Genomic DNA, 144,179 nt, shown 5'->3' with positions numbered 1-144,179 from the left:
ACTATCCGACGGACTATTACATGATCTAACTCATCCAATCTCTCCAATCCCCATCACCTACAGCAGGGAATTACTCACACATGATGGGGGAAGCCATGGGAGGATGATGGAGTGGTGATGGTGATGACGATGGCAACGATTTCCCCTCTCCGGAGGCCAAAACAGCCTCCAGATTAGCTTTCCCGAGGAAGAACTGAGGGTGGCGGCGGCTCCGCGTCGAGAACTTCCAAAATGACTTTTGTTCTGGGATTTCTCCATCCCGGGTAAAAATAGGAACCAAAGTGTGACGCCCTCGATTTAATCGTACGGTAATCATACACGCAAATGCGTATGATCAAACTCAAGGACTCACGGGAAGATATCACAATACAACTCTAGACACAAATAAAACATACAAGCTTCATATTACAAGCCAGGGACCTCGAGGGCTAGCATACAGAAGCTCGATAAACACACGAGTGAGCGGAAGCAACAATATCTGAGTACATACAATAAACATGGGGTCCCTTAGAGAAGGCTAGCACAAAAGATACAACGATCGAATGAGGCGAGGCCTCTTGCCTAGGGCCTCCTAACTACTCCTGGTCTTAGCGGCCTCCTCGTAGTAGTAGGCTCCATTGGGGTATCAATCATCATCGGCGGGATACTCCATCTCCTGGGCTCCATCATCTGGTCGCAACAATGGATCAAGGGGACAAAAGGGGGTGCAAAGCAAGAGTGAGTACTCATCAAAAGTACTCACAAGACTGACATCAGAAATATGCTAAGTATGCAACAGTATCAAAGGAAGGGGGGTTTATATGTGGACTAACTGCAGCAATGCAGAATAGAGAGAGAATGTCCTAGTCCAATCGAAGACTAGCATCTTCAGGGGTCTTGCAGCAATAGACGAGAGTAGAGCAGGGAACACAAATAATAGTCATATTTTTGTAGCAATATTAATATGAGGTCACGCCCAGAGATCCTTCCTCGACTCCCTGCGAGGAAGCAATCCCGGAGCAACTATTCGAGTTAAGTAACAGTTATAGTTGTATAAGATCAGGGCACAACTCCAAGTCGTCATGTAACCGTGGACACGACTATCCGAATAGTTCATTTCTTCCCTACAGGGGTGCACAAAATATTCCCCGTCACGCTCGATAACACTCTGGCCGGACACACTTTTCTGGGTCATGCCCGACCTCGACACAGCCCCACCTAAGCTCAACAGAGTGGTCAGCCCGCCGGTCTAACTCCTAATCACAAAGGGTTTGTGGGCCCACTTGACCTCTACGCTCCTGCATGATGCATGGGTGGCCGATGTCGGTCCTAGCACCCCTTAATACAACCACGATGCATCTCGGGACCACTCGGGCGCGTGCTGCTCCATTGATGACGTGTGAAAAGCTTTGGCTGATACCACGACATTGAGTACCCATAATTCGTCCCACACAGACGGTTAGTGGGTAATAAGGTCTTCCGACCAACCCAGATCAAATACTCAAATCCATTATCATTTTAATTAAGTCATCGACACATCCACGCGGGAATCCACCCGCCTAACATATATTCATCAAAGATCCCAGTAACATGGTGGAGTAACTGTGTGGTTGTAACATCTGGGGGAATCCGAGGTATCACCCTCGTTGGATCCCGAACGATGTAACCGTAAGGGTGGACCTAGAGGAATACCCTCGAGGGTCCCACACTTGAGGGGTTGCACGACAGAGACATCGTCGAGAGTGGTGAAGTTGGAATCACCCTCGATAAGCATGAGGGAGAAAGAATAAGCGATATAGGAATGATCCAGGGGGGTTTGCTTGCTTTGTTGCTCTGCGGCAAAGGGCTGGTCGTCGGGAGGGTAGATGTACCCGACAGCAGCGTCAGTCTCGGGGTCTACCGGTAAGAAGAGGGGGAAGAAACAATAAATAACAGCAACGGTGCAACACTAAGCATGACATGACAATATGCAGGTCTAGGCATGAGCTAACGCAGTAACATCTGTCATAGACGGGTCGGGAAAATATCACATGATATTTCCCGGGTGTGTGGCTACTATCGGTGAGATGGAAAATGATGGAAAAGTTACATGTTTGCTATGCTATGGACGCGCGACAAACGAACGGATAGTGTATCCGGGTTCGTCTCGCTCTACTGATCAACTTTCATGTTGAAAATGTTTTCATCTGAGTTACGGATTATTTTATATTAATTTTCAAAGTTTTATTAATATTAGATGCAATTATGACATCAGCATGATGTCATGCTGACATCAGTAGTTGAATGGTCAAACTGAATAGTGGGTCCCATGTGTCATAGACTCAATTTTTTATTAGGTTAATTATTAATTAATCAGAATAATTCAATGGGGGACCCACGTGTCGTACCCTAATAGGATAATGCGATTATCTAATTAACAGATAATTTAACTAGTCTAATTAATCCTAATTTATCTATTTAAGTAATTGAATAATTAATTAATTTAATTAACTTAACTAATGATTTATTTTTTTATTAATATTTTCTTTTAGACATATATATATATATTTCTAACATTTATTTTCTTTTTTTTAAACACGTTTTAGGGGGGAGGCCCCACGTGTCATCCACACAATGGGGGGTGTGTTACCCCAACACACCAAACACAGGGGGGGTTAATCCCCTCTGGTTAAAGGAGAGGCTCGAGTGGGGCACGGGGCCGAAGCCAACCAGGGATGGCGCGGAGACCGGAGGGGCGAACCGGCAGTGCTGGGTGGCGCGTGAGGGAGGAAAACCAGCTGCAGTGGCGATCGCTCATACGGAAGGGGTGGGAAGGAAGGAAAGGGGGGCCTCACATCGGCATGTAGAGGAGGGGCAGTGGGCGCGGGGAGGCGCGGCGGCCGGGGACATGGGGGCGACGGGGTGGATCGTTGTCTAGGCGACACGGTGACCGACGAAGGGCCTGTGCAGTAGCCGACGCGGGCCGCCGCTGGGTCAGGGTGGCTGGAATCGGGCAGGGCGCGGGCGGGGGTTGAGGAGGGCGATGGCGGTGCGGTGATGGTGACCGGCGGCGCAGCACCGGAGGGGCGGCGACCGGCAATGCGAGGGATGGGGAGGGCCATCGCGGGCCGGCGCATGGCACGGTGGGTGAGGGGGCGATGGGGGGAGGAGGCGCTAGTGGGTGGTGGCCCGAGGAGGAGGCAGGGAGGGGCCGTGGCGACGGTGGCCTACACCGGCCGGTGGTGCAGGAGGCCGAGGCCACGGCGGCGGCTGGTGCAACGTGGGGGCGACAGGGAGCCTGGCTCGGCGATGGGAGGTCGAGGGAGAGGATCGTGCGAGGGTAGCACGGGCTCGCGGTGGTGTTTCGCTCAGGAAGAGGCTGACGAGGGGAGAGGCTAGGTGAGGGGCGGGGGTTGGGATCGAGCGGGATGCATGGGGAGGTGGGAACAAGAGCGAGGGGAGGTGGGGTTCTCGTGAGCGCACCAGGGGAGGAAGTGGCGGCGTGGGTGGGAGTGAATGGGGAGTGGGTGAGTGCTTAGGGTTTCCTAGGGAGGTCTTATACCCCCTCGTGAGGTTGGTGGGCTGTTGGGTAGATTAGGTGGGCCGGTTGACCCATTTGGGGTGGGGGTTTTGTTCTTGTTTCTTTTTTTTCTTTTTTTTCTTTTTTTTTTTTCTTCTTTACAGTTTAGATATATTTTATTTCAGTGAAATTAAATCCCCTCAAAATTAATAATTCCTAAGGAACAGTTTTCCTAGGTAATATCCGACAAACCTGAACATTTTTATCACCTGACTTTATTTTAAATTTAAATTCACCCTGTTTGAACTAACGCGAGATCAACAACAGCACTCACGGTGACGTGGCATCCTTTGCATAGGTTTACGGTAGCAACAATTGAGGATGTCACACAAAGTAGGACACGAGAGGGGGTGGACCCCACCCAGGCGGCCTCCCGACGCAGCCAGGGGGCACGTCGCGCCCACAGGTCGCCTAGAGCCCTGGTGGCCCCCCTCTGGCCCATCTTCTGGCCCAAGGTCCCTCCCGGTGCATGGATTTTCTCTATTTTTATGGGAATTTTTTGGGACGTCTAAATATCCATTTTCCTGCACACAAGAAAACCATACACGTAGCTCTGCTGAAAAAAGCATCAGTCCGGGTTAGTTTCATTCAAATCATGCAAGAATGAAGTCAAAACAATAGCAAAAGTGTTTGGAAAAGTCCATACTTTTGAGACGTTATCAACTCCCCCAAGCTTAGCATATTGCTTGTCCTCAAGCAATTTAGCTCAACGAACTGGATGCGACAAAGAAAACTTGACAAACTCTTTTGCTTCATCAGATGTATAGAAGCATGCACTACGAACAAGTTCAACGAGTATTGAAGCAATGCTACAAAGACAATGCACGAAGGAGTCCTTCGATCATGTGAAGAATTTCAAACAACTAAGAATGAATAATATGCAACTGAAAATCATGACGAGATCACAATGTACATGACTCGAACATACTAGAGTGGTATCTCGCTAGCCCCCATGAGTGAAGCAAATCATAAATGCAGATGCTCCTTCAGAGTTTTTAAAGGAGACTAGAAATAAATACTTCAGAATAAGTGATATCACAATCATACAAAAGACAATGTGGTACTTTGGGACAATGCACATTACACTCAAAATGACAATTATGCTCTCTATAGTTGGTGATTTTTATAAGAAGATGATGACTCAACAGTAAAGTAAAATAGATAGGCCCTTCACAGAGCGAATCATTGATTTGCAAAGGTGCCAGAACTCGGGCTTTTAAAAAAGAAATGAATCAAAATTTTGGGTGGTATTCTTTCATTGTCAACGTAACAACTAAGAGATCTCAATATCTTCCATGCTAAATACATTAGAGGTGGTTCCCAAACAGAAAAGTAAAGTTTTCACTCCCCCTCCACCAATCGATCACACTCCACGGTGGGCTGAATCCATGGGTACCGTCCATACAAACAACAATCCTAGGGGAGCTTTGTTTCATTAAATTTGATTTGACTTTGAGCATGGAACTGTGCATCCCCTTTACCAGCCACTTTCTCGTGAATGATAATCAACACATATCTTGAGAATAACCCACTTAGCATGGAAGATACTGATAGCCCCTAGTCACTACATGAGCGATTCGGGCATACAAAACAAAATATTTCTTTGAAGATTTAGAATACGACACATGCAAATTTACTTAGGACGGCACATAAATACCGCATATAGGTAGGTATGGTGGACTCATATGGCGCAGCTGGTTTCAAGGATTTTGGATGCACAAGCAGTCAGTACGCTTAGTACACGCGAAGGCTAGCAAAAGATGGGGAAGCGACCAACTAGAGAGCGCTAATGGTCATAATCATGCAGAGTGACAAAGCAGCATTGAATCGGGCATGAAAGTGATATAAATATTATGAAATAAAAAGATCATCAAGGCTTAACAGACTTCTAGTCATAAACATGTGTAAGCATGTGCGAAGTCAATCCAAAAACTCTACGAAGGGAAATACCACTCCACTATGCCAAACCATGAACAATGCAATGCATGCACATCATTTGGTAACAAATTATGCACTCCAGCTATTTGAGACTAGTCACAAAGAACGCATGAACTACTAGGAAGGCATCGTAAACATAGCACTATGTCGCTACAAGCTAGTCTCTAGATCATAAGTACAGGCATATGTACAAAAGTAGAAACAAATAGAGTTCATACCGGCTTTCCTTGTTGCATCCCTTCCGTCGATCTTCATCATTATTGCATCATCACTTGCACGACCGAACGTAGAAAGATGTAATCAAGTGCGATTGCAACCATGGACGTGAGCTGAACTCTGCAAACAAAGTAAACTAAAGAGAGAAAAGAAGTATTTTGGAGTTTTACAAAGGTTAAACGAAAGCAAAAGAAATGATAAATCTTTTTGTTGTTTTTGCAAAGAAAGAACACAGAAGAACGGGCAAAAACTTCGAAAAGATTTAAAATAGAAACCACAGATGATACAATGAAAGGGGAGAAGGGTACGTACTCCCCCAAGCTTCGGCTTTTGGCCTAAGTTGAGCTTGGCTACTGCGGGCTCCAGGAGCTCTTCCGGCTCTGGAGTGGTACGGTGGCTCCAAGAATCATACGAGGCTTCGGGCGCGTACACTAATGCAATGCTGGTCTCCCAAGAAGAAGGCTCTTCTTCCTCGGGAACAACCCCCTCCATGGGGTTGTGGAACTGTTGCTAGGTCACGAACTCGTCCAGCTCAATCGACGTACAGGACCATCCTTTCCTGCTAGTTTAATAAAAAAAAAGTAGTGCAGGTAGACGGATCTCGCGGGTAGTAAGCTCGCCAAAACTCATAATACAAACAAGGTTACCAAACTCAGAAGGCCTAGTAACAAACTCATTCCTCTTCATAACGGTAAGATCAAAGCCTATGAATGAAAAAGGCATATCATCCATGCATACTATGGGACCGAGGTGCTCGAGGATAAGAGTGGCATAAATGCCACAAAAGTGAGGCCCTTTGCCGCTGTTAACGATGAGGCAACGAGCAATCAAAGCACCAATATTAGACGTGTTATCTCCTAAGAGGGAAGCTACCAATATAGCGAGATCTAGAGCCGAAATGTTGCTCATGTTGTCACGAGCTGACACCCCTCGAGCAATATAGTATGCGAAATACCTGATGTGGGGAAACAAGATGCTGGAGATTTTCCCCCGGAGAATGTCTCGCGGATCTTTGCTGCAAAGGGAAGCGAAAAGGGATTTCAGCTCGTAGGGCTGAATTTTCATTTTGGTCGTGTTACCGACATTCCGCACACCTATAACGTCACAAAATTCTGCCGAAGACATGGTAAAGACATCCTCATATAATCTGAACTCAATCATCAAAGTTTTCTCGTTATATCTAAACCAGTTGACAAAATAATAGGTAAGTTTTGGATATTGTTGCACATGTCGTGTTACGAGACGTGTCAAACCTGCAACTGCATAGAGGTTATCAAACTTATCCTTAATACCTACCACCATAAGGAAATTTTAACATAGGTATGCCATGGCACGTGCCGTGTCCGTCTCATGGAGCAACTCCGGTGGCACGATATCATCACTGTAACTTGTCCTCACAGTGGAAGATGAAGCTGCAACTTTAGTTAGTCTGTCGGTAGGCTCGGGTCTCTTCTTCCCAATCCATCCTTTAGCTTTTCCAAACAAACTCATTTATGAAAATTTTGATGCATAACAAAAACGAAAGTTTAAGCAAAAATGAGTTCGAGCAAACTATTCTACTCACTTCCCTGATGCATAAGATTGCGTCAAAACTTCATAAATAAATTCCTGAACATGCATATAGCTCATATGAACAGCACCAAGAACTCTAAAATACTCACAAATAAGACTACCAATCAAAATTCTAATTGGAGGAGTGGAGGAGTCACATACCAAGCAGCAAATTCTCAAATTCTCAATCCAAATGATGGGTTGTAGAGAGAGATCGAAATTTGCTACCAAGAACAACAAGAACTTAAGCTCCAGGAGAAAAATAAGGATTTTTGGAGTGAGAGAGAGAGAAGGGAGGAAGAAGTACCTGGAAAGGAGACGAGGTGGGCCCAGGCGACCTGTGGGCACGGTCAGGGGCCAGGCCGCGCCAGCTGGCCGCCTCGACCTAGGGTGCCCCCCTGGCTGGCTCCAGGTGCCCCTGCATCTCTTTTTTATGGACATTTTTATTTTAATTATTTTGGAATTTTTCTGCCAACTTCACTTTTGAAAAAAAATCGAAGTATCGAAAGATGCAAAACTTCCGGAAAGCTCGAAACAATGGTTAAACATATGAAGCTTCAAAAACATAAAACTTTGGTACAACAAGGAGGATGAAAGATAAAACAAATTAAAACATAAAAAGCTTCTCTTTTTACTCATATAAAACATATTTGTTAGCAAGTTTGATCAAGTCTTACTACCAAACAGGTGTTTATATCGAGCAAAAAGTTTCACTTCTTATAAAGCAATCATGTTACCTTTATTTTAATGGATATAGTCCCCACCATAATGGTTTTTTATTTGTGGTGCACATGTAGAGGACAATCCCACTCTCCAACCTTCACGGTCCCAATATTCTCAATAGAATTAAGGCCATGCCTTATATCAATCTTCTTCGGAAAATATACCGTGTGCTCCTTCTCATTAACATTGAAAGTCATCTTTCTTTTATTGCAATCGATAATAGCACCTGCGGTGTTAAGAAAAGGTCTACCAAGAATAATAGACATCCTCCCATCCTCGGGCATGTCAAGCACAACAAAGTCAGTAAGAATCAAGCAATTAGCAACTTCAACAGGAACATCCTCACAAATACCAAGTGGAACGGCCTTTGACTTATCAACCATTTGAAGAGAGATATTTGTAGGGATTAGTTTATCTAAACAAAGAATTTTGTAAAGAGAGAAAGGCATAACACTCACTCCTGCACCAATATCACATAAAGTAGTTCTGACATAATTATTTTTTATGGAGCAAGGAATGGTGGTATACCTGGATCACCAAGCTTATCAGGAATCTTGCCACTAAAAGAGTAATTAGAAAGCATAGTAGATACTGCCTCATTAGGAACTTTTATTTTATTAGTAACTATATCTTTCATATACCTTGAGTGCGGAGGCAACTTAATATCATCGGTCAAAGGAATTGGAAGAAAAAGAGGTTTCATCCCTTCACAAAATTTATTGTAATGCTCTTCTTCTTTGGTTTTGAAAGACTTACCTGGGAAGGGCATTGATTTATGTATCCATGGTTCTCTTTCCTTCCCATGATTTCCCTGGTATACCTCTTCCGCTTGTCGAGTGCTTCTTCTTCTTGTACCTCAGGAGGATCATTCTTCCCATTATCTTTATCAGGTTCAGCACCATCTTCAATTTCAACATTGTAAATAGATATGCTATTAGGATCAACAATAGGTTCTTCATCAATTAAGGGATCATTGGAGTTGTCAGCTCCCTTGTGTTTCTTCTTTTTCTTCGGGGAGCTGACAACATCTTCATCCTGCAATTGAGAATCTTGCTCGATCCTCTTACGATGCCCCTCCGGATAGAGAGGGTCCTGGGTGTGTGTACCACCTCGGGTCTTTATACCATATGCTTGCGTATCAACTTGTTTGGCATTGTTAGCAAGGAAATCTTTTTGCACATTAAAAATTTGTTCAAGTTGAGTTTGAACCATATGAAAATGCTTAACAAGACCTTTAACATCATTAACGGTTCTACTTAAAACATCAAGGAAACTTTTGATAACAACGGAATTATCATGCAATTGGCTTTGAATCCTCTCATTAAAATGATTTCGCTTGACAATGAAATTATTAATCTCATCTAAACATTGATCAGGAGGCTTACCATGAGGGACGCCACTTGTATTGAATTCTAAAAGAGAGTCTACCTCTACCATAAGTGGGTGAGTGGTAGGCTCACATAATTTCTCAATAGGCTTTAATAGACTTCTTTGCTTCTTGCATAGCTTCGGGGCTTAGGAAAAGAAAACCCCTGTTCTTTGGTGGTGGAGGTGGTTCAGGCATGGACCAATCATCATGATTCTTTGCTATCTTACCCATTAGTTCCTCAGCATCGCCCGGTGTTCTTTCCCTGAAAACACAACCATCACAACTATCCAGATAGGTTCTAGATTCATCGGTTAGACCAGCATAAAATATATCAAGCAATTCATTCTTACGGACTCCATGTCCCGGTCTATCTTTGAGTAAAGTGCAATACCTCCCCCAAGCTTTAGGGAGGTGCTCATCCTGCAACTGTTTAAAGTTATATATTCTTTGTAAACCAGCATGTTGCTTATGAGCCGGAAAATATTTAGCAACAAAAGATTGAGCTACATCTTGAAGAATCTTAATGGAACCAAATGCTAGTGCATCATACCATGCTTTAGCATCTTCCTTCAAAGAGAAAGGAACTAGCTTAGTAACATAATAATATCTCTTCTTGTCCTCTATAGTGAATAAAGCACCCAACTCAGTGAGTTTGGTAAGGTGTTCAATAGCGTCGTCATTTGCTCTCCCATAAAAGGGGTCAGCTTCAACTGTGGATATAAGTGAAAGATCAACAAAGAAATCAAAATTATCATCCTCAATGCAAATAGGAGGTGAAGAAAATTTAGGATCAGGAGTAAATTTGTTCTTCATAGAATGTTTTTCAAGAAGCTTCCTAATAGAAGCAGGATCAGAGTCAGCACACTCAGTAAGTTCCCTGCATAAATCATCATCAAGTTCAATATAATCATCATCAAGAATTATTTCCTTGAGACCACTCAAGTCTGGGTAACTAAACGATCTACGAATGGGGTAGCGTGTAACAGGAAGTTCAATTCCAGACTGCTTAGCAACCTTAGCAATCTGAGATTCAATAAAATAACCAAGCAAACCAGTCTCATCAATAGTAGTAGAAGCATCATCAATAGTATTAGACATAGCGACGGACTCGGTAGAAGCAGCATGTGGTGGTGGTGAAGCAAACTTACTCATAACGGAAGGTGAATCAAGCGTAGCACTAGTTCTAAGAACAATACCTTTTCTCGTAGTGGATTGTAAAATTGGAACCTTGGGGTCTCCTTTCTTACCCATAGTGAATAAATCGCAGCAAGCAAAATAACTCCAAGTAGACCTGTAAATAAAGCTACGCTCCCCGGCAATGGCACCAGAAAATAGTCTTGATGACCTACAAGTGTAGGGGATCGCAACAGTCTTCGCGGGTAAGTTAACCCAATTTATTGATTCGACAAAAGGGGAGCCAAAGAATATTTATAAGCTTTAACAGTTGAGTTGTCAATTCAACCGCACCTAAAAGATACTTGCTTGGCAATGAAATAGTTGTAGCAACGGTGATGTGGGAGTGATAGTGGCAACAGAAATAATGGTGACAAAGCAACGAAAGTAAAACATCTAAATTGGAGCAACTGGTCACTAGCAGGGTTAAAACAATGTAGCCTAGGGAGATGGATGGTTGGACATGGATGAGAGATATCATGTATTTCACTAGGCATGATCATTTAGGCAAATATCAAACATTAGGCATGTATCCCAAGGTAGTTGTGCGTGTTTGCAATAAGAACTTAAACAACATATTTTGTCCTACCATCCCGCTATCAACGGGGACAAAAGGAACTTATGGAGATTAAGGTGCTCCTATCAAAGAGCACCGGAACAAAGCATTAACGATCAATGGATACATGGAATCCTCAAACTATAGTCTATCCCCTTTGGTGTTCCAAGCTGTCCCCATTGGGATCGCCGGTTCCGGACTATAATAGGTTCATACTACTCATAGATAGGATCGAGAACACAAATATATTTATGCAAACATAAGGTATTCAGATCTGAAATCATGGCACTCGGTCCCTAAGTGACATGCATTAAGAGTAACAAGTAGTAGCAAAGATGATAAACACCATAGTAGATGATAGGCAACATGCCCCCAACTATCCGACGAACTATTACATGATCTAACTCATCCAATCTCTCCCATCGCCTTCACCTATAGCAGGGAATTACTCACACATGATGGGGGAAGCCATGGGAGGATGATGGAGTGGTGATGGTCATGACGATGGCGACGATTTCCCCTCTTCGGAGGCCAAAACAGCCTCCAAATTAGCTCTCCCGAGGAAGAACCGAGGGTGGCGGCGGCTCCGCATCGAGAACTTGCAAAACGACTTCTGTTTTGGGATTTCTCCGCCCCGGGTAAAAATAGGAGCCAAAGTAGGGCACCAGAGGGGGTGGACCCCACCCAAGCAGCCTCCTGGCGCGACCAGGGGGCAGGCCGCGCCCACAGGTCGCCTGGAGCCCTCGTGGCCCCCCTCTGACCCATCTTCTGGCCCAAGGTCCCTCCCGGTGCGTGGATTTTCTCTATTTGTTATGGGAATTTTCCAGGACGTCTAAATATCCATTTTCCTGCGCACAAGAAAACCATACAGGAAAATCTGCTGAAAACAGCGTGAGTCTGGGTTAGTTTCATTCAAATCATGCAAGAATGAAGCCAAAAAATAGCAAAAGTGTTTGGAAAAGTCGATACGTTTGAGACGTATCAAATGTGTAGTAAGGAAACACGATTGCAGTGTGTTATGTGCTCCTGATTTGAGCCTTATTCGCACTGTGGTGACTGGTGAATAACTCTTTAACCTTAGTGCATTTTTTGCCCGAAGGTTGCATTCCAACTGTAGCAACAGAGAATTGTATGGAGGAATTTATGCCTCCCATATAGCCGTACAACTGGGAGTGTCACCTCAACCTAATGACCCTATTTTGCTCGATAAATATTTAGATTATGAAGCTATGCGTTCCATGAGTTTATTGTAAATTGGGCTAGAGGATATGAGTATAACTTATTTTTTGAGAAAAGCACATCTATGCCTATTATTTTGCCTACGCATGCCGTGTTTAATTTTCAGGCTCACCAGAGATACTACGTTCTTGAGAACGAAGTTCGGGAGTACAATATTGCAGTAGAGGCTGCTCGCTTGGCAGAAGAGGCAGCCATGAATGCCCCCAACAAGCTACCATCTCAACCACTTCCGAGACTATCGGTGGTGATTACCAAGCTTTGCAAAAGCCCAAGCTTGGGGGACTACATATTTCTTACCGACATTACATTCATGTTCACACACTTCAAATAAATTGTCAGTGTTCATCCTCTTTCATTTTATATCCATTTTAGCTTTATTTTCCGTTTCCTTATTGTGTGTTTGAAAAACTTTAGAATATCCATAAACATTTCTCGCTTCTTGTCGGTTTTTCTTTCTCGTTCAATTAGTTGTAGCATTAAAAGAAAACCCCAAAAAAATTCCTTTTTGCTTGTCGGGAGCTTTCCCGTGTAAATACTTTTTCTCATTCTTGTTTTCCCATAGTTTATTTTGATTGCTTAAGAAAAACAAAAACTCCAAAAATATTTTAGTGTGTTTCTTTGAATTTATTTTCCTTTTTGTTGAGTCGTGAAAAGTTAAGACAACGATGGAAATGATGAGTGGCTCTCATGTGCTTTGTTGTTGATCTAACGAAGTGCCAATATTACCATGTCTTCCCCTTTGTTTAAAATTGCCCTTGCAAATTCTATTTTAGTCCACAAAACCACCGCACATTTATTGTTATCACATTCGGTCGTGCAAGTGAAAGGCAATAATGACGATATTTGACGAAGTGATCGTGGCAAAGGAAACGGGTATGAAGTCTTCTTGTTTTCATTTTTGTAAATATGTTGGTTCGTGTGATCTTCATTTAGTATATCAGGAGTGAACATGTTTTTGATAACAATTAGAGATCATAGCTTTTCATGCCATGCTTAAATAGCTAGGAGTTGATAATGATTTACCCCTCGTGTCAACAGGCATTAAAATAGTTATGATGTGATATGGTAGTATCCTATTTTCCTTTGAGTAATTCGAGTGGTTTGACTTGGCCCATGTGCAAACATGAAATTCATTCAAAACCAATGCCGCCTTCATCATATTTAAATTCAGAGTGTTTATATCCTACTCATGCTTTTTCCAAAATTGATTGTTTTGAATGCATCTTCGTGACCGTTGTTGCTCTCTAGCTGGTCGCTTCCCAATCTTTGGCTAGCCTCCAACTGTACTAAGCGGGAATTCTCCTTGTGCATCCAATATCCTTAAAACCAAGTTATTGCACATGAGTCTGGCATACCTACCTATATGCGGTATTTCCCTGCCATTCCAAGTAAATTTGCATGTGCCACCTCTAAATATTCAAACAAACATATGTTTTGTGTGCTCGTACCGCTCATGGAGCGACGGGGCAATCAGTATCTTACCTTCTAAGTAAGTTACTCTCACGATGGGCATTTATTCACTGTCATTGCATGAGAGAGGTTGGTAACAAAGATGCCCAGTCCTGCTTAATGAAAATTAAATTAAAACAAAACTCCTTGGGGAAGTTGATATGTTGGAGGGAACCCTTGAATTAAGTTAGCCATGGTTGTGTATGGATTGTGTATGGGAGTAAAAACTTTACAATTCTGTTTAGGAACCGCCAACGATGAGTTTAGCATGGAAGATACTGAAAACCTTTGTCGTAATGTTGACAGTAAAGAACACCACTCAAAACCATATTTTCAATCGTGCTTTAAAAACTTGAGCTCTGCTACCTCTGCAAATCAATGCTTCCCTCTGTGAAGGGCCGTTCTATTTACTTTTCTGTTGAGTCATCATCCTCTTACTTATAGCACCGAACTGGAGAGCACTATTGTCATTTTTATGCGTTGAATCTAGGCAATGTTGGATATGAGTACGACTAGGATATTTTCTGTTCTAAATTATAATATTCAGTCACTCCTTGAATCTCTAAGGTTCTCTGCATTTATGTTTTGCGGTCTCGGAAAGGGCTAGCAAGATTGATAAGCACATTTAGTTCACATAATTTTGGCTTACAAATATACCATCTATTGTGATCTGACCACCAATTCTTGCTATGAACTATTGCATATTTGAATAAAAATCATCTAAAGGGATCATTTACTTGTGACTTTTTGCCTTTGCAGAAAAGGGCAAAAAGGCCTAACACAAAGTGAAGCAGATGTCACTACAATTCAAGATGAGGACCTATGCGAGAAGAAATGAAGTAAACCAAGGGTCAAACTATAGAAGATAGGGGATGTATTTGGGAAGAAAGAACAAAGGAGGAGGGCCAAACTGCAATACGGGAGATCAATCGTGAGAGCATCTCCAACAGCCGCACAAAACAATCGCACCCTATTAAAGTTCTAGCGCGCCACTGTAGCATTTCTAATGCATCGGGATTGCAACATCTCCAACAGACGCGCGCTGGCACTGCGTCCAATCCAGCGGCCCCACCTATAACCTTTGGGAATCAAGCGTCACCCAACCATCCATCCACTCCATCTCCACCATGTACCACTAGCACCACAACATCCATCACCCATCACCACCACTTCCTCCACCACATCGAGCGCCCCCGTCTAGCCGGCGCACCCGACGAGATGCATAGCCGCATGTGTCTCAACAACCTCACGAAAGCACTCCCTGATCCCCATCCCCTGCTGTTTCTCCTCTCTCCAGCGCCCCCTTGCCGCTCCTTCTACCTTGACCTGATGCTGCTTTCTTCTGCCCAAAGCTGCTGCTTCTCCCTCTCCCATCGTCCCTGTTGCTGCCCCTTTTCCCACGATATGTTGCTGCCCCTTCTACCTCGACCTGCTGCTGCTCCTGACCTGAAGCTCTTCTCTCCTTCAACTAGTTGCTATTGTTATCTCTCTTTACCTCTCTGAAATTTGTGTAAAATTTAGACGTGTATGACATTTAATATTCAGATTTTATAAGTGCTTCAAATATGTGCTTGCTTTAGTTTCGTACTTGTAATACAATGCCACATATTGTGTGTTCTGATCATTTAATGCCTAGTTGCTCTGTATAATATTTGTTCATGTGATTTTAATTTTTGGGTTAGTCATCTGCTGGCATGTGTTTGTGCTCAACCTTGTGAACTTGTGCCACTTTATTGTCTACATGTTAGCTCAAGTGATTGTGATATATATAAATGTATGTGTGTGTTTGTGATGTGAAACATCTATCTCCTGTCATATAATTCAGTTTCTTTCCTCTGTTGTATGTTGGCAAGTTATATACATATGTCCATGTTTTTGACTCATCTTGTGTGATGTTAGCATTTTATTTCTCTATTGTAATGAAAATACCAAAAATAAAGCGAGTAAATTATGAACCTCCCTATTTCTCTAGTCTGATGTTAGCGTTTTATTTCTCCAGTTTGCATTGTTCTTTGTCATTGATTTTACGGAACAATCTTGGTTAGTCTACATTTTATTTTCTGCTTTCATCACCCAAAAATTATGTTACCTAGATTTAGCCGAGCATAGCCTCTGATTTTCCTAGTCCCCGAGGAGAACTTCAACAACCCGTAGTTTGTGTGTAAAAACCCACTGTACTTACACTCGATCATAGATATCATGCCACCATATTATATCATGATTGTTTTGACAAATTGTTGCTATGCAATATGTCTTATTATTGCTTGCTAGTTGGTTTTGTATTACCATGATTTGATATGATGTTTAAATTCTTATCATGGATGTATTTATTTATGATTTATGTTGAAAACATGAACACTACCTAAGCATATGTATAATGACGAGACCAAAAGAGTTTGTGAAAAGTTTTCTTTATCACTTTCAGTTTATCAACTAAATTGCATGAGGACAAGAAATGAGTTAAGCTTGGGGAGTTGATACGTATCCAACGTATCTACTTTTCCACACACTTTTGCTGTGGTTTTGACCTTGAATTTGCATGATTTGAATGAAACTAACCGAGACTAACGTTGTTTTCTACACAACTGCCTTGGTGTTATTTTTGTGCAGAAATAAAAGTTCCCGGAATTGGAAAAAACATTTTGTGAATTATTTTTGGCATTTAGAAAGATTAATGGAGTGAATACCTTTCGGAGAAACTCTGCCAGGGAGCCACAAGCTAACAGGGTGCCCCTGGTCACGCCCTGATGGCTTGTGGAGCCCACATGGCTCCTCCGACCCTAATTGTAGTCCTATAAAATCACATCCTTGGAAAAACAATCAAAAAGAAGTTTTCATCGTGTTTCACGAGATGGAGCCGCCGCCACCTCCTATTCTTCCTCCGAAGGGATGATCTGGAGTCCGTTTGGGGCTCCGGAGAGGGGTATTCGTCATCGTCGTCATCAACAACCCTTCTTCATCAACACCGCCATGATGCTCAGCACTGGGAGTGAGTAATTCCTTTGTAGGATTGCTGGATGGTGGTGGGATTAGATGAGATTGATCATGTAATGGAGTTAAGTTTGATAGGGCTTGATCCCTAGTATGCACTATGTTCTGAGATTCATGTTACCATGAATTTGCTATGCTTAATGCTTGTTACCAGGGCCGGAGTGCCATGATTTGAGATCTGAACCCATTATGTTTCCATGAATATGAGAGTGATTTGGATCCTATCTTACAAGTTGTAGTTACCTATTATGTATCTTGATCCGCATACCCCAAGGTGGCAATAATTGTGACTCTTTCCGATGATTGCCTTAGTTTGAGGAGATCATGTATTCACCATGTGTTTTATCTTTGTTCTGGTTCTCTATTAAAAGGAGGTCTTAATATCCTTTAGTTTACAATAGTACCCCACTTCCACAAGAGGGTAGGACAAAATATGTCATGCAAGTTCTTATTGCAAACACGTATGACTATATACGGAATACATGCCTACATTATGTTGATCAATTGGAGCTAGTTCTATGTTGCCCTGTAACTTTTATATGATCAATGTCATCTAAATCATTATCCATCAACAATCCACGTGTCTACGCTTTACATAGACTGAATCTTCGTAACTTACTGATGTTGCTGCTACTGTCACACCTGCTACTCGATTGCTACTGTTAATACCATTACTATTGTTACCAAAATTACTGCTATCACTCTTAATGTTACTACTACCATTTGCTGTGCTACTAAATCTTTGGTGCATAAAGATACCCTAGATGCGGTTGAACTGACAAGTCAACTATTATGGCCGATGAATATTCTTTGGCTCCCCTTGTGTCGAATCAATAAATTAGGGTGAAATACTACCCATGAAGACTATCGCGATCCCCTATACTTGTGGGTTATCAGACATAAGCAGCGATGGTGACATGTGCTACCTCTTGAGTTTGTGTTGATTTTCCCTTGAAGAGGAAAGGGTGATGCAGCAAAGTAGATAAGTATTTACCTTAGTTTGTTGAGAACCAACGTATCAATCCAGTACGAGGAACAAGCAAGGTCCCAATCGTAGTACCTACACAAATAATCAAACTCTTGCACCCAGCGCTAAAAAAGGGTTGTCAATCCCTTCAGAGTTATTTGCAGGAATGATATCTGATAGAGATAGATATAAAAGATTGCGGAAACAAAAGTAAATAAATTGCAGAAAGACATTTTTGGTATTTTTAGTTTATAGATCTGAAAGTATAATATGGAAAATAGACCCCGGGGCCATAGGTTTCACTAGAGGTTTCTCGCATAAAGGAAAATAATACGATGGTTGAACAAATTACTGTTGAGCAATTGATAGAAAAGCGAATAATTATGAAGATATCCAAGGCAATGATTATGCATATAGGCATCACATTCATGTCAAGCACACCGAAACGATTCTGCATCTACTACTATTACTGCACACATCAATCGACTCCTCCTAGTATCTAGAGTATTTAGTTCATGAAGAACAGGGTAACACATTAAGTAAGATGACATGATGTAGAGGGATAAACTCAAGCAATATGATGAAACCCCCATCTTTTTATCCTCGATGACAACAATACAATACGTGCCTCGCTACCCCTACTATGTCACTGGGTGAGGACACCGCAAGATTGAACCCAAAACTAAGCACTTCTCCCATTGCAGGAATTACCAATTTAGTTGGTTAAACCACACCAATAACTCGAAGAGACTTGCTAAGATATGAAATCATGCATATAAGAATTCAGAAGAGACTCAAATATTATTCATAGATAATCTAAACATAAACTCACAATTCATCGGATCTCGACAAACGGACCGCAAAAGATTATTACATCGAATATATTTCCATGCACATCATGCAGAACATGGTATTGAAGGTGAAAGAGAGAGAGAGAAGAAGCCATCTAGCTACTAGCTATGGACCTGTAGGTCTATGGTGGACTACTCACGCATCATCGGAGGGGCAATGGTGTTGATGTAGATGCCCTCCGTGATCAATTCCCTCTCCGGAAGATTACCGGAAAAGGCTCCCAGATTGGATCTCACGGGAACAGAGGCTCCCGGTAGCAGAACAATATTTTCGTGGATCTTTTTAGTGATGGGGGAATATTTGGGAATTTATAGTCCAAATAATAGGGCTAGGAGACCTGCAGGGGAACGACAAACCAGGGGGCGCGACCACCCCCTAGGGCGCACCCTGCAGGCTTGTGGCCTCCCGGCAGGTGTCCTGCACCCTACTACAAGTCTTCTAGGTTTCTTCTAGTCCAAGAAAAATCATTCCGGATATTTTGTTACGTTTGGACTCCGTGTAATATTCCTTATCTGCAATACTCAAAAACATGAAAATCAGAAACTGGCACTAGGCTCTAGATTAATAGATTAGTTCCAAAAACAATATAAAACAACATATTAATGCATACAAAACATCCAAAACAGATAATATAATAGCATGGACCAATAAAAAATTATATAGATGTTGGAGACGTATCAAGCATCCCCAAGCTTAATTCCTGCTCATCCTTGAGTGGATAAATGATAAAAACAGAAATTTTGATGTGGAATGCTACCTAACATATTTATCCATGTAATATTCTCTATTGTCGCATGAATATTCAGATCCATAAGATTCAAAAAAAGTCTAATATTCACATAAAAACAATAATACTTCAAACATACAAATAAGGCAATTGCTTCCTTTCAAAATAACATGGTCTTAGAAAGTTATCCCTGCAAAATCATATGGTCTGGCTATGCTCCATCTTCACCACACAAAGTATCTAAATCATGCACAACCCCGATGAAAATCAAGAAATTGTTTCACACTTTTTATGTTCTCAAACCTTTTCAACTCCCATGCAATACATGATCGTGAGCCATGGATATAGCATTATAGGTGGAATAGAGTAAGGTGGTGGTTGCAAAAAAAGATAAGATAGTCTCACATCAACTAGGAATACTAACGGGCTATGGAGATGCCCATCAATAGATATCAATGTGAGTGAGTAGGGATTGCCATGCAACAAATGCACTAGAGCTATAAGTGTATGAAAGCTCAAAAGGGAAACTATGTGGTTGTGTAAAAGATGTAATTCCACTAGTTATATGAAAGTGACAAAATAGGAGACTCTCTATGAAGAACATGGTGCTACTTTGGAATGCAGGTGTGGAAAAATATAGTAGCATTGTCCCTTCTCTCTTTCTCTCTTTTTTTCTTTTTCTTTTTTTTCGTTTTTCGAATGGGCTTCTTTGGCCTCTTTTATTTGTTATGGGCATCGTTGGCCTCTTTTATTTTTTGTAAAGCACGGAGACTCATCCCAACTTGTGAGGGAATCATAGCTTCCATCATCCTTTTCTCACACGGGATAATGCTCTAATAATGCAAATCATCACACTTTTATTTACTTACAACTCAAAATATGACTCTATAAGCAATATGGAAGTGATTGTGCGTGTCATAAAAATGGGACGGTGGTGTTTCATGGCAATATATCTTGGAATGGCTATGGAAATGCCATAATAGGTAGATATGGTGGCTGTTTTGAGGAAAATATATGATGGCTGTTTTGAGGAAGGTGGGTTTAATGTACCGGCGAGAGTTGCTCGGTACTATAGAGGCTAGCGAAGGTGGAAGGGTGAGAGTGCGTATAATCCATGAACTCCACATTAGTCATATAGAACTCAGGTACTTATTGCAAAAGCCTATTAGTTATCGAAGCAAAGTATTAGACACATGCTCCCACGGGAAGGGTTGGTAGGAGTTAATCATCGCGCGATACCGACCTCCACACAAAGGTTGACACTCATTAAACAAATCATGCTCCGACTTCATCACATAATGGTTCACTATACATCCATGCTAGGGAATCACAAGCTTTAACACAAGTGTTTTTTCTAATTCACAATTACTTACTAGAATGACTCTCATATTACCATCTTCATATCTAAAAACTATATGCAAGGAATCAAACTTCTCATCATATTCAATGCACTTAAAATGAAAGTTTTTATTATATCCCTCTTGGATGTCCATTATACTAGGACTAAATGCATAACCTAAATCAATTACCATGCTGTTTAAAGAACTCCCAAAATAATATAAGTGAGGTATGAGAGTTTAATAATTTCCATAAAACACCACACCGCCGTGCTCTAAAAGATATAAGTGAAGCACTAGAGCAACATTGCCTAGCTCAAAAGATATAAGTGAAGCACAAAGAGTATTCTAATATTTCACGATTCCGCGTGTCTCTCTCAAAATATGTGTGCAGCAAGGATGATTATGGAAAACTAAAAATTAAAGACTCATATCATACAAGACACTCCAAGCAAAACACATATCATGTGGTGAATAAAAATATAGCCTCAAGTAAATTTACCGGTGGATTGAAGACGGAAGAGGGGATGCCTTCCGGGGCATCCCCAAGCTTAGGCTCTTTGCTATCCTTGAATATAGCTTGGGGTGCCTTGGGAATCCCCAAGCTTAGGATCTTACCACTCCTTATTCTGTAGTCCATCAAATCTTGACCCAAAACTTGAAAACTTCACAACACAAAACTCATGAGATCCGTTAGTATAAGAAAAATAAATCACCACTTTAAGTACTGTTGTGAACTCATTCTTTATTTATCTTGATGTAATATTTACTGTATTCCAACTTCTCCATGGTTCATACCCCCCGATACAACCCATAGACTCATCAAAATAAGCAAACAACACAGAGAAAACAGAATCTGTCAAAAACAGAAGAGTCTATAGCAATCTGTTTACTTAGAATACTTATGTAACTCCAGAAATTCAGAAAAAATAGGAAAATCTTGGAAATTAGTAAATAAAGGTTTTGTAGAAAATTCAGATAAAAAGCACGTTCCAGTGAATTTACAACATTCCTGGACTGAGAGCGAAAGTTTCTGTTTTTTAGCAAAATCAACTTGCAAACACCGTAGACCATCCCAAAGGTCTTACTTGGCTCAAACACTAATTAAGACAAGAAAACACAATTATTACAGAGGTAATAATGTGTGCGGAACTCAAAAACAGAAGAAAAACAAAAGTGTAAAAATTAAATTGGGTTGCCTCCCAACAAGCGCTAACGTTTAACGCCCATAGCTAGGCATAATGCAATAGATCTACCTATTGTCATCTTTGGTATGCAATACATAAGTAGATCTCTTAATAGATTCATACGGTAATCTTATTTTCTTTCTAGTAAAGTGATCCATGCCTTTCCTTAATGGAAACTGGAATCTAATATTTCCTTCGTTCATATCAATAATTACACCAATCGTTCTAAGGAAAGGTCTACCAAGAATAATAGGACATGTAGGATTGCAAACTATATCAAGAATAATGAAATCTACGGGCACATAATTTTAATCTTAATAGTAGGTTCCCACTCATCATAAAGCTTTCTAGGTATAGAAACTTCCAACTCAAGTTTTTCTTCAAAAGATTTCGTCATAGCATCCACAATATGTTTAGTATAAGCTTTATTTTAATTATAAGCATGCGGAGAACTCAACATGGATTGCAACAAGGAAACACAATGAATCAAAGAAAAAATATCATAATTAAAGTCCTTGAAATCCAAAAGAGTGGGCTCATTGCTATTTATAGTTTTCACATCTTCCATCCCAGTTTTATCAATCTTATCATTAAGATCTATAAACTCTGAATCATTGGGATGCATTTTAACTAAAGTTTAATCATCTCCAGTCCCGTCCTTTTCAATATTTATACTACGAAACAAAGATTCAATATGTGTCACATCAATCACTTTAAGATCTTCATCAATGCTTAAAGATTCTGGCTTTGCGACCATTTTATTAACTAAGGTGGCTTGTTTATCAGAAATTTGTCCTACTAAATTTTTGAGGTGAAGAAACTGAGATTTCAAACCACAAAATTCCTTGGCCATATCATCAAGTTCTTTGTTCATGTATTCAGGAATAAACCTTTGTTCTTGAAGCTCGTTCCTAAAGAAACTATTATGGTCAAATTGGAGCGACATGAACCCCTTAGCATTATTCTCTATATCTTCCAACTTTTGAAGATACGTATCAAAAATTTTGGGTTGAGCCATGGAAACGAACAAATGAAAAAGACAAGCGGAACAAGGGCGAATAAAAGGAAAATATTTTTGGTATTTTCTGAAAATCGTTTTAGAAATGAGGGAGAGGAAAACGAGAGGCAAATGGCAAATAAAGTAAATGCAAGAGATGAGTTCGTGATGGGTACTTGGTAGGCTTGATCTTGCTATGTATCCTCCCCGGCAACGGCGCCAGAAATCCTACTTGCTATCTCTTGAGCTTGCATTGGTTTTCCCTTGAAGAGGAAAGGGTGATGCAGCGAAGTAGATAAGTATTTCCCTCGGTTTGTTGAGAACCAAGGTATCAATCCAGTAGGAGGAACAAGCAAGGCCCAGATCGTAGTACCTATACAAATAATCAAACTCTTGCACCCAACGCTAAAAAGGGGTTTTAAATTCCTTCAGAGTTATTTGCAAGGATGAGATTTGATAGAGATAGATATAAAGATTGCGGAAACAAAAGTAAATAAAGTGCAGCAAGATATTTTTGGTATTTTTGGTTTATAGATCTGAAAGTATAATGTGGAAAATAGACCCGGGGGCATAGGTTTCACAAGAGGCTTCTTTCATAAAGGAAAATAATACGGTGGGTGTACAAATTACTGTCGAGCAATTGATAGAAAAGAAAATAATTATAAAGATACCCAAGGCAATGATTATGCATATAGACATCACGTCTATGTGAAGTAGACTGAAACGATTTTGCATCTACTAGTAGTACTCCACATATCGACCGACTCCGCCCTACATCTAGAGTATTAAGTTCATGACGAACAAAGTAACGCATTAAGTAAGATGACATGATGTAGAGGGATAAACTCAAATAATATGATGAAAACCCCATCTTTTTATCCTCGGTGGCGACAATACAATACGTGCCTCGCTACCCCTACTATGTCACCGGGTGACGACACCGCAAGATTGAACCCAAAACTAAGCACTTCTCCCATTGCAAGATATGAAATCATGCATATAAGAATTGAGAAGAGAGTCAAACAATATTCATAGATAATCTGAACATAAACTCACAATTCATTGGATCTCGACAAACACAATGCAAAAGAGTATTAAATCGAATAGATCTCCATGAAGATCATGAAGAACATGGTATTGAAGATCAAAGAGAGAGAACAAGCCATCAAGCTACTAGTTATGGACCCGTAGGTCTATGGTGAACTACTCACGCATCATGAAGGGGCTATTGAGTTGATGTAGATGCCCTCCGTGACCAATTCCCTCTCCGGGAAATTACCAGAAAAGACTCCCAGATTGGATCTCACGGGAACAGAGGCTCCCGGCGGTGGAAAAGTGTTTGCGTGGCTATTTTTAGCGATGGTGGAATATTTGGGAATTTATAGGCGAAGGAATAGGGTTAGGAGACCTGCAGGGGACCCACAAGCCAGGGGTGCGTCCACCCCCTAGGGCGCGCCCTGCAGGTTTGTGGCCTCCCGGCAGGTGCCCTGCCCCTACTCCAATTCTTTTGGGTTTCTTCTGGTCCAAGGAAAATCATTCTAGAGATTTTGTTCCGTTTGGACTCCATTTAATATTCCTTATCTGCAATACTCAAAAACATGGAAAAAACAGAAACTGGCACTAGGCTCTAGATTAATATGTTAGTCCCAAAAATAATATAAAACAACATATTAATGCATACTCCCTCCGTCCCAAAATTCTTGTCTTATATTTGTCTAGATATGAATGTATCTAGTCATGTTTTCGTATTTTGGTACATCCATTTCTATACAAACCTAAAACAATAATTTTTTGACGGAGCCACGGAGGGAGTATAAAACATCCAAAACTGATAATATAATAGCATGGAACAATCAAAAATTATAGATACGTTGGAGATGTCTCAACATGCACACATAAGTACACTCGTCTAAGGTGAGTGCATCATCTTCCGATGACAAAGATCTAATGTCCAACTGCTATTGTTGCACACCTGACTTCCTGTGCTCTTGTGGTGGCCATGTACGTGGTAGCACAAACTTCCCAAGGAGTGTCCGATGGGGCCACTTGCTCACGCACAAGAGCATGCACACACCAGTGCGCGACGCCAACACACATGGCGCTGCAAAGATAGTGCAAGGATATGGCAATAACCAGGTGCTCGCTCGTGGATGTGTTTATTTATGATTTATGCTAAAAACTTTGAACACTAGCTAAGTGTATGTATAACAACGAGAACAAAAGAGTTTGTAGAAGTTTTCTTTATCACTTTCAGTTTATAAAATGAATTGCTTGAGGACAAGCAATGAGTAAAGCTTGGGGGAGTTTATACATCTCCAACGTATCTACTTTTCCAAACACTATTGCTCTAGTTTTGACCTCTAACTTGCATTATTTGAATGAAACTAACCCGGACTGACGCTATTTTAAGTAGAACTACCTAGGTGTTATTTTTGTGCATAATTAGAAGTTCTCGAAATTGGAAAAAACTTTTTGTGAATTGTTTCTCGCATTTATAAGGATTTATGGAGCGAAGACCTGCCGGAGAAACGCTTCCAGGGGCTACAAGACAATAGGGTACCCCTTGGTCGCGTCTTGAAGGCTTGTGGGGCCCACGTGGCTCCTCCGACTCTAAATTCAGTCCTATAAAATCACATCTTTGGAAAAATCATAGAGAAGTTTTCATTGCGTTTCACGAGAGGAAGCCGCCGCGACCTCATGTTCTTCCTCTAGAGGGCTGATTTGAAGTCTGTTTGGGGCTCCGAAGAGGGGGATTCATCACCATCGTAATCACCAACCCTTGTTCATCCACACCGCCATGATGCTCACCATCGGGAGTGGGTAGTTCCTTTGTAGGATTGCTGGATGGTGGTGCGATTAGATTAGATTGATCATGTAAACGAGTTAAGTTTGATAGGGCTTGATCCCTAGTGTCCACTATGTTCTGAGATTGATGTTATTACGACTTTCCTATGCTTAATGCTTTTCACTAGGGCCCGAGTGCCATGATTTGAGATCTAAACCTATTATGTTCTCATGAATATGAGAGTGTTTTGGGTCCTATCTTGCAAGTTGTAGTTACATATTATGTGTCTTGATCCGCATACCCTAAGGTGACAATAATTGGGATTCTTTTCGGTGATTGTCGTTGTTTGAGGATTTCATGTATTCACCATGTGTTAATGCTTTGTTCTAGTTCTCTATTAAAAGGAGGCCTTAGTATGCCTTAGTTTCTGATAGGACCTCGCTGCCATGGGAGGGTAGGACAAAAGATGGCATGCAACTTCTTGTCGCAAGCATGTATGACTATAAACGGAATACATACCTACATTATATTGATGAATTGGAGCTAGTTCTATGTCACCCTAGTATGTAACTGTTATATGACCAATGTCATCTAAATCATTATCCATCAACGAACCATGTGCCTATGCTTTACATATACTAAATCTTGCTAAGTTACTACTATTGCTTCTACGCTTACACCTTCTACTCAATTGCCAATGTTACTATCATTACTACAATTACCAAAATTGCTACTATCACTATTACTATTACGACTATGATTTGTTGTGCTACAAAAACTTTGTTGCAGAGAGATATACCAGGTGCGGCTGAATAAACAACTCAACTCTTACAACCAATAAATATTATTTGGCTCCCCTTGGGTCGAATCAATAAATTAGGGTGAAATAGTACCCGTAAAGACTATCGCGATCCCATATACTTGTGGGTTATAAAACTCCGTCGAGACACGGTCACCTCCCACTCAAAATCGAAGCGATCGTCGAGGTGGTGAAGGTTGCTTAGGAGTCTTGTTATTGCCTGGGTCAATAAGTAACGATATGCCTCCTTGGCGTTGTCTTGCAGCTGCTTCTTGAGGTTGTCGACCTCGGCCTGCAGCTTGTCCCGCTGGGCCATGAGGCCCTTCTGATCATCGAGAGTGGACTAGGTGTCCACTAACTCACGCTCCTTCAACCATAGGCGCGCCCATCTGGCTCCTGCGTGGATGTGGAAGACGCAAACTCGCGCTTCCAGGTCTTGGTGTTCTCCTCGCGGGAGGCGACTGCCCTCGGGCGCCTAAGGACCTCCTCCTCATGTTTCAGGAGCTCAGCTTCGCGGGGTGTGAGTTGTCTCTCGCGGGTCTCCGAGCCTCCTCGTGTTTTTGAGCGGGCGCTCGTCTAAAGGAGTGTGATCATGGAGCATCTTCTCAATGGAATAAGAGCCCCTCCCGCTGCCGCTTGGCCTCTTGGGCATCATTGATGGCCTTCGTGAGGGATGCATGGGCATCTTCGGCGAGCTACCCTCGCTGCGCTCAAGCCTCCTCACCCTGCTGGCGGTCGAGCTTTGTCGCCTTACGAAGCTGGCTCCAACCCTTTGCCACATGTCGCCGCTCCTCCATGTAGATCTTAGCCTTCGCGTGTCCCTCGGGGAGTGCCTCCCGACCCTCGGCGGCCACACCCTCTCCATCAAGCCAAAGCTCGCCCTCCTCGCTGCCTCCCGTCAGTTTCCTTGCCAGGTATGTCGGCGTGGCGAGCGAGATAACCTTTAGAGGAGTGGAAGGTCCTTCATTATTGGTCTTTTTGATCTTATCCTTCTCCTCGGTGGCTAGCTCGGGATTCGTGCATGGTCAGACACTCACCAGAGACACGCATCACCTCTGGTTCTTGCAACTCAATGGACCCAGCATCATTTCGTCCCTAATGGGCAGAACATGCACGTTGCAGGCCCGGGGGCTACTGTTGGCCCAGTGGGAACCAAGGTACCATGACCCGTCTGCCTCGAGCCCAGGAGGCAACATTTGGGCCGGCCCGTGAAACACGGTCTTGCCTCGGCTGCTCCGAAGGAAGCCGCCTCGTGAGGCCCCTCACGGCAAGACCAAGCCATGCCGAAGCCATCATGCAACAGATCACCTCACCAGGCTCCCCTTGTGAGGTTGTCTCATGAACCAGGTCGCGGTGCCACCCGTGGGGCTCTACGCCCATCACGTAGGTGACGTGCCGCTGTCAGGAGAAGGATGACGGGGCGTGACCAAGCCCAATTTCCATTCTAGTGATAAGGGAGCAGTGTTGTGTGCCTCCCCCAAAACAAGTCCCAAATAATTTCCTCTTTGGTGCAACGTGATCAAGATGGATCGGCGCACCAGGATAGAGGTTATCTTCGATCCCACAAGCGCATCACGAAGACCACTTTGTAAGGCAAAGACCATCTATTGTTAGGATAAGCCTGGGCTCATGCCCCCCTTCGAATTGTCGTCGTGTGGCCACCTTTGCCCACTTATATTTTGGGGAAGAGCACTGAGGCACGACAAAGGGGGCATGACCAGTTCCATGTAGGGGCATGGAGCCATTGTCTCCCCTGACAACCCGTGTATGTCGAGCACATCTCTTCATTACAAAGCAATCCAACACAGACAAGAGTAGGTTTTACACTGCAAAGTGGGCCGAACCTGGGTATCTCGCGCGTCCCTGTAGTTCCTGGTGAGAAGGAGTGAGCTCGCCACCAGTCTCGTCGTGTTTACCATCGTGTTGCAGTTTGCCAAGCTAAGTCCCCTATTATTTGAACCCTAGTTCTTGTGAGAGTCCCTTGGATGCGAATCATGAACTCCAACATCAGCGTTTTGTATTTCCTATTCATCGCCCCCCCCCCATGACGTCCTTGGGGCATCTAGCATGTAGAATCGTAGGTGGAGGTAGTTGTCCACTTACCGATGTGATTAATGGTATGTGGCGAAGTATTATCTAACGACTCGTCGATATGTTCATCTACATGGGTTGCTTTCTTGGAGGCCCTGGCTAGGACAACGGGTAAATCGTTGATGGTAGTGACTCGGTGGGTGGTGGTGGGCTGAAAATTACAGCGCCTCCTTACTTTTCCCAGATCTTATAATACACCAAGCTCGGATCATTTAAGATTGCAAGGCTCTAGATCCGATCTAATATTTCCTTGAGAAGTCACTTATCGGCTTCGGCCATAATATGGTTGAAGGTTGCACTAGTGCAGAAAAGCCTAGCTATGGCATGGCAAAAACTGCCTTGCGGGCATAGGAACCCAACACCACCAATATCGCACCACTCTTAAAAAATAGTGTTGGTGTTGGCCACGACGCTAGTAGTATTTGGCATGTTTATGGCGTGCCGAGTAGCCAACACTAGCAATAGCATTGCATGTTAGTGCGATGCCAACAATTTCATTTTCAAATTTAAACCAAATTTGTACAACTGCGTGATCAAACTAAAATGACAGCATAATCAAAGTGTAGAATAGTAATTAAACAGTACAACTCAAATACCAGAATCTAAGTTTAGCAGTACCCATTTATTTGACATTATTCAGAAAAGTACAAAAAGTAGGGAAATAAAACAAGTACACAAGTTCAACGCAATAGGAGGTGGCAAATAAAAGCCTACTAGCTAGCTAACTTGACATTACGGCTCGCGGAGTTAGGATCATAGTCTGGAATAAGTTGACCATCATCATCGCTACGAGCAGGCCTGTAGTAGACCATGATCTCGTCACGATCGTAGTCAAGGTAGAACGCGGCTCTCTCCCCAACTTCCATCTCGTAAGCAGTTGCAAGAGCTGTCCAACGAGGGAACCAAAATAGGTGTGAGTTGGCTCATTGGTGACAAGACAATTGAATTGTTGGCCCGTCAACATCTTCATGAGGGTGCATTGGAATGTGATAGTTGCATCAAGCGAAACTCAAAACTTCTCTAATAAGTCACCCCTTGCCCCGCAAGGGATGACCAGAGTAAAATTCAAAAAATAACTAGTTAGACAGTTTCGGCCACAACCGTACCATATGAAACTCAAACAAAACATGTTGAACTAAATCATATATATACCGTCTTAGTGATGAAGTCTTTAGGAAGATAGATGAAGAACTTTCTATCCTACTGGGATCTCAAAGCACCACAATTCTTACACAGCGCATCCATTAACTAATGTCAATATCGTTGATCAAACTAAGCATAGATCATTAAACTAAATAACTAACACATCAAAATAGAACATATACTAGTAATTAAGCAATTCTATAAAACGGTGCACGGTTCAAACATATAATAACATGCATAAAGTTAAACATTTAATTCATATACGAAATAGCTTGCTATATGGTGCTACGTCCATTATCTAGCAAGCTACTCGCTAGTGGGGCAGCCTCGTGGTCATCCCTAAGATGATGTTGTAGCGGTTGTACCCCCTCCTCCTGCTATGCCCATAGGTTATACCGACCTACGGGATTCTCATGTGCGCTCTTCCCCACGGCATACTGAAGGAGCATCATCTTGTTGGTCTCTAAGAATTTCTCATCTCTCACAAGCTCCATCACTAATGGGTCGAACAACTATTTCTCGGCCTAAAAGTTCTCCTTCTCGTGAGCTCTCCTGCATATCCTTATGTTCTCCGACGCAAGGAACTGCCTGTACTCACGTCAATCAGTGAAGTTGAGAATCGCTTTTTTACTTATGATACTCAACCGCCTTTGCATTGTAGGCGCATGCCGCTAACTCTGGGGTATCCCAGTGCCCAAGCTGGTGGACGACATTGTCCTTCAAGATGGTTGATGTCGGTGTTCTGGGAATGGGGGTACCCAGACCTGCCTGCCTGCGGCCCAGGGCTAGCCCACTTCATCGACCTAAAACCAACGGGCCCGACATCACTCAGGACAAGGCCCTCGCGGAAAGGAGCACCATCAAGATCCGCAGGGGGCCTCCTCAGGACCACTCCAGAGCGGCGGATATTCCAAGGCGAGGTCCGGCCTCAGGAGTCAAGGGTGACGTGAGGGAAGGACAGGCGAGCAACAGACAGCAGAGCGGAGCAGTTTCCCCTTTGGTACAAACGGGGCAAGGACGAACGCGGGCACCCAAGGCATCTTCTAAGGGTTTCCATTCTAGTGCAACAAGACCATGGCCGCCCACCGGCGGGATGGACGTCATCCCTGAGCCATCCCCTGCAGCGCTGGCAGCTACTTTGCCGGCGAAGACCACTTTTGGATAGGGGAAGCATGTTCCCCTGTCCCCCTTCGAAATTGGCCGTTGTGGGATCCCTTCCCGCTGAAACTATGAGGGAAGAGGACCTGGGCCGCCGCTATAAACAGAGGTTAGGTTGCTTCGTAGAAGGGACCCCCCGGGGGATCGACTATCATCCACGAACTCACACATCACTAAGGCCATCCAGCCTTTGGAGGCGGAAGAACACTATAATAGTTCATCCACCAACCTCCACGAGAGGCAATCGAACAAAGCAGGAGTAGGGTTTTACGCTTCGTAGCGGCCCGAAACTGGGTAAACTGTTGTGTTCTGTGTTCCCTCACCATCGAGTGAGCCCTTTGCCGTTCCCATCGAGTAGCGTGCTAGGTGAGGTTAGGTCGTGAGATATCTTCATGCATGCCCCTGGGTTCGAATCTTTAGGGTTTTGTGGAGCCCGAAATTCGACATTAGGCGCGCCAGGTAGGGGCGTGTTAGGGTATTCTCTAAGCATCAACTTCCCTAGGCCCGCTGCTCCGATGGCCGGCGCCCAACCAGGTTCTTCGAGCCTCATCGAGCTGGCCTCCAACCACTACGTTACGGCGGCCAGAAACGTGCACGGCGGTGTTGTGGCACCGGGTGGCTCGTACTAGATCGTCAACGACGCCTCCACGGTCGCAACCACCCGCGCCACCCAGGCGCATGGCGGCTGGGTGGTGCCCCCGGCACCCACGACGTGCCGCATCAACTTGGGGGACCTCGGCGCACATGATGCGTTGCAGGTGGCGAGTGAGATGCTCCTTCAATGACCGACACAAGGGGGCTTCGACGCCTGGGCAGACCACATCATGGAGCTAATAGCCATCACCCAGAAGGCCATCCAACCCCGCTCTTCTTCAAGGCCGCAAGCGTCGCGCGCTGGGGGCTTGCACCCCATGCCGGCCCCCAGGGCTGTGAGCAGCGGGGCCTCTCATATGCAGGGCGGAGCCGAGAGAGACGCGCCTCGTGCAGCCCTTTTCCTCCTCCAGGTTCAGGCAGCCGGCCCCGAGGCGCATCTGTAAGTGCATCTAGTGCCCCTTAGTGATTTTGGTTGTTTGAAGACTTATAGGTTAAGTATCTAATGTGTTCTTGAGTGTACACAGGATCTATAAGTCGCTGAGGAGTTTGAAATATTCGATGAATATCGACCCCTAAAAATGTATATCTTCGGTTGAAGAAATTGGTCTGAAGCTGAAGATTTGAATCGCGAAGAATTTGTGATGAAATTGATATTCCTCATGAAGATATTGAAATTGAGGAATTCGGTGTGTCCTGAAGAAAATCATTCTAAAGACTTTGAAGCATGAAGATTTACTCTTTCTGTTTTGTTTTCTTCACACTTGAGTAATAGGAACACCGTACTGTTAAAGGGGGTCGAGGTAACACATTGGAATTAATTTCCTCATGATGCTCAACCCAAGTCTAATCCTACCAAAAGCCTCAAGTGAGGGATATGAGTGACATGAGCACTCTCACAGTTGAGGGTCCCGACCGTTTCGATAGCCACGCCACATCATTGGTCTTATCCAAACCAACGGTCATATTATTTAAGGGCATTAATGTCAAATCATGTCGGGATTCTCCCAGGCTATAAATAGCCGCCCACCACAACCATTAGCTGGTTGGCTGCTCCGTTAGAAACTGGCACTTGTCATAAGAGCAACCCAAATTCCTCAGAGTCTTCGAGAGAAATTCATAAGTGAGGAAATACCCCAAACACCAAACCACAAACCGAGAACCAAGTGATTGAGCATCACTGAAGAAGTTGTTCCTGTGTGGGACTGAAGCCTTTTACCGTTGAGGACTGTGCATCCTCCAGACGGTTAGGCGTCATGGTCTAGAGAAATCCAGCAGTCAATTGTGGATCGCCGGGTGATCAAGTTTGTGAGGGTTTGGAAGTTTACCCTGAAGACTTAGCACGAGTGATGGGCGAGGACTGTGTGTTCTTAGCCCAAGGATAATACGGTAGGGACTGTGTGTCCCGGGACTGTGTGTCTTTTGGTTTCAATACCAAGCCGCTCCAAACCAGATGTACAACTCTCACAGCAGTTGGAACTGGGTCATCAACTACTATCTTCGCTGTGAAATGGGTTCTAATTCCTCAACTCTTTATATTCCTCAGACTATGTGTTGATGATTTTCACTGTCACTGTTTGAAGAATTTTCTGAAGACTTTCTCTGAAACTCTACAACCCCAAATTCTTCACGCAAGTTAATCCTCATCTGTTTTCTGCGTGCCTGCTTAGTGTGCAATCTGTTTTCACATTCTTCATCCTGAAAAACTATTGTAGTGAAACTTTGCACTCCTGATCCTTTACTGTTTCCACTGTAAGTTAGTCATTAGTGAGGAATTTCCTCAAAAGGAATTCCCTCAGTGATGAAATTCTAAAAATATCCTATTCACCCCCTCTAGTCGATATAACGCACTTTCAATTGGTATCAAAGCAAGGTACTCCCTTGTTCTGTGTAATTTTGGTTTAACCACCTGCAGTTTTAGTTATGTCGACTGCATGCATGATTAAGGTTACTGCAGCATGTCCTACGTTCGAAGGAAAGCACTTTCCCTTCTGGAAGACCAAGATGGAGATGCATCTACAAGCTATTGACAATGATCTCTGGTATATTGTGGAACATGGCGTCCCCATCATCTCCGCTAGTATCGCTGCTGCTGATGTGAAGAAATTCAAGCAACTTGATTCTCAAGCGAATAATATCATCTTTGGCCATCTAAGCAAAGGCCAGTATGGCAGAGTGAGTGCTTTGGGCTCAGCGTAACTTATGTGGCAAAGACTGTCCAAAGTTAATGAAGGAGTATCAACCTAGCGTGATTCTCGTGTTGTTGTTCTTCGCAATCTCTTCAATCGCTTCAAGAGGTTTGAGAATGAAAGCTTCCAAGATACCTTTGATCGCCTCACTGACATATCAAATTAACTGCAAGCACTGGGAGCTCGAGACATTACTGATCATGAAGTTGTGAAGAAACTGCTAAGATCTTTGGATTCTTCATTTGAAACTTTAGTTCTGATGATTCAAGAAAGACGAGACTACAAGATCCTTGATAGAGCTGATATATTCGAAAGACTCAATACTCATGAATTCCAGCAAGAAGAAAAGAGAGATCTATATGGACCAAGCTATTCTAGACCACGTGCACTGAAGGCAAGAGCAATTTCCTCATCTCAAGAAGAAGACTCAGATGATAGCATTGGTGATCCTGAAGAATTTGGACATGAGCTTGCAATGCTCGTGAGGAAATTCCATAGGTTTACACGCCGTGGCCAGTTCGGTAAATCTTCAAGAAGAGACATGAGGAAATTAGAATCTCCATCTGAGGACTACAAGAAAAGAACGTACCATAAATGCAAGAAATCAGGTCACTACATTGCTGATTCTCCTCGTTGGGGAAAGGAATCAAAGAAGAAGAAATACAAGGATGACAGTTCTGATGACTCGAAGAAAAAGAAGAAATCTTCAAAATCCTCATCTTCAAAGTCCTCATCGCACAAGAAGACTAGTTTCAGAAAAGCTCGGGCACTTATTGGCAAGGAAATGGATTCCAAGGCAGAATCCGAGGAATGTGATGAAGAAGAGGGTTCTGATGAAGAATCAGAATCCCGACAGGCTAGTCGTGCACTTGCAACCACATTCGTCAGCAAGTCAATCTTCAACCTTGAAGAAAATGATAACACCATCCATACTGATGACTATGCTGATGACTTCGCTCCAACCTATTGCTTCATGGCAAAAGCTTCAAAGGTACCGAATGATGCTTCCTCCTCTCATTCAAGTGACTGTGAACCTGATGATTATAAAAAACCAGTTACAGTAAACTTGCTATCATTGCCACTAAACAACAAACTTCCCTGGAAAAGCTTCAGAAACTGCTAGATAGACGCGATGATCTGTTGAATGATGAAATGAATCTTACCCAAATCCTCACTGAACATGTGAAAAGTCTTCTAGATTTGATAATCTTCAAGATCGTCATGATACACTCCTCGCTGATCATGAGAAACTTTCTTATGAATTTCTTCAAAGGAAGCTTGATCTAGAGAAGTTGAGGATTTCTCATGACGATCTTCGTATGGAAAATGATTCATTACTAGCTCAACAGATCAGCGCTGCTCAAGCTGAATTCATTCCTCCATGTCTTAAATGCATTGAATGTGAAACTGCTAATTCTTCACCATAATCATCAAATGCTTCAATTGCTACAAATTCTTCAACTGCTCCTGTCGTGTCAAATTCCTCACTTGAGGAAAACACAAATGTCACTGATGAAAATGCAGGACTGAAGGAATTGTATGTGACAGGCATATACAAAAGTCTCAAAGGACATCAAACCCTTCGTGATGTGCTCACAAATCAGATCTTGAATAGGAACCCGAGGAAAGAAGGAATTGCCTTTGAGAGGAAATTCAATGATGATGGATCTTCTTGGAAACCTGAGCAGTATCCCAAAACCTCATGGGTTGCCGCTACTGGGCCTCCTTAGATGAGTCATTTGACTCCAACTATAAACTGTTCAAAAATCAATCTGGTGAAGTATTTGCTCGATATGTTGGAACTAACTGCAGGAATGGCCCTCCCTTGAGGAAAATCTGGGTTCCCAAAAGTTGCCTTGAAAATCTTCAAGTGAATGTCTTCATGACACCACCGATGAAGAATTTGAACCCCAGATCAAATTCCTCAGGAGGACCAAAGTCTTCAAGAGGATCAAAATTCTCATATGGTCAAAACTATGCTCGTACCCGTGCTAATGCTTCTAACATGCATGGAAACTACAAGGAATATGAATATGAGCGTTACTCTTCAAATCATTATGTTCATAAATCCTCAAACCAGTTCTCTGCATATTCATATGAGTACTTTAACCCCCCTACTGTTAAGAGAAGTGCATTAGCTTCAATGCCCCCTTTCTCATATGGTGCCCGCAGGATGATGAATGCTTTACCACCCCTTCAGATGTGGGTGGTGAAGAAATTGAACTAATCACTTCTGCAGGTCAGGTCTCCAGATGAAAATCATCATCTGAAGAATTTGCTGGAGACCCAAGGAAATGCTTGATAGGACGCAAGCTAATATTGATGAAGTAGAAATATTTCACACGTCCTTTTTAATTCTGTTATGATGAAATTCCTATCTAATGAAATTGATATCATATTCTTCAAGTCTGAAGCATATGAGATGGTAAGTTGTACTAATTCATCTGCGGGATGACAAACCCAAGAGTACTAAGTGGGTTCTTGATAGTGGCTGCACATTTCACATGACTGGTGATAAAAGTTTGCTGATGAATATGCCACTAACTCCATCACCTCTGAAGCAAATCACATATGCTGACAAAGGTAAAAGCAAGGTATTGGGACTTGGCAAAGTGGCAATTTCCAAGGATAGGCACATGGACAAAGTGATGCTTGTTGAATCCCTTGGATTTAACCTCATGTCAGTCTCGATGCTTTGTGATCTTGATATGATTGTTATCTTTGGTAGATATAGATGTGTTGTCATCATGGAATCTGACAGATCCAAAGTCTTCGAAGGGGTCATAAGAGGGGATTTGTACATTGTTGATTTCTCTACACGTCCTCAACCAGCCACTTGCTTACTAGCAAAAGCCTCAGAAGGGTGGCTGTGGCATCGAAGACTCGGTCATGCAGGCATGAGGAATTTGCACACGCTCGCGAAGAATAAGCATGGCATCGGCATCGAATCAGTCAAATTTCTCAAGGATCATCTCTGTGGTGCATGTGAATCTGGGAAAATGACCAGATCCAAGCATCCCTCGAAGAATATCATGACCACTACTCGTCCATTTGAATTGCTTCACATGGATCTATTTGGACCTACTCATTATGCCACACTAACAAATGCAGCATCTTTATATGGTTTCGTCATAGTTGATGATTATTCTAGATATACATGGGTGCATATCATCTTATATAAAACTGAAGTGCAGGAAATATTCAAACGATTTTCTTCAAGGGCCTCGACGAACTTTGGCATCATGATCAAACATATCAGGAGTGGTAATGGAACAGAGTGTAAAAACACTGGTCTTGATAATTATCTTGATGAACTTGGTATTAGTCACGAATTATCTGCTCCTTATACTCCTCAACAGAATGGTGTCGTTGAAAGGAAGAACAGGACTCTGATAGAGATGGCAAGAACCATGCTTGAAGAATATCAGACTCCTCGTCGCTTTTGGCCTGAAGCAATCAACACTGGATGCCATATCATCAACAGGGTATATCTTCACAAATTCCTCAAGAAAACCTCATATGAACTCCTCACTGACAAGAAAGCCAATGTAAGTTATTTCAAAGTCTTCAATGAAAAATGTTGGATTAGAGATCCTCACCATAGCTCAAAGTTTGCACCTAAGGCACATGAGGGTTTTAAGCTCGGCTATGGAAAGGACTCGCACACCTACAAAGTCTTCAAAAATTATCACAACAAATTTGTTGAGACTGTGGATGTGCGGTTCGATGAAACTAATGGCTCGCAAAGAGAGCAATTGCCTTCTGGTCCAGATAAGCTGTCTCCTGAGGAAGCAATAAAGCTCAAACCTACTGAAGACATTGTTCCTACTGAGGAAATTGATGAAGAAATCATCCCCATCACTGATGAAAATCAAGAAGGTGCTCCTGAGGAAATTGCTCCAGAACCAATTCCTCAGCCCAGGCGAAATCGTCAACCAGCTCATCCGAGGATTGCAAATGAAGTGGAACTTGACAAAATCCTCAACGACATCAACGCGCCAGGTCCTCTCACTGGCTCAAAAGCTTCACACTTAGTTAACTTCTGCGGGCATTTCTCCTTTGTATCTATCACAGAACCCTCAAAACTTGCTGAGGCTTTCCTGGAACCGGAGTGGTTCCAAGCTATGCAAGATGAACTTCTTCAATTCAAGCTGAATGACGTAAGGGAGCTCGTCAAACGACCAGATCCCCGCAAGCACAATATCATCGGAACCAAGTGGATTTTCCGAAACAAGCAAGATGAGGATGGTCAAGTGGTGAGGAATAAGGCACGACTTGTAGCCCAAGGCTACACCCAGGTTGAAGGAATAGATTTCGATGAAACTTTTGCACCTGTTGCTAGACTTGAAGCTATTCAAATACTACTTACTTATGCTAACCATCATAACATCATCTTATATCAAATGGATGTGAAAAGTGCATTCCTCAATGGTAAGCTTGAGGAAGAAGTATATGTTGCTCAGCCCCCAGGTTTTGAGGATCCAAAGAATCCAGACAAAGTCTTCAGACTCAAAAAGGCGCTCTATGGTCTCAAGCAAGCCCCTCGGGCACGGTTTGATACATTGAAGGAATTCCTCATGAAGAAAGGCTTCAAACTTGGTTCACTCGATCCAACTCTTTTCACTAAATCCTATGATAATGAGCTATTTGTGTGCCAGATATATGTCGATGATATTATATTTGGCTGTACTGACAAACGATACAGTGATGAATTTGCTTACATGATGAGTGAAGAATATCAGATGTCTATGATGGGGGAGCTGAAATATTTCTTAGGTCTTCAAATTCGTCAACAACACAATGGAATCTTCATATCACAGGAGAAATACCTCAAGGATGTTCTGAGGAAATTCGACATGCATGAATGCAAAGGTGCCAAGACTCCAATGCCTATTAACGGCCACCTCTGCACTGACGAAGATGGTAAAGAATTCGATCAGGAGGTATATTGCTCTATGATTGGCTCTTTATTGTATTTATGTGCATCTAGGCCAGATATAATGCTTAGTGTTTGCATGTGTGTACGTTTTCAAGCAAAACCGAAGGAATCACACCATAAGGCTGTGAAGCATACTCTTCGATACTTAGCTCACACACCAACACTAGGATTATGGTACCCCAAGGGCTCAAATCTTCATCTGGTAGGTTATTCTGATTCTGACTATGCTCGTGACCGTGTGGATCGCAAGTCAACCTCTGGCATATGCCATTTCCTTAGAAGATCACTAGTCTGCTAGTCCTCAAAGAAGCAGAACTGCGTATCACTCTCCACTACCGAAGCTGAGTACATTGCTGCTGGTTCATGCTGTGCTCAATTGCTATGGATGAAGCAAACCCTCAAGGACTACGGCATCAACATGAGGAATGTGCCTCTCTACTGCGACAATGAGAGTGCAATCAAGATTGCATACAACCTAGTACAGCACTCGAAGACCAAGCACATCCCGATTCGTCATCGTTTTCTTCGGGACCATGTCCTCAAGGGCAATATCCTCATCAACCATGTGAAGACTGAAGATCAACTAGCAGATATCTTCACTAAGCCCTTGGATGATAAAAGGTTTTGCAAATTGCGGTGTGAGCTAAATATCTTAGAGTCTTCAAATGTTTTGTAAAAACATGCACACATCCTAACACTTATGCAAAATTGATGATTTAGATGTGCAACACACGATGAATCGATTTTCTTCAACCAATGAAGAATATCACTCTTAGTGTGAAGAAATCAACGAAGAAATTGATTCTCAGGGCCCTATGACAATTGTGCGTGGCTTCTGTAATCAACATTCTTATATGGTGGGTCAGGCCACCGCCCAACGTGAAATTCCTTAAGTTGAATTTCTTCAAAGCTTCATTTCTTCAAAATTTGATTTTCTTCAAAACAGTTGTTCTTCAAAATCGTTTTTCTTCAAAATTGAAATTCATCATAGTGACGATTTGTCATAAGATCTTCAAGTCATTCAAATCTTCAAAAACACTTGATGATTTTCATTTATCTAGATAGAATGTGATTTCAAGTCCTCAACAGCATTCACTTATAGCTATTTCTTCAATTTGATATTTCATCTAAGTGAATGTGATCGGACCCAACTTTTCCTCTATGCTATTCTCACCCAGTCTATTCAATTCGTCATATGCGTTCTACTTGAAACTTTGTTCGAAATCCTCACTTCGTCCTTGTCAGCTGATGATTTTGTAAGAAAATCCTCAAATCTTCAAAAAAAATTATGCACAGTAACGGAACCCCACTTTCCTCGTTCGGATAACCACGACCTCCACCGCTTCTCTCGTGAGCTACACGTGTCCTGCGGAGACATAGAGATAGGGGCTATTTGGTCTGATTTCCTCGCGCCAACAGTTACCGCGTGGCTATAAATATGTCCCCATCTCCCACGGTAAAATCTTTTTCGCTCCATCATCCTCCTGCTACAGCAGAGCTCCAAACCCTAGCGCCACCGCTAAAAGTCTCGACGCCTGCGAAGAAGAGCTTCACTGCCTCGACTTTTCCATCGCCGAAACCACGCCGGAGTCGGACCATCTTCGTCCGCCGCCGCCGTAGACGTACTCTACTGCCGAGTTAGGGCGCATTGGACACGCACCGAAAGAGCGTCTACTGCTACTCTTCTCTGTTCTTCGTGCGCGCCATCTAGGGTAAATAAAAACCCTATTTTTACAGCAAGTTTGATCTACTATTTTACCTGTGAGATGTGAAATCTGTTTTTCCTCAAGAATCCATCCGTTTCTTATTCCTCAAACACTTCCTATCACCAAACTATTGATGAACTTCACTAAGCATCTATGTTTTTCACGAGATTCCTCAGTTGTGTGAATTTTCGGATCTGTACAACTCTGGAACCCAAGAACAGTATGCTTAGGCAAATTCCTCAACCACTGGTCAAATTCCTCAACTGTCAAAATTTTTCATTTTCTTCAAATCTGAGAACGCATATGACCTCTCCAAATTCCTCGCAACTATACTCTGTTCACAGGTACACACATGTCAGCTGATGAGTCTCTCGATTCTCATCAAATTAACTCATTTGCAGCGTTTCCTGAAGAAAATCTGCAAGTCTAATCAGAATCCTCAAGAGTTCAATCTCATCAGCAAAATCCTCAGCTGAAAAAAATGGAGGATGAAAGGAAGCAAAAGGGAGGCAAGAAACTTGAGCAGAACACTGCTGCAGATATCCCTGAGGATATATACCTGGATTACTGCACTCCTGATGAAAATGAAACTATGCCCAAGAGAAAGATTCGGCTTCAGAAGATAGAACGCCGATGGGTTAAGGAGTGGAAGGAGTACATATTTGTCACTCCCAAATACACGAAGAAATTCGCTCTGAAGCCTCCTGGCAAACGGGCTCCACTTGAGGATTATCAAGCAGCAGACCCCTCAAGCCTCAAAACAATTGATGACTATCCTGATGAGAAGGCAAAACACTTGTCAAAGCTCAAGAAGCAGGCAGAGGTTGCTGTGAGGAAGTTCAATGAAGAATCTGCTGCTGCTTCAACTGCCGCTACTTCCTCTGCTGCTGAGACTTCTGGTACGGCAATTCCTCAACAAAAGTCTGTGCCACCAAAACCCTCAGCACCAAAACCCTCAGCACCAAAATCCTCAGCACCACCACAGGCTTCAAAGCCTGTACAGAAGCCGGTAGTGAAGCCACTGCCCGCTGTCTCCAGCTCCTCACTCCCATCTGCAACAAGCTCAAAGACAAAGTCTTCACCAACTCCTCTAAGGACTAAGGTGACTGCTGGGAGAGGAACAAGACCCATCCCAAGCAAAATCATCAAAGTCCCTTCTGCATCAGAAGATAGTGATGAATTTGATGATGACACTCTGCAAGCAATGATCAGAAACAAGCAAGAGAGGGTAGCTCAAGCTTCTGGCGGCTCCATTCCTCTCGCCCTGGACCCAAAAGTCCTCCTCGACTACATCTACATCTGGTATGAGGACCCCAGCACTCCACTTGATGATTTGAAACTTTCCCTAGGCATCAGCCACATGGTGGCCACATTCATCAACGAGGCCAAGTGGAAGGAGGAGCAAGCCAAACAGGCCAAGGTTGCCATGCTCAAAATGGAGAAATTCCTCAGGCAGAATCTCCTCAACCTGACGCCTGATGCCCTTGTGTCAACACAGGCTGAGTTGAAGACTTTGACAGATAAGTACTCCAAGCTTTCTGACCATGAAAGTCTCAAAAGCAGTTTCATCAAACTTGCCACTGAAGTTGTTGACAACTACAACAAGAAGGCTGCCCCTCCAGTACCATCTCCTCAGCCTTTGATTGAAGAACCAGCTGATGAAACTGCTCATCTGAGGAAATCCCTCTAGGAAGCCCTGTGGATGAACCGGCAATTGAGGAAATCACCACGGAAAATCTACCTGATGAATTTGCTACAGCTGGTGAGACTGACTCTGCTCCAGCTGCTGCTTCAAAGCGAGCTGATGACTCTGCTCCAGCTGGTTCCTCAAAGCCAGCTGATGAAAATGTCTCTGCTGAGAATACACCTTCACCAAAAGCTTCAAAGGTGAAGAAAATGACTCCGTCTGCATCAGACGTGAAGAAGACAAGGGCTGTTGAAAAGGAAGTCAAGAAGAGAAAAGCTTCATCAGCAGAAGAACACACTAAGGCCAAGCGTATCAAAACAGTTGAAGAAAATTCTCCTCTGGATCATGTTCCCCTTAACAGCGCTCCATCTTATCAGATGATTCCCTTCGCAAGCGAAGACCAGGAGCAAGGTAAGATGAGGAAATGAAGAATGCCGAAACTGAGGAGCACACTGATGACGAAATACGCATTGACGACAGTCCTCAGCCTTCCATTCCTCATGAAGAAACTGCACAAGGATTAGCTGCACCATCTCATGAATCTGGTTCCGTCACCAAGCAAGCTGAGGAAGAGCAAAGTGAAAATCCTCAAGCTGGTGAAAGTCATAGTCCTGAGCAAAATCCTCAACCTGAGGATCAGGCTGACCCAACTCCTCCTCCAAAGCAAAACCTTCAACTGGATGTTCCAGTTGACGACATTCCTCAGCCTGAAGCTCAACCAGACCCCGTTCCTCAGCCTAAAGCGCAACCAGACCATATACCTCACCCTGAAGCGCAATAAGAGCATGCTCCTCAGCCTGAAGCTCAAGCTGATGAAATTCCTCACCCTGAGGACCATGCTGAGGAAAATGCACCAGACCCAGACAATGCCTTCGTCGTTGTCAACCCAGTGTCTGTAATAGTTGTCTCCCCTCAAGTCCAACAACAAAACCTTCAGCCCATGCAGCGTCAGCCGTTCTCTAAGCGGCCAAAGTTTCAAAAGGAGTCCTTCTTTGAAGAACGCATGTTCTTCATCGGAGAAGATCCCTATGAAAAGCCTCGCATCAGGCATCTGAAGTTTTGGACGAGGACACAACTCAATTACTATGCCTCTGTGTTGTGTGGAAGAAACAAGATTTACCAGCACAGGCATATTCCTCATGTTGAGCTTGAAGAAATACCATGCCTTGCTCCAGTCCTCAACGTCCTTCATGAAGTTGGACTCCTCCCAATGTGCTCAGATATCTGTGAGTGGAACAGTGAACTCATTCTTCAATTTTATGCAACTCTTCACATATCAGGAGATCCCACAGACATCAACACATGGGTGTTGACTGGATGACGCAAACAACACACTACAAGGCTCCTGCCATTGAGCTCCTGCGTGAACTTCGAGTGTCAATTCCCTCATAGCAGGCCGTGAAGCTTTATGATGAACGTGAGCTGCCCAACAAGATGATGGAAGTCCTCGTGAAGCCTTTGTCTAAGGGGTAACCACCAAGAACAACCTTCCTGATCCATGAGCTCAAATATGAACCCAGGACGGTTTACAGAGTCCTCTACAGCGTTCTTGCACCAATCAAGGGCCATGATGGCGAAGAAGATGTCGTAGGCATCATGAAGAATATCCTCTTCAACATGATACACGGTATTCCAATAAACATCCATGATTTCTTCTTGAGGACTTTGGCCGACAATGCAATGTGTCCTTTTGACCACAAGATATATGCTCCATGGATCATGAGATTCATCAGAACAAGGTCACGCATCAGTTATCACGCTGATTTCAACAACCATGTTGGTTATATGCCTCCTATAAGGGTCAACAAGAAGACTTTCGAGCCTGTTGAAGGAAAAGGCAAGTCTGTCATTGATGAAGGCCGTAGGCCCCTTCATGGCCAGTTCAGAGAGCACGAAGCTTATTCTTCATGGGATGACACTGAGACTCATACTCCAAGTCATGTTGCTCCTCGGGTGCTGAATACCAGAGAGCTTCTTCTCAGTCTTCACCAGAAGGTGGATCGAAATCACAAGTGGGTCAAACACCAGTTTGGCGCCATTGTGAAAACCCTCAATGAAACGCAGAATGCTGTGAAGCTTAACCATCATTATCTTCATGAGGTTTTTGATCGCACCTGGGCCACACTTGCTCATCTGAAGACTCCGGCAGAACTTGAAGAATTGGAGTTTGTGCGAGACTTTGACTGGTCGTGGCCACCAAAGAATAAATTCAGGCCAATTCCAGTTCCATACCTTGAGGACAGTTCTTTTTCTTCATTCCGCACTGCTGAATCTGATGAAGAACAACAAGACACTGCCACCGGTCCAAGGAAGAAGACTGCTCCCAAGAATCCACATGCGTCTTCATCAACTCCCAAGGAGTGAAAGTCTTCACGGGCGTTAGTCCTCAGTTTGTCCCTTTTTGTCACTTGATGACAAAGGGGGGTAAACTTGAGAGTTAGTCTTCACGCTGGATACTTTGGGGCTTATGAACTATATTTAAGTTACAAACTCTTGGCTCTTCTGAAATGTTTATGTAATGAGTTGTAACTTAAGCCCGATGGTACTCTGACATTTTTGAACGTTTTTCTTCGCATGCTTATTCCTCAAAATTTTAATGCACGCATGCTGGAATTCATCAAATACCATTTGTCATCATGCATCCTCAATTTCTTCATACTATATGTCATATGTATGCATGATTTACAAGACTCAGGGGGAGATCTCCATGATATAAATCATCAATGTGCATTTGCTATGAAAAGCAAAATCCTCAAGATATGCACATCTTTAGGGGAGTCTCTCTAAATCTTGATTTCAAATTCCTCAAATGAGTATTTACACTTCATATTTTTTATCCTTGTTGAAGACTTAACCTAATTGTCATCAACCACCAAAAAGGGGGAGATTGTAAGTGCATCTAGTGCCCCTTAGTGATTTTGGTGGTTTGAAGACTTATAGGTTAAGTATCCAATGTGTTCTTGAGTGTACACATGATCTATAAGTCGCTGAGGAGTTTGAAATATTCGATGAATATCGACCCCTAAAAATGTAAATCTTCGGTTGAAGAAATTGGTCTAAAGGTGAAGATTGGAATCGTGAAGAATTTGCGACGAAATTGATATTCCTCATGAAGATATTGAAATTGAGGAATTCGGTGTGTCCTGAAGAAAATCATTCTAAAGACTTTGAAGCCTGAAGATTTACTCTTTCTGTTTTGTTTTCTTCACACTTGAGTAATAGGAACACCGTACTGTTAAAGGGGGTCGAGGTAACACATTGGAATTAATTTCCTCATGATGCTCAACCCAAGCCTAATCCTACCAAAAGCCTCAAGTGAGGAATAAGAGTAACATGAGGACTCTCATAGTTGAGGGTCCCGACCGTTTCGATAGCCATGCCACATCATTGGTCTTATCCAAGCCAACGGTCATATTATTTAAGGGCATTAATGTCAAATCATGTCGGGATGCTCCCAGGCTATAAATAGCCACCCCCCACAACCATTAGCTGGTTGACTGCTCTGTTAGAAACTGACACTTGTCATAAGAGCAACCCAAATTCCTCAGAGTCTTCGAGAGAAATTCATCAGTGAGGAAATACCCCCAACACCAAATCACAAACCGAGAACCAAGTGATTGAGCATCACTGAAGAAGTTGTTCCTGTGTGGGACTGAAGCCTTTTACCTTTGAGGAATGTGCATCCTCCAAACGGTTAGGCGTCATGGTCTAGAGCAATCCAGCAGTCAATTGTGGATCGCGGGGTGACCAAGTTTGTGAGGGTTTGGAAGTCTGCCCTGAAGACTTAGCACGAGTGTTGGGCGAGGACTGTGTGTTCTTAGCCCAAGGAGAATACGGTAGGGACTGTGTGTCCCGGGACTGTGTGTCTTTTGGTTTCAATACCAAGCCGCTCCAAACCAGATGTACAACTGTAACAACAGTTGGAACTGGGTCATCAACTACTGTCTTCGCTGTGAAACGGGTTCTAATTCCTCAACTCTTTATATTCCTCAGATTATGTGTTGATGATTTTCACTGTCACTGTTTGAAGAATTTGCTGAAGACTTTCTCTCAAATTCCTCAACCCCAAATTCTTCACGCAAGTTAATCCTCATCTGTTTTCTGCGTGCCTACTTACTATGCAATCTGTTTTCACATTCTTCATCCTGAAAAACTGCTGTAGTGAAACTTTGCACTCCTGATCCTTTACTGTTTTCGCTGTAAGTTAGTCATTAGTGAGGAATTTCCTCAAATGGAATTTCCTGAGTGATGAAATTCTAAAAATCTCCTATTCACCCCCCCCCCCCTCAAGTCGATATAACGCACTTTCACCATCACGCTGACAACCATGAGGGGCGCGAAGAGAACGGCGGAATGATCGACGCACATGTCGGCGAGCACCACCAAGAATAGGTCGGCCCCCCACAGCCCGGGGCGGCCAGACTGGAGCGCTCCCTCCAGTGCAGCTAGTAGAGGGCGGAGGCGTCGGCGTGGGCGAACTACGACAATAGATACAAGCCGGGGCACCAAGGAGGGAATAAGCAGCGAGCGGCGCCGGGACCAACCAATAGCAGCAGCTCACATGGAGGCTTATCGCAGGAAGATATGCAGTACAGCCGGGGGGATCCCCCTGCATTACCGAGAGGGACCGCCACCGTCGCACTACTGAGCGGCCACGGAGGACGATCGAACGCCTACATGGAGCCGTACGTACCGAAGTATGCGGCATCACCTGAACCTCCCGATGAGGAAGAGCTTCAGGCGTCCCCCCGGGCACCTATCATCCTCAGGAGTGAGGAACGCTTCGGGGCACCTCCTTGAGCCGGGCCCAAGGGGCGCGGGCAGGGAGGCGCCCTCGAGCCACGGGACACGGTGCTAGTCACCTTCCTCGCGGAAGAACTACATAGGGCCGACCCCAGGCCTCAGGAGGACGAGTCAAATGCGGCGACGAGACACAAGTGGCACGGGTCACCCGCGGTAACCACGATGCAGGCGTAGGCGCCAAGGGTCGGGCCTCGCGATGCACTCCTCAGGCACAAGGAAGCTATTCGAGGTAATTTTTTGGATTTACTACCTTAGGAAGTGTCTGCGGACCGCAGGGACTTCAAATATTCACGGCATGCTTCTGCCCGTCGTATTGTTTGCTCAATCTTCTAGAATTTCTGCTGCATCCACTTGGCGACCTGACACGTTGCCTTGCTTGCATCTTTGGGCAATCTACCCCCTCGCTCGGGGGCTCTGGCCAGTGCACGCCGCCCCGACGCGGGGCTGGGGAAGCCCCGCGGCTCCCGAGGGCCACAATCGATAAGATAAAATCAGAGTCACTTGAGCGTCAAAAGGGAGCTCCTGAGCACCATGCATCAGGAGCCTTACCGGTCACAAGGCCACCTGCCGCCCATGAAATCATCCTCGGATATCCGGTCATTATCAGGGGTGGCAGGGCTTGACCTCGTAGCGGAGATCATTCATTCAGTCGCAAGCAGCGGCGGCCAGGAAATGTGTGGGACCAGGTCTTGGCGATGAAGAGTCGCTTGAACGTCAAAAGGGGGCTCCTGAACATCGCACCTCAGGGGCCTTACCGGTCACAAGGCCACCTTCCGCCCTTGATATCGTCCTCGGATATCCGGTCCTTATCAGGGGTGGTAGGGCTTGACCCCATAGCTACATCCGTTCACTCGGTCACACGTAATGGCGGTAGGGAAATGTGCAGGACTGGATCCTAGGAACATAGATTCGCTCGAACGTTAGCGGCGGCTCATGAGCATCGCGCCTCAGGAGCCTTACCGGTCACAAAGCCACTTGACCACCTTGGTGCCGTCTAGGCTTGGTCGGTATCAGGGGATGTCGGGGAGTTGCCTCGTGAGGCGCCTCACGACAGCAGGGAAATGTGCGGGACTGGGACCCGTCGACGTAGAGCCATTGAAAAGCCCTTAACTGGCCTACAGAGAGGGAGCGCACAGGACCTGCATCGACCCGTCGCACCTCTGCATCATCCTTCCATCCTTCCGAAACCTACTTCATCTTGTGACACTCTCACGTGATAAAGAGCCGAGGTTGTATATGCCTAGGGCCCCCTAAGGACGCGGAAGGGGTCCACCCCACGCCTAGTGGAAGACATAAGCTCCGCGCTGGGTATAGATGGAGGAAATCAACACGGTCCACTAGTGACTTCCTGAATCACGCGCCTATGCCTCGGGGGTAGAGACTCTCGCAAGGCCAAAGCGTCCTCGCGACCTCCCATATACACCCCCACCGTGACACTCTCACACAATAACGAGTCGAGACTGTATACGCCTAGGCCCCCAAGGACGCGGATGGGGTCCACCCCACGACTAGTGGAAGGCCTATGCTCTATGCTGGGTGCAGACAAAGGCAATCAAATTAGTCCACCAATGACTATGCGTGCAGCTGGAAAGGAAATCCATATAGTCAACCAATGACTATGCCAGCCTGAGTACCGGATGCGGCATTTGCTTTCTTTTCTTGGATTTCTAACTATCTTCCGCTGAACTTAAACTTGACGATTTCAAAAGTTGGTCTTGAATTCTCAGTTCTCGACGTTTGAAAAATAAGAAGGGGAACTTTCTGTTGGGGAACGTTGCATGGGAAACAAAAAATTTCCTACGCACACGAAGACCTATCATGGTGATGTCCATCTATGAGAAGAGATTTGGATCTACGTACCCTTGTAGATCGCACAGTAGGAAGCGTTAACAAACGCGGTTGATGTAGTGGAACCACCCCATGAACCGTCCCATGAACCGTCCCGCGATCCGTCCCATGAGTACGTCCCTCGAACCACCCCATGAACCGTCCCATGAACCGTCCCGCGATCCGTCCCACGATCCGTCCCGTGATCCGTCCCACGACCCCTCTCGCGATCCGTTCCGATCTAGTGCTGAACGGACGACACCTCCGTGTTCAACACACGTATAGCTCGATGACGATATCCACCTTCTTGATCCAGCAAGAGTGGCGGAGAGGTAGAAGAGTTCTCTGGCAGCATGACGGAGCTCCGGTGATGGTGACGACCTAATCCTAGAGGGCTTCGCCCGAGCTCCGTAGAAATACGATCTAGAGGAACAACTATGGTGTCTAGATCTGAGTTGCATGTGGCAAAAAGTTGTCTCAAATCAGCCCTAAATCACCACTATATATAGGAGGGAGGGAGGGGAGGAGGCAGCCTCGAAACCTCAAGGTTTGGTCGAAATTGGAGGTGGAGGAGTCCTACTCCAATCCTACTTGGAGTAGGATTCCACGTTCCCACTTGGAAACTCTTTCCACCTTGTGTTTTTTCCTTGTCAAACCTTATGGGCCTTAGTGGCAACTTATTCCAGCCCACCAGGGGCTGGTTTATCTCTTTCCATAGCCCATGGGACCCCTTGGGGCGTGACACCCCTCCCGACACTCCCGGTACACTACGGATGAGCCCGAAACTTTTCCAGTGACCAAAATAGGACTTCCTATATCTGGACCATTCTGGAGCTCCTCGTGACATCCTGGATCTCATCCGGGACTCCGAACAACTTTAGGTTACCAACACCTATAACTCATCTATACCGAAACATCATCGAACCTTAAGTGTGCAGACACTGTGGCTTCGAGAACTATGTAGACATCCCCGAGGTACTCCTTCGTCAATATCCAATAGCGGGACCTAGATGCCCATATTGGATCCTACATATTCTCCGAAGATCTTATCGGTTGAACCTCAGTGTCAAGGATTCATATAATCCCGTATGTCATTCCCTTTGTCCTTCGGTATGTTACTTGCCCGAGATTTGATCGTCGGTATACGCATACCTATTTCAATCTCGTTACCGGCAAGACTCTTTACTCGTTCCGTAATACAAGATCTCGTGACTTACACTTAGTCACATTGCTTGCAAGGCTTGTGTGTGATATTGTATTACCGAGTGGGCCCCAAGGTACCTCTCCGTCACACGGAGTGACAAATCCCAGTCTTGATTCATGCTAACTCAACGGATACCTTCGGAGATACCTGTAGAACACCTTTATAGTCACCCCGTTACGTTGTGATGTTTGATGCACACAAGGTATTCCTCCGGTGCCAGTGAGTTATATGATCTCATGGTCATAGGAACAAATACTTGTCACGCAGAAAACAATAGCAATAAAATGACACAATCAATATGCTACGTATATAATTTGGGTCTTGTCCATCACATGATTCTTCTAATGATGTGATCCCGTTATCAAGTAACAACAGTTGCCTATGGCCAGGAAACCTTGACCATCTTTGATCAACGAACTAGTCAACTAGAGCCTCACTAGGGACAATGTGTTGTCTATGTATCCACACATGTATTTGAGTTTCCAATCAATACAATTCTAGCATGGATAATAAGCGATTATTATGAACAAGGAAATATAATAATAACTAATTTATTATTTCCTCTAGGGCATATTTCCAACACTTTCTCTGGTGCTTTCTCGTTTATTGGCTTTAAAGCCTCCCATCCGGCCGACATTTTTGGAGATCAACGCTCTGCACCGCCCCTAGGAGTCAAAGAGCATGAAAGCAAGGACTTGCCGCCCCAGGGTAAACATTTTTCAGTAGTCAACACCTGCTCGGGGATCCAGACCGAAACTTGATACCACCACAAAGAGCCTCGGGAGGCCTCAGGGCCCCCTGGGGCGATGACCAAAGGAACAGAGTGCGGAATCGCTCGAGCGCCAGAAAGGGGGCCCCTGGGCACCACCTCAGGTGCCTTACCAGTCATAATGCCACTCTCCACTGTTGGCACTGTCCGAGAGCTCCGGTCGGCGTCAGGAATAGTGGGGAAATGCCTAACGGTGGTAGGGAAAAGTGCGGGACTGGGGCCTGACGACGTACACTACAAGAAATAAGGTCAATTATGACTCCCTATATTGGTCATTGATTCGTCATTGTTGTCGTTTATTGACCTTTTTTGACCAAATTTACAACGTTAACAGTTGGCCGTCAAGAATGAACAAACATGACCTTTCTAAAATTTTGGTCGTAGGTCTCTATCAACCAAAATTTTGGTTTGGTCATTAGCCATTTGTGTGAGCCACGTAGGATCAGACGTGGCAAGCTGACGTGGCATTGCTAGTGACCAAATGGAATCATCATAAATTTCAGATCCATGTCCACCAATCTATCCTACATGGGCCTGGCCCAATACCTATTTTACTATTGAAAATGTCTGATTTGTTTGGCTTGAAGCATTTTTTTGCTAGAAGCACGCATATCTCAAGATATGCCCATTAAAAATAAGTACAACAGGATAAAAGATTGCAAATAAAATGTATATTTCATTTCAATAGCATATCAAATCAACTACAATACATCATCCAACGACTCCACGCATTAAGGTTCAACGCCTAACAATAGCACAAGAGAATACTTCTGCAAGTGCAAGTACATAGAAAAAGAACCCAACAAGTGCACAATCGCACATAAAGAGAGTTCCACAAAGATTGGATGAGAACCACAAGTTTCTTCTCATCCTCTTCATGTGCACAATATTCTCTTGCCATTGCCGCCTGCAAGAAGAAAATGATGCCGACTCCACGTTAAACCTAGAAAGTAAAAAAATTCCAACCGTAAAACTAATATGTAATTGTTTTGTAGCCATAGGATAAATTAGGAGATGTCTACCCCATTGGTGTTTCCTTCTACGCTTGTGCAAAGAAAAAAGAATCTACAGGAGACGTGTTCCCTTTGGTATCCCTTTCGTTAGACTATAATCACCACGTCGTAAAAGAAAAGAAAAAAATCACATACGCAAGAGATTAAACCTACTGTCACAAACGTGCTCCCTTTGGTCTCCCTATTGCTAAACTAGAAGTACATGTCTTATTATTAAAGAAATATGATACACACGCAAGAGATTAAACCTACCATCACAAACAAAGAGAACACTTCCTAATTAAAAGAATCACCACGTTGCAAAAAAAGGAATCACCATGTTTCCAAAAAGAATCACCATTTAAGCAAAGGACTAAACTCGCATAAAAATATAAGTTGTCATCACATATTTTAAATAAAATATTAAAATCTCATGTCAAAAATATAAAAGGAGTCAACTAAAGTAAGGAGTCGTCCCTAATAGCCCCTTCCAGAAAAATGGAATCCTTAACAGCTACGTCTTAGAAAAAAACGCGCCTTCTTATTCCAAAGTAAAAAAGATACGTATAGACAACTAAAAAAATCTTGTATACACCACAATAGACTTGTATGAACTAAACATAGAAAATGATGATTAACCAAAATATAGACACCCCTCTCAAAATTTAGATTGCACAAAACTATTTCAACAAGTGATCTAGCAGGCTACCGTTGCAAATTTCCGATTAGGTAACTATAAACACCCCTCTCAAAGTTTCAAAGTTTCAAAGCTTAACACCTGACTATTTTTCAGTAGAATACAAATATCCTTTGAGATTCACACAAAGGATAATGGATAAACATGAAACTACCAGTACGCCAAGCTGATCAATACAGGGCGTGCGCCGGGTCGTCATTCCATGCAAGCTCGGCCTGCGCCAGCGCACATGAACGTACCTTGGCGAAGCCAGTCGACCACTCTGTGTGTCGAAGAAGTCTGCAACCCTCCGGCTGGCAGCTATCATGCGGCCCAGGCACAGGACGAGCGGCGATGTTGTAGCCAAGGAAGCAGAGAGGAGGTGTCAGCGGATTTCTGTGCAATAAAAAATACTAACTGAGTCATATGCAATCTAAATATGCTACATCTTAACATAGAAAAGATTCCACATAAATACATAATTGAGGGGAAGAAGGAAAGGTAAATAAAATGCTGGAAACTGTGTCCCTTGCAAGAACTCTCAGATTTGACTCAACATGAATGAAAACGAATATAGAGACCCAAGATGTTGTCAACCCCCGGTTTTTTCCATGGACCTTATTCTCCGAGATAAATGTAATTAACCACACGAAAGACAAGCTAAACCATGTTATTTCAAGCAGTTAAAAAACATAAAACTGCACCAAAGAGCTAGACAAAAAAGGCGTAAGTTGCCTACAAGGGGGCTGTTATGAATAATGGCATTTGGTAATACTAACAAAGAAAGTACACAGCATGCATGACCCATGCAGAAAGTACCTAGATAGATCTTTAATTACCAGCAAACCATAGTAGTAGACCAACACTGAGTAGAATTTCTTCACACTGAATACTTGTACTGAATAATACAAATACTCTGACTTACTACTAGCAGCAAGTCAAATATAACTCAGTAGGTTGCACTGAAACATTGTGGCACAAAGCAAGAAAGCAAGTCAATATGTAAGTAAGGCAGCAATGTTTTTATTTATCTCATTCAACATTAGATAGTGACAACAAAAACCAGTCAAGCATGTAAGTGAAAAATCCAGAGCCCTTGAGCTCAAATGGATATAATTATTTTCCCATTTGCAGAAAAAATGGAGTGCTTTATTTGTTTACCTAACAGTTTGCATCAACTGCATGATAAGTGCACATGCATACTGTTATGATCTTTTACACTTATGCAAGAATGCCAAGTTGTGATGAGCCATATTGTTCTTCTAGGATTAGTATGCTTCCTTTAGCTTTGTCAAAATAGAATATAGTACCACTAAAAATCCATTGGCTCAAAACAGAATACGCATCTAAAGGGACGATTGCCACGACAGAGCAGGACAACCTACGACGAGTCCTAGTGAAAGGCATTGGTGGCCGTCAGGACGGCACCCTCGGACGGAGATCCATGTCGATGGCCGCCACGTCGGTAGCGTGCGGCGGCTGCATCCCGGCGTCGACGACCTGATGGAGGTAGCGGTAGGCGACCACCTAGTTTAGACTGCAACGGCGACCTCCAGTCCGCTACAACTCATGGGAGAAATTAATCTTGGATGTGCCTGCACCCAAGTTTATTGATCCTGTGACTAAAAATGACAATGTAAACTCGTTTGCTATGATTGAATGAAAGTTCTCGTTTCCTCTCGAGAAAAGAGTGTTTTACTTTCTTTTGGTGAATGCCTGATTGAAAAATGATTGCGAAGTAATAACGAGAATCCTGCCCCGTCATGGCAATGGTCCCTGTAGATGCGTATTCGGTCGTGGCGCTGTCACCGTGGAGGCCGCTAGCAACGGAGATGGAAGGACAAAGCGATTTGGGGAACTCCGGGACGTGGTGGACCTGCCTTGGCATGTTGAGGGGGTGTTTGGAAAATTGATGCGGCTGGCAAGGAAGGAGGTGGGCGCTTTTCTGCAAAGTTAGTGCAGAAGCACAACAGGCACTAGATTTTAATTGGACGGAGGATGATGAAGGGATGCACAAACATAAGCAGATTCATAGGATATCCCGCCATTTATCCCCACATTCGATCGATTCCTACCAGAGAGAAGAGGGGAGTGGTGATCTGTACCTGGGTGGAGAGGTAGGGCCGGCTGCCAGGGAGCACCGGAGGCAGGGCAGAGCCAAGTCTGGAGTTCTTGCTTGAAGAATTGAACTTCTTTATGGCTGACAACTCATGCATTTCCCGTACTAATCAAGGGTCATGTCCTCCTAGGAGTGGTCCTCTCCATGGCATGGTCTGCTCCCCCACCTCCTCCTACAAATCAAATACAACAAGCAAAATTGCCAAGCTAGTGCACCAAGTCCAAATTCAGTTAAAGCAAGCCTTCCTGCTGCAAGTTAAAGCGAGAGCAACTTGCTACTTCTACTACAATCAAACAAGCAAGAATTCAGCAAAACAAGAACTTGCAAGCAAGTAATCAGCTAAATTCAGGAAAAGGAAGAACCTACCAGTAAAAAAGAAATCATGCAGCGCCTACATGAGTACCAGGAGTATTTCTCAATTTTGATGCTAGATTATTTATCTCCTACACAGTGCACCATTTAAAGACAGTAATGTGATTATTTCTCTACAAAACACCTTGATACTCAAAATATCATGACAAGTGTTTGCAAGCAAGGAGCAGGGCAGTGCACAATTTGTACACAAGCAAGCAAGGAGTACATACTCAACGAGCAGGACAGTGCACCATTTGTACACAAAGCAAGAAAGGAAGAGTACATACTCGACGCACGGCACGGAAAGGACGGCGACGGTGACGCTTCTCCGGTGCTCCAGGCGCACGCGTGGTGTGTGCCTCTGCTTTCTGCTCTCGCTCCTTTCCCTTGCTCTGAACCCCTCTGTTGCTGCTCTTCTGTTCTTGGTGCTCCTTCTCTCTATTCCGCCACTCCTCCTTCTGCTCCGGTGCTCCACACATTCTGCTCTAGCCCAGCACCACCATCCTCTTCCTGCTGCTCTGGTCCTACACCGCCATCCTCTTACCACTTCTCCAGCGGCACGGATCGAGCTGAATTGCCCATAGATCAACCATCGCAACTATAAAAATATCACCTTTGACCAAGAGCTAGTAGGCGGCGTGCTAGGTCAGGGGTACGAATTGGGATGGGGAGGAGCAAGGAGCCGGGGCGAGGGAGTCTCGTCGCCATCGGGAAGAGGGCCAACCGCGGTCATGGCAACGCGCCGACCGCTTGGGGCGGAGCAGGGAGCCGGGGCGAGGGAGGCTCGTCACCATCGGGAAGAGGGCCAACCGGAAGCGCAGCAGGGTCGGAGGCCGTGCGAGCTCGGGTGGCGGAGGGGATAGCAGGTGGAGGTGATGGAGAGATCCAGGACGCGGCAGCGGCGATCTGGAAGGGGAGGAGAGGAAGAGAGATTTTGCTCTCTCAATCTGCACGGAGCGAGGCAGGAAGAAGGGGTTTGCGGTTGTTGGATGTGGGTGGATCGATAGATGGATGTGGGATGGATGGATGGATGGATGTGTGCCATGTCATCGATCCATCTCACAAATGTTTCCACCAATGCCAATTAAACTTATGTAATTGTGTTTTTTTTGTTTCTCATATGTATTTTTTTTCATCAATGTAAAGCAGTTGTCAATTATATTTTGCAGCAAACTATGTTCCTTTACAAAATGCTTTGAAGAAAAGTTAAATCATCAAACAATTGAAACAGAACATCTACAAAATGCTTTAAAAATATTAGATCGCATTTCGTCTGCCATTAACAAAATTTAATTGGGTTTGAAGCAAATTTGTTAATTGTAAATGTTACTTTCAAAAATGGTTTGAAGAAGATTTGTTAATTGTAGATCTAATTGGGTTTGAAGCAAATTTAAATCCTCAAACAGAAATAAACATATGTTTCTTTACAAAATGTATAGTGTTCAAAAGGGCCGAGAGAGGAAGCTGCGTGGGAGGGTGGACCTGTGGAGGAGGAGAAGAGGTTGCGTTTTGGCTCAGGCATCGCGGTACGTTTTGGAAATTATATTGTATTTTGTAAAATATTTAGGATATTAAAATGAATAATTATAATTTATTTGTATTTATCTAATATCATTTACTCATCCATATACGCATAAAACAAATTTTTGCTCTCTATACATGACAGATAGGCAAAATTGGTGAGGTATCATCTAGTCACCTCCACACATATGTTTACGACCTTATATTTAGTCATGGTAGCACTAAAATATGATGATAAATAATGCTACGCATCTTAATGACCATTTTGTGCAATAGGATCATGACCTAACGAACGCAAAAGGTCATAACGTTATTGGCTTTGGACCCTCTTAGACTTGTCATGACTAATTTCAGAATTTTGGTCATGGATCAATGACCAATTAACCTGCCGTCATTATTTTTTGTCATAATTGAGCATTTTTATTGTAGTGGTAGAGCGGCTTGAGCGTCAAGGGGGGCTCCTGAGCAACACGCCTCACGAGCCTTACTGGTCACAAGGCCACCTGGCCTCCGGGTCAGGGCTTTGCCCCGGGGGGAACAACCTTGGTAAAGGGTTGCGCCTTACGGATGCGGGTAAATGTGCGGGACCGGGATCTTCAGACATAGAGTGCCGAAAGGGTCAGGAGCTACTCAGGAGGGATACGCAAGGCACCGGTGCAAACCCACAAGCTAAGTACCCCGGAGGCACAGACCGGGACCCTCTCGTCTCACGTCAAACAAACAATGAATTAAAAACATGTGAACTAACGGAGGGATGCAGACCCTAAGGATTCAGCTACGACAAGGAAGGAGGCCATTGACTGAGCGTGCGGCAGCATGAGCGGCGCCTCTGGAGGACAAGACCTCCTGAGGGCCTTGCCCCTGTCATCCCCGAGCGATGGCTGGGGAAGTGGCCAACCCTAAACCTCGAAGTCAAGCCGCGACGCCCATCGATGAGCAACCCATCAATTTAGGAGCAAAAGGAAAAAGGGGAACGACGAAAGTACCGAGCAGAATTTTAACGCCCAACAGGGCAAGGTTCTTGATCAACTACGACATGGAAGGAGAAGGGAGCTGAGTACGCCTAAGGGGAGGGGCTGCCGACATCACCCGCGATGCCAGCAGGCTCGGTGTCGGGGCCCTCCTCCTCGCTCGAAGTGGGCACCTGGACGTACCGCACCACCAAGGTGTCCACACGCGGGCGGACTTTGTCCCAGAGAGAACGCCGGGATGCAGCAAGCACTGGCCCGACGACGCACTGGAGATCGAGCTCTGGGACGAGGCGGTGTAGGTTGCAGAAGACGAGCGTCAAGGCTAGGCCCAAAAGCTCGCGCACGCTGGGCGCGCTCTCCTCCTCCACCCGGGAGACGCCGGCCTCCAGCGCCTCCACCACCTTCTCGAAGAAGGCGAGGTAACCCCCGTCACTCCTCACATCGGGCAGCGTTAGGGCCTCTCTCGCGAATCAGCGTGTCATAGCAGCCGCTCGACTGGCGATGTCCGCGAACTGCTTGGCACGTTGTGATGCCATTAGCCGGGCATACGACGCCTCGTCCTGGGCGACTTGGACAGCGTTGGTCGCCTCCTCGACCTATCGTTGCAGTGACATTAGCTCCGACCTGGCCTCCGCCTGGCCATGGCGGGCGACCTGGACGGCGGCCTCGGCGCTGTCCAGCTGGGCGCGCAGCCCCTCCACCTCCTCTTGAAGCTCACCAAGCTTGGGTTCTTGGAGGAGGGTGCGCTGGAGAAGAGGGGAAGTTAGCCACCAAGCCGCAGATAAGGCAACAAGTAAAGGAGTTGCAATCAAGGGGCTTAATCGCCCGCAATAGCCCAACGGTGATGGACACGCGTAGGCCCCAAGGGCCCTCCCCGCTGTCCCCGGGGGAGGACAAACGCACAGGAGGCGCCGCACGCTTCCTCAGCCAAGACCATTTCTGAGAGACACCATGAAGACGAGGAACTAAGGGGAGAAGAGGGTTTTGTCGTGGCGAGCAGCGGAAATAGAGAGGAACCTCAAGATTGCAGTGCCCCCCCCCTGGCGTGGGCGGGGCAGATTTATAGGCGAGCCACGACCACCAACTGTCGTGGGAGCACGAGCGTCGCGCGCCCCACGAGGGTCGCTAGGTGGGCAGACGGGAGCGCTACCGCCCACGTCGCCTCACTTGTCCACCGAGCGGTAACGTCCGTGAGGTCCATTGGGTGTGGTCAGGCCGCACCTATGCCATTCAGTGGGAGCAATAATGGACTGCGCAGTTCTAGGAGATCGTGTCGTCATTACCTGGCACGCCCCGGACGCCTCGAGGAGCAAGAGCATCGCCACACGGCGGCTGGACACGTGTGTCGCCTGGCCCGCAGGCAAATAGGGCCCGCGACGCTTCAGGTCGCCCTCCAGGCTTCGCCAAGAAGCCAACCATGGCGTGTCTTGGGTCTGGGGGCTACTGTCGGCGTTCTGGGAATGGGTTGGCCCACTTAATCGACCTAAAACCAACGGGCCCGACATCACTCAGGACAAGGCCCTCGCGAGGGGCCAAGCTTCACGAGGAGGAGCAACATCAAGACCCGCAGGGGCATCCTCGGGACCCCTCCGGAGCGGCGGATATTCCAAGGCGAGGCCCGGCCTCTGGAGTCAAGGGTGACGCAAGGGAAGGACAAGCGAGCAGCAGACAACAGAGCGGAGCAGTTTCCCCTTTGGTGCAAAGGGTGCAAGGACGAACGTACGATCCCATGGCATCTTCTAAAGGTTTCCATTCCAGTGCAACAAGACCCTGGCCGCCCACCGGCGGGACTGACGTCATCCCTGAGCCATCCCCTGCAGCGCTGGCACCTACTTTGCGGGCAAAGACCACTTTTGGATAGGGGAAGCATGTTCCCCTGTCCCGCTTCAAAATTGGCTGTTGTGGGGTCCCTTCCCGCCGAAACTATGAGGGAAGAGGACTTGGGCCGCCGCTACAAATAGAGGTTAGGTTGCTTCCTAGAAGGGACCCCTCGGGGGATCGACTATCATGCACAAACCCACACATCACTAAGTCCATCCAGCCTCTGGAGGCCGAAGAACACTATACTAGTTCATCCACCAACCTCCACGAGAGGCAATCCACCAATCCAGGAGTAGGGTTTTACGCTTCGCAGCAGCCCGAACCAGGTTAAACTGTTGTGTTCTGTATTTCCCTCACCATCGAGTGAGCCCTTCGTCGTTCCCAACGAGTAGCACGCTAGGCGAGGTTAGGCCATGAGAGATCTTCGTGCACGCCCCTGGGTTCGAATCTTTAGTGTTTTCCGGAGCCCGAAATCCGACAGTTGCATAGTACTTAGTCCCCTTCTGTCGCACACCATGAAACTTTGGACCCATCTAACTATAGCTGCAACACCTATATATATATACAATGTAGCAACTATTACCCTGAAAAACTACACTACACAATTAAAATAAAATATTAATCTACAATTACCCTAAAAAATTACACTACAATCTGCACTACACAACTATACACTAAAATCTGAAACTACAAAACTACACTACAATCTGCACTACACAAGTACCCTAAAAATTTACACTATGTTCTTACACTACGTATGCAGCTACACTAAAATCTGAAACTACAATTACCCTAAAAGTTACACTACAAAACTACACTACAATCTGCTCTACACAACTACACACTAAAATCTAAAATACAGAACTACACTAAAATCTGCATTATACAACTACCCTAAAAATTTACACTACATACACAACTGCACTAATTTCGACACTATAATTACTTACCAGCGATAGAGACGATGGGGCTGGCGGGTCCTGAATGGTGGCGGTGGAGAAGATGGCTACAGAGACCACGACGAGGGGACGGTGATGGAGACCATAGTGAGGGGACGGCGATGAAGATGACGACGACGATGGAGGCGAGGGGCTGACGGGTCCTTGACGCAACGGTGATGGAGGCATGGAGAAGGCGAGGACAGCCATGGAGGTGGAGGCGGAGACGGCGACGGTGTGGAGTCGGAGATGGCGACGGTGGCCGGGGCCTTGGTCGTTGCCAGCGGCGGTGGAGTCGGGTGATTGGGATTGATTTGGGGGTGTTTGTGTGGGGAATAGATCGGGTGTGTGTATGGGCGGTTGGATTTGACAAGCAGTGGTGTGTTCAGTAATGTTGGCCCACAAGGTCAACTTCCTTTGCTATGTATTTTATTGTATTTTATTATTTTTTACGTTATTTATTTCACTGATTATGAAAAAAAAATGTGCATATATATACAATATTAAAATATGATACATATATATGAGAACAACATAGATTTCATTAATTAATCTAGTCTCCTTACATATATACATTACATAAGGATCATTAACAATAAAAATTATAATTTACAACTAAATCTAGACTAAGAACATCATCAGTGTCAAGATGGACACGAGAAGAAATGATGCCATCGATCCAGCTGGGTGAAAAAGGCCAAGCATGCAACCGGCTAAAAGCGCATATAGAAGCATCTTCAATTTCTTGATTTGGCCTCGCATCACATCGTTCTTGAGTTGCATCTCATCTATCTATCGTCTTAGTGGTCCAAATCCAATGGAGTAGTTGAGTAACTTGCTTACGTACTTCTAGACGAGATCAACCCATATCCATATGAAGCAATATTTTCCCTCTGTTTTCTGTGGATTGCAATATATAGATATACTAGTGGAGTTCAATTGTGAAAATTATCTAAAAATAGATTAAGATGTATTTTTGTTTATATATGTACCTTTCCACGGTTGGCGCAGATGTAGAACTCTCGCTCTGGGTTCCATTATGTGTGCGACATATGCTTAGCAACAGGGCGTCGATAGCCACAAAGCAGCACAAGGTCGGTATCTTCAATGTTGGTGGCGTACCTGTTAGAATGAATGGAAGCCGCGCTGCTGCGGCAAGATGATTCTTCGAATATGCCCGACTGCATTGGTCGTGGGGAGCTCATGGCGTAGCCAACAGGGCCAGACGGGAGCTCGGCCAGGGCGGGGGAGTCCCAAACTTTCGACATGCTTCGCGGACGTGGGTCCATAATTAAGAGGACCTATAACTAGTTAGGGAGAAGAATTGTAAGTGAATGTATTTTGAGAACCCATGGACACTTGTTTATATAGGCCAAACTTAGTGCTGGCGTTCACGAGTAACAAACAACATCACTATATAATATATCTATGGCGTTGCAGCATGTCCGACGTCAGAAATATGTTCCGACTGGTCAGCTATGCAGGGCCACATTTCGTTGGTTATCCGCCCTGAATCCACGCCAACACTAACTACACAAAGCTAGCGAACCAATTCGTCCAATGCAATCACTATTTCAAAAAATTAGTGATGGCGTCGCGTCAAATTTGGGCGCCACCAACATAAGTTGTGGCTAGACATTTCTCCATTAGTGTTGGGCTCGGGTGGAGTTTGCCGAAGATCCATCATGACATGGTCTTGGGCTTTTCATCGGTTATTCTAGAGGATTGGTCAATCACAGTTATTCTTGACTCCGAGCTCAAGGGTAGATTCAAGGTAAGTTCCATGCGATGGTCCTGATCTTGGTTTGAATATGAGATCTGGATAAGGTGTTCTCGTTGTATTCGGTTTGGCCTAATACGCTGGCAAAAATTGCAAGTTCACCGTATGAATCCATAGAGCACTCCAAGTTGCCAAATCTGACGACGGAGTTGAATCCGACATATGTCAAGTAGGGGGTCCCGAGCTGGTAGCCTTGGCACGATGGTAACAGGACAAAGAAGTGACATGATATATACCGAGGTCCAGGCCCTCTCAAAACAAAACACTACATCATCCTTGGATTGTATTATTGTGGATGGGATATAGCATACAAGTCTGATCTACACACGATACTTACCTAGGTCCAGGCCCTCTCAAAGCAAAACCATGCGTCCTCCTTGGATTGTATTGATTGTGGATGGGATACATTGTACAAATCTAATCTACCCCGAGATCGTGTGTGTGTCTATACACCTCTACTGAGTACTCCCTTAAGCTTATATCGATGTTGGGGTTACCTAGGATTATAGATAGGTCGGCTATGCCTAAAGATTAACATGTTAACGATTGAATTTATGCCTTGTAGTATGCGCCAAGTCTTCATAGGATTCCATCTTGATTGCTTTCTAGGCCTTGATGAATGAGCCCACTGGACACCATCAAAAATTGCCCGACGAAGAGGCCAAAAAGATCCCACCCAAAACATGAGGGAAAATAGAGAGGGGGCACACAAATATCATCTATACACACTTTGCTTCAAAGGTGCACCTTATACTTTATGTAGAGAGTTATCTTATTCCTCATTTTCTTATGCAAGTAGGTTTTTAACATTATACGAACTTGACTTGCATATTTTGATGATGAGCTCCCTCAAATGCTCGAGGGTGTGATCTAGAAAGTTCAATGCGCACCCACTTAGTTGCAGTAGGAGAGCTTTCATACACTTATTGCTCTAGTGCATTCATTGCATGGAAATGGAAATCCCTACTCCTCATGTAAATATTGGTTGTAAGTCCTCTCCATTGCCTAAGAATCAACTTCATTGGCGTGAGACTTTATCAATTGAGCATTAAGCAACATGGTAAGTAGTTGAAAAGTATTCTTCATGGACTTGGTTACCCGAGTGAAGCTCTAAGTTGTGTTATATTAAGATGTTTGAATATGATAAAGGATTCAGTGATTGCAGACATGAATATGATAATAATGATTGTTGATTGGTATCACATGAAAACATTAATCCATGAAACACAATAGTAATTAGTTTACACATTTTGATATTACTTGCTAAATATTAATGATAGATTATTGCTTTGAGTCACTTCAGTCTTGAGTTCATACCATGTTACATCATTCGGTTAAGATTATGCACGATAGAATTCAACATAAAAGTTATCTTTGTTTATCAATTACCTACTCGAGGACGAGCAGTAATTAAACTTGGGGATGTTGATAATTCTCCAATGTTTCTATAGTTTTTGAATTTTTCATGCTACTATGTTATCCAAATTATATGCTTTATACACAATTTAATATCATATTTGGAAACTAACCTATTAACCAAGTGCCAAGTGTGAGTCATTCTTTCTGCCTGTTTTTTTTTCTTCAGAAAAACTATACCAAACACAGGCCAAACGTGACGAAACTTTTTGAGGATTTTTCTGGACCAAAATGGACCGTGGAAGCTTCTGGAGGTGTCCAAACGCTGCACTAGGAAATGACAAGGAAACATGACACGCATTGCGGGTAGGCGTTGTTGGGCAACGTCTCATGGGAAATAAAATTTACCTACGCCCACCAGTATCAATCTATGGATTTCAACATCTATGAGAGGGGGAGTGCATCTACATACCCTTGTACATATCTAAGAAGAAGCGTATATAATGCGGTTGATGTAGTCGTACGTCTTCACGATCCAATCCGATCCATCCCGATCTAGCACCAAACAGATGGCACGTCCGCGTTCAGCACACGTGCGGCTCAATGATGTCTCCTCCTTCTTGATACATCAAGAGAGGAAGGAGAAGTAGAGGGGATCTCAACCAGCATGACGGCGTGGTGGAGGTGGTGGTGGAGCAATCCCAGCACGTCTTTGCCAAAGCATCTGGAACTGTGAACGAGGAAGAACGGGAGAGACAAGAGGGAGAGGGTTGCCTCAAGGGAGAAAACTTGTTGTGTTCGGCCCTCCCCTCCCCTCTAGTATTTATAGGAGGCAAGGGGTAGTAGGGGGTGCAACCCTAACCCCTCCTCCAAGGGAGGCGCCGGCGGCCAAGACGGAGGAGTCCTTCCTCCCCAAGGCACCTCCTAGGTACCTTCCACTTTAGGGTTTCCTACCCCCTAGATACATACCATGCATGTCCTAGGGGCTCGAGGGACCCTTCCGGACTCCTCCGGAACCTTGTGGAACCTTCTAGAAGCTTCTCGGTGCAATACCGATAAAATCGTAAACTTTTCTCATAGCCAAAATATCAGTTCCCTTATATAAATCTATACCTCCGGACCATTCCAGAGCTCCTAGGAATGTCCGGGATCTCATCGGGACTCCGAACAACATTCGGTCACCAACGCACATATCCCAATACTACTCTAGCGTCACCGAACATTAAGCGTGCGGACCCAACGGGTTCGAGAATCATGTAGGCATGACCGGGACACCTCTCTAGTCAATAACCAATAGCGGGACCTGGATGCCCATATTGGTTTCTACATATTCCACAAAGAACATCATCGGTCAAACCACGATGCCAAGGATTCAATTAATCCCGTATGTAGTTCCCTTTGTTCAGCGGTATGTTACTTGCACAAGATTCAATAGTCGGTATCTCCATACCTAGTTCGATCTCGTTATCGGCAAGTCTCTTTACTTGTTCTGTAATATAAGATCTCGTGACTAACTCCTTAACCACATTGCTTGCAAGCTTATTGTGATGTTGCATTACCGAATGGGCCCCAAGATGCCTCTCCATCATACGCAGTGACAAATCCCAGTCTTGATCCATTCCAATTCCACACACACACCGTTGGAGATACATGTAGAGCATCTTTATAGCCACCTAGTTATGTTGTGACATTTGAAACACACAAGGCATTCCTCCGGTGCCGGGGAGTTGCATGATCTCATGGTTATAGTAACATATACATTGACATGGATAAATCACTAGCAATAAACTAATACGATCAGGTGCTATGATTACGGTTTGGTCTTGTCCATAACATCATTCTCCTAATGATGTGACGCCATTATCAAATGACCACTCATGTCTATGGTTAGGAAACATTAACCATCTTTGATGAACGAGCTTGTTTAGTATAGGCTCACCAGGGACACGATGTTGTCTATGTATCCACACATGTATTTGAGTTTCCAATCAATACAATTATAGCATGGATAATAAACGATTATCAAGAACAAGGAAATATGATAATAACTAATTTAGTATTGCCTCTAGGGCATATCTCCAATTGTCTCCCACTTGCACTAGAGTCAATAATGTAGTTCACATCACCATGTAGTTAACACCCAATAAGTTCTGGGGTTTTATTATGTTTTGCTTATGGGAAAGTTTTTAGTCAAAGCATGGGCAACATTAAGATTCGTGTGTACTTTACAAATCTCTATGTCATACTGTAGATGCTACTACCATGCTTCCCTTGGAACTATTCCAAATGACTGCTCCACTATACGGATCCGGTTTGCTACTGAGAGTTATCCGGATTGGTGTCAAAGCTTGCATCAAAGTAACCCTTTATGATGAATTCTTTTATCACCTCCATAATCGAGAAACATTTCCTTAGTCCTCTAGTTAATAAGGATAATTTTGACCGTTGTCCAGTGATCCACTCCTCGATCACTCTTGTACCCCTTGACAGACTCATGACAAGGCACACATGAGGTGTAGTACACAGCATGACATACTATAGAGCCTACGGCTAAGGCATAGGGGACGACCATCATCCTTTCTGTTTCTTTTTCCGTGGTCGGGCTTTGAGTCCTACTCAAATTCACGCCTTACAATATAGGCAAGAACTCCTTCTTTGACTGATCCATTTTGAACTCCTTCAAAATCTTGTCGCGGTAAGTATTCATTGAAAGTTTTATCAAGCATCTTCATCTATCTCTATAGATATTGATGCCCAATGTTCAAGTAGCTTAATCAAGGTTTTCCTTTCAAACCCCCTTCCAAATTACCCTATGTGCTTTCCAGAAATTCTACATCATTTCTGATCAACAATATGTTAACCACATATACTTATGAGAAATTATATAGTGCTCTCACTCACTTTCTTGTAAATACAAGTTTTTTCATAAACTGTGTATAAAGCAAAACCTTTGATCACTCATCAAAGCACTTATTCCAACCCCGAGATGCTTGCAACAGTCCAAAAATGGATCGTTGAAGCTTGCATGCCATTTAGCATCCTTAGATCGACAAAACCTTCTGGTTGTATCACATACAACCTTTCCTCAAGGAAACCGTTAAGGAAACAATGTTTTGACATCCATCTGCCAGATTTCGTAATCAAGAAATGCAGCAACTGCTCACATAATTCCAACACACTTTAGCATCGCTATGGGTGAGAAAGTCTCATTGTAGCCAACTCCTTGAACTTGTCGGAAACCTCTTTGCGACAAGTCGAGCTTTCTAAATGGTGACATTTACCATCATCGCATGCCTTACGACCATCAAGTAGTTCTTCGAAAGTCCACACTTTCTTTTCATACATGGATCCTTTCTCAGATTTCATGGCATGCAGCCATTTATTGGAATCCGGACCTACCATCGCTTCCCCATAGCTCTTAGGTTCATTGTTGTCCAACAACATGACCTCCAAGATAGGATTACCGTACCACTCTAGAGCAGTACGTGTCCTTGTTGACCTACGAGGTTGGTAGTTACTTGATCTGAAGCTTTATGATTACCATAATTAGCTTTCTCTTCAACTGGTGTAGGCGCCACAGGAACATCTTTGTGTGCCCCACTACTCTCTGTTTGAACTGACGGTTCCTATAACCTCATCATGTTCCACCATCCTCCCACTCAATTATTTCTAGAGAAACTCTTTCTTGAGAAATGACCCGTTCTTAGCAACAAAACACTTTGCCTTCGGATCTGACATATGAGGTATACCCAACTATTTCCTTTGGGTACCTTATGAAGATGCATTTATCCACTTTGGGGTTCAATCCTATCAGCATGAAGCCTTTTGACATAAGCATCGCAGCCCCAAACTTTAACAAACGACAGCTTAGGTTTCTTGCCAAACCATAGTTCATACGGTGTCATCTCAACGGAATTATATGGTGCCCTATTTAAAGTGAATGTGGTTATCTCTCATGCATAAGCCCAAAGCAATAGTGCCAAATTGGTAAGAGACATCATAATACACACCATATCCAATAGGGCACGGCTATGAAGTTCGTACACATCATCACACTATGGTGTTCCAGGTGGCATGAGTTGTGAAACAATTTCCACATTGTCTTAAATTTATACCAAACTCATAACTTAGAAATTCACCTCTACGGTCACATCATAGACATTTCATCCTCTTGTCACAATGATCTTGAACTTCACTCTTGTAGGGACCCCGACTTACGAGTCGATATCACCGAATGAACATGCTTAGTGATACCAGAGATAAATGTTCACTGAACACACAGATGCTTAATAATAAGAGTCTTACATCCAAGTACCGAATTATTACATCATGTGACCGAATGGTCAAGTTCACAAGGTAGGGCCTATAAGGCCAAATCACACGGATACAACTAGTAGCGGAAATCTTAGGGCTAAGCGAGTGCCCATGCCATCAACCTACACCAACAGGCATTCTGACTGGGAAGCGTCCTAGTTCGTAGGGCCGTCTCTGAAGACGTATTCTTCTCCAAACTCCGGTTCTTCCATGTCTAGTCAATAATATAACCAGTGGCAAGCCAATGAGTACTTTTGAATGTACTCGCAAACAGCCCATGATATGAGCAATGCAATTGAAAGGATAACAAGTAATATGCATCTTTGGTGGATAACATATTGGTTGTAAATAAACATGATCATGGAAGTGCAACGAGTTAAATATTGATTTGAAGAACAGCTTACAGATATCAACATATCTGTCAAGGGATGAACACTCCGGGTTCACCCTATATGCCAAGTCACCAAACTTGGTCATATCAACTATTTCATAAAACACCATTTACCACATACTCACACACACTTCGTTTGTGCGGAAATGACTTGGCGTAGTTTAAGCAGGATTACCCAACTGTCCTTGATCGTGGGCACGGCTATTCGAATAGTTTTACACTCTGCAGAGGTAGTACGCTGGACCCACGAGATCCAGGAAACTTCCATGTCATCCACGACTCGTGGTATATAACATACCCGAGGTAAATACCCGATCAATGCCTTTCCTTCGACGATACTAGACAAAGAGGTCCACTCGATTGGTACCCATCCCACATGTTGTACGTCTTACGAGCACCAACTCTTGACAGTATCAACCATGCGGGGACCAACGGTCTTCCTGGAACACGTAAAAACAGCATAGTCGCCATACCTAACACGACCCATCACGAGAGTGACCACACATCAATCCCACCACTAGTAATGTGGCTCTTTGCTAGCACCAACCAGAGTAATCAACAAAACCCCGTCCCATAAAGGGGTAACGTGGTCGTACATGTAAGGTTGGGACGGTCCACACATCAAAAATCTATTCCCATTTCTGAAACCATACTCACACAAATACCCGGTGCACGACTTCACCAAAAGTGGCCACCTAACTCGTCATCACCCTCGGGCATTAGTGGCACCCGACGGGTTTTTTATAAACATTTGATTTATAGCAAAATCATGCTCATGCTACTACTATTCTATCTTTACTTGTCAACATGATATTAGCATGACCCTCATAGGTGGTTGGATCAAGCTCAAAATGCAAGTGCTCCGGAGGAGCCATCGGTAACATCACTTCAATGATTTACCGATACTTATGATCACATGCAAGGGAAATAATTGCTTAACTAGCATGCAATATAACATATGCTCAAACATGGTCAAAGGGCTGCTTGCCTTGGTCAGCTAGGTATCTGGTGTCTTCGAGGTCTTCAAGTCCAACTCCTTCGTCACACGAGTTTTCTATCGTCGTAATAAATAAAAGCAATAAGTAGCTCACTCCAAAATAGATCACATAGTCACTTTAAAAATGTTTTTTAATTCTGATAAATCGATATTTTTATTTTAAAAATATTTTTTCTGGTTTAAGTGAAAGAATATTTTGAAAATTAATATAACAGAAGCAAAACTATTTCAAATTAACCCTTTTATTATTATAAAACAGAATAGTTGTTGCAGAAATTCATCCAATGGTTCTGTTGAATACTACACATTTTTAGAAAAATAACAATGAAAGAATTATATTATTTCACTTGTTAAATCTTTTTACAAATATCATTTAAAATCAAGTTTTAACAAAAATAAAAAGGGCTACAGCCCTGGCCTGGCTTGGCCTGGGACTGGGCCGGCCCACTGGCCAGCCAACCAGCCTGCCCAAGCGCGCGCGCCGTCAGGTTTGAACCTGATGCGCGAACCCTGCGGTCAGTGGCTGCGAGCACCAAGGGAGAGAGATGGGCCACCGACAGGTGGGGCACACCTGTCGGGATCGTCTCCTACCTCTGGCCAGAGAGGAGGAGGAGCACGCCGGCGTGGCTACCGACGTCCTCGGGCCCTAACGACGACAGGAATGGGTCTGGCTCGTCGCCACTTACCTGTTGGTGGTCGTGTCGACGGCGAAGGGGCCCTGGTTCACCGGCAACGAGGTAGCTGCAGCGGAGGGGTTTCGGGTGAAGGTGGAGGTGACAGCTACGGGCACAAATTTGCTCGGGGAAGATGGGGGAAAGCTTCCTGGTGTCACACGGAGTGCTCTTGTAGCGACCCAACTCGAAACAGGTCAAGTCTGTGGTGTTTTTGTATCATCCCAAGATCATGCTGGTACACACACAGTACATCAATGTATATATCGAGAGTTCTATCACACAACTTTATTAATCGAATCTCATATCGAGTACTTTATTACAATAATGATTACAATAAAGAAGCTGAAGGCCAAACTCATGAGATAACTAACGAAGACTAGGGAAGCTTCAAAAGTAGTACAGTCCATCTGACTCTAGGGCATATAACCGAGCGTAGACCGTGACCTCACTCCTGGTCGGAAAAGTACTATGCAACATGACACATTGCAGCCGTGTAGGTCAGCATATTGAATATGCCGGCAAGTCACAAAAGAGAGAGGTGAAAATATCATCTATTCTACATGCATATATGGCAGGTGGGGCTTGTAAGTTTTTAGCGGAAAGCAAAGTTTTCTCCTACAACAAAAGAGGGCTAAAAGCAAAATATTACTACATTGTTGGTTGTTAACGAGATGGTTCCACCAAACAATTCTCGTAGTCGAGTTGTCAATAATACCCACATCCTTATTATTTGTGTTGAGAATTCCAGATAGTTTTAGTTCCTTCGGCTCAAGTCATCCATCATTGTGGACACGGCTAATCGATTATGTTTGGGTACTCTGCAGAGTTTTGCACACGATCCCCACAAGATTTGATCGCCTCCGTTGGATGTCCTCGCACTACAGAGTGTTTGAGTACCGGATGATCAAAACATGGTCTTTCAACGGGTTCCTCTGAGCCTCTGTTGGTGCCCATCCAATCCTACTGTTCTTCTACATCTCGTAGAACCGCTTGTCCAGAGTTGCCGCGTTGTCCAACCAAGCCAGAGCCCATAATGACTTGTGTCTGTGCAGGTAAGTCATGGGTCTTGAAGCATCCATCCATCCCTTCGTGCTTGGGTGAAGCTGTCCGCAAGATGTCATGGCGCTTCTCCATGCATCCCGGGTCGTCTGGTAGTTAAATCCCAGGGATCCCATCTGAATCGTCCTTCACCCAGAGGTATATTGCATCACGAGGTCTTGAAAATTCTTGGAGTGTCCAGTCTTGATTATCATATTCTCACAACACTCGTGATAAACACTCAACCATAACTCCGTCTACTAAAAGCATAGCAAAATAATTTCATCATCCCCGGCCGAGTAACAAGGGTGTTGGGGTGCCTACCACATGATACTACATCAAGATCCAAAATTTCCAAGTACCTACTTTGCATGCAATTGGGTGAAGAAAGGTAGAACTACAATGCATATAAACATAGGTAATAACATGATCAAAGTGACTTGCCTTGCTGACGGTTGTCGAATTCGAGCGCGTCTAAGTAGCAAGCTTTGCACTATGGATAATCTATCGACACAAACAAATTCACACAATAAGCATCCCAAATACAAGTAAACAAAAAAAAGCAACTAACAAACAATAGCTAAAGCATAGCGAAGTGAGATTGCCTTCACATAACCAAAACAGAATCTGTTTTGATGAAAACCCCAATATAAAATATCTCAAAAATTCCGAAACTGAACCTAATTATAAATAGTATCACTAGGGATCAGTAGCAAAAAGAATTAATTAAAAAGCTATTTTTAAACTCTCGGTATAAGCAAAACAAGGTTTAGACCAAATCTGCTCTAACTCAACTTTTGTAATCTCATACATAGACAAATTATATGTTTTCGGAAACTATAAGAAAATTGTGATCTAATGCAAAAATAATCAACTTCATTGGATTGTAGATAAAAAGCTATAAGTAAAACAAAATCAGAACTGGTTCTGTTACAGAAATAAAAACAGAAAAAAAGAAAGGCTATTCTAACGAACAGGGTACACGTGGCATGGTGTGATTCGTGTAAACGGTGCGTGTTCGGTGTAAACTAACAAACGACCGCACGTTAGAAGAAAACGGTTCAGCTATTAAGTGATCTAATAGGGGCCTTAGGATCACGATCTAACGGTAACAACTAAAAAAATAAGAACAAAGAGGTGAGAGAGTTTCTCACCGTTGCTGGCAGGGAAGAAAGTTTCCTCCGGCGAGGTGGCCGGCGGGGTGAGCAGCTCCGTTGTTGGGGGGTGGTCGCAGGCGGGGATGGGGGCGTCGGACGAGAGGGTGGTCGCTGGCGGGGATGGGGACGGCTGCGCCTGTCGATGGGGGCTGCTCCTATCGACCCTGGCAGCAGGGCGCCATCGGGGTGATGTCCTGCAGGGAGAGAGGCGGGGGTAGGGGAACGTGGGGGAGTATAGCGTGGGGTATAGGAGGGGCGCAGCAGGGTACCAGGGAGGGGGCGGGGAGTGCATGGGCGCTGTGGGAAGCTCTTGTAGGCTGGCTCCGGCGAGGTCTCGCAGGGGGGCGTGGAGGCGGCGGATCGGGGTGGTGGCGAGGAAAATGGAACGCTAAAGGGGTAGCTTTAAATAGATGGGCTCGGGAGGCGCCGGGATGGAAGGGAGAGGGAGATCGGGAAAGGAGGATTTCCTATCACAATGGCTATGGAAGGTCGTGGGAGGAGGAAGAACGTGAGGAAGAAGAAGGTGCTTGTCGGGCCAGTTTTTGGAAGGTGCTTAATGGGCCAACGATCTATTTCCAATTAGCTGAGATCTTTTCATTTTTTTCAAAAACCGGAAACTAAACGATAAAAAGGAAACCAAATATATTTGGAATATAGGGTTATGATATACTAAAATCATCAGAAAAATAAAATCTATATGATGGACATTTTTTCATGGCCAAAATAAAAACTTAACAAAATGTCTTTTTTTCAGAAAATTCCCTAAATGATTTATATCTTTTTGTAAATATTTTTCAAATAAATCTTGTGTTTCATGGCTCAAATATTTCAAAGAATATCCCCAGGTTTGGAGGGTCATGTTCCTCCTCTCTTTTTTTTGCTTGACGAAGTATTTTTTCCCCAGCATTCCTTGGGTGGAGAAAATAGAATTGCAAATCAAAAATCGAAAGAATTCGAATGACAACTTTATTATAATCAAAATGCATATATGCTTAGCTACAATTGTAAAACATTCCAAATTAGGAAATTTTGGGATGTTACAAACCTACCCACCTTAAGATGAATCTCGCCCTCGAGATTTGGGTTGGCTAGCAAATAGGTGTGGGTGGTCTCAGCGAAGATCTTCTTCCCGTTCCCAGGTGGCTTATTCCTCGGTGTGGTGACTCCACAAAACCTTGCAAAACTTGATGATCTTGGTGCGAATAACTCTGTTGGCAGTCTCGAGAATCCTGACGGGTTTCTCCTCATACGTCAAATCACTGTCAAGCTGTATGGCCTCTAGCTGCACTGTGTCTCTCAACGGAACATTAGCCATCTCAGCATGGCATTTCTTCAACTGGGAAACATAGAAGACATTATGAACTCGGGACAATCCTTCCGGCAATTCCAGTTTGTATGCAACTTCGCCTCTGCGTTCAAGAATTTTGTAGGGGCCAATGAATCTGGGTGCTAACTTTCCTTTTACACCAAATCTCTTGATTCCTCGTAGTGGATACACACGAAGGTATGCTCGATCTCCCAGTTCGTATGTTACTTCCTTGCGCTTGTTGTCAGCATAAGTCTTCTGTCTGGACTGAGCTATCTTGAGTCGGTCACGAATCAGCTTGACCTTCTCTTCAGAATCTCTCATAAGGTCGGGACCAAAAAGTTTTCGGTCTCCAACACCATCCCACATCAATGGTGTTCGGCACCTCCTTCCGTATAAAGCTTAGAAAGGGGCCATCTTCAGACTGGTCTGATGGCTGTTGTTGTATGAGAACTCAGCATAAGGTAAATTGTCGTCCCAGCTAGACCCATAGTCTAGTGCACAAGCTCTCAACATGTCCTCCAGAATCTGATTGACTCTCTCAGTCTGCCCATCGGTCTGTGGGTGAAAAGTTGTACTGAACTCCAATCTCGTTCCCAAGGTTTTGTGAAGTTGATGCCAAAATTTTGATGTGAACTGGGTCCCTCTATCTGACATGATACTCCTCGTAACTCCATGCAGACACACGATCCTGGTCATATAGATCTTGACCAACTTAGCACTCGTGTAGGTAGTCTTCATGGGAATGAAGTGAGCTACCTTGGTCAAACGATCGACCACTACCCAGATAGAATCATAACCTGAACGGGTCCTGGGTAATCCTGTGATGAAGTCCATACCAAGCTTCTCCCGTTTCCACTCGAGTATCGGAAATGGTTGAAGGAATCCTGCTGGCTTCTGATGCTCGGCCTTTACGCGCTGACAAACAGCGCATATTGCCACAAACTCAGCAATGTCCTTCTTCATTCCTGTCCACCAAAAACTTTCCTTCAAGTCCACATACATCTTGGTGTTGCCTGGATGTATCGAGTACGGGGAATCATGGGCCTCCTGAAGTATCAACTTTCTGAGTTCAGGATCATTGGGCACATAGATGCGGTCCTCAAACCATATAGTTATGTGTTCATCCTCACGAAAACCGTTAGCCTTCCCATCATTCATTCTTTGCTTAATCTCAGCTATTTCCTTGTCTGGCTTCTAGGCTTCACAGATTTTTCCGGTCAAGGTGGACTGAATTTCCAGCGTGGCTACATATCCTCTTGGAACTATCTCCAATTTGAGCTCTCGGAGGTCATCGGCTAACTCCTGGGGCAATCCTTCCGCTATGAGTGTGTTCACATAACTCTTACGGCTCAAAGCATCTGCTACAACATTCGCTTTCCCTCGATGATAATGCAATCTCATGTCATAGTCCTTGATCCATTCTAGCCATCTCCTCTATCTGAGGTTCAACTCCTTCTGCGTGAAGATATATTTCAGGCTCTTGTGATCAGTGTAAACATCACAACTATTTCCGATCAGGAAATGTCTCCAGGTCTTGAGTGCGTGCACTACAGCTGCTAACTCCAAATCATGTGTGGCATAATTCAACTCATGAGTTCTGAGCTATCTGGATGCATAGGCTACAACTTTTCCTTCTTGCATGAGTACTCCTCTGAGTCCTTGACAAGAAGCGTCACGATAAACCTGGAAATCCTTCCGAATGTTCGGCAATATCCGCACTCAGTCTGTAACCAAACGTTTCTTCAACTCTTCGAAACTGGCTTCACATTCCTCGGTCCAAACATACTTGGACTCCTTCTTCAACAACTCTGTCATGGGCTTCGACAAGTCCGAGAAATTCTCGATAAACCTCCGGTAATATTCGGCAAGTCCGAGAAAACTGCGGATCTCCGTAACTGAGGTGGGTGCTACCCATTCGGTGACTGCTGCAACCTTGGCAGGATCCACTTCTATTCCGTCTACCGAAATAATATGTCCGAGGAATCCGACTTCCTTTAACCAAAATTCACATATGCTGAACTTCGCATACAGTTGATGCTCTCGAAGTTTCTCCAAAACTAGATGCAAGTGTTCCTTGTGTTCCTCCTCATTCTTGGAGGATATCAGTATGTCATCGATGCACACCACGACAAACTTGTCCAAGTATTCCATAAAGACCTTGTTCATCATACTCATAAAATATGCCGAAGCATTAGTCAAATCAAATGACATGACTGTGTACTCATACAGACTATACCTTGTGGTGAAAGCGGTCTTGGGTATATCTTGTTCATGAATTTTCAGCTGATGATACCCGGATCGAAGATCGATCTTGGAGAACACTCGGGCTCCAACTAACTGGTCAAACAAATCATTGATCATCGGCAAGGGATACTTGTTCTTGATGGTCGCCTCGTTCAATGCATGATAATCAACTACCATTCTCAAGGATTTATCCTTCTTCTCAACCAAGAGAACTGGGGCTCCCCAAGGTGACGAACTTGAGCGAATATACCCTTTGTCAAGTAACTCCTTGATCTGCTTCTTGATTTCTTCTAAATCATTTGCGGGCATCCGATTGGGTCTCTTGGATATTGGGGTTGTTCCTGGTAATAGTTCAATCAGAAACTCAATCTCCCTATCAGGTGGCATGCCGGGCAATTCTTTCAGAAATACGTCTGGGTAGTCTTGCACGACCGATACTTCCTCCTGAACAACTCCTGTGAGAGAGTTCACCCGTTTACTCCGTGACGGGCGTTGGGATACGTACTTAATCCGTTTTTTGCTCGGGATGTTGAGCAAAATAGACTTAAGGGCACAATCAATATTCCCTTCGTACTTGGCCAACCAATCCATGCATAGGATTACATCCAATCCCTGAGACTCTAATACGATGTAGTCGGTGGGAAACTTATGGTTCCCAATGTTGAGACTCAAAGCATGGCATCCTATCCCGGCTGTCATCATGCCTCCTGGGGAGCTGACCTTAATAGGCTGGCTGAGGGTTCTAGTTGGTAAACTATACTTTTCCACAACTACCCTTGATATGAATGAATGTGTTGCACCAGAATCAAAAAGTACCAATACTGGACGTGAATTTAGCAAAAACTTACCAACCACAGTATCGGGGTGATCATAGACCTCTTCAACATCAATGTGGTTCACCTGAGCTTGGGGAAAAGGATTGGGCTTTCTTGCTGCTGAGTTGTCGTTGTCGTTTCCATTTCCCTGCTTGTTCTAGGGACATTCAGTGGCATAGTGTCCCGTCTTCTAGCACTTGAAGCAGGTGATATGAGTTAGATCCTTCTGACTTGGAGCGGGAGGGTGCTGGTTGCCATTGCCATTCTTGAAGTTGTTGCCATTGCGGTGGTTCTCGTTTCCTCCATGGTTATGACCTCCATGGTTGTGCACCGGGGGGTTATGGTGGGTGTGTCCTCCAAACTTACCGGATCCAGTCCCGGTATTCCCCAAATAGGGGTTGTAGCGAGGCTTCTGCTAAGTTCCCAAGTTGAACTTCCCATTGCCATAATTCCGTTTGCGATTCTCAATCTGCTGTTGTTTCCCCTCCAAGATGAGGGCCTTATCTACCAGCTCCTCGTAGTTGTTGAAGTTGGCCACAGTCAGCTGAATGCTCAACTCATTATTGAGTCCTTCCATGAACTTCTCCTGCTTGGCTGCATCATTCGCCACATCTCTAGGTGCATATCGTGCAAGCATGCTGAATTCATCAACATACTGAGCCACAGAGCGAGTTCCCTGGCGTAAGTTGCAAAACTCACGCTTCTTTAGACTCATGGCTCTAGCTGAGACATGAGCGGTGCAGAAGGCTTGCTTGAACTGTTCCTAGGTGACACCAGCGATGGGATAAGTGGTGGTGTAGTTCTCCCACCAAGAAGATGCGGGTCCTTTGAGTTGGCGCGCGGCAAAGCGTACCTTGTCAGCTTCAGTACATCATGCAGTGATTAACTCTCTCTCCATCTTGCGGAGCCAAATCATCTTCCACAATGGGCTCAACGCTATTGGAGAAAGTCGGAGGGTTCAACCACAGAAAACGGGTGAGATTGCCAGCCTGGGTTGGTTGATGGTAGTTGTTGTTGTTCTGATTCTGATTGAGCAACTGCATCAAGGTGTTCTGCTATTGGATCAACTGAGCAAGTTCCGGTGGAAAGTTGGAAGCAGTGTCACGTCTTGTAGGCATCTGGTGTTTGTAGAGGGGTGGGATTAGCATAGAACAAGGGTCTAAAGAGTAATTACACTACCCATATGAAATGCAACAAACAATTATCACACCACACATTTTATTCATTATCAGCACAAAAGATTCAAACACGGGATACAAGTGGCGATATCCTAGACATCGGCCTAAACGTTTAACGATAAGATAAAATTGGTGGACTTGTCTATGTGTCCTCCTCAGAAAAGCATGGTGATGGGTTCGTCGGTGGAGCTTGCTTCATAGTCCTCCTCATTGCTGATCAAGGGGGCTACATCTCCTTCACGGTAAAGGTTCTTGCCCATGTCCAATTCTTCCTCCAGCTATGCGACACGAGCCTTCAGCTTCTCGATCCTCTCCAAGAAGTCCTTCACCTCCAATTCGTGCTCATAGTGGGCTTCTTGGGCTTCGTCTTTGAGGTGGAGTTCGCGGAGCGACATTTGCTTGATCCTCTTCGTGTCCTTGCCAACACGAATCTCTAGAGTTCTGATGTGTGCCTCCATGATCTGGGCATAGGACAGGAGAGCGTCGTCAGTCTTGGTCATAATGATTTCTCGATCAGCTCCTCTTTGAGAGACCATGAATAAGTCCGGTGAGATGGGATAGCATCTGTACTCCTCCTTGATCTCCCGAGTGCACAGTGAACCGCTATGTCCCTGCCGAGAATCCAGTCGGGTGCGATGAACTGTAACTCCACAGGTTCTGTGCGCGGCTCGAAAGTTCTTCCGGGGATGTGCACCTCAATCCTGTAGCATGAATCTTCTGGGTAAGACGATATAGGCTTACCAGTGATGGTCGGCAGAGCAATCCTCAAGTCCTTGGTGATCTGCACCAGCTCCTTTCCGAAGGGCATTGAGGGGTCGGGCTGGCAAAACTCCGTGATCATAACAGGGATGAAGGTGGCCATCAAGAAAATATTGGAAGATCGGAGAGAAGTCGGAAAAGAGAAGAAGAGAAAAAATAGAAGATTTAAAGATATAATAAAATAGTTTTCTTCCTAAGGCTTTTCCAATCCTAGAGGTAACGTCCTACGATCAGCGTGTGCTCTGATTCCATATCTGTAGCGACCCAACTCGAAACGAGTCAAGTCTCTGGTGTTTTAGTACCATCCCAAGATCATGTTGGTACACACACAGTACATCAATGTATATATTGAGAGTTCAATCACACAGCTTTATTAATCAGATCTAATATCGAGTACTTTATTACAATAATGATTACAATAAAGAGGCTGAAGGCCAAACTCATGAGATAACTAACGAAGACTAGTGGAAGCTTCAAAAGTAGTAGAGTCCATCTGAGTCCAGGGCATATCACCGAGCGTAGACCGTGACCTCACTCCTGGTCGGAAAAGTACTCTACAACATGACATGTTGCAGCCGTGTAGGTCAGCATATTGAATATGCCGGCAAGTCACAAAAGAGAGAGGTGAAAAATATCATCTATTCTACATGCATATATGGCAGGTGGGGCTTGTAAGTTTTTAGCGGAAAGCAAAGTTTTCTCCTACAACAAAAGAGGGCTAAAAGCAAAATATTACTACATTGTTGGTTGTTAACGAGATGGTTCCACCAACCAATTCTCGTACCCCGAGTTGTCAATAATACCCACATCATTATTATTTGTGTTGAGAATTCCAGAGAGTTTCAGTTCCTTCGGCTCAAGTCGTCCATGACCGTGGACACGGCTAATCGATTAGGTTTGGGTACTCTGAATAGTTTTGCACACATTCCCCACAAGATTTGATCGCCTCCGTTGGATGTCCTCGCACTACAGAGTGTTTGATGACCGGATTATCAAAACATAGTCTTTCAACGGGTTCCTCTGAGCCTCTCTCGGTGCCCATCCAATCCTAACTTTCTTCTACATCTCGTAGCACTGCCCGTCCAGAGTTGCCGTGTTGTCCAACCAAGCCAGAGCCCATAATGACTTGTGGTTGTGCAGGTAAGGCTTGGGTCTTGAAGCATCCATCCATCCCTTCGTGCCCTAGTGAAGCTTTCCGCAAGATGTCATGGCACTTCTCCATGCATCCCGGGTCGTCCGCTGGTTAAATCCCAGGGAGCCCATCTGAACCGTCCTTCACCCAGAGGTATATTGCATCACGAGGTCTTGAAAAGTCTTGGAGTGTCCGGTCTTGATTATCATATTCTCACAACACTCGTGATAAACACTCAACCATAACCCCGTCTACTAAAAGCATAGCAAAATAAATTCATCATCCCGGGCCAAGTAACAAGGGTGTTGAGGTGCCTACCACATGATACTACATCAAGATCCAAAATTTCCAAGTACCTACTTTGCATGCAATTGGGTGAAGAAAGGTAGAACTACAATGCATATAAAACATAGGTAATAACATGATCAAAGTGACTTGCCTTGCTGACGGTTGTCGAATTCCAGCGCGTCTAGGCCGCAAGCTTCGCACTCATGATAATCTATCGACACAAACAAATTCACACAATAAGCATCCCAAAGACAAGTAAACAAAAAAAATAAAGCACCTAACAAACAATAGCTAAAGCATAGCGAAGTGAGATTGCCTTCACATAACAAAAACAGAATCTGTTTTGATAAAAACCCCAATATAAAATATCTCACAAATTCTGAAACTGAAACTACTGATAAATAATATCACTATGGATCAATAGGAAAAATAATTAATTAAAAATCTATTTTTAAACTCCCGGTATAAGCAAAACAAGATTTAAACCAAATCTGCTCTCACTCAAATTTTGTAATCTCAAACATATACAAATTATATGTTTTCATAAACTACAAGAAAATTGTGATCTAACTCAAACCGAATCAACTTCATTGGATTTGTATATTAAAAGTTATAAGGAAAACAAAATTGGAACTGGTTCTGTTACACAAATAAAAACAGAAAAAGAGAAAGGCTATTCTAACGAATAGTGTACACGTGGCATGCGTGTTCGGTTAAACTAACAAACGACCGCACGTTAGAAGAAAATGGTTCGGCTAGTAAGTGATCTAATAGGGGCCTTAGGATCAATATCTAACGGTAACAACAACAAAAAATAAGAACAGAGAGGTGAGAGAGTTTCTCACCGTTGCTCGCAGGGAAGAAAGTTTCCTTCGGCGAGGTGGCCTGCGGGGTGAGCAGCTCCGTCGTTGGGGGGGTGGTCGCCGGCGGGGATGGGGCAGCGGGGGAGGGGGGTGGTCGCCGGCGAGGACGGGGAGGGCTGCTCCTGTCCATGGGGGCTGCTCCTGTCGACCCTCGCAGCAGGCCGCCGTCGGGGTGATGTCCTGGAGGGAGAGAGGCGGGGTGGGTAAGGCGGGAGGTAGGGGAACGTGGGGGAGTATAGCGTGGGGTATAGGAGGGGCGCAGTAGGGTTCCAGGGAGGGGGCGGGTAGTGCCTGGGTGCTGTGGGAAGCTCCTGTAGGCCGGCTCCGGCGAGGTCTCGCAGGGGCGTGGAGGCGGCGGATCGGGGTGGTGGCAAGGAAAATGGTACGAGGAGGGGGGTGGCCTTAAATAGAGGGGCTCGGGAGGCGTCGGGATGGAAGGGAGAGGGAGATCGGGAAAGGAGAATTTCCTGTCACCATAGCTATGGAAGGTCCTCGGAGGAGGGAGAACGTGAGGAAGAAGAAGGTGCTTGTCGGCCCAGTTTTTGGAAGGTGCTTAATGGGCCACCGATCTATTTCCGACTAAATGAGAGCTTTTCCTTTTTTCGAAATCCGGAAACTAAAGATAAAAAGGAAACCAAATGTATTCAAAATATATGGTTATTATATAATAAAATTATCAGAAAAATAAATCTATATGATGGACATTTTTCCACGACCAAGATAAAAACATAAAGAAATGTTTTTTCAGAAAATTCCCTAAATGATTTATTTATTTTTGCAAATATTTTTAAAATAAATCTTGGGTTTCATGGCTCAAATATTTCAAAGAATATCCCCGGGTTTGGAGGGTCATGTTCCTCCTCTCTTTTTTTCTTGCTTGACAAAGTATTTTTCCCGGCATTCCTTGGGTGAAGAAAATAGAATTGCAAATCAAAAATCGAAAGAATTTGAATGACAACTTTATTATAATCAAAATGCATAGATGCTTAGCTACAATTGAAAACATTGCAAATTAGGAAAATTTGGGATGTTACAGCTCTGGTGGGCAGAGGGATGCGAGAGCCGACGTGTAGCCAGAGATCGACCGGAGCTCCGAGGCGGAGGGGACTGGGTCGATCTCGAGTACCGGGGCTCTGCTTGCTCAATGGGGTGGCTAGGGAGGTTATTGAGGTCTCGGTGAGGTGGAGTGAGGGGTTCTGGAGCGAGGGGGGCTATTTATAAAACCGTGATGGTGAGCCGACTCGGGAGCGCCGATGATCCACCGTGGCACGCATGAGGGTGCAGAGAGAGGCTGGGGTCGAAACCACGGTCTTAGGACGTGGTTTTGGACCTACAGGACTCACTGCGGGAGAGAGGGGGAGAGAGTAGAGGTGAGCTATCGTGGCCACGCTCCTCTAGCGCTTCTGGTGCGCGCGGGCACGCGTCAGATTGGCTCTTAGTGCGGGAAAGGAGGGGCCCTGAGGGCTGCGTAATGCAGAGGGGCTGTCGGGGGAGAGGAGAGACACCGCGGGGAGGCTTGAACTGGCCGAGCGAGTCGCCCCCACCTCGGTTGCTCTCTGGAGCACGCCCAGAGCGCAGCTTTGGCATGCCACGGCAAGCTGGCATGCTCTAGGTGCCTTGGACGTGTCTAGCGTGTCCTGGGCACTAGCGGGGAGATGCCTAGCCGTTGGAGCCCCGTGGGAGCCTCGGCTGGTCAAAGAAAGACAAGGAAACAGGTGTTGTCAGCCTTGGGATGAAGCTCAAATTGGAGATTTTCGTATATCGACTTTGAACCAGAGAGCGGCCACTTGACTGGAGTTTGGCATTGATGTCAGCCACCTAATCTATGAGTTTGGGAGAAAGGGATTGGGTTTAGCTATGGTTAGGAGGGGTTTTACCCAACTGTACGAAGGTGCTCGACAGTTGTTTGGGGGTGTTGCACCCCACCACTGGCTATGCAACTTAACAGGATTGGGTTTGGTGCTAAAACAAGGGGCTTCACCAAGTTTGAGCTCCATTGGACAAGTTTAGCTTTGTAAACTTGAAAACATCCCTAAATGACCAGATATGTTCCTTCCAAAGGGGGTGTGGGCAAATCAAGTCCCACAAATCCCATTATTATTGTTGACATTACCCTTGAGGTAAATAGTTGGGAGGTGAAACTATGAGCCCCTATCTTTCTCTGTGTCCGACTGAAACTTTGATCTCATGAGTACCATGTGAGCTGCAGCAATTGTAGAAGACGAAAGGATGATTGAGTATGTGGATTTGCTTTACAAGCTCCTATTTGGCTCTTTCCGATGTTACGATAAATTGCAATTGCTTCAATGACTAAAGGCTATTGGTTGTTACTTCTCAAGAAGGTTCTTGATCCATACTTTACTTTGTGAACGAATTATCACTTTAGCATGAGAGATTATATGATGATATTGTTGTTCTGATTATGATCATGATGCATGCATGTCCGTATTTTGTTTTGTCGACACCTCTCTCTCTAATCATGTGGGCATATTTATTGATCTCGGTTTCTGCTTGAGGACAAGCGAAGTCTAAGCTTGGGGGAGTTGATACGTCCATTTTGCATCATGCTTTTATGTTGATATTTATCGCTTTATGGGCTGTTATTACACTTCACGGTACAATACTTATGCCTTTTCTCTCTTATTTTGCAAGGTTTACATGAAGAGGGAGAATGCCGGCAGCTGGAATTCTGGCCACAAAAAGGAGCAAGTTTGAGATATCTGTTCTGTGCAACTCCAAAAGCCGTGAAAATCAATGAGGATTTATTTTGGAATTTATAAAAAATACTCGACCGAATAAGTACCAGAGGGGAGCCACCAGGAGGCCACAAGCCTGCTAGGCGAGGCCTACCCCCTTGGTCGCGCCTAGGGGGCTTGTGGGCTCCCATTTGGCCCTCTGGCCCCCCCTCTTTTGCTATAAGGAGGGCTTCATTCCAGAAAAAATCAAGAGGAGGCTTTCAGGAGAAATCGCCGCCGCCACGAGGCGGAACTTGAGCAGAACCAATCTAGAGCTCCGGCAGGGTCGTCCTGCCGGGGAAACTTCCCTCCCGGAGGGGGAAATCGTCGCCATCGTCATCACCAACACTCCTCTCGTCGGAGGGGACTCATCACCATCAACATATTCATAAGCACCATCTCATCTCCAAACCCTATTTCATCTCTTGTAACCAATCTCCGTCTCGTGACTCCGATTGGTACTTGTTAGGTTGCTAGTAATGTTAATTACTCTTTGTAGTTGATGCTAGATGGATTACTGGTGGAAGATTATATGTTCAGATCCTTGATGCTATTCAATACCTCTATGGTCATGAATATACTTATGATTTGTGAGTAGTCACTTTTGTTCCTAAGGACATGGGATAAGTCATGCTATAAGTAGTCATGTGAATTTGGTGTTCATTCGATATTTTGATGCGTTGTATGTTGTTTTTCCTCTAGTGGTGTTATGTGAACGTCGACTACGTAGAACTTCACCATTATTTGGGCCTAGAGGAAGGCATTGGGAAGTAGTAAGTAGATGATGGGTTGCTAGAGTGACAGAAGCTTAAACCCTAGTTTATGTGTTTCTTCGTAAGGGGCTGATTTGGATCCACTAGTTTAATGCTATGGTTAGACTTTGTCTTAATTCTTATTTCATAGTTGCGGACGCTTGCGAGAGGTGTTAATCGTAAGTGGGAGGTTTGTCCAAGTAATGGCAGCACCCAAGCACCGGTCCACCCACATATCAAACTATCAAAGTAGCGAACGCGAATCATATGAACATGATGAAAACTAGCTTGACAGAAATTCCCATGTGCCCTCGGGAGCGCTTTACCTCCTATAAGAGTTTGTCCAGGCTTGTCCCTTGCTACAAAAGGGATTGGTCCATCTTGCTGCACCTTTGTTACCGTTGTTACTTGCGACTTGCTATGAATCATCTTTTCACACAACTTTCCATTACCGATAATTTCAGTGCTTGCACAGAAAACCTTGTTGAAACCACTTTTCAGATCCTTCTGCTCCTCGTTGGGTTCGACACTCTTACTTATCGAAAGGACTATGATTGATACCCTACACTTCTGGGTCATCAGTGCAGTAGAAGTTATAGAGACATGAGTGAATGATATGACGGGCAGGGGTATGCCGTGAACAATTGAAGTTCATGCGGTCAGCGGGCACTCCCTAGAGCAGTGAACCCAAAAAATTACATCGCATAGATTCCTCGCGTATGAGGGGCACCTCGTGAGGCCCGGCCCTTAGTGCCTGCACTTGCTCCGTGGTTGCCGTGGGTGGCCCGCGCGACTCGTGTCTTGTTGCTTCATATGACTTGTCCTCTTGAGGCCTAGGGTCCGGTTCTTCGTAGTTCCTCCGCGGGGGGGGCGGCTAGCGTCATGCCCCGCAGCCTGGGGGCTCTGGGGGCCTCTCATGTGTTTCTTACTCCTGAGTAGAATAGGAGCCCGGGGTGGATGCTTGAGGCTCTTCCTCATTGAGAGGGTCACGTGGTATCGCATACTCTGCTATGTAAAGCTCCATGTAGGCGTTCGATTGACCTCCGAATCCGTTTAGCAGCACGAAGGTGGCAGTCCCTCTCAGCGGCGGAGGGGGATCCCCCCGGCCGTGTTGCTCGAAGATCTTCGCACGATGGGCCTCCATGGGAAGTCTCTTGTTCCTGTTGCCACCGTTGGTTGGTCCCGGCACTGCCTGGTGCAGACTCCCCCCTTGGTGCCTTGGCATGACTCCGTCGCCGTAGTTTGCCCGCGCCGACGCCTCCGCTGCCTGCTGGCTGCGCCTCAGGGAGCGTTCCCATCCGGTCGCCCCGGGTTGTCGGGGGTCGTCCTGGTCTTGGTGATGCGCGCAGGTGTAAGCACCGCACGTCCTTCTGTTCCCTTCACGTCCCTCGCGGTTGCCGGCGTTGCTGCACCTCGAGGCCAGCCGCCGAATCTGGAGGAAGAGGAGGGCGGCACCCGACGTGTCTCTCTCGGCCCCGTGTAGCGCCGGTGGGGCTCCACCGATTGCAGGTCCGAGGGCCGGTAGTGGGTGCAAGCCCCCGGTGCCTGTCTCCTATGTTCTTGAAGAAGAGTGGGGTCGGATGGCCTTCTGGGCGATGGTGATCAGCTCCATGATGTGGTCCACCCAGGCGTCGAAGCCCCCTTTCATCGGTCGCTGGCGGAGCATCTCGCTTTCCATCTATAGCGCGTCGTGCACCCTGAGGTCCCCCAAGTTGATGCGGTGTGTCGTGGACGCTGGGGGCGCCTTCCAGCCGCCGTGCGCCTGGGCGGAGCTGGTGGTTGCGGTGGCAGAGATAATGTTGACGATCTGGTACGAGCCTCCTGGTACCGTAACACCGGTACACGTGCTTCCGGCCACCGTGGTATGACGGTTAGAATCCAGCTCGATGAGGCTCGAAGAAGCTTGGTGGGTGCCGGTCATTGGAGCAGCGGGCCTAGGGAAGATGAAGCCCGAAGAAGACCTCGACACGCCCCCTACCTGGCGTGCCAAATGTCGGATTTCGGACTCCGCAAAACCCTAAAGGTTCAAACTCAGGGGCGTGTGCAAAGATATCTCACTGGCTTGCCTCACCTAGCTTGTTACTCGATGGACAAGGCAAGGAAACTCACTCGATGGTGAGGAAGACACTAAACACGATAGTTTACCTAGGTTCGGGCCGCTAGGAAGCGTAATACCCTACTCCTGCTTTGGTGGATTGCCTCTCTTGGAGGTGGGAGGACTAGTACAGTGCTCAGGAGCCTCCGGAGGCTGGATGTCTTTGCGTGGTGCTAGTGGGTGAATGAATGAATCGAGGGGCCCATCTACGAAGTAACCTATCCTCTATATATAGTGGCGGCCCCGGTCCTCTTCCCTTGTCGTTTCAGCGGGAAGGTATCCCACAATGGACAATTTCGAAGGGGGACAGGGGAACATGCTTCCCCTGCCCAAAAGTGGTCTTCGCGTGCAAAGTGGCTGCCAGCGCTGCAAGGGCTGGTTCAGGGATGACATTCGTCCTGCCGGCGGGCGGCCTTGGTCTTGTTGCACCAGAACGGAAACCTTTTGGAGATGCCTTGGGAACCCCCGGTACGTCCTTGCCCCCTTTGCACTAAAGGGGAAACTGCACAGCCCCGCTGTCCGCTGCTCGCCTGCCCTTCCTCTGCATCATCCTTGACTCCTGAGGCCGGGCCTCGCCTCGGAATATCTGCTGCTCCAGAGGGGTCCTGAGGAGGCCCCATTCGGGTCTTGATGCTGCTCCTCCTCACAAGGCTTGGCCCCTCGCGAGGGCGTTGTCTTGAGTGATGTCGGGCCCGTTGGTTTTCGGTCGATGAAGTGGGCCAGCCCCGGGCTGTAGGCAGGAAGGTCTGGGTACCCCTATTCCTAGAATACCGACAGCAAGAAAGTGGTGTTGTGCTCTACAGTAACTTCGTCGTCAGTCTTGTGCATCCTATGATCATGGTACTTCTTTGCGATGATTTCTTTGTGCAGTGTCACATAATCATCTACCACATCTAGGTGTTGTAGCACTACTAAGTTAGCCATGTCAAATTCATCCCGTGGATCCGAGTAGTCCATGTGCAATTCCCTCCTATGGTTGTTGTGACCTTCTCCTCCGAGCCTCCCATGGTGCTTGTTGACGAGCAAACCAACAACAGGGTCATCTTTGCCTATATAATTGTCACAAAAGGAGATGCACTCTTGGGTCAAATATCCCTGGACGATGCTCCTCTCGTGGCGGGACATGTTACGAACGAATCCTTTGATGACCCCATTCATCCTCTCGAGCGGCATCAAGATGTGAAGGAATGTCGGACCGAGGTCGATGATGTCGTCCATGATGTGGACACACAGATGCACCATGACATCAAAGAACGCGGGCAGTAAGTACATCTCAAGCTCACATAGCATGACAACGATCTCTTCATGTAGCCTTCGGAGCTTCTTCACACTGATGGACTTTCGAGAGATAACGGTGAAGAAGTTGCAGAGACCAGTAAGCGTTTTACGGACGTACTTGTCCATTATCCCTCTAATGGCAACTGGGAGTATCTGTGTCATCATCACGTGACAGTCATGAGAATTCATCCCGCTAAACCGTTTCTTCTTGGTGTCTAGAAATCTGATTATCTTCCCATAGTAACCAGAACTCACTTTGATTCCCGTAAGGCACTTGATTAATTGATCGATCTCCTTTGGACTTAAGGTGAAGAAAGAAGGGGGCAACAATTCTCCTCCTTCTTGTTGACTTTTCTTCCCCTTGGCCCCGCCGCCGTCTCTGTCTCTGTCTCCTCCGTCGACTTTTTACACGGCATGTGGAGATCCCCCTAATCTCCAAATCTTCCAAGTCTTTCCTTGCCTTTGGCCCATCCTTGGTCTTCTCCGGCATGTTCATCAGTCTGCCAAGAAAGCTCTCGAGGACATTCTTTGTGATATGCATTTGATCAAGGCAAGGAGGCGTGTTGTCATTGGGCCAGTACTCCAAGTCCCACAAAACAGACCTCGTTTTCCATACCTTCAGCAGCGGCTCTCACACCTTTTCCATCTTTCTCAGCGAGGAGCACTGCTCCCAGGTATTCAATAGCTCATTGATTTCGGCGCCGCTCCTCTTATGTGGAGGTCCTCGATGCTCACCCAAGCCATCCATGCCCCTCGTGCATCCGTAGAATCTATGGCACACGTGGCGTGAGGTGTACCCGTAACCGAGATAGTCATGCACCATCATCATCAGCACACCTCTCATATAGAAATATACAGGTTAATACTATTCCCCGGTTGTTTAGGCCCTTGAATCAGCATGCTCATGTGTATGTACTTTGCCTTCTTGCACTTCCATGGGGGGAGGTTGTACATCCATACAAAGATGGGCCATGTGTTGTGGTTGGTGTTGTGGTTTCCAAACGGATTAATGACATCGGTACTCGCACCAAGCATGATGTTCCATGCATCTTCTCCTAAAAATCGATATTCGGTGTTGAATGCTCTCCACAGGCTAGCATCTACAAGGTTTCTCAGATTTGGATCATCTCCGTCATCGGCTTCTTCCTATCCACGTGCCAGCGCATGAGCTTTGCTTCCTTAGGATCTACGAAATACCGCCACAGACGAGGAGTGATCGGAAAGTACCATAAAACTTTCTGAGGAGCTTTCTTTCATACCTTCTTGTATCGAGAAGCATTGCACACTATACACCTGGTTTTTCCGCCTGCTCCCCCCGATAAATTATTCAATCGTAGATGCATGCGTGATATCTAATGTGTCGCGGATCAAGAGGGCAAAGGATTTTCTTGGCCTCCTCGACACTACTAGGACACAGGTTCCCCACAGGAAGAACTTGATTATGTAGATACTTCAAATGCTCATCGAGGATTTTGTTTGTCCATTTGTTTTCGGCCTTTGTCTTTAGAAGTTCGAGCATTAAATTCAAGCTGGTCACCTCGTGATTGCAACCGTCATGTAATGGAGTCTTTGAGTCTACTTCAAGTTGCACCAGCTTGACCTCTTCTCTAGAAGAAACTCTGTCGCTAGTCATACTCTTGCGAAGGAGGTCTCGAACATGAGGGTCGTGCATGACTGAACTTAGTAGCGTCGAAGACTGCTGCGTGTCCATCGCCTCTTCTCTGCTATATCCGGACTCTGCCCCGCCGCCGTGTCCGGACTCTTCCGAGCCGCCTTCTCTGGACTCTTCCCCGATGCCCTGTTCAGATTCTTCCCTGCCGCCATCTCTGGTCTCTTCCCGGTCGCCGCCGTCTCCGGACTCTTCCCTGTCGTCGTGTTCAGACTCTTCTCTGCCGCCGTGTCCGGTGCCATAGTCTTCGTGTCACTCGGTCATCTCTTCGTCTAGTCACATGTCGTTATTCGCTGCCATGTGGACGTCGTCATCATCGTCTTCACTTATCCACCGAGTATAGCCATCAATGAAACCATTGATCAGCAAGTGGACCTTCAAACTTCCACAATCAAAAGGGTCCAAAATTACTCCTTTGCATCTCATATACAGACATCTAATCCCACTCTGTTTATTTGCATACATGTACATCACCACGGATTGTAAGTATAGCTCCACCTTCCTTCCACTCACCTACATGACTGCACGGTATAACAAACAAAAGGGTGGTAAACAAATTGCACGCATGGATCAAAGTCGACCATATAAATATTTAGCATGACCTTGCCTAAAAATAGGACATATCGAGTTTGCTTGAAATTCACCGAAAGGAAATAAATCGACATTTCGTCAAAACGTAAGCAACTCACGGGGCATGTCATTCACACAAATCCCTTCATGTCGCAAACACACATATTACCATTATTGAAATGCACAACTTTTTACTCACCTATATCTCGAGAGAGATTGTGCACGTCTAAACAAATAGCTAGATCTAGTTGTTGTGTTGAGAAATGACTCTAGCTAACTAGTGGAGAGGGAGAGAGATGATCATAGGGAGAGACATGATCATGTGCACGGCTAAACAAATAGCTAGATCTATATGTATGGAAGGAGGGAAAGCCAAATAAATGTGGAAGATAGAGTTAGAAGAGGTCATTTCTGGAGGAGAATTAGGGTGGAGGGGGCATTAATGGGGAGAGAACAGAGGTAGAAGGAAGAAATAATAAGGGCAACAATGGTGGAGAAGTAAACAAGAGAGAGGAGAGGAGAAAGGAGGGGAGAGGGCAAAAGGGGGGGAGTGGGAGAGAGGGGATGTGTGGGTTAAAATCTGCCACCAGCCAAGCGTAGCAGTAGTGCTGCTTTCCAACGAGCGCTACTGCTATTGGTCTTAGTAGTAGCACTTTCACGGGGCAGCGCTACTACTAAGTGGGGCCCAATATCCGTGGCGCTGATTCCTGTCGAGCGCTACAACTATTCTACTTAGCAATAGCTCTTTTCACAAGGGCAAACTCCTACTACGGCTACCGTCGATGGGCTCATCATGTCCTGTTTAGAAGTGGTGCTTTTTAAATTTCCAGTGCTACTGCTAAGTCTTTATCAGTAGCGCCTGGATGAGGCAACGCTACTGCTAAGTAGCAGTCGTGCTTGTTATAATACAGCGCTACTAACAGCATCCTACCTATAAGGTTTTTCCTACTAGTGAATAGGCATCGTTCACACGTCTCAAAGGATTCAAAATCGAGTGAGTCCAAAGATCCATCACCATGGAGTTTCTTCATGCGTTTTATACCAATATGACCTAAGAGGCAGTGCCACAAGTAAGTGGTACTATCATTACTAACTTTGTATCTTTTGGCATAAATACTATAAACGTGTGTACCACTAAGATCGAGATTCAATAAACCATTCACATTGGGTGCATGATCATGAAAGATATTATTCATGTAAACAGAATAACCCATTATTCTCTAACTAACTTGAACAATTGTATCGCAATAAAAAAATCAATATAATGTTCATGCTCAACGCAAACACCAAATAAAATTTATTTAGGTTTACCACTAATCCCGAAGGTAGATGGAGCGTGTAATGGTGATCACATCAACCTTGGAAACACTTCCAACACAAATCGAGACCTCTCCCTTAGCTAGTATTTGTTTATTCCGCAACTCTTGATTTGAGTTACTAATATTAGCAACTGAACCGGTATCAAATACCCAGGAGCTACAATGAGCACTAGTACAGCACAAGTCAATAACATGTATATCAAATATACTTTTGTTGACATTGCCAGCCTTCTTATCTGTCGAGCATCTGGGGTAGTTCCACTCTCAGTGACTGTTCCCCTCACAACAGAAGCACTCAGTCTCGGGTTTGGGTTCAGCCTTGGGTTTCTTCACTGGAGCGACAATTATCTTATCATTCTTGAAGTTTCCCTTCTTGCCCTTGCCCTTCTTGAAACTAGTGGTTTCACTAACCATCCATACTTGGTGCTCCTTCTTGATTTCTACCTTCGTAGTGTAAAACATCATGAATAGATCAGGGATCATCACCTTCATCCCTGGCATGTTACAGTTCATGACGAAGCTCCAGTAGCTTGGTGGCGGTGTCTTGGAGAACTATATGAATCACTATCTCATGTGGAAGATCAACTCCCACTTGATTCAAGCGATTGTAGCACCCAGACAATCTGAGCACATGCTCACTGATTGAGATATTCTCCTTCATCTTGCATGCAAAGAATCTTTTTGAAGGTCTCATACCTCTCAGCACGGGAATGAGCCTAGAATTCTAACTTCAGCTCTTGAAGGTCTCATACCTCTCAGCACGGGATTGAGATATTATCCTTCATCTTGCATGCAAAGAATCTTTTTGAAGGTCTCGTACCTCTCAGCACGGGAATGAGCCTAGAATTCTAACTTCAGCTCTTGGAACATCTCATATGTTTCGTGGCGTTGAAAACGTTTTTGGAGCATCAGTTATTAGCCGTAAAGCATGACGCACTGAACTATCACGTAGTAATCAAAACATGCTTGCCAGATGTTCGCAACATCCACAGACGATGCTTGGGGGATAGCAGACCAAGCGGTGCATTAAGTACATAAGCCTTCTTTGCAGCAATGAGGACAATCCTCAGTTTACGACCCAGTCCGCATAATTTCTACAATCATCTTTCAACTTAGTTTTCTCTAGGAACGCATCAAAAAATACAAGACAGCTACAGCGCGAGCTATTTTTCTACAACATACTTTGTAAAGACAACATAGACTTTGTTCATGATGACGAGTTCAATTAATCATATTTAATTAAGAACTCCCACTCAACTCAAAACCCCTCAGGTTGTTCGAGTGTGACATGATCCAAATCCACCAACCCAAGTCCGATCATCACATGAGATTAGGTTGTTTCAATGGTGACCATCTCCATATTGATCATATCTACTATATGACTCATGTTCGACCTTTCGGTCTTCTCTATTCCGAGGCCATGTTTGTACATGCTCGGCTCCTCAAGTTTAACCCAAGTGTTTTGCATGTGCAAAACTAGCTTACACCCATTTTATGCGAACGTAGAGTGTATCGCACCCGGTCATCACGTGGTGCCTTGAAACCACGAACCTTCGCAATGGTGCACACTTGGGGAGAACACAATTTGATCTTGAAATTTTAGTGAGGGATCATTTTATAATGCTACCTTCGTCCTAAGCAAAATAAGATGCATAAAAGGATTAACATCACATGCAAATAATTATAGTGACATGATATGGCCATCATCATATTGTGGTTTTGATCTCCATCTCCAAAGCACCGGCATGATCTCCATCGTCACCGCATGACACCATGATCTTCATCATCGTGTCGCCATTGGGGTTCTTGCACCAACTATGCCTCTACCACTATTGCTAACTCATAGCGATCAAGTAAAGCAAAAAAGGCACAAATTATAATGACAACCCTATGGCTCCTGCCAGTTGCCGTACTCATGGACATGTAAGTCATGATAATTCTATACAAAACATGATCATATGATACATCACATATATCTCATCATGCCATTCGCCATATCATATCACAACATACCCTGAAAAAACAAGTTAGACTTCCTATGCTTGTTGTTGCATGTTTTACGTGGCTGTTATGGGTAACTAGCAAGAACCGTTCTTACCTACACAAAGCCACAAGAGTGATATTCAAGTTGCTATTTAACCTTCTACAAGGGTCGCCTCTATCAAATCCGATTAAACTGAAGTGGGAGAGACAGCCACCCGCCAACCATCTTTATGCAACAAGTTGCATGTGAGTCGATGGAACCGGTCTCTCGTACATGGACGAGTAAGGTTAGTCCGGGCCGCTTCATCCCAGAATACCATCAAATCAAAATAATACTAAGGAAGTAAGCAATCTGAACATCAACGCCCACAAACTCTTTTTTGTTGTACTCATGCATGTTATCCACGCATAGACCACGCTCATGATGCCACTGTTGGGGAACGTCGCATAGGAAACAAAATTTTCCAACTCTCACCAAGATCAATATATAGAGATCAACATCTACAAGACGGGGAGTGCATCTACATACCCTTGTAGATCTCTATGCGGAAGCGTATATAACGTGGTTGATGTAGTAGTACGTCTTCACGATCCAATCGCGATCCGTTCCGATCTAGCGCCAAACGGACGACACCTCCGCATTCAGCACATGTGCCTCTCGATGATGTATCCTCCTTCTTGATACAGTAAGATAGGAAGGATAAGTATATGAGATCTCAACCAGCATGACGGCGTGGTGGAGGTGGTGGTGGAGCAATCCCGGTAGGGCTTTGCCAAGCGCCTCCGAAACTGCAAACGAGGAAGAACAGGAGAGATGGGCAGGAGAGGGTTGCCTCAAGGGAGAGGACTTGTTGTGTTCGGCCCTCCCCTCCCCTCTACTATTTATAGGAGGCAAGGGGAAGTGGGGGGGTCATCCCATACCCCTCCTCCAAGGTAGGGGCCGGCGGCCAAGAGGGAGGAGTCCTCCCTCCCCAAGGCACCTCCTAGGTGCCTTCCCCTTTAGGGTTTCCTACCCCGTAGCCACATGGGCCCTTGGGGGGCTGGACCAACAAGGCTTGGACGCCCCCTTACAGCCCATGCAAGTCCTAGGGGATGGAGGGACTTTTCTCGACTCCTCCGGAACCATGTGAAACCTTTTGGAACCTTCCAGATGCTTCCCGGTACAATACCGATAAAACACGAAACTTTTCCGGTAGCCAAAATATGAGATCCCATATATAAATATTTACCTACGGACCATTCCGGAGCTCATCGCGACGTCCAGGATCTCATCGGGACTCTGGACAACATTTGGTCACCAGCGTACATATCCCAATACTACTCTAGGATCACCAAACGTTAAGCGTGCGGACCCTACGGATTCGAGAATCATGTAGACATGACCGAGACACCTCTCCGGTCAATAACCAATAGCAGGACCTGGAAGCCCATATTGGTTCCTACATATTCCATGAAGATCTTCATCGGTCAAACCACGATGCTAAGGATTCAATCAATCCCGTATGCAGTTCCCTTTGTTTAGCGGTATGTTACTTGCTCGAGATTTGATCATCCGTATCTCCATATCTAGTTCAATCTCGATACCAGCAAGTCTCTTTACTCGTTCCATTATCCAAGATCCCATGAATAACTCCTTATCCACATTGCTTGCAAGATTATCGTGATGTTGCATTACCAAGTGGGCCCTAAGATACCTCTCCATCATACGGAGTAACAAATCCCAGTCTTGATCCATGCCAACTCCACAAACACCCTCGAAGGTACCTGTAGAGCATCTTTATAGTCACAAAGTTACGTTGTGATGTTTGATACACAAAAATCATTCCTCCGGTGTTGGGGAGTTGCATCATCTCATGGTTATAAGAACATATACATTGACATGGATAAAGTTGTAGCAATAAACTAATAAGATCAGATGTTATGCTTACGGTTGGGTCTTGTCCAGCACATCATTCTCCTAATGATGTGACCCCGTTATCAAATGAGAACTCATGTATATGGTCAGGATACCTTAACCATCTTTATGAACGAGCTAGTCTAGTAGAGGCTCACTAGGGACACGGTGTTGTCTATGTATCCAAACATGTATTTGAGTTTCCAATCAATACAATTATAGCATGCATAATAAATGATTATCATGAACAAGGAAATATGATAATAACTAATTTATTATTGCCACTAGGGCATATTTACAACAGGCGCTCCGTGCACCATTGTTGGACCCATGTTGCTCTGACACCCCTATTCTATGGCCTATAAATTCCCATATATAACAAGAACTCTAGGGGAGCACCTGATTTATTGTATCGTCGCCCAAGCCTCTGTTCTTCTGTGATCCAATCTTGAGGCCTTTTTGGTACTCTATCGGATGGAGAATCCATCAAGTAGGTCATCTTTATCAATCTTGTTGCCTCCCCAATGATGTGTGAGTATATCCACCTGGACCTAAGGGTCCACAACTATAGCTAGATCCCTGTGCCTCTCCCTCTCTCTCCCTCTCCCTCGCTCTCTCTCTCTCTCTCTCTCTCTCTTTGTGTGTGTCTCATTTGATCTTCAATACAATGATCTCTTTAGAGACCTATTTGATGTAATATTTGCGGTGTCTGTGTTGGAATCCGATGAAATGTGAGTTTATGATAAGATTAATCATTGAAAGTAATTATTCTATCCAAAGATTTATTATATGTGATTTCATATAGCTATGTATGCTTTCCGATCTATAAGTTTACTTTGGCCAAGTTCATGACTAGATCTTCGCACGAAGTTGTGAGTAATTATAGTTATCTACCCTAAACTATTAGAATTAATCCTTTCAATTAAAGATTACAAAGGGATTGATAACCCTCTTGCCCGTGTTGGGTGCAAGTATTTGTTTGTGTGTGTGGAGGTACTATTGGTCGTTTGTTTGTGTGGTTTCCTATTTGTTCAATAAACCTTGGTTCTTAATTGATGGAAATACTTATTGCTACTTTACTACATCACCCTTCCTCTTCGGGAAAAATCCCAACACCATCACAAGTAGCAGTGCCTAGTAGTCCACCTGTCATGGACCACCCTCTCGGGTTGCCTCCGATAGGCCCTTGCGGCATGATACATGGCAACTTACGACTTGGATGCGCTCTTCTGTGCCTAGGGAGATGGGTACTCCAACATACTTTCTAGGAGTAATGCATCATTATTTTCTACATGACCATATTTGGAGTAGCCCTAAGGGTGCATATTGGCACAAGCCCAATATGCTCTAGAGTCTAGAAAGTTTACTTAGCACCTTTACATACTACCAAACTTAGCACAAGACGCAATGTGCAGTAGCTCCTGAGACTCTGGTCGGGCAAAACTGACCAAGCCGAGGATCCAAATACTCCTTGGTAGTGTCTTGTGGAGTTGAATAAAAGGTTGATCCAAAATCCCTTGAGACTAAAGTTGATTTGAAAGCAATCTAAGTGAGGATCGAATCCATGCTCGAGAACTTACTTTGAAATAATGGATGTGCAAGGGGCCCCAACAATCAAGTAGGGGCCAAGTGGCCGACCCAAGGATTGAAATATTTCTGGAAACCAAAATAGTACTTGGAATTTGTCATCTAAAATGGCAATGCGGTAACACCAAGACTCATGTCGGCTAGACGAGCTGACATCAGGAACGAATCTCCCCAACTTATTGATTAATTAAACTACATGTTCCTTTTTGGTTGTGTGTGACAAGACAGACTTGAGAACCATCACCTCTCTAAAGAGATGATGTTATTGAAGAAGAGGCTCACAATTGTCCATACAATCGTAGGAAACATGGTTTTTGCTAGACCAACCATAATTGTCCATACAAATATAGGTCTACTAACTAAACATTGTTGGGTATTACGGGAATCTCCAACACCAAACCCCAAACTTCCCGCAAGCGTCCGTACTAAGTTGCATGGACGATGCAAATCCATCCAACAATGTCCCGCATTTATCTATGGACCAGTACAAGTGTCCATTTTCCTGCAAACCATAAGCAAACTAGTGGGGTTTTGGAGGAGTTTGTACACCAAATATATAGGACCGAGACACCCCATGACCACTCAAAACTAAGGTGGAGGCCATGCATTGTGAGATCGTCGTTGTGCTTCCGTGGCACCCCCCCCCCCCTTATCAACCCTGTCATCTACCATCCTTCCCCTCTTTAGCCCAATTCCCGCCCTTTTTTCGCCGTCGCCAGATTGAAACTTACGAAAAGGTGTCACAGAAGACGGTGGTGGAAGATCTGGTGAAGGCTGTCTCCCAAAAGATCAACTTGGTAGCACAGTAGGATGGATGACTCAAAAAAGAAGAAAGAGGACGTTGCGCACAAAAAAAAATGGCAGAGGTGGTGGCAGGTGTGATGCAGGGGGTGGTTACGACTTGGGATACGACGTGCCGCAGCCTTCACCATCCATGCCGACACTCTCATGGCCAAAAAATACAAGCCTCCCTAATTCTATGCTACATAGTAACTCAAGAAGAAGCCCCCGACATCTATCACTGGACACTGCCTTATTACGTCAACGTCAATGTTGTGCCACTCCTTCTCTCTGAGTCTACATCACTACAACTTGTCTGGTCACAAACGATGGCGTGGAGAAGCTCGGTGCCCGTGTCGGATTTTGGGCTCCGCAAAACCCTAAGGATTTGAACTCAGGGGCGTGTATGAAGATCTCTCACGGCCTAACCTCGCCTAGCTCTCTACTCGATGGGAATGGCGAAGAACTCACTCGATGATGAGGGAAACACAGAATACAAGAGCTTACCCAGGTTGGAACCGCTGCGAAGCATAAAACCCTGCTCCTGCTTTGGTGGATTGCCTCTCATGGAGGTTGGTGGATGAACTAGTATAGTGTTCTTCGGCCTCCAAAGATTGGATGGCCATAGTGGTGCATGGGTTTGTGGATGAGAGTTGATCTGATCCCCCTCTATGAAGCAACATATGCTCCAATTATTGTGGTGGCCCTGGTCCTCTTCCCTTATAGTTTCGGCGGGAAGGGATCCCACAACGACCAATTTTGAAGGGGGCAGGGGAACATGCTTCCCCTGTCCAAAAGTAGTCTTCGCCTGCAAAGTACTTGCCAATGCTAGAGGGGCTGGTTCAGGGATGACATTTGTCCTGCTGGCGGGTGGTGACGACCTTGTTGCACCAAAATGGAAACCTTTGGAGGCTGCCTTTGGAACCCTGGTACGTCCTTGATCCCTTTGCACTAAAGGGGAAACTACTCGGTCCTGTCGTCTGCTACTCGCATGTCCTTCCCTTGCGTCATCCTTAACTCCTGAAGTCGGGCCTCGCCTAGGAATATCCGCCGCTCCGGAGGGGCCCTAAGGAGTCCCCCTGAAGGTCTTGATACTGCTCCTCCTCGCGAGGCTTGGCTGTTGGGGAACGACGCATGGGAAACGAAAATTTTCCTACGCGCACGAAGACCTATCATGGTGATGTCCATCTACGAGAGGGGATTTCCGATCTACGTACCCTTGTAGATCGCACAGCAGAAGCGTTAAGAAACGCGGTTGATGTAGTGGAACGTCCTCACGTCCCTCAATCCGCCCCGCGAACCGTCCCACGAACCGTCCCACGATCCGCTCCGATCTAGTGCCGAACGGACGGCACCTCCGCGTTCAGCACACGTACAGCTCGACGATGATCTCGGCCTTCTTGATCTAGCAAGAGAGACAGAGAGGTAGATGAGTTCTCCAGCAGCGTGACGGTGCTCCGGAGGTTGGTGGTGATCTAATCTCAGCAGGGCTCCGCCCGAGCTCCGCAGAAACGCGATCTAGAGGTAAAACCGTGAAGGTATGTGGTCGGGCTGCCGTGGCAAAAGTTGTCTCAAATCAGCCCTAAAACCCCACTATATATAGGAGGGAGGGAGGGGAGGAGGCAGCCTCAAAACCTAAAGGTTTGGCCGAAATTGGAGGTGGAGGGGTCCTACTCCAATCCTACTTGGAGTAGGATTCCACCTTCCCACTTGGAAACTCTTTCCACCTTGTGTTTTTCCTTCTCAAACCTTATGGGCCTTAGTGGGAACTTATTCCAGCCCACTAGGGGCTGGTTTATCTCTTCCCATAGCCCATGAGACCCCTCGGGGCGTGACACCCCTCCTGATGGTCCCCAGCACCCCTCCCAGCACTCCCAGTACACTACCGATGAGCCCGAAACTTTTCCGGTAATGCACGAAAACCTTCCGGTAACCAAATGAGGTCATCCTATATATCAATCTTCGTTTCCGGACCATTCCGGAAACCCTCGTGACGTCCGTGATCTCATCCGGGACTCCGAACAACATTTGGTAACCAACCATATAACTCAAATACGCATAAAACAACGTCGAACCTTAAGTGTGCAGACCCTGCGGGTTCGAGAACTATGTAGACATGACCCGAGAGACTCCTCGGTCAATATCCAATAGCGGGACCTGGATGCCCATATTGGATCCTACATATTCTACGAAGATCTTATCCTTTGAACCTCAGTGCCAAGGATTCATATAATCCCGTATGTCATTCCCTTTGTCCTTCGGTATGTTACTTGCCTGAGATTCGATCGTCAGTATCTGCATACCTATTTCAGTCTCGTTTACCGGCAAGTCTCTTTACTCGTTCCGTAATACAAGATCCCGCAACTTACACTAAGTCACATTGCTTGCAAGGCTTGTGTGTGATGTTGTATTACCGAGTGGGCCCCGAGATACCTCTCTGTCATACGGAGTGACAAATCCCAGTCTTGATCCATACTAACTCAACGAACACCTTCGGAGATACCTGTAGAGCATCTTTATAGTCACCCAGTTACGTTGCAACGCTTGATACACACAATTCCTCCGGTATCAGTGAGTTATATGATCTCCTGGTCATAGGAACAAATACTTGACACGCCGAAAACAGTAGCAACAAAATGACACGATCAACATGCTACGTCTATTAATTTGGGTCTAGTCCATCACATGATTCTTCTAATGATGTGATCCCGTTATCAAGTGACAACACTTGCCTATGGTCAGGAAACCTTGACCATCTTTGATCAACGAGCTAGTAAACTAGAGGCTTACTAGGGACAGTGTTTTGTCTATGTATCCACACATGCACTGTGTTTCCAATCAATACAATTATAGCATGGATAATAAACGATTATCATGAACAAAGAAATATAATAATAACTAATTTATAATTGCCTCTAGGGCATATTTCCAACAGTCTCCCACTTGCACTAGAGTCAATAATCTAGTTCACATCACCATGTGATTTCAACGAATCCAACACCCATATAGTTCTGGGGCCTGATCACGTCTATCTCGTGAGAGAGGTTTTAGTCAATGGTTCTGAAACTTTCAAATCTGTGCGTTCTTTACAAATCTTTATGTCATCTTATAGATGCTGCTACTACGTGCTATTCGGAAATGCTCCAAATATCTACTCTACTATACGAATCCGTTTCACTACTCATAGTTATTCGGATTAGTGTCAAAGCTTGCATCGACATAACCCTTTACGACAAACTCTTTAACCACCTCCATAATCGAGAAAAATTCCTTAGTCCATCACTTACTAAGGATAAATTTTGACCGCTGCTAGTGATCCAATCATGGATCACTCTCTGTACCTCTCAACAGACTTTGAGTCAAGGCACACATCAGGTGCGGTACCCAGCATGGCATACTTCAGATTCTACGGCCAAGGCATAGAAGACGACCTTCGTCTATTCTCTTTATTCTGCCGGTGTCGGGTTTTGAGTCTTACTCAAATTCACACCTCACAACGCAACCAAGAACTCCTTCTTTGCTGATCTATTTTGAACTCCTTCAAAAACTTGTCAAGGCATGCATCTTGTTGAAACTTCTATTAAGCGCTTTCAATCTATCTCCGTAGATCTTTGATGCTCAACGTTCAAGTAGCGCAATCCAGGTACTCCTTTCAAAACTCCTTTCAAACAACCTTGTATTCTTTATAGAAATTCTACATTACTTCTGATCCACAATATGTCAACCACATATACTTATTAGAAATTCTATAGTGCTCCCACTCACTTCTTTGGAAATACAAGTTTCTCATAAACCTTGTACATCTCATCAAAGTGTATATTCCAACTCCGAGATGCTTGCACCAGTCCATTGAAGGATCGCTGGAGCTTGCATACTTGCTAGTATCTTTAGGATCGACAAAACCTCCTGGTTGTATCACATACAATGTTTGCTCAAGGAAACCGTCGAGGGAACAATGTTTTGATATCCTATGTGCAATATTTCATAAATAATGCAGCAACTAACATAATTCTAACAGACTTTCAGCATCGCTACGAGTGAGAAAGTCTCATCATAGTCAACTGTTTGATCTTGTCGGAAACATCTTTACGACAAGTCGAGCTTTTCTTAATAGTGACTTATCACCATCATCGTCTGTCTTCCTTTTAAAGATCCATCTTTACTCAATAGTCCTATGACCATCAAGTAGTTCTTCCTAAGTCTACACTTTGTTTTCATACATGGATCCTCTCTTGGATTTCATGGCTTCCAGCCATTTGTCGGAATTCGGGCCCACCATTGCTTTCTTCATAACTCGTAGGTTCCCTGTTGCTCAACAACATGACCTCCAAGACAGCGTTACCGTACCACTCTGCAGTAGTATGCGATCTTGTCAACCTATGAGGCTTGTAGTAACTTGATCCGATGCTCGATGATCACCATCATCAGCTTTCACTTCAATTGGTGTAGGCGCCACAGGAACAACTTCCTGCGCCCTGCTACACACTGGTTGAAGTGATGGTTCAATAACCTCTTCAAGTTCTACCACCCTCCCACTCAATTCTTTCGAGAGAAACCTTTCCTCGAGAAAGGATCCGTTTCTAGAAACAAACACTTTGCTTTCGGATCTGAGATAGGAGATGTACCCAGCTGTTTTGGATATCCTATGAAGATGCATTTATCCGCTTTGGGTTTGAGCTTATTCGACTGAAACTTTTTCACACAAGTGTCGAAGCTCCAAACTTTCAAGAAACGACGGTTTAGATTTCTCTAAACCTCAGTCTATACTGTGTCATCTCAACGGAAATACGCGGTGCCCTATTTAAAGTGAATGCGGTTGTCTCTAATGCATAACCCATAAACGATAGTGGTAATTCGGTAAGAGACATCATAGCATGCACCATACCAAATAGTGCGTGGCTATGACGTTCAGACACATCATCACACTATGATGTTCCAGGTGGCATGAACTGCGAAACAATTTCCACATTGTCTTAACTGCGTACCAAAACTCGTAACTCGGATATTCATTTCTATGATCATATCGTAGACAGTTTATCCTCTTGTTACGACAAACTTCACTCCTGAAACAGAATTGAACCTTTCAATATTTCAGACTAGTGATTCATTAAGTAAATACTCTTGTATCTGCTCAAATCGTCATTGAAGTAAGAACATAATGATATCCACTGCGTGCCTCAGCACCCATTGGACTGCATACATCAAAATGTATCACTTCCAACAAGTTGCTATCTTGTTTCATCTCAATGAAAACAAGGCTTTGCTCATGTGGTATGATTTGCATGTCACTAGTGATTCAAAATCAAGTGAGTATAAAGATCCATCAGCATGGAGCCTCTTCATGCAATTTATACCAACATGACTCAAGCGGCACTGCCACAAGTAAGTAGTACTATCATCATTACCTCATATCTTTTGGCACCAATATCATGAACATGTGTAACACTACGATCGAGATTCAATAAACCATTGAAGGTGATTATTCAAGCAAATAGAGTAACCATTATTCTCTTTAAATGAATAATCGTATTGCAATAAACACGATCCAATCATGTTCATGCTTAACGCAAGCACCAAATACAATTATTTAGGTTTTAACACCAATCCCGATGGCAGAGGGAGCGTGCGACGTTTGATCATATCAACCTTGGAAACACTTCCAACACGTATCGTCACCTCGCCTTTTGCTAGTCTCCGTTTATGCCGTAGATTTCATTTCGTGTTACTAATCACTTAGCAACCGAACCGGTATCCAATACCCTCGTGCTACTAGGAGTACTAGTAAAGTACACATCAACATCATGTATATCAAATATACTTCTTTCGACTTTTGCCAGCCTTCTTATCTACCAAGTATCTACAGTTGCTCCGCCTCAGTGACCGTTCCCCTCATAACAGAAGCACTTAGTCCCGGGCTTGGGTTTAATCTGGGGTCTCTTCATTAGTGCAGCAACTGCTTTGCCATTTCACGAAGTATCCCTTCTAGCCCTTGCCTTTCTCGAAACTTAGTGGTTTTACTAACCATCAACTATTGATGCTCCTTCTTGATTTCTACTTTCGCAGTGTCAAACATCGCGAATCGCTCAAGGATCATTGTATCTATCCTTGATATGCTATAGTTCATCACAAAGCTCTCACAGCTTGGTGGCAGTGACTTTGGAGAACCATCACTATCTCATCCAGAAGATTAACTCCCACTTGATTCAAGTGATTGTCGTACTCAGACAATCTGAGCACACGCTCAACTATTGAGTTTTTCTCCTTTACTTCATGGACAAAGAATCTTGTCGGAGGTCTCATACCTCTTAACAAGGGCACAAGCATGAAATCACAATTTCATCTCTTTAGAACATCACTCATGTTCCGTGACGTTTCAAAACGTCTTCGGCGCCACGCTTCTAAGCCATTAAATATTTTGTACCGAACTATCGCGTAGTCATCAGAAACGTGTATGTCGGATGTTCACAACATCCACAGACGACGCTCGAGGTGCAGCACACTGAGTGGTGCATTAAGGACATAAGCCTTTTGCGCAGCAACGAGGACAATCCTTAGTTTTACAGACTCAGTCCGCAAAGTTTGCTACTATCAACTTTCAACCAAATTTTCTCTAGGAACATATAAAAACAGTAGAGCTATAGCGCAAGCTACATCGTAATTCGCAAAGACCATTAGACTATGTTCATGACAATTAGTTCAATTAATCATATTACTTAAGAACTCCCACTCAAAAAGTACATCTCTCTAGTCATTTGAGTGGTACATGATCCAAATCCACTATCTCAAGTCCGATCATCATGTGAGTCGAGAATAGTTTCAGTGGTAAGCATCTCTATGCTAATCATATCAACTATACGATTCATGCTCGACCTTTCGGTCTCATGTGTTCCGAGGCCATGTTTGCACATGCTAGGCTCGTCAAGCTTAACCCGAGTGTTCCGCGTGTGCAACTTTTTTGCACCCATTGTATGTGAACGTTGAGTCTATCACACCCGATCATCACGTGGTGTCTCGAAACGAAGAACTGTCACAATGGTGCACAGTCGGGGAGAACACAATTTCGTCTTGATATTTTAGTCAGAGATCACCTCATAATGCTACCGTCGTTCTAAGCAAGATAAGGTGCATAAAGGATTAACATCATATGCAATTCATAAGTGACATGATATGGCCATCATCATTTGCTTCTTGATCTCCATCACCAAAGCATCGGCACGATCTTCTTGTCACCGGCGTCACACCATGATCTCCATCAACATGTCGCCATCGGGGTTGTCGTGCTACTCATGCTATTACTACTAAAGCTACGTCCTAGCAATATAGTAAACGCATCTGCAAGCACAAACGTTAGTTTAAAGACAACCCTATGGCTCCTGCCGGTTGCCGTACCATCGACGTGCAAGTTGATATTAACTATTACAACATGATCATCTCATACATCCAATATATCACATCACATCGTCGGCCATATCACATCACAAGCATACCCTGCAAAAACAAGTTAGACGTCCTCTAATTGTTGTTGCATGTTTTACGTGGTGACCATGGGTATCTAGTAGGATCGCATCTTACTTACGCAAACACCACAACGGACATATATGAATTGCTATTTAACCTCATCTAAGGACCTCCTCGGTCAAATCCGATTCAACTAAAGTTGGAGAAACCGACACTCGCCGGTCATCTTTGAGCAACGGAGTTACTCGTAGCGATGAAACCAGTCTCTCGTAAGCGTACGAGTAATGTCGGTCCGAGCCTCTTCGATCCAACAATACTGCGGAATCAAGAAAAGACTAAGGAGGGCAGCAAAACGCACATCACCGCCCACAAAAACTTTTGTGTTCTACTCGAGAAGACATCTACGCATGAACCTAGCTCTGATACCACTATTGGGGAACGACGCATGGGAAACGAAAATTTTCCTACGCGCACGAAGACCTATCATGGTGATGTCCATCTACGAGAGGGGATTTCCAATCTACGTACCCTCGTAGATCGCACAGCAGAAGCGTTAAGAAACACGGTTGATGTAGTGGAACGTCCTCACGTCCCTCGATCCGCCCCGCGAACCGTCCCGCGATCACTCCCACGATCTAGTGCCGAACGGACGGCACCTCCGCGTTCAGCACACGTACAGCTCGACGATGATCTCGGCCTTCTTGATCCAGCAAGAGAGACAAAGAGGTAGATGAGTTCTCCGGCAGCGTGACGGCGCTCCGGAGGTTGGTGATGATCTAATCTCAGCAGGGCTCTGCCCGAGCTCCGCAGAAACGCGATCTAGAGGTAAAACCGTGGAGGTATGTGGTCGGGCTGCCATGGCAAAAGTTGTCTCCAATCAGCCCTAAAACACTACTATATATAGGAGGGAGGGAGGGGAGGAGGCAGCCTCAAAACCTAAAGGTTTGGCCGAAATTGGAGGTGGAGGAGTCCTACTCCAATCCTACTTGGAGTAGGATTCCACCTTCCCACTTGGAAACTCTTTCCACCTTGTGTTTTTTCCTTCTCAAACCTTATGGGCCTTAGTGGGAACTTATTCCAGCCCACTAGGGCTGGTTTATCTCTTCCCATAGCCCATGAGACCCCTTGGTGCGTGACACCCCTCCTGATGGTCCCCGGCACCCCTCCCGGCACTCCCAGTACACTACCGATGAGCCCGAAACTTTTTCGGTAATGCACGAAAACCTTTCGGTAACCAAATGAGGTCATCCTATATATCAATCTTCATTTCCGGACCATTCCGGAAACCCTCATGACATCTGTGCTCTCATCCGGGACTCCAAACAACATTCGGTAACCAACCATATAACTCAAATACGCATAAAACAACGTCGAACCTTAAGTGTATAGACCCTGCGGGTTCGAGAACTATGTAGACATGACCCGAGAGACTCCTCGGTCAATATCCAATAGCGGGACCTGGATGCCCATATTGGATCCTACATATTCTACGAAGATATTATCCTTTGAACCTCAGTGCCAAGGATTCATATAATCCCGTATGTCATTCCCTTTGTCCTTCGGTATGTTACTTGCCTGAGATTCGATCGTCAGTATCTGCATACCTATTTTAGTCTCGTTTACCGGCAAGTCTCTTTACTCGGTCCGTAATACAAGATCCCGCAACTTACACTAAGTCACATTGCTTGCAAGGCTTGTGTGTGATGTTGTATTACCGAGTGGGCCCCGAGATACCTCTCCGTCATACGGAGTGACAAATCCCAGTCTTGATCCATACTAACTCAACGAACACCTTCGGAGATACCTGTAGAGCATCTTTATAGTCACCAAGTTACGTTGCAACGTTTGATACACACAAAGCATTCCTCCGGTGTCAGTGAGTTATATGATCTCATGGTCATAGGAACAAATACTTGACACGCAGAAAACAGTAGCAACAAAATGACACGATCAACATGCTACGTCTATTAATTTGGGTCTAGTCCATCACATGATTCTTCTAATGATGTGATCCCGTTATCAAGTGACAACACTTGCCGATGGTCAGGAAACCTTGACCATCTTTGATCAATGAGCTAGTCAACTAGAGGCTTACTAGGGACAGTGTTTTGTCTATGTATCCACACATGCACTGTGTTTCCAATCAATACAATTATAGCATGGATAATAAACGATTATCATGAACAAAGAAATATAATAATAACTAATTTATTATTGCCTCTAGGGCATATTTCCAACATTGGCCCCTCGCGAGGGTATTGTCCTGAGTGATACCGGGCCCGTTGGTGTTAGGTCGATGAAGTGGGCCAGCCCTGGGCCGCACGCAGGCAGGTCTGGGTACCCCCATTCCGAGAACGCCAACAGTAGCCCTAGGGCCCAAGGCGCGCAATGGTTGGCTTCTTGATGAAGCCTCGAGGGCGGCCTGAAGCGTCGCGGGCCCTATTTGCCTGCGGGCCAGGCGACACTCGTGTCCAGCAGCCATGTGGCGACGCTCTCACTCCTCGAGGTATCCAGGGTGCACCAGGCCACGACGACACGATCTCCAAGAACGGCGCATGCCATTATTGCTCCCATTGAATGGAACAGGGGCGGCCTGACCACACCTAACGGCCCTCGTGGACGTGACCGCTCAGTGGACAGGTGAGGCTACATGGGCAGCATAGCTCCCGTCGTCCCACCTCGCAACCCTCGTGGGGCGTGCGACGATCGCGCTCCCACAGCGGTTGGTGGTCGTGGCTCGCCTATAAATCTGACCCGCCCCCGCCAGGGGGAGGCACTGCATTCTTAAGCTTCCTCTTTGTTTCCTCTGCTCGCCATGAAAAAACCTCTTCTCCCCTTCGTTCCTTGTTTTCATGGCGTCTCCCGAGAACGGTCTTGGCCAGGGGAAGCGCGCGGTGCCTCCTGCGCCTTCGTCCGCCCCTGGAGGCAGAGGCGGAGGACCCTCAGGGCCTCCGCGTGTCCGTCACCGCTAGGATATGGCCGGCGAGTAAGCCCCTTGCTTGTATCTCCTTTACTTGTCGCCTCATCTGCAGCTTGGTGGTTGATTTCCTCTCTTCTCCAGCGCACTCTCCTCCAAGAAGCCCAAGCTTGGCGAGCTTCAAGAGGAGGTGGAGGGGCTGTGGGCCCAGCTTGATGGCGCCGAGGCCGCCCGCCGGGGCGAGGCGGAGGCCAAGTCGGAGCTGGCGTCACTACAGAAGCAGGTTCAGGAGGCGACAGACGTCGTCCTGGACGCCCAGGACGAGGCATCGTATGCCCGGCTGACGACATCACAGCTCGCCAAGCAGTTCGCGGACATCGTCGGCCGGGCGGCTGCCATGACACTCTGATTCGCGGGAGAGGCCCCGACGCTGCCAATGTGAGGAGCGACGAGGGTTACCTCGGCTTCTTCGAGAAGGTGGTGGAGGCGCTGGAGGTCGGCTTCTCCCGGGTGGAGGAGGAGAACGCGTCCAGCACGCTCGAGCTTCTGTGCCTTGGCTTGACGCTCGTCTTCTCCAACCGGTGCCGCCTTGTCTCGGAGCTCGATCTCCGGTGCGTCGTCGAGCCAGTGCCTGCTGCGTCCCGGTATCCTCTCCGAGATGAAGTCCGTTCGTGTGTGGACGCCTTGGTGGAGCGATACGTCCATGTGCCCGCCTAAAGCGAGGAGGAGGGCCCCAACGCCAAGCCTGCAGGTGTCGTGGGTGATGTCCTCAGCTTCCGTATGCTTCCCCTGTAATAGCGGATCAAGGACCTTGCCCTGTGAAGCATTAAACTTTTGTTCGTTACCTTCATCGTTATCCTTTTTCCTTTTGCTCTTGAATTGATGGCTTGCTCGTCGCTGGTCGTCGTGGCTTGGCTTTGAAGTTTAGGGTCCGTCATTGCCCCAGCCATCGCTCGGGGATGACAGGGGCTGAGACCCTCAAGAGGTCAGGTCTTCCCGAGGCACCGCTCATGTCGCTGCACGCTCGGTCGCTGGCCTCCTTCCTTGCCGCAGCTGAATCCTTAGGCTCTGCATCCCTTCGTTAGTTCGCATGTTTTTAATTCATTGTTAGTTTGACGTGAGACGAGAGGGTCCCAGTCTGGGCATGCGGGGTACATAGCTTGTGGGTTTGTGTCGGTCCCTTGCATAGTCCCTCCTGGGTAGCTCTTGTTTCGTCGGTGGGACCGGGTGAAGACCCTTTCGGCACTCTATGGCTGTAGGTCCCGGTCCCGCACATTTCCCTGCCCCCATAAGGCACAACCCGTTACCAAGGTTGTTCCTCACGGGGCAAAGCCCTGACCCGGAGGCCGGGTGGCCTTGTGACCGATAAGTCTCCTAAGATGTGCTGCTCAGGAGCCCCTTTGACATTCAAGCCACTCTATGTCGTCACGCCCCAGTCCTGCACATTTCCCCACCGCCGTTAGGCTCGCACTTCACAAGGCGGGGCCCTGTCATTCCTTTCACCAACCGCAGCTCCCGGACGGTGCCAACAGTGGTGAGTGGCATTATGAGCAGTAAGGCTCCTGGGGAAGTGCCCAGGAGCCCCCCTTCTGGCGCTCGAGCGATTCCGCACTCCGTTCCAGGGGGCCCTGAGGCCTCTCGAGACTCTTTGTTGTGGTATCAAGTTTCGGTCCGGACCCCCGAGCGGGGGTTGACTACTGAAAAATGTTTGCCCCTGGTGCGGCAAGTCCTTGCTTCCATGCTCCTTAACTCCTAGGGGCGGTGCGAAGTGTTTATCTTCAAAGATGTCCTCCGGACGGGAGGCTTTAAAGCCAGCGAAATGAGAAAGCGCAAGAGAAAGTCCCCCCCTTTCGTTTTCCATACGTCAGGCACTGAGAATTCAAAAACCAACTTTTGAAATTGACAAGTTTATGTCTGACAGAAGATAGTTCCAATCCACGAAAAGCAAGCAAACGCTGCGTCCGGCACTCAGGCTGGCATAGTCATTCGTGGACTATATGGGTTTTCTTGCGAGCTGCGGGCATAGTCATTGGTGGACTGAGTTGATTGCCTCCGTCTGCACCTAGCGCGGAGCATGGATCTTCCACTAGGCATGGGGTGGACCCCTTCCGCGTCCTTGGGGAGCCCTGGGCGTATACAGCCTCGGCTCATTATTACATGAGAGTGTCACGATAGGGGTGCATTTGGGAGGTCGCGAGGACGCTTTGGCCTCGCGGGTGTCCCTACCCCCGAGGCATTGGGGCCTGAGCTTGTGGAGTCATTGGTGGACTACGTTGATTGCCTCCTTATTCCCACTAGGCGTGGGATGGACCCCTTGCGTCCTCGGGGGGCCCTGGGCGTATACAGCCTTGACTCGTTATTACGTGAGAGTGTCACGGGATGAAGTAGGTTCCGGAAGGATTGATGGACGATGCAGAGGTGCGACGGGTCGATGCAGGTCCTGCGCACTCCTTCTTCTCTTGCTAGTTAACGGCTTTTCTATGGCTCTGCAGCGACAGGTCCCAGTCCCGCACATTTCCATGCCGGCATGAGCCACCTCACGATGCAAGGCCCCGACACCCCTCAATACCGACCAAACCTGGACGGCACCGGGGTGGTCAAGTGGCTTTGTGACCGGCAAGGCTCCCGAGGCGCAATGCTCAGGAGCCCCCTTAATGCTTGAGCGGTTCTATGTCACTAGGATCCGGTCCCACACATTTCCAAGCGCCGTTGCGTGTGAACGAGTGAACACGTGTAGCTACGGGGTCAAGCCCTGCCACCCCTGATAATGAGCGGATATCCGAGGACGATATCAAGGGCAGCAGGTGGCCTTGTGACCGGTAAGGCCCCAGAGGCGCGATGCTCAGGAGCCCCCTTTTGACGTTCAAGCGACTCTGTGTCGCCAGGGCCCGGTCCCGCACATTTCCCAACCGCCGTTGCGTGTGACCGAGTGAATGGATGTCGCTACGGGGTCATGCCCTGCCACCCCTGATAACGACCGGATATCCCAGGGCGATATCAAGGGCGACAGGTGTCCTTGTGACCGGTAAGGCTCCTGAGGCGCGATGCTCAGGAGCCCCCTGTTGATGCTGAAGTTAATCTCATTTTATCATGTTGATTGTGGCCATGGGGAGCTGCGGGGCTTCCCCAGTCCCCGTGTTGGGGTGACGCGCACCAGCCGGAGCCCCCGAGCAAGGGGGATAGATCGCCCAAAGATGCAAGCAAGGCAATGTGCGAGGTCGCCAAGTGGATGCAGCTGAAATTATAGAAGATTGCGCAAACGATACGACGAGCAGAAGCATGCCCTGAATATTTGAAGTCCCTGCGGTCAACAGACACTTCCTAAGGCAGTAAATCCAAAAAAAATCCTCGAATGGCTTCCTTATGCCTGAGGAGCGCCTCACAAGGCCTCGCCCTCGGTGCCCATGCCTGCAACATGGTTGTCGCATGTGACCCGTGCCACTTGTGTGTTGTCGCTGCATTTGATTTGTATTCCTGAGGCCTGGGGTTCGGCCCTACGTAGTTCTTCTGCGGGGAAGGTGGCTAGCGCCGCCTCCCTGCCCGCGCCTCTTGGGCCCGGCTCAAGGAGGTGCCCCGAAGCGTTCCTCACTCCTGAAGAGGATAGGCGCCCGGGGGAGATGCCTGAAGCTCTTCCTCGTCGGGAGGGTCAGGTGATGTCGCATACTCCGGCATGTACGGCTCCATGAAGGCGTTCAATCATCCTCCATGGACGCTCAGCAGCGCGACGGTGGCGGTCTCTCTCGGTGGTGCAGGGGGATCCCCCGGGTGTACTTCTCACAGAGCTTCTTGTGATAAGCCTCCGTGCAAAGTCGCTTGTTCCTGTTGTTGCCGTTGGTTGGTCCCGGCGCCGCTCGGTGCTGATTCCCCTCTTGGTGCACCAGCATCTCTCTGTTGTCATAGTTCGCCCGCGCCGACGCCTCCGCCCTCCGTTGGCTGCGCCGGAGGGAGGGAGCACTCCAGTCTGGCTACCCCGGGTTGTCGGGGGTCGACCTGGTCTTGGTGATGCACACCGATGTGTCCATCAATCGTTCCCCCGTTCTCTTCGTGCCCCTCATGATTGTCAGCATGATGCGCCACGGGGTCAGCCGCCGGAACCTGGAGGAGGAGGGTTACACGAGGCATGTCTCTCTCGGCCCCGCCCTGTTGGAATTATGCCCTAGAGGCAATAATAATATAGTTATTATTATAATTCCTGTATCAAGATAATCGTTTATTATCCATGCTATAATTGTATTGAATGAAGACTTATATACATGTGTGGATACATAGACAAAACGCTGTCCCTAGCAAGCCTCTAGTTGGCTAGCCAGTTGATCAAAGATAGTCAGTGTCTTCTGATTATAAACAAGGTGTTGTTGCTTGATAACTGGATCACGTCATTAGGAGAATCACGTGATGGACTAGACCCAAACTAATAGACGTAGCATGTTGATCGTGTCATTTTGTTGCTACTGTTTTCTGTGTGTCAAGTATTTGTTCCTATGACCATGAGATCATATAACTCACTAACACCGGAGGAATACTTTGTGTGTATCAAACGTCGCAACGTAACTGGGTGACTATAAAGATGCTCTGAGGGTCTCTCCGAAGGTGCTCGTTGAGTTAGTATGGATCGAGACTGGGATTTGTCACTCCGTGTGACGGAGAGGTATCTCAGGGCCCACTCGGTAATACAACATCACACACAAGCCTTGCAAGCAATGTGACTTAGTGTAAGTTGCGGGATCTTGTATTACGGAACGATTAAAGAGACTTGCCGGTAAACGAGATTGAAATAGGTATACGGATACTGACGATCGAATCTCGGGCAAGTAACATACCGAAGGACAAAGGGAATGACATACGGGATTATATGAATCCTTGGCACTGAGGTTCAAACGATAAGATCTTCGTAGAATATGTAGGATATAATATGGGCATCCAGGTCCCGCTATTGGATATTGACCGAGGAGTCTCTCGGGTCATGTCTACATAGTTCTCGAACCCGCAGGGTCTGCACACTTAAGGTTCGACGTTGTTTTATGCGTATTTGAGTTATATGGTTGGTTACCGAATGTTGTTCGGAGTCCCGGATGAGATCACGGACGTCACGAGGGTTTCCGGAATGGTCCGGAAACGAAGATTGATATATAGGATGACCTCATTTGATTACTGGAAGGTTTTCGGAGTTACCGGGAATGTACCGGGAATGACGAATGGGTTCCGGGAGTTCACCGGGGGGGCAACCCACCCCGGGGAAGCCCATAGGCCTTGGGGGTGGCACACCAGCCCTTAGTGGGCTGGTGGGACAGCCCAAGATGGCCCTATGTGCCATAGGAATAAAATCAAAGAGAGAAAAAAAGAGGAGGTGGGAAAAGGGGGAAGGACTCCTCCTTCCAAACCTAGTTGGACTCGGTTTGGAAGGGGAGGGCTGCCCCCCTTGGCTCGGCCGAAACCCTTAGGGGTCCTTGGACCCCAAGGCAAGGTTCCCCCTCTTCCCCCTATATATACGGAGGTTTTAGGGCTGATTTGAGATGACTTTTCCACGGCAGCCCGACCACATACCTCCACGATTTTTCCTCTAGATCGCGTTTCTGCGGAGCTCGGGCGGAGCCCTGCTGAGATAAGATCACCACCAACCTCCGGAGCGCCGTCACGCTGCCGGAGAACTCTTCTACCTCTCTGTCTCTCTTGCTGGATCAAGAAGGCCGAGATCATCCTCGAGCTGTACGAGTGCTGAACGCGGAGGTGCCGTCCGTTCGGCACTAGATCGTGGGACTGATCGCGGGACGGTTCGCGGGGCGGATCGAGGGACATGAGGACGTTCCACTACATCAACCGCGTTCACTAACGCTTCTACTGTACGGTCTACAAGGGTACGTAGATCACACATCCCTTCTCGTAGATGGACATCACCATGATAGGTCTTCGTGCGCGTAAGAAAAAATTTGTTTCCCATGCGACGTTCCCCAACAATGGCATCATGAGCTAGGTTCATGCGTAGATGTCTTCTCGAGTAGAACACAAAAGTTTTTGTGGGTGGTGATGTGCGTTTTGCTGCCCTCCTTAGTCTTTTCTTGATTCCGCGGTATTGTTGGATCGAAGCGGCTCGGACCGAGATTACTCGTACGCTTATGAGAGACTGGTTTCATCGCTACGAGTAACTCCGTTGCTCAAAGATGACTGGCGGGTGTCAGTTTCTCCAACTTTAGTTGAATTGGATTTGACCGAGGAGGTCCTTGGATGAGGTTAAATAGCAACTCATATATCTCCGTTGTGGTGTTTGCGTAAGTAAGATACGATCCTACTAGATACCCATGGTCACCACGTAAAACATTCAACAACAAAATTAGAGGACGTCTAACTTGTTTTTGCAGGGTATGCTTGTGATGTGATATGGCCAACGATGTGATGTGATATATTGGATGTATGAGATGATCATGTTGTAATAGATAATATCGACTTGCACGTCGATGGTACGGCAACCGGCAGGAGCCATAGGGTTGTCTTTATACTAACGTTTGTGCTTGCAGATGCGTTTACTATTTTGCTAGGATGTAGCTTTAGTAGTAATAGCATGAGTAGCACGACAACCCCAATGGTGACACGTTGATGGAGATCATGGTGTGGCGCTGGTGACAAGAAGATTGTGTCGGTGCTTGGTGATGGAGATCAAGGAGCACGTGATGATGGCCATATCATGTCACTTACGAATTGCATGTGTGTTAATCCTTTTATGCACCTTATTTTGCCTAGAACGACGGTAGCATTATGAGGTGATCTCTCACTAAAATTTCAAGACGAAATTGTGTTCTCCCGGACTGTGCACCGTTGCTACAGTTCGTCGTTTCGAGACACCACGTGATGATCGGGTGTGATAGACTCAACGTTCACATACAACGGGTGCAAAACAGGTGCGCACGCGGAACACTCGGGTTAAGCTTGACGAGCCTAGCATGTGCGGACATGGCCTCGGAACACATGAGACCGAAAGGTCGATCATGAATCATATAGATGATATGATTAGCATGGGGATGCTTACCACTGAAACTATGCTCAACTCACGTGATGATCGGACTTGAGCTAGTGTAAGTGGATCATGAACCACTCAAATGACTAGAGAGATGTACTTTTTGAGTGGGAGTTTAGCGAGTAATTTGATTAAGTTAAACACTAATTATCTTGAACATAGTCTAAGTCCACTTTGAATATATTTGTGTTGTAGATCATGGCTCACGCGACAGTCTCCCTGAATTTTAATACGTTCCTAGAGAAAGCTAAGTTGAAAGATGATGGAAGCAACTTTATAGACTGGGCTCGTAATCTTAAGCTAATCTTACAAGCTGGGAAGAAGGATTATGTCCTTAATGCTGCGCTAGGAGATGAACCACCCGCTACGGCTGATCAGGATGTTAAGAACGCTTGGTTAGCACGTAAGGAGGACTACTCAGTAGTTCAATGTGTAGGCTTGTATGGCTTAGAACCGGGACGTCAACGTCGCTTTGAGCGTCATGGAGCATTTGAGATGTTCCAAGAGTTGAAGTTTATCTTTCAGAAGAACGCCCGGGTCGAGAGGTATGAGACCTCCGATAAATTCTATGCTTGCAAGATGGAGGAGAACTCGTCTGTCAGTGAACATGTGCTCAAAATGTCTGGGTACTCAAACCGTCTAGCTGAGCTGGGGATTGAACTCCCGCAAGAGGCTATCACTGACAGAATCCTTCAATCACTGCCGCCAAGCTATAAAGGCTTTGTGTTGAACTACAACATGCAAGGGATGAACAAGTCACCCGGCGAGTTGTTTGCGATGCTGAAAGTCGCAGAGTCTGAACTCCGTAAAGAACATCAAGTGTTGATGGTGAATAAGACCACTAGTTTCAAGAGAAACGGCAAAGGCAAGAAGGGTAAATCAAAGAAGATCGGCAAGCCTGTTGCCAATCCGACGAAGAAACCCAAAGCTGGACCTAAGCCAGAAATAGAGTGTTACTATTGCAAGGGTATGGGTCACTGGAAGCGCAATTGCCCCAAGTATCTCGCTGATAAGAAGGCGGCCAAAGAAAAATCAGGTATATTTGATACACATGTTATTGATGTGTACTTAACCGGCTCTCGTATTAGTGCCTGGGTATTCGATACCGGTTCTGTTGCTCATATTTTCAACTCGAAACAGGAACTGCGGAATAGACGAAGGCTGGCGAAAGATGAAGTGACGATGCGTGTAGGAAATGGTTCCAAGGTTGATGCAATCGCCGTCGGCACAGTTTCACTTCAGTTACCATCAAGATTAGTTATGAACTTGAAACATTGTTATTTAGTGCCTGCGTTGAGCATGAACATTATATCTGGATCTTCTTTATTGCGAGACGGTTACTCTTTTAAGTCAGAGAATAATGGTTGTTCTATTTCTATGAGTAACATCTTTTATGGTCATGCACCCAATGTGAGAGGATTGTTCATATTGAATCTTGATAGCGATACACACATACATAACATTGAGACCAAAAGAGTTAGAGTTAACAATGATAGCGCCATATTTTTGTGGCACTGCCGCTTAGGTCATATTGGTGTAAAGCGCATGAAGAAACTCCATGCCGATGGACTTTTGGAGTCACTTGACTTTGATTCACTTGACACGTGTGAATCATGCCTCATGGGCAAGATGACTAAAACTCCGTTCTCCGGAACAATGGAGCGTGCAAGTGACTTGTTGGAAATCATATATACCGATGTGTGTGGTCCGATGAGCGCAGAGGCACGCGGCGGATATCGTTATTTTCTCACCTTCACTGACGATTTGAGTAGATATGGTTATGTCTACTTAATGAAGCACAAGTCTGAAACATTTGAAAAGTTCAAGCAATTTCAGAGTGAAGTTGAAAATCATCGTAACAAGAAGATCAAGTTCCTACGGTCTGATCGTGGGGGTGAATATCTGAGTTTCGAGTTTGGTGCTCACTTAAGACAATGTGGAATTGTTTCACAGTTGACACCGCCTCGAACACCACAGCGTAATGGTGTGTCCGAACGTCGTAATTGTACTTTACTAGAGATGGTGCGATCTATGATGTCTCTTACCGATTTGCCGTTATCGTTTTGGGGTTATGCATTAGAAACAGCTGCACTCACTTTAAATAGGGCACCATCAAAATTCGTTGAGACGACACCATACGAACTGTGGTATGGCAAAAGGCCAAAGTTGTCGTTTCTTAAAGTTTGGGGATGTGATGCTTATGTCAAAAAGCTTCAGCCTGAAAAGCTGGAACCCAAAGCGGAAAAGTGCATCTTCATAGGTTACCCAAAAGAGACAGTTGGGTACACCTTCTATCTCAAATCCGAGGGCAAAGTGTTTGTTGCTAAAAACGGAGCTTTTCTCGAGAAGGAGTTTCTCTCGAGAGAATTGAGTGGGAGGAAGATAGAACTTGATGAGGTTGTCGAACCTCTCATCCCTCTGGATGGTGGCGCAGGGCAAGGGGAAACCTCTGTCGTTGCGACGCCGGTTGAGGAGGAAGTTAATGATGATGATCATGAAACTCCGGTTCAAGTTTCTGTCGAACCACGCAGGTCGACGAGACCACGTGCTGCTCCAGAGTGGTACGGTAATCCCGTCTTGTCAATCATGTTGTTAGACAACAATGAACCTGCAAATTATGAAGAAGCAATGGTGGGCGCAGATTCCAACAAATGGCTAGAAGCCATGAAGTCCGTGATAGGATCCATGTATGAGAACAAAGTGTGGACTTTGGAATTACTGCCTGAGGGCCGTAAGGCTATTCAGAACAAATGAATCTTTGAGAGGAAGACGGACGCTGACGACAATGTGACCGTTTATAAAGCTTGACTTGTGGCAAAGGGTTTTTCACAAGTTCAAGGAGTTGACTACGATGAGACATTCTCACCCGTAGCGATGCTTAAGTCCGTCAGAATCATGTTAGCAATAGCTGCATTTTTCGATTATGAAATCTGGCAGATGGATGTCAAAACGGCGTTCCTTAACGGTTTCCTTAAGGAAGAGTTGTATATGATGCAACCCGAAGGTTTTGTCGATCCTAAGAATGCTAACAAGGTGTGCAATCTCCAGCGATCCATTTATGGACTGGTGCAAGCATCTCGGAGTTGGAACAAACGCTTTGATGAGGTGATCAAAGCATTTGGGTTTATACAAGTGGTTGGAGAATCTTGTATTTACAAGAAAGTGAGTGGGAGCTCTGTGGCGTTTCTAATATTATATGTGGATGACATATTGCTGATTGGAAACAACGTAGAGTTTTTGGAGAGCATAAAGGATTACTTGAATAAAAGTTTCTCTATGAAGGACCTAGGAGAAGCTGCTTACATTCTAGGCATTAAGATCTACAGGGATAGATCAAAACGCCTGATAGGACTTTCACAAAGCACATACCTTGATAAAGTTTTGATGAGGTTCAAAATGGAACAGTCTAAGAAAGGGTTCTTGCCAGTTTTACAAGGTACGAGATTGAGTAAGACTCAGTGCCCAGCAACTGATGAGGATAGAGAGCATATGAGCACCGTCCCCTATGCTTCAGCCATAGGTTCTATCATGTATGCAATGATGTGCACTAGACCGGATGTTAGCCTGGCCATAAGTATGGCAGGTAGGTTCTAGAGTAATCCAGGAGTGGATCACTGGACGGCGGTCAAGAATATCCTGAAGTACCTGAAAAGGACTAAGGAGATGTTTCTCGTGTATGGATGTGACGAAGAGCTCGCCATAAAAGGTTACGTCGATGCAAGCTTCGACACAGATCCGGACGACTCTAATCGCAGACCGGATACGTATTTATTCTTAATGGGGGTGCGGTAAGCTGGTGCAGTTCCAAGCAAAGCGTCATAGCAGATTCTACATGTGAAGCGGAGTACATGGCTGCCTCAGAGGCAGCTAAGGAGGGTGTCTGGATGACGCAGTTCATGACAGATCTTGGAGTGGTGCCAAGTGCACTGAATCCAATAACCTTGTTCTGTGACAACACGGGTGCCATTGCCTTAGCAAAGGAACCACGGGTTCACAAGAAGTCGAGACACATCAAACGACGCTTCAACCTCATCCGCGACTACGTCGAAGGGGAGGACGTGAATATATGCAAAGTGCACACGGATCTGAATGTAGCAGACCTGCTGACTAAACCTCTTCCACGGGCAAAGCATGATCAACACCAGAACTGTATGGGTGTTAGATTTATTACAATGTAATTCGCATGATGATGTGAGGGCTAGATTATTGACTCTAGTGCAAGTGGGAGACTGTTTGAATTATGCCCTAGAGGCAATAATAATATAGTTATTATTATAATTCCTGTATCAAGATAATCGTTTATTATCCATGCTATAATTGTATTGAAAGAAGACTTACATACATGTGTGGATACATAGACAAAACACTGTCCCTAGCAAGCCTCTAGTTGGCTAGACAGTTGATCAAAGATAGTCAGTGTCTTCTGATTATAAACAAGGTGTTGTTGCTTGATAACTGGATCACGTCATTAGGAGAATCACGTGATGGACTAGACCCAAACTAATAGACGTAGCATGTTGATCGTGTCATTTTGTTGCTACTGTTTTCTGCGTGTCAAGTATTTGTTCCTATGACCATGAGATCATATAACTCACTGACACCGGAGGAATACTTTGTGTGTATCAAACGTCGCAACGTAACTGGGTGACTATAAAGATGCTCTACAGGTATCTCCGAAGGTGTTCGTTGAGTTAGTATGGATCGAGACTGGGATTTGTCACTCCGTGTGATGGAGAGGTATCTCGGGGCCCACTCGGTAATACAACATCACACACAAGCCTTGCAAGCAATGTGACTTAGTGTAAGTTGCGGGATCTTGTATTACGGAACGATTAAAGAGACTTGCCGGTAAACGATATTGAAATAGGTATACGGATACTGACGATCGAATCTCGGGCAAGTAACATACCGAAGGACAAAGGGAATGACATACGGGATTATACGAATCCTTGGCACTGAGGTTCAAACGATAAGATCTTCATAGAATATGTAGGATCCAATATGGGCATCCAGGTCTCGCTATTGGATATTGACCGAGGAGTCTCTCGGGTCATGTCTACATAGTTCTCGAACCCGCAGGGTCTGCACACTTAAGGTTCGACGTTGTTTTATGCCTATTTGAGTTATATGGTTGGTTACCGAATGTTGTTCGGAGTCCCGGATGAGATCACGGACGTCACGAGGGTTTCCGGAATGGTCCGGAAACGAAGATTGATATATAGGATGACCTCATTTGATTACCGGAAGGTTTTCGGAGTTACCGGGAATGACGAATGGGTTCCGGGAGTTCACCGGGGGGGCAACCCACCCCGGGGAAGCCCATAGGCCTTGGGGGTGGCACACCAGCCCTTAGTGGGCTGGTGGGACAGCCCAAGAAGGCCCTATGTGCCATAGGAAGAAAATCAAAGAGAAAAAAAAAGAGGAGGTGGGAAAAGGGGGAAGGACTCCTCCTTCCAAACCTAGTTGGACTCGGTTTGGAAGGGGAGGGCTGCCCCCCTTGGCTCGGCCGAAACCCTTAGGGGTCCTTGGACCCCAAGGCAAGGTTCCCCCTCTTCCACCTATATAGACGGAGGTTTTAGGGCTGATTTGAGACGACTTTTCCACGGCAGCCCGACCACATACCTCCACGGTTTTTCCTCTAGATCGCGTTTCTGCGGAGCTCGGGCGGAGCCCTGCTGAGATAAGATCACCACCAACCTCCGGAGCGCCGTCACGCTGCCGGAGAACTCTTCTACCTCTCCGTCTCTCTTGCTGGATCAAGACGACCGAGATCATCGTCGAGCTGTACGTGTGCTGAACGCGGAGGTGCCTTCCGTTCGGCACTAGATCGTGGGACTGATCGCGGGACGGTTCGCGGGGCGAATCGAGGGACGTGAGGACGTTCCACTACATCAATCGCGTTCACTAACGCTTCTGCTGTACCTTCTAAAAGGGTACGTATATCACACATCCCTTCTCGTAGATGGACATCACCATGATAGGTGTTCGTGCGCGTAAGAAAAATTTTGTTTCCCATGCGACGTTCCCCGACACGCCCAGCATAGGAGGGGCCCCGTTGCTTGCAGTCCCAGGGGCCGGCATCGGGTGCGAGCCCCTAGAACCCGACGCTTGCGACCTTGAAGAAGAGCGGGGTTGGATGGCCTTCTAGGCGATGGCGATCAGCTCCATGATGTTGTTGGGGAACGTCGCATGGGAAACAAAAATTTTCCTACGCGCACGAAGACCTATCATGGTGATGTCCATCTACGAGAGGGGATGAGTGATCTACGTACCCTTGTAGATCGTACAGCAGAAGCGTTAGAGAACGCGGTTGATGTAGTGGAACGTCCTCACGTCCCTCGATCCGCCCCGCGAACAATCCCGCGATCAGTCCCACGATCTAGTACCGAACGGACGGCACCTCCGCGTTCAGCACACGTACAGCTCGACGATGATCTCGGCCTTCTTGATCCAGCAAGAGAGACGGAGAGGTAGAAGAGTTCTCCGGCAGCGTGACGGCGCTCCGGAGGTTGGTGATGATCTTGTCTCAGCAGGGCTCCGCCCGAGCTCCGCAGAAACGCGATCTAGAGGAAAAACTATGGAGGTATGTGGTCGGGCAGCCGTGAGAAAAGTCGTCTCAAATCAGCCCTAAAACCTCCGTATATATAGGTGGGAGGGAGGGGAGGAGGCAGCCTCAAAACCTAAAGGTTTGGCCGAAATTGGAGGTGGAGGAGTCCTACTCCAATCCTACTTGGAGTAGGATTCCACCTTCCCACTTGGAAACTCTTTCCACCTTGTGTTTTTTCCTTCTCAAACCTTATGGGCCTTAGTGGGAACTTATTCCAGCCCACTAGGGGCTGGTTTATCTCTTCCCATAGCCCATGAGACCCCTTGGGGCGTGACACCCCTCCCGATGGTCCCCGGCACCCCTCCCGGCACTCCCGGTACACTACCGATGAGCCCGAAACTTTTCCGGTAATGCACGAAAACCTTCCGGTAACCAAATGAGGTCATCCTATATATCAATCTTCGTTTCCGGACCATTCCGGAAACCCTCGTGACGTCCGTGATCTCATCTGGGACTCCGAACAACATTCGGTAACCAACCATATAACTCAAATACGCATAAAACAACGTCGAACCTTAAGTGTGCAGACCCTGCGGGTTCGAGAACTATGTAGACATGACCCGAGAGACTCCTCGGTCAATATCCAATAGCGGGACCTGGATGCCCATATTGGATCCTACATATTCTACGAAGATCTTATCGTTTGAACCTCAGTGCCAAGGATTCATATAATCCCGTATGTCATTCCCTTTGTCCTTCGGTATGTTACTTGCCCGAGATTCGATCGTTAGTATCCGCATACCTATTTCAATCTCGTTTACTGGCAAGTCTCTTTACTCGTTCCGTAATACAAGATCCCGCAACTTACACTAAGTTGCATTGCTTGCAAGGCTTGTGTGTGATGTTGTATTACCGAGTGGGCCCCGAGATACCTCCCCATCATACGGAGTGACAAATCCCAGTCTTGATCCATACTAACTCAACGAACACCTTCGGAGATACCTGTAGAGCATCTTTATAGTCACCCAGTTACGTTGCGACGTTTGATACACACAAAGCATTCCTCCGGTGTCCGTGAGTTATATGATCTCATGGTCATAGGAACAAATACTTGACACGCAGAAAACAGTAGCAACAAAATGACACGATCAACATGCTACGTCTATTAGTTTGGGTCTAGTCCATCACATGATTCTCCTAATGATGTGATCCCGTTATCAAGTGACAACACTTGCCTATGGCCAGGAAACCTTGACCATCTTTGATCAACGAGCTAGTCAACTAGAGGCTTACTAGGGACAGTGTTTTGTCTATGTATCCACACAAGTATTGTGTTTCCAATCAATACAATTATAGCATGGATAATAAACGATTATCATGAACTAAGAAATATAATAATAACTAATTTATTATTGCCTCTAGGGCATATTTCCAACAGTCTCCCACTTGCACTAGAGTCAATAATCTAGTTCACATCACCATGTGATTCCAACGAATCCAACACCCATATAGTTATGGGGTCTGATCACGTCTTGCTCGTGAGAGAGGTTTTAGTCAACGGTTCTGAAACTTTCAGATCCATGCGTTCTTTACAAATATTTATGTCATCTTATAGACGCTGCTACTACGTGCTATTCGGAAATGCTCCAAATATCTACTCTACTATACGAATCCGTTTCACTACTCATAGTTATTCGGATTAGTGTCAAAGCTTGCATCGACGTAACACTTTACGACGAACTCTTTAACCACCTCCATAATCGAGAAAAATTCCTTAGTCCATTAGTTACTAAGGATAAATTTCGACCGCTGCTAGTGATTCAATCATGGATCACTCTCTGTACCTCTCAACATACTTTGAGTCAAGGCACACTTCAGGTGCGGTACACAGCATGGCATACTTTAGATTCTACGGCTAAGGCATAGAAGACGACCTTCGTCTATTCTCTTTATTCTGCCGTGGTCGGGTTTTGAGTCTTACTCAAATTCACACCTCACAACGCAACCAAGAACTCCTTCTTTGCTGGTCTATTTTGAACTCTTTCAAAAACTTGTCAAGGCATGCATCTTGTTGAAACTTCTATTAAGCGCTTTCGATCTATCTCCATAGATCTTTGATGCTCAACGTTCAAGTAGCACAATCTAGGTATTCCTTTGAAAAACTCCTTTCAAACAACCTTGTATGCTTTACAGAAATTCTACATTACTTCTGTTCCACAATATGTCAACCACATATACTTATCAGAAATTCTATAGTGCTCCCACTCACTTCTTTGGAAATACAAGTTTCTCATAAACCTTGTACAAACCCAAAATCTTTGATCATCTCATCAAAGTATATATATTCCAACTCCGAGATGCTTGCACCAGTCCATTGAAGGATCGCTGGAGCTTGCATACTTGCTAGTATCTTTAGGATCGACAAAACCTTCTGGTTGTATCACATACAATGTTTGCTCAAGGAAACCGTCGAGAAAACAATGTTTTGACGTCCTATGTGCAATATTTCATAAATAATGCATCAACAACTAACATAATTCTGACAGACCTTTAGCATCGCTACGAGTGAGAAAGTCTCAGCATAGTCAACTGTTTGATCTTGTCGAAAACATCTTTGCGACAAGTCGAGCTTTTCTTAATAGTGACTTATCACCATCATCGTCTGTCTTCTTTTAAAGATCCATTTTACCCAATAGTCCCATGACCATCAAGTAGTTCTACCAAAGTCTACACTTTGGTTTCACACATGGATCCTCTCTCGGATTTCATGGCTTCCAGCCATTTGTCGGAATCTGGGCCCACCATCGCTTTCTCCATAACTCGTAGGTTCACTGTTGCTCAACAACATGACCTCCAAGACAGGGTTACCGTACTACTCTGCAGCAGTACGCGACCTTGTCGACCTACGAGGTTTGTAGTAACTTGATTCGAAGCTCAATGATCACCATCATCAGCTTCCACTTCAATTGGTGTAGGCGCCACAGGAACAACTTCCTACGCCCTGCTACATACTGGTTGAAGTGATGGTTCAATAACCTCATCAAGTTCTACTACCCTCCCACTCAATTCTTTCGAGATAAACCTTTTCTCGAGAAAGGATCCTTTTCTAGAAACAAACACTTTGCTTTCGGATCTGAGATAGGAGATGTACCCAACTGTTTTGGATATCCTATGAAGATGCATTCATCCGCTTTGGGTTCGAGCTTATCAGACTAAAACCTTTTTCACATAAGTTTCGAAGCCCCAAACTTTCAAGAAACGACAGTTTAGATTTCTCTAAACCTCAGTCTATACTGTGTCATCTCAACGGAAATACGCGGTGCCCTATTTAAAGTGAGTGTGGTTGTCTCTAATGCATAACCCATAAACGATAGTGGTAATTCGATAAGATACATCACATCATGCACCATACTAAATAGTGCGTGGTATGACGTTCAGACACATCATCACACCATGATGTTCCAGGTGGCATGAACTGTGAAACAATTTCCACATTGTCTTAACTGTGTACCAAAAACTCGTAACTCAGATATTCATTTCTATGATCATATCGTAGACACTTCATCCTCTTGTTACGACGAACTTCACTCTGAAACAGAATTGAACTTTTCAATATTTCAGACTTGTGATTCATTAAGTAAATACTCCTGTATCTACTCAAGTCGTCAGTGAAGTAAGAACATAATGATATCCACTGCGTGCCTCAGCACTCACTGGACTGCATACATCAAAATGTATCACTTCCAACAAGTTACTATCTTGTTTCATCTCAATGAAAACAAGGCCTTGCTCATGTGGTATGATTTGCATGTTACTAGTGATTCGAAATCAGGTGAGTAAAGATCCATCAGCATGGAGCCTCTTCATGCAATTCATACTAACATGACTCAAGCGGCAGTGCCACAAGTAAGTGGTACTATCATCATTTAACTCGTATCTTTTGGCACCAATGTGTAACACTACAATCGAGATTCAATAAACCATTGAAGGTGATTATTCAAGCAAATAGAGTAACCATTATTCTCTTTGAATGAATAATCGTATTGCAATAAACACGATCCAATCATGTTCATGCCTAACGCAAGCACCAAATAACAATTATTTAGGTTCAACACCAATCCCGATGGTAGAGGGAGCGTGCGACGTTTGATCATATCAACCTTGGAAACACTTCCAACACGTATCGTCACCTTGCCTTTAGCTAGTCTCCGTTTATGTCGTAGCTTTCATTTCGCGTTACTAATCATTTAGCAACCGAACCGGTATCCAATACCCTCATGCTACTAGGAGTACTAGTAAAGTACACATCAACATTATGTATATCAAATATACTTCTTTCGACTTTTGCCAGCCTTCTTATCTACCAAGTATCTAGAGTTGCTCCGCCTCAGTGACTGTTCCCCTTATTACAGAAGCACTTAGTCTCGGGTTTGGGTTTAATCTTGGGTCTCTTCATTAGCGCAGCAACTGTTTTGTCGTTTCACGAAGTATCCCTTCTAGCCCTCGCCTTTCTTGAAACTTAGTGGTTTTCCAAACCATCAACTATTGATGCTCCTTCTTGATTTCTACTTTCGCAGTGTCAAACGTCGCGAATCGCTCAAGGATCATTGTATCTATCCTTGATATGTCATAGTTCATCACGAAGCTCTCAAAGCTTGGTGGCAGTGACTTTTGGAGAACCATCACTATCTCATCTGGAAGATTAGCTCCCACTTGATTCAAGTGATTGTCGTACTCAGACAATCTGAGCACATGCTCAACGATTGAGCTTTTCTCCTTTACTTTGTGGTCAAAGAATCTTGTTGGAGGTCTAGTACCTCTTAACAAGGGCACAAGCATGAAATCACAATTGCATCTCTTCGGAACATCACTTATGTTCCGTGACGTTTTACAACGTTTTCGGCGCCTTGCTTCTAAGCCATTAAGTATCTTGCACTGAACTATCGTGTAGTCATCAGTAATGTGTATGTCGGATGTTCATAGCATCCACAGACGACGCTCGAGGTGCAGCACACCGAGTGGTGCATTAAGGACATAAGCCTTCTGCGTAGCAACGAGGACAATCCTCGGTTTTACAGACTCAGTCTGCAAAGGTTGCTACTATCAATTTTCAACTAAATTTTCTCTAGGAACATATAAAAACAGTAGAGCTATAGCGCAAGTTACATCGTAATTCGCAAAGACCATTAGACTATGTTCATGACAATTAGTTCAATTAATCATATTACTTAAGAACTCCCACTCAAAAAGTACATCTCTCTAGTCATTTGAGTGGTACATGATCCAAATCCGCTATCTCAAGTCCGATCATCACGTGAGTCGAGAATAGTTTCAGTGGTAAGCATCCCTATGCTAATCATATCAACTATACGATTCATGCTCGACCTTTCGGTCTCATGTGTTCCGAGGCCATGTCTGCACATGCTAGGCTCGTCAAGCTTAACCCGAGTGTTCCGCGTGTGCAACTGTTTTGCACCCGTTGTATGTGAACGTTGAGTCTATCACACCCGATCATCACGTGGTGTCTCGAAACGAAGAACTGTCGCAACGGTGCACAGTCGGGGAGAACACAATTTCGTCTTGAAATTTTAGTGAGAGATCACCTCATAATGCTACCGTCGTTCTAAGCAAAATAAGGTGCATAAAAGGATTAACATCACATGCAATTCATAAGTGACATGATATGGCCATCATCACGTGCTTCTTGATCTCCATCACCAAAGCACCGGCACGATCTTCTTGTCACCGGCGCCACACCATGATCATCCATCAACGTGTTGCCATTGTGGTTGTCGTGCTACTTATGCTATCACTACTAAAGCTACAGCCTAGCAAAATAGTAAACGCATCTGCAAGCACATATGTTAGTATAAAGACAACCCTATGGCTCCTGCCGGTTGCCGTACCATCGACGTGCAAGTCGATATTTCTATTACAACATGATCATCTCATACATCCAATATATCACATCACATCGTTGGCCACATCATATCACAATCATACCCTGCAAAAACAAGTTAGACGTCCTCTAATTTTGTTGTTGCATGTTTTACGTGGTGACCAAGGGTATCTAGTAGGATCGCATCTTACTTACGCAAACACCACAACGGAGATATATGAGTTGCTATTTAACCTCATCCAAGGACCTCCTCGGTCAAATCCGATTCAACTAAAGTTGGAGAAACCGACACTTGCCAGTCATCTTTGAGCAAAGGGGGTTACTCGTAACGATGAAACCAGTCTCTCGTAAGCGTACGAGTAATGTCGGTCCAAGCCGCTTCAATCCAACAATACCGCGGAATCAAGAAAAGACTAAGGAGGGCAGCAAAACACACATCACCGCCCACAAAACCTTTTGTGTTCTACTCGAGAATACATCTACGCATGAACCTAGCTCATGATGCCACTGTTGGGGAACGTCGCATGGGAAACAAAAATTTTCCTACGCGCACGAAGACCTATCATGGTGATGTCCATCTACGAGAGGGGATGAGTGATCTACGTACCCTTGTAGATCGTACAGCAGAAGCGTTAGAGAACGCGGTTGATGTAGTGGAACGTCCTCACGTCCCTCGATCCGCCCCGCGAACAATCCCGCGATCAGTCCCACGATCTAGTACCGAACGGACGGCACCTCCGCGTTCAGCACACGTACAGCTCGACGATGATCTCGGCCTTCTTGATCCAGCAAGAGAGACGGAGAGGTAGAAGAGTTCTCCGGCAGCGTGACGGCGCTCCGGAGGTTGGTGATGATCTTGTCTCAGCAGGGCTCCGCCCGAGCTCCGCAGAAACGCGATCTAGAGGAAAAACTATGGAGGTATGTGGTCGGGCAGCCGTGAGAAAAGTCGTCTCAAATCAGCCCTAAAACCTCCGTATATATAGGTGGGAGGGAGGGGAGGAGGCAGCCTCAAAACCTAAAGGTTTGGCCGAAATTGGAGGTGGAGGAGTCCTACTCCAATCCTACTTGGAGTAGGATTCCACCTTCCCACTTGGAAACTCTTTCCACCTTGTGTTTTTTCCTTCTCAAACCTTATGGGCCTTAGTGGGAACTTATTCCAGCCCACTAGGGGCTGGTTTATCTCTTCCCATAGCCCATGAGACCCCTTGGGGCGTGACACCCCTCCCGATGGTCCCCGGCACCCCTCCCGGCACTCCCGGTACACTACCGATGAGCCCGAAACTTTTCCGGTAATGCACGAAAACCTTCCGGTAACCAAATGAGGTCATCCTATATATCAATCTTCGTTTCCGGACCATTCCGGAAACCCTCGTGACGTCCGTGATCTCATCTGGGACTCCGAACAACATTCGGTAACCAACCATATAACTCAAATACGCATAAAACAACGTCGAACCTTAAGTGTGCAGACCCTGCGGGTTCGAGAACTATGTAGACATGACCCGAGAGACTCCTCGGTCAATATCCAATAGCGGGACCTGGATGCCCATATTGGATCCTACATATTCTACGAAGATCTTATCGTTTGAACCTCAGTGCCAAGGATTCATATAATCCCGTATGTCATTCCCTTTGTCCTTCGGTATGTTACTTGCCCGAGATTCGATCGTTAGTATCCGCATACCTATTTCAATCTCGTTTACTGGCAAGTCTCTTTACTCGTTCCGTAATACAAGATCCCGCAACTTACACTAAGTTGCATTGCTTGCAAGGCTTGTGTGTGATGTTGTATTACCGAGTGGGCCCCGAGATACCTCCCCATCATACGGAGTGACAAATCCCAGTCTTGATCCATACTAACTCAACGAACACCTTCGGAGATACCTGTAGAGCATCTTTATAGTCACCCAGTTACGTTGCGACGTTTGATACACACAAAGCATTCCTCCGGTGTCCGTGAGTTATATGATCTCATGGTCATAGGAACAAATACTTGACACGCAGAAAACAGTAGCAACAAAATGACACGATCAACATGCTACGTCTATTAGTTTGGGTCTAGTCCATCACATGATTCTCCTAATGATGTGATCCCGTTATCAAGTGACAACACTTGCCTATGGCCAGGAAACCTTGACCATCTTTGATCAACGAGCTAGTCAACTAGAGGCTTACTAGGGACAGTGTTTTGTCTATGTATCCACACAAGTATTGTGTTTCCAATCAATACAATTATAGCATGGATAATAAACGATTATCATGAACTAAGAAATATAATAATAACTAATTTATTATTGCCTCTAGGGCATATTTCCAACAGATGTGGCTGCCCAGGCGTCAAAGCCCCCTTGCGTCGGTCGTTGACGGAGCATTTCGATCGCCATCTTCAACGCGTCGTGCGCGTCGAGGTACCCCAAGTTGATGCGGCGCGTCGTGGGTGCCGGGGGAACCACCCAACCGACGTGCGCCTGGGTGGTGCGGGTGGTTGCAACGATGGAGACGACATTGACGATCCAGTACGAGCCGCCCGATACCACTACTTCGGCGTCTGTGCTTCCGGTCGTCGTGTCGTAGTGGTTGGTGGCCAACTCGATGAGGCTCGAAGAAGCTGGTTGGGCACCGGCCATCGGAACGGTAGGCCTAGGGAAGGTGAAGCTCGGAGATGACCTTAACACGCCCCCTACCTAGCGCGCCAAATGTCGGATTTCGGGCTCCGTAAAATCCTAAGGATTCGAACTCAGGGGCGTGTATGAAGATCTCTCACGGCCTAACCTCGCCTAGCTCTCTACTCAATGGGAATGGCGAAGAACTCACTCGATGGTGAGGGAAACACAGAACACAACAGCTTACCCAGGTTCGGGCCGCTGCGAAGCGTAAAACCCTACTCCTGCTTTGGTGGATTGCCTCTGGTGGAGGTTGGTGGATGAACTAATACAGTGTTCTTCGACCTCCAAAGGCTGGATGGCCTTAGTGGTGTGTGTGTTTGTGGATGAAAATCGATCTGATCCCCCTCTACGAAGCAACCTATGCTCCATTTATCGTGGCGTCCCTGGTCCTCTTCCCTTATAGTTTCAGCGAGAAGGGATCCCACAACGACCAATTTCGAAGGGGGCAGGGGAACATGGTTCCCGGGTCCATAAATAGTCTTCGCCTGCAAAGTAGCTGCCAACGCTACAGGGGCTGGTTCGAGGATGACGTCTGTCCTGCTGGCGGTCGACGACGTCCTTGTTATACGAGAAGGGAAACCTTTGGAGGATGCCTTTGGAACCCTGGTAGGTCCTTTCTCCCCTTTGCACTAAAGGGGAATCTGCTCCATCCTGTTGTCTACTACTCGCCTGTCCTTCCCATGTGTCATCCTTGACTCCTGAGGTCGGGCCTTGCCTCGGAATATCCGCCGCTCTGGAGGAGTCCTAAGGAGGCCCCCTGCGGGTCTTGATGCTGCTACCCCTCGCGAGGGCCTAGTCCTGAGTGATGTTGGGCCCGTTGGTGTTAGGTTGATGAAGTGGGCCAGCCCTGGGCCACAGGTAGGCAGGTCTGGGTACCCCCATTCCCAGAACGCCGATAGCCCGCTCCCTATTCGTCGGTATCTCTCAATCGTGAGAGACAATGTATGATGACACCGATAGGGAGATGATCCACGATGGAGGGGGAGGTGGAGGTTGCTTTCAAGAGGGGAAGCTGGATAACTCAGATCCAGAGGTGCATCAGTAGTAGCCGGAACGTACACATAGTCTAGCACGCACCTAGCCGGGCACACCGCTGGGCATGTACACCGATGATAAGTCCATTTTGCATAATGTTTTCCTACTATTATTTATCATGTTTAGAGTTATATTTCACTTTATGACACAATTCCAATGCTTTTTCTCTTTTAAATTGCAGGTTATACCACGAGAAGGAGAATACCAACAAGAAACAACAACAAACATAGCTATTGTCCGAAGCTCCAAATGGTGTGAAAAATTATGGAGATTTATGTTGGAATAAAAAATACTGGAACAAAAATATAACGAAGAATACCCTCCATGGGTACACAACCCCATGGCGCACTCACCACCTAGTGTGTGCATACTATGCTTGTGGGCCCCACAGAGGTCCACCGAAGTTCATCTTCACCTCTATGAAGCCAGTTACCCTATAAAAAACCAAGAGTGGACTTTCGGGGGGATCCAACACCATCTTCAGATGGAACGAGGTGCAAAGAACTTTTGCTCCCCTACGATGTGATTATGCTGGGGATACTTCCCTTCAGGAGGGGAAAATCGGATCTATCATCATCACCAAGATTCTTCTCATCATTGGAGGAATATTCTCCATTAGCATCTTCACTAGTACCATATCGTCTAAAAACCCTACTTCTTACTTTTCTTTCGATCTTTGTTTCTAACCTCAGATTGGTACGTGGGGTGCTAGTAGTGTTGATTACATCTTATAGTTTAAGCTTGTTGGTTTACTTGGTGGAAGATTGTATGTTCGGATTGTTTTCAATTATTTATCTCCTTTGATCATGAACATGAATATAATTTGTGAGTAGTTCTATTTGTTCGTGAGGACATGGAAGCAGTCTTGTTCTAAGGAATCAAGTGAAGTTGGATTGTGTACAATGCTTTGATGATGTGTTATGTTGTTCTTCCTCTAGTGGTATCATGTGAAGGTCGACTACATGACACTGCACCATATTTCCTAGGGTAACATTGTGTAATTAGTTTGTAGATGATGGGTTGTGGGAGTGACAGAAACCTAAACTGCACATTATGAGCTATTCCGTAAGGGGCTTATTTGGATCCTTCTGTTTCATGTTGCAGTTAGATTTATCTTAATTCTTCTCTTGTAGTTGTGGATGATTGTGAGAGGGGGTAGTCATAAGTAGGTTGTTTGTTCAAGTAAGAACAGCACCTTAGCATCGGTCCACCCACATGACAACTTATCAAAGCAATGAACGTGAGTCAATGAATCATGGTGAAAGTAACTGGATGCAATTCCCGTGTGTCCTCAAGAGCATTTTGATCACTATAAGAAGTACTTCCGGATTGTCCTTAGCAATAATACGGATTGAGTCACCTTGCTGAAACTTGCTAACTTTGTTACTTGTCACTTGTTACCAATTATCTTGCTATCAGTCGGTCTATCAAAACTATCCTACAACCCTTGTAGAGAATACCTTACTGAAAACCGCTTATCAATTCCTTCCGCTCCTCGTTGCGTTCTACACTCTTACTTATTGAAAGTACTATGGTTGATCCATCTTAAACTGGCAAGCGACATTTTTACACCAACCAACAGGAGCAGGACGGCGATGATGACCTTGATGTGGACGAATTTGCGGTCGGTCCAAAGAAGAAGGGTAGAGGTGAAATCTTCCACATGTGGGAGGATGATTTGTTGTGCGATGTGTGGTTGACCATCATCATTGACTCAATTCATGGAATGGAGTAAAAGGGCACAAAATTTGTGGGCCAACATTCACATTTGGTTTCGTGAGCACAAACATTTGGAGCCCTGTCGTGACAAACTCGTCCAAAATCATGGGACGAGGAGGTCGGTGACAAGTGTTGTGATGTCAAGGAGGAAGCAAAGGTTGAGAGGGTTAACATGTTGATGGCACTGACCAACAATAATATTAATCTCGAAGAGAATAAATCTATGCTCGAAGATAAGATCTTGACCTTGGAGATGGAGGTATTGGACTATTATGCAAGGATGATCATGCAAGCCGCATGTCTTATGATCATGAAGCGCTTGAAGGAGAAGCTGAAGACAATATAAGGAGGCAGCCAAGAAGGAAGCAGATGGAGCGGAGGAACCAATGACAGACTGAGCATGGAGGCTTAGATAGCTAGCCCGACATGGCAAAAACCCATTTCGTTGCACGGACTACCGGACTGATATAATTTTGTGTTTGGGCATGTAAAAACTACAACTTCTTTTTGGTTGTGATTGGGTTCCAATTGGGCGGGCATTTAGGGGATGCGGTTGGATGGCTGACTCCCAGATCCATATCAAATCCATCTGTCGTCTAGTCCACACCGAACTGCAAGCAAATTATGTGTCTGATTTTACGGTCAGCATTGGAGATACTCTAAGGATGTAATAGATAAATGAGATAACAATTATCCTTATACCAACATTAGGGATCAAACCAATCCAAGTAAAGAGTAGCTCGACCAAAATAGATGTGCTAAAGTTTGCACTAAAATGCACATTTTTTATCAAAAACTTCCACACTATGAGCTCAATTTTGAGCAAACTATTTAAAATTTCTTTCATAAATGAAAATGACAAAAAACATTCTCAAGCTTCCCGACAGGTGCGACGTGTCGTTACGGCCACTAGTCATGTGTGTTCTAAATAGTAAAACTTCTTTTGCATAGATCTCAAGAGAATGTGTATGATCCAAATTTTAAGAGCAAAGGTTTGTTATTTTGGCAAATCATTTTCCCCTGTAGATGAGACTAAAAACACTAGCCATCACGAGGAGAGCCTAAATTTTGGCGCCATCCTCCAACGACTTCCCTCTACCGATCATGTCTAGCTTATCGGTGGTGAGGTGGGTTGCTGAATACCATGTGTGCGGATCATGTAGTTCTAGGTTCTCATGGCCCTAGTAGCTTAGAGTATTGGTTGTTTAAAATCTTGGCTTTGGTGGCGGTGACAACGATGCTGAATAAAGAAGTTCTAAAATCCTTCCCTGATAGGGCCCGTGATGGATTTCATAACTAGTGTATTCAAGCGGGGATGTCATGGCGGCGGCGACATCCTTGTCGTGAAATTGTATCCTGGGGCTCTGCGGTTACGACAACATCTACTCTAGCGTCGACGCATAGTTTGCAACATAGTAATTTTGGTAATATTCCTTAGAGGTAATAATAAATTGGTTATTATCATATTTCCCTTTTCATGATAAACGTTTATTATACATGCTAGGATTGTATTGATGGAAACTTATATACATGTGTCGATACATAAACACCATTGTATCCCTAGTGAGCCTCTAATAGACTAGCTCATTGATCAAACATGGTTAAGGTTTCCTAACCATAGGCATGAGTTTTCATTTGATAATGGGATCACAACATTAGGAGAATAATGAGATGGAGAAGACCCAAGCACAAGCTTACCATATGATCATATCACTCAAGTATATTGCTACAACTTTATTCATGTCTACTATATGTTCCTAAGACCATGAGATCGTGCAACTACCTGACTCCAGAGGAATACCTTTTGTGTGACCAAACGTCACTTCATAACTGGGTGATCATAAATGTGCTCTACAGGTATCTCTGATGGTGTTCGTTGGGTTGGCATGGATCGAGACTAGGATTTGTCACTTCGTATGACAGACGGGTATCTTTGGGCCCTCTCGATAAAACAACATCGTAAAGAGATTGCAAGCAATATGTCTAATGAGTTAGTCATGTGATCTTGTACTATGGGATGAATAATGAGACTTTTCGGTAATGAGATTGAACTAGGTATGGATATATCAATGATCGAATCTCGGGCAAGTAACATACCGATGAACACGGGGAACTACATATGGGATTTACTGAATCCTTGACATCATGGTTAAACCTATAAATATTTTTTGGAATATGTAGGAACCAATATGGGTATCTAGGTCCTGCTATTGGTTATTGACTAAAGAGGTGTTTCGGTCATGTCTATATGATTCTCAAACCCGTAGGGTCCACACGCTTAACACTCAGTGACACTAGAATAATATTGGGAAATGTATGTTGGTGACCGAATGTTGCTCGGAGTCCCGGATGAGATCTATGGCGTGAGGAGTAGCTCCGAAATGGTCTGGAGGTAAGGATTTATATATGGGAAGTCATATTTGCGCCACCGGAAAGGTTTCGGGTTTTACCGACTTTTTACCGGGAGTGTCGGAGGGTTCCGGGGGTCTATCGGGTGGAGGGGTCCACCCACCCCGGGGGGCACATGGGCTGAGTGGGAGGCACACCAGCCCCTGGTGGTCTCGGCACCCCCTCCCCCAAGATCCCATGCGCCAAGGGGTGGGGAAACCCTAGATGGGGTGACTCACTAAGTGCCTTAGGGAAGAGGGACTCCTCCCCTTGGCTGTCGGACCCTCCCTTGGAGGAGCGGTTAGGGATGGTGCCCCCTCCCCCTTGCCTCCCATAAATACTTGAGGGAAGATAGGTGCTACCTCGCACCAATCCCCTTGCCCCGCAGCAGTCTTCTCTCTCCGGTTTCCTGCTCTGTTCGTGTTTCTGTACTCCTCGGCGAAGCCCTGCTGGGATAGCACCACCACCATCTCCGCAACGCCGTCTTTCTCTTGGAAATCCCGTCTACTACCCTACCCTCACTTGCTAGATTAAGGATGCAGAGATGTCATCGAGCCGCACATGTGCTGAACAAGGAGGTGTCGTCCTTTTGGTGCTAGGTCGGATCAGATTGCGATTGGATCCTGAATTGTACGACTACACAGCCACGTTATATATGCTTCCGCTTAATGGTTTACAAGGGTACGTTCAGACGCTCTCCCTCTCTTTCTTATGCATCTCCATACTAGATCTTGGTTGTTTGTAGGAATTTTTTTGTATTCCATGCTTCGTTCCTCATCAGTGGCCTTATGAGCTAGGTCTATGCATAGATGATATGTATGAGTAGAACACAAAGTAGTTGTGGGCGTTGTTGTTCGGATTTCTTAACTCCCTTGTCTTATTTGCATTCAGCGTTATTATGGGATAAAGGAGCTCGGACCAACCTTACTTGTCCTCGCACAAGAGCCTGGTTCCACTAACTAACATGCAACTTGTTTTGCATAAAGTGGATGGCGGGTGTTTGTCTCTTCCACTTTAGTTGAATCTTATTTGACAAAGTCGGTCCTCTTATAAGGTTAAAAGGATACTTAATTATCACTATTGTGGCTTTGCATTGGTAAGAATGGTTCTTGCTAGTTGCCCATAGCAGCCACGTAAAACTTGCAATAACAAAGTAGAGCACGTCTAACTTGTTTTTGTAGGGCATGTTGTGATGTGATATGGCCAAATTTGATTTGATATATGTTGATGTATGAGATGGTCATGTTTTTTAATAGTTTTGATGACTTCCATGTCGATGAGTATGGCAACCGTCAAGAGCCATAGGGTTGTCTTTAATTTATTATATGACATGCGTATAAATCATTAAATGCCATGTAACTTCTTTACTTCTTCACTATGCATTAGAAATAGCTATAGAAGCGATAGTTGGCGAGACAATCACGTGATGACTCGATGATGGACATCATGGTGTCATGACAGTGACGATCGAGATCTTGTTGGTGCTTTGGAGATGAAGATCAAATGCACAAGATGGCCATGGCCATATCATGTTACTTATTGATTTCATGTGACATTTATCTTTTTATGCATCTTATTTTGCGTAGGACGATGATTGCATTCTAAGATGGTCCCTCACTTAATTTTGAGATAAAATGTGTTCTCCCAAAGTATGCACCATTGCGGAATTTCGTCGTTTCGAAGCACCTCATGATGATCGGGTGTGATAGACTCTCTGTTCACATACAACGGGTGTAAGCCAGTTTTGCACATGCAGAATACTTGGGTTAAATATGATGATCCTAGCGTGTACAAACATAGCCTCAGAACACGAAAGACCGAAAGGTCAAACATGATTCATATAGTATATATGATCAACATGGAGATGCTCACCATTGAAACCACCTCATCTAACGTGATGATTGGACCTGGGCTGGTGAATTTGGATCATGTAACACTTGGGCAGCCTCAGGGATGTTGATTTAAGTAGGAGTGCATTACCAATTTGATTAACTAAACTAATTATCATGAACTTAGTCTAAATTGTTTTTGCAAATTATGTTGTAGATCAATGGCTCGTGCAGTAGCTCCCCTAATTTTTCATATGTTCCTACAGAAACTAAGTTGAAAGATGATTGTGGAAATTATGCGGTCTGGCTCCGTTGTCTGAGGATTGTCCTCACCACCGCATAGAAGTCGGATGTCCTTGATGCACCACTCTATGCACCGCCTCCTCAAGCATCGTGTGTGGATGTTGTGAACATCTGGCAGTCACGTCCTGATGAATGTTCGATAGTTAAGTGAGTCATGCTTTGCGGCCTGGAACTGGGGCTCCAAAGACATTTTGAACACCATGGAGCATATGAGATGTTCCAAGAGATGAAACCGATATTCCAGGTTCATGCCCGGTTGAGAGGTATGAATCCTCCGACAAATATTTTGGCTACAAGATGGAGGAAAACAACTAAGTCAGTGAGCATGTGCTGAGAATGTATGGGTATTACAATCGCTTGAATCGGTTTGGAGTTAATCTTCGAGATGGAGTAGTGATTGACAGAGTTCTCCACTCACTGTCACCTAGCTATAAGAGCTTCGTGATGAACTATAAAATGCAAGGGATGGAGAAGACGATCCCTGAATTTTTCACGATGCTAAAGGTCACGGAGGTAGAAGTCAAAAGTAGCATCAAGTATTGATGGTTAACAAGACCAATAGTTTCAAGAAAGGCAAGGGCTAGAAGGGAAACTTCAAGAAGAACGAAAGCCAGTTTTTGCTCCCATGAAGAAACCCATGGTTGGACCCAAACCTAAGATTGAGTGCTTCTATTGCATGGGGGATAGCCACTAGAAGCAGAACTGCCCCAAATACTTAGCAGATAAGAAGGCGGGCAACGTCAATATAACTAAATTTTGATATAAATGTTATCGATGTGTACCTTACATGTGCTCGTAGCAGCCCAAGGTATTTGATATTGGTTCAGTTGCTAATATTAGCAACTCAAAACAGGAGCTGCAGAATAAATGAGACTAGCTAAGGATAAGGTGATGATGCACGTTGGAAGTGTCGTCAAGGTTGATGTGGTCGCCATCGGCTCGCTCTATCTACCTTCGGGATAAGTTTTAAACCTAAAAATGTTATTTAGTGCCTGCACTCAGAGTAACAATATATATCTGGATCTTGTTTAGTGCGAGATGATTATTCATTTTAGTTAGAGAATAATGGTTGTTCTGTCTATATGAATAATATATTTTATGAACATGCACCCAATCTCAATGGTTTATTGGGTCTCGACCGTAGTGATACACATGTTCATATTACTAATGCCCAAAGATACAAAATTAATGATGATAGTTCCACATACTTGTGACACCGCAGCTTAGGTCATATTTGTGCAAAGCGCATGATGAAATCCATGCTGATGGATCTTTGGACTCACTTGATTTTGAATCGCTTGAGACATGCAAACCACGCCTCATGGGCAAGATGACTAAAAACTTTTTTTTGATATGATGTAGTGGGGAAGTGACTTGTTGGAAATAATACATGCATGTAGTCCAATGAGTGTTGAAGCACATAGTGGATATCGCTATTTTCTTACCTTCATGGATATTTTCGTAGATACATGTATATTTACTTGATGAAACACAAGTCAGAAATATTTGAAAAGTTCAAGCAATTTCAGAGTGAAGTTGCAGATCATCGTCACAAGAAGATAAAACGATATGATCGTGGAGGTGAATATATAAGTTACGAGTTTGGTATGCATTGAAGACAATGTGTAAATTGTTTCACAACTCATGCCACCTAGAACACTACAGTGTAATGGTGTGTCCGAAAGTCATTGTGCCTATGGGATATGGTTCGTTCTATGATGTTTGTTACCGATTTGCCACTATCATTTTGGGTTATGAATTAGAGACTTCTACATTCACTTTAAATAGGGCACCATCTAAATCCATTGAGATGACACCGTATGAATTATAGTTTGGCAAGAAACCTAATCTATTGTTTCTTGGAGTTTGGGTATGCGACACTTATGCGTGATAAGCTTGAACCCAAAGCGAAAAAGTTAAGATACCCTAAAGAAACAATTTGGTATAACATCTATCACAGATCCAAACACAAGTCCTTGCTGTCAAGAATGGATCCTTTCCATAGAAGGGGTTTCTCTTGAAAGAAGTGAGTGGGAGGAAGGTAGAACTTGATGTGGTTATCAAACCTTCACTTTAATTGGAAAGTAGCGCATTGTAGAAAGGTGTTCGTGTGATGCATACACCAATTAAATAGGAAGCTAATAATGATAATCATGAAACTTAGGATCAAGTCACTACTGAACCTTGTAGGTCGACAAGGACACGTATTGCCCCAAGCAGCACGATAATCATGCCTTGGAAGTCATGTTGTTAGATAACAATGAGCCTACGAACTATGAGCAAGCGATGATGGGCTCGGGTTCTTACAAATCGCTAGAGTCCATAAAATCAGAGATAGGATCCATGAATGAAAACCATGTATAGACTTTGGTAGACTAGCACGATGACCGACATGACATTCAGTACAAATGGATCTTTAAGAAGGAGAAAAATGTTGATGGTAATGTTTCCATCTATAAAGCTCGACTTGTTGCCAAGAGGTTTTCGACAAGTTCAAGGAGTTGACTACGATGAGACTTTCTCAGCCATAGTGATGCTAAAATCTATTGGGATTATGAAATCTGGCACATGGATGTCAAAACAATGTTTCGTTAATGGTTTCCTCAAGGAAAGATAGTATGTGATACAACTGGAAGGTTTTGTTGATCCTAAGGATGCCAAAAGGTATGCAAGCTCCAGTGATCCTTCTATGGACTGGTGCAACATCTCAGAGTTGTAATATACACTCTGATGAGGTTATCAAAGCTTTTCGGTTTATACAAAGTCTATGAAGACACTTGTATTTATAAGAAAGTGAGTGGGATCTCTATAACATTTCTGTTAAGTATATGTGGATGACATATTGTTGATTGGAAGTTATGTAGAATTTCTAGAAATCATAAAGGGTCATTTGAAAGGAGAAGACTTGGGTAAAGCTGCTTACATATTAGGCATTAAGATCTATGAAGACAGATGAAGACACCTAATAAGACTTTCACAAAGCACATACCTTGACAAGATTTTGAAGGAGTTCCAAATGGATAGGTCAAAGAAGGAGTTATTTCCGGTATCGTAAGGTGTGAAGTTGAGTAAGACTCAAATCTCGACCGTGACAGAAAAATAGAGAGGACGAAGGTCATCCCCTATACCTCAGCCATAGGCTCTATACTATATGCCATGTCGCGTACCACATATGATGTGTGCCTTGGCATGAGTCTGGCAAGCGGGTACAAGAGTGATCTAGGAGTGGATCACTCTACAATAGTCAAAATTATCCTTATGTACCTAAAGAGGACTAAGGAAATGTTTCTTGGTTATGGAGGTGATAAAGATTTCCTCGGGAAGGATTACATTGATCCAAGATTTAACACCGGTCTGCATAACTCTGAGTAGGAAACCGGATATGCACAGTGGAGCCATCATTTGGAATAGCTCCAAGTGGAGCGTGTTAGGATCACATATAGTATGACACAAAGATTTGCAAATTACACTCAGATTTGAATGTTGTAGACTCCTTTACTAAAACCTCTCTCACAAGAAAAACATGATTAAACCCTGGAAGTAATTGGGCGTTAATCACGTGGCGATGTGAACTAGATTATTGACTCTAGTGCAAGTGGGAGACTGTTGGAAAAATGCACTAGAGAAATAATAAATTGGTTATTATAATATTTCCGTGTTCACGATAAATTTTTATTATCTATGCTAGGATTGTATTATCCGGAAACTTAGATACATGTGTGGATACATAAACAACACTATGTCCCTAGTGAGCCTCTACTGGACTAGCTCGTCGATCAAAGATGGTTAAGGTTTCCTAAACATAGATGTGAGTTTTCATTTGATAACAGGAGCACATCATTATGATAATGATGTGATGGACATGACCCAACCGTAAGTTAGCATATGATTGTATCAGTTAAGTTTATTGCTACAACTTTCTTCATGTCAAATATGTGTTCCTAAGACCATGAAATCATGCAACTCCCTAACACAGTAGGAATAAATTGTGTTCTACCAAATATCACCCCGTAACTAGGTGAACATAAAAGTGCTCTACAGGTACCTCTGATGGTGTCTGTTGGGTTGGCATGGATCGAGACTGGGATTAGTCACTCCCTATGACAGTGACATATCTATGGGCCCTCTCGATAATACAACATCATACAGATCTTGCAAGCTATGTGGATAATGAGTTAGTCATGGGATCTTGTACTATGGAACGAGTAAAGATACTTGACAGTAACGATATTGAACTAGGTATGGATATATCAACGATCGAATCTCGGGAAGGTAACATACCGATGGACAAAGGGAACTACATACGGGATTGATTCAATCCTTGACATCGTGGTTTCATAGATAAAGATCTTCGTGGAATATGTAGGAACCAATGTGGGCATCCAGGTCCCGCTATTGGTTATTGACCGGAGAGCTATCTCGGTCATGTCTACATGATTCTCGAACCCGAAGGGTCCGCATGCTTAACGTTCGGTGACATTAGAGTAATATTAAGAAATGTATGCTGGTGGCCAAATGTTGCTCGAAGTCCCAGATGAGATCCTGGGCGTAATGGGTAGCTCCGGAATGGTCTAGAGGTAAGGATTTATATATTGGAATTCATATTTGGGCCACAAGAAAGGTTCCGAGCTTTACTGGCGTTTTACCGGAGTGTTAGAGGGTTCCATGGGTCCATCCGGGGGGCACCCACCCCGAGGGGGGACATGGGTTGAGTGGGAGGCGCAGCATCCCTTGGTGGGCTAGGCGCACCCTGTGTAACGCCCAAGATGCGATCCTATCCTTATTTTGGCACGAGGTCCTCGACAAGGATAGAAGCGCATCTCGTCGTTTTGCAAGAATGGATATCGTTACAAGTACATGTATAGATGAGATAAGTATATGGAATTGTCCTACACTCGCCACAAGCTACATCATGAACACATCAATACAATAATACATTCAAACACCATGTAGAAGAGTAGGGTTCGACTACGGATGAAATCAAATGATAAAAATGACGTCCATCCTTGCTATCTCACACTGTCGGCCTGGAACCCATCCTATGATCGATGAAGAAGAAGAAGAAGAAACTCCAAATAGAACAATCATCGTCCTCACATCAAAGTATTGTTTTACATGTACCTGCAAGTGTTGTTGTAGTAATCTGTGAGCCACACGGACTCAACAATCTCATTTCCAAAGGTATCAAGATTAGCAAAGCTTAATGGGTGAGGTATGGATAAGCGGAGAGGCTTCAGCAAGCACTTGGCATTTATTTAAGTGGCTAACTTATGAGTACAAGAATAAGAGAGGGGAGATCTACGTATAACAGATGTGAACTAGTAATGATCATGAAGTGATCCTGAACTCTTACTTATGTCAGACATAACCCCATCGTGTCCTCTCTCGGATACAGAGAACACGAGAAGAGACAGTCATGATTACGCACACAGTTGGCATATTTTAACTAAGTTTACTTCAACTTTGCTAAGACCGGGTGCTATATAAAGTTTCAAGTTGCCACATAACCATAGTTATGGCTTTCTGGAATATTTAACCCTGCAGGGGTGCTCCAACTAGTCCATCACAAACTGCCACAAGCTGCCCTAGAGAGAAAACCTCGAGATAGCCCAAGGTATCCTCGATATCCCGGCGCACAAGACCTTCGATAAGAGTAAAACAAATCCAACAAGACCGCCCGGCAGGACAAATCCCGATAGGAGACACGCGCATCTCTTTCTAAGGGCACTACGGGATGAGCAGTAAGTACGTTGGCCGGATTGAAATCCCGTGAGTTGCCCCGGGTGTCCCCCACAAGTGGCTTTGTTTCGGACCAACACTGATGAGGAGCACTGTCCCGGATTGTTGCTTAATTATCTGCGGGTCTTGGCGGTTCCTTATGCTTTTTATTAGTTATTAGGCAAATGTAATACCACTGTTGGGCATTGATGGAAGAGTTTTATCCCAAAACAAAAATCAAGGGCGTCCCCATAACAACCCCAAGCATGTTAGGAGCGCTCAATTATGGAACATAACCCCGATACACAAGTAACTAAGGCGGCAAAGGTGGAACAAACCACCGAGCCAGAAGGCCAAGCCTTTCACCTCTTACCAAGTATGCTAGTGTATTAAATTAAATGGCAATAATATGGTGATATATCAGGGAACCCATGTTGTCACATGTAAATCAACTACACCTGCAACTAGCAACACTATAAGAAGGTCGAGCAAGCAGTAACATAACCAAACAAAGTTTTGCTCAGATGTGGAGGGGTTAGAGGCTTTTCATGGAATGTTGGGAAGGATTGACATAACAGGTGGTCGGCAGCAAGACATAGCGATAAAAACAAGACAACTAGCATAGTAATGATAGTAGTGGTATCTAGGGAAATGATTATTTTGCCTGTGATCCCGCTTGGAAGAACAATGAATCCGTGAAGTAGATGAACCAACATAGTCGAACGAATCCTCACTCCGAAACACTTTCAGAACTCCATCGAGAAGAAATAATCCGGAAACAAGAAACAAGACACAATAAACACCACAACATATGCATGGCATGATGCGCAACAAATATTATGCATGTTCAACTAATTATGCATGGCATGGCAAAGCACAACAATCAACTCCTACACATTAAATGAAGATCAATATGCAACGAGTTGCATATTGACGAACTCCATATTTGCAATACTTAGTTCACTCCCATTTAGGTCCACAACAATGTTAAATGTTGTTTAACATGACAAGAGGTGAAGCAATAATAAACTACACTATCTAGGCGTTTGAAATGAGGTCAGAAATAACTTATAGAATTACTGTAGTAACCCCATATGTTATTTACGAAAAAATTCCAGAACTCAACAAAACAAATATTATATTTATTAACCAGCAAAATAAAGTGAACCAAGTGATTCTACACGTCACTCTAGTCGATTTACATATATAGATCATCTAAAACGGAGTTACGTTATAAAAGAAATGACCAACACAAGATATTATGCCATGAATACAAAATGTATGCAAATGACAGCCACAAGCATGTTAAATCATGGATGCAACAAGATATTATGAAACTACATGAAATTCTAGGCAAGTTTAAATGAGGCTGGAACAATGAATACAATTCCGGAAAGCCCCCATATGCAAATTAAGATTTCGGTCCTTCTCTGCCTATAACACAATTTTAGAGTTGTTAAATTGCAAACTAAATGTCACCATGTTATTCTACACATTTGTGTGGTCAAGTTACATATGTGGATCCTTTTAATCGGAGCTACGGTTAATTAGTTATGAAATAAATCAATTTATAATGGAATCTATGCAAATTAAATGCAAATAACATGTTAAACATTTTTATCATGGATGCAAGTTGGATATTATTAATCTACACGAAATTTTGGACATTTTACGTATCTATAGTTTTCACATATGATGCACGGTTATTTAGTTATTAGCATTTTAAAATGATGCATTTTCTATAATAAAAATGTCCTCGTAATTGGCAAATTTGCATACATTAAAAGTACGTTCCTGGGTCGAAAGCCGTGGGTGCTGGATAACTTTGCAGTGCCATGGGC

Source organism: Hordeum vulgare, chromosome 6H (genome assembly GCF_904849725.1).
Source record: "Hordeum vulgare subsp. vulgare chromosome 6H, MorexV3_pseudomolecules_assembly, whole genome shotgun sequence".
NCBI classification, from domain to species: domain Eukaryota; kingdom Viridiplantae; phylum Streptophyta; class Magnoliopsida; order Poales; family Poaceae; genus Hordeum; species Hordeum vulgare.
Note: the sequence above shows the minus strand (reverse complement) of the source record.